Raw genomic sequence first — 142,170 nt, 5'->3', positions numbered from 1 at the left:
AAACGGGATGTTTCCATAGTAGCAAGATGTCACCCTAAGGCTGGGATGGCATTTCATCTTCTTAGCGTGTGGTTTCTGCTTGCCTTTACTCTCTCAGCTTTCTTATCTGTGGGATATGCCTTTTTATAATTTGTCCAAATCCTTTCAAAGCTCATACGGGTCAGCACAGTGGATAATAGCTAAGGCTATATGTGGATGCACTCAATACACTGAAATTAAAAATTGAGATGTACCGCATTTCCGTCTGTGAACCGAAACGCCTATAGGAGAAAGACTTCCCCGTAAAGGGAAGCAGCTGCAGCCCATCTGCCTCTTAGAATGGGGTCGCTTTACAAGGAAACATTCCTCACATTCTTGGGATAACTGCTTTGTCCCAGAAGACAGATGCATGAAACTCAGTGCATTGGAAAGGTAGTCATCAAGTAATACAGTAACCAAGGCAGCGCTCCTGGCAAGTTCAGACTTTAGCACTTTTAAAAAAACTTTATCGCAGCAGCTATGGTCGGTGACCAACTATAGGAACCGTAGGAAAGGGTTTTACTTTTGAATGGTTGTGTTTGTAGTCTCCTTTTAAGAAATGTTTATCAGGTGGATGGTGTAACCATCTGTATTTCATGCATCAGGGTACTGTCGAGAGTGTGGAATCCTTTATAACTTGCGTGCAGGTCCGTGGCCTCCAATTAACATTTGAAACGCTCGTCAATTAGGAGATCACAAGAGCTGACTTCAATCCGTATTTATGCCCTTTTATGGGGAGTGGGGGGGGGGGTCTTTGCTTCCCACGGAGTGGGTGCTTGATAAAGATTGATGGTCCGTGAAAACCAGGGGAAATCCCGCCAAGATAGAGCACTGATGGCTTGTAGGAAAATGCCCACTTTTGTGACAAGCTCAACACCACCCACCCTCCCAAAGAGACGGGGAAAACTCAGGTGTCCGGAGGACCTCCTGGTTCTGTCAATGGGATATTTAACAAGCAGTTTTGCGTTCTTTGAAAAACGTCATATCCTTTAAGGCAGGAATGCCCACGTGCTCTTCATCCTTAACCGTCAGGCTGAATGTAAGATGACTAGCAAGGACCTACCGTATAGCACAGGGCACTATATTCAGTATCTGGTAATAACCTATAGGAATGCCCTAGTAGGGAAAAATACGGGACTGGGGGACTAGAGGGGAACAAACAGACAATATGCGTTCATCGATTCCCCTTTCATGGTGTTTCCTGTGTGCGGAAATATTTTACATAAAGCCCATCCCTTTGAGGGAGGAAGGACTGTGCCCCTTTCAAAGGAGATAGCTGGGGGAGCCAGACCAACTCATCTACGGGGTTTGAACCCCACCCTTCCTTGCGGGGACAACGGTAGGGGTCATTCAGTGTCAATAGATAATTATGCTTTGTTTCTAAAAAGGTGTAAGAAGTGCGGTTTTTAAATCTCCCCTGCCTTTAACACAAATTCCAAATTTCCAAGTATAAAGCCAGACTTGGGTGCCTACTTGGGGCATCAGAAAACTCATGATGGCGAAGTGTCTCCTATGCTCTGCGTTGTCTAATATTTACTCTCTTTTTAAATCGGAGTATGGCTGGTTTACAATGCTGCGTTCGTTTCAAGTGTACCACAAAGTGCGTCAGTTATACTTCTATAAATATCTATTCTTTTTCACATTCTTTTCCATTATAGGTGGTCCCAGGATACTGAATAGAGTTCCCTGTGCTCTACAGGAGGACCTTGTTGTTGATTTTAGGTCCAGTAACACGTATCTGTTCATCCCAAGCTCCTAATTTATCCCTCCCCCTCCCCTTTCCCCTCCGGTAACCCTGCGTTAGTGTTCTACGTCTGGGAGTGTGCTTACGGTATTTATTCTTCAATCGCCCTCTGACCTTGTGCATCTCGCGCCTCCCAGGGTTTGGGCGGGGCGGGGCTGTGACACCCCGGCTGGGTTTCCTTCGAGCATGGGGAGGGTCCTGGCGGGATGACTGTGCGGTCATCACGTGTGTGAGGACCTAGCACAGCCTGCGGGGTGAGGCTGCCCCGCAGACTCCAGCTGTGATTCGGGGGCTGCCTCCCGGGACGCAGGCACCGGCGCAGCTCGGATTCCCTTTACCGCGATCTGATGGCGCCACCTACCGGCCCTGCAGGGCGCGCGCTGCCCGCCTGGTCTTTTCCAGGCGCAGCTGCTGTTGCCCGTGCGTCTGTCGGAAGCCTGGTGCCGCCCTGGGTCCACCTGCCCGGCCGCCCCTGGGGTGCTGTGCACGGTGTCACCTGCCGTCCGTCGGGTTTGGGAAGAGCTCAGAGCAGGGCACAAAGAGTGCCCATTTTGTTAGGGATTTCTGAGGTCGCTCACCCCATCTAAGCTTCTTTAATAATGGAAACTTTTTGGTGGTGTGGTGCTGGGTTCTAGAGAGGAAACGGAGGGGTTGGGGAAAGGGGGAGGGAGAGAGAGGCTGAGGCCGATTGGCCATTTCCTGAGCCATGACTGATTTACAGTGTTAGGTAAGTTTCAGGTGTACGACCTAGTGGTTCAATGTTTGTACAGGTTAATGTACTCCGCTTCCCTTTATTATAAAATGTTGGCTACATTCCTCGTCTTGTACAATATATCCTTGTAGCTTATTTAATACATAATAGTTTGTGCCTCTTAATCCCCTACGCCATCCTGCCCCTCCCCCCTTCCCTGGGAACTATTAGTTTGTTCTCTATGGGAGTCCGCTTCTGTTTTGCACAGACGTTCATTTGGTTTATTTTTTTAGATTCCACACATAAGTGATATCATGCAGTACTTGTGTCTGACATCTCATTAAGCATAATATTCTCTAAGTCTATCCATGTTGCTGCCAATGGCATTATTTCATTCTTTTTTATGGCCGAGTAATATTCCATTGTATACATGGACCACATCTTCTTTGTCCATTCCTTGGCTATCGTGAATAGTGCTGCTGTGAATACCGGGGTGCACGTATCTTCTCGAATTAGAGTTTTCACTTGTCTCTGGACATATGCCCAGGAGAGGAGGTGCTCGATCACGTGTGATGCACTCTTCTCCCCCCAGATGAGAAGAGCAGCGTCACTGGGGTGTTTTAAGCCATCCACCGTATCCAGTGAAATCATTATGGGAACACACGGGCTCCGTGAGGCTGCGGGCCGCATGCGCGAGGGCGCGCCGTCCACAGGGCACTGGGGTGGTGGCCGCGGGGCTCGCCATCGCAGCCCTTCCTCCCCGGAGAAACCTCAGTGGCATTCGGGAACCCCGAGGAGCGCGGGGCTCAGGGGCTGCGAGTTTCCAGTGAAATCACTACGGGAACACAGAAGCCCTGGAATTTCAGTGGCTTAACACATTAAATGTTAAATGTTTATTTCTAGGAATTCCCTGGCGGTCCAGTGGTTAGGATTAGGGCCTTTCACTGCTGGGAGCCCAGGTGTTTTTCTTTGTTTGTTTTTTTGTGTTTTTTGGCTGCGTTCGGTCTTCGTTGCTGCAGGTGGGCTTTCTCTAGTTGCGGCGAGCGGGGGCTGCTCTTCGTTGCGGTGCGCTGGCTCCTCATTGTAGTGGCTTCTCTTTCTTGTTGCGGAGCACGGGCCCTAGGGTGTGCGGGCTTCAGTAGCTGTGGCACACAGGCTCAGTATTTGTGGCTCGTGGACTCTAGAGCGCGGGCTCAGTAGTCGTGGCGCGTGGGCTTAGCTGCTCCGTGGCATGTGGGATCTTCCCGGACCAGGGCTCAAACCCGTGACCCCTGCATTGGCAGGCGGATTCTTAACCACTGCACCACCAGGGAGGTCCTGCTCATTTATTTTTCAAGAAGTGTTTTCACGGGGGGAACATAAACTAATTGGTGGTGTTGGAAAGATCCTACATTGTGTGAGACTTCCAATTATGATGGTAAAGTGATGTTTAGAGTGTGGCCATGGTGGTGGCAGCTGAAGTTAATTGATAAGGGACGTTATGATCATAAAAGCGGTATCTTGATGAATATTAAGATAACTCCAAGAGGTGGGTATACCAACAGCAACGTAAATCAACGTCTGGGTCATGGGAGGAAGGGCAGAGGAATCCCAGAACGGTTAAGTTCACGTGCTTTGTGGGCAGAACCCAAATGCCACCTTCGGGCTGGATGACCCTCGGCAGGTCCCAGCCTTGTAACTCAGCCCTTAAAATGTGGTGTCTTTAGTCCATTCGGGCTGCTATAGCAAGACTATCACAGACTGGGTGGTTTATAAATAATAGAAGTGTATTCCTCACAGTCCTGGAAGCTGGAGGTCTGAGATCCCGGCGAGGGCAGATTTAACGTCTGGTGAGGACCCTCTTCCTGTTTCATCAATGGTGTCTTCACCTGGTGGAAGGGTCGAGGGAGCTCTCTGGGGTTTCTTTTCTAAGGACACTAATCCCATTGAGGGGAGCTCCACCCTCATGACCTCATCACCCCCAAAGGCCCCACCTCCTGACACCATCACGTTGGGGGTTAGGGCTTCCATATATGAATTTGGGGGGGGGACATAGACTTTCACTCTGTATCATGGGGGTGAGGAACCAACTCTGCAGGGTTGTAGTGAAAATAAAATCGGATCACGTAAAGGACTTAGTACCTGGTGCTTAAAAACCAGTCCATAAATATTAACTCTCATTACTTTTAAGACATGCCTGTTCACATGGGAAATAACACTATAATAATAGGTTTAACATGCAAAGGAAAGGTGATTCTTTACGTGGTTGTGCTTCTCATAAATATGTTCCCAGGGACAGAAGATGTTCTGTTTTATATTAAAAATATAAAAAACCTCTTGACTTCTCATTAGCCTCTTAAAAATATTGTGGTGATGTCCATGGTATTAAAAATGTAGGGACTTCCCTGGTTGCACAGTGGTTAAGAATCCACCTGCCAAGGCAGGGGACACGGGTTCTAGCCCTGGTCCGGGAAGATCCCACATGCCATGGAGCAACTAAGCCCGTGCGCCACAACTACTGAGCCCACGTGCCACAACTACTGAAGCCCACCCGCCTAGAGCCCATGTTCCGCAACAAGAGAAGCCACCGCCGTGAGAAGCCCGCTGACCGCAATGAAGAGTAGCCCCCGCTCGCCGCAACTAGAGAAAGGCTTCACACAGCAACGAAGACCCGACGCAGCCAAAAATAAATAAATAAACTTATTCAAACAAAATGCAAACTTTCAAGAGATATTGTTTGTCAAGGAGCAGAGAGAGAGCCGTGGCTTAGCTGGCCTCTGGCCAGGATGGCTGGTGATTGATTGATTGAATTTTATTTTTTAATTATTCAAATCATACATTAATTAAATGTTAAAATTCACATTCAGCCTTGACTGCAGGGTACTTGAGTGTTTCAGATGGTTTTCTCTCCCGGTGAAGAATGCAGTTACACGGGGCACCTCTCTCCCAGGGGTAGCTGGAAACAGAAGGAGACCTCACAGAGCTTCCTTTTTCCGTGAGTCTACAATTCAGTTTTGACACTGACCCTTCAAGGTATGGAGAACATTGGGTGAAAGACCGCACGCTCAGTGAAGTGGTTTTAAAATCTCCTTCTAAGGAGCCCCTGTTGGCCCCAGGAACTCTTTTCTTCCCTCTGGTTCTGATTGTCTGGGACACTTTGCCTTGCAAGGCAGGCTCTGCGGAAGGGAGGGAAGTCCTTCCGCATTTGGGTTTTAGATCCTCCTTTTTCTGATAGCCGTCTGCTGGGAGCAACTTGAGATCTGCTCCCAGAAAATTTGTGAATTAATCCCATCCATGTTATTTGTGGTGAGTAAATTAATAAATATGGTAGATAGAGATAAATACATGGACGGGTGGATGCATGGATAACCTGGATGGATGGATGGAGGGAGGGATGGAGAGATAGATGACGGATGGATTAGAAATAGATGATAGACAGATGGATATAGATAGATGGTAGGTAGGTAGATATAGATGCATGGATGGGTGGAAGAATGGATGGATAGAGAGGTGGATGGATGGATGGGTAAATAGATGATTGATAGATTTATAGATAGATAGATACATGGAAGGAGGGACAGGCGGGCCGAGAGCTGAAGCAGTAGTCACCCCTGAAGACTCCTGACCCAAAGGCCAGCTGCCGCAGAACCAAGAGCCAGGCCCTGTCCTCAGGTGGTGAAGGCTCCCAGCACCCTCTAGAACTAAGTGGGCTGGTGCGTTGCGCTCAGAGAAGAAGAATGGTCCATGACACTCATCATGAACCCCCTGAGTACCAGGCTTTGGACACAGGTTTTACTGAATCCTCCCCAGACCCAGGGAAGGGGCCACAACCATGTTCGTGTCAGATATGTCAACAGTCCAGGAGGTTAGGAGTCGTTCAGAATCATGGGATTGGGCTTCCCTGGTGGCGCAGTGTTTGAGAGTCCGCCTGCCGAGGCAGGGGACGCGGGTTCGTGCCCCGGTCCGGGAGGATCCCACATGCCGCGGAGCGGCTGGGCCCGTGAGCCGTGGCCGCTGAGCCTGCGCGTCCGGAGCCTGTGCGCCGCAACGGGAGAGGCCGCAACAGGGAGAGGCCCGCGTACCGCAAAAAGAAAAAAAAAAAAAAAAAGAATCATGGGATCAGTCTACATGGCCCACTGGGAGGGGCAGGCGGAGGTCGGATCATCCGTGTACCGGAAGATGCTGGGCGGACGAATCTGACCACAGAGAGAGACTGAGGAGGAGGGAGGACGCATCTACCCACGAGTTTGGTCAGACGGGGACTCTGACCTCTGTGTGCTTCTTTATCTATGTCTGCGTTCCTTATAAAATCCTTATTGTTCAAGATTGCATTGGCTTCTTTGCAAAAGACATGATGGTTACTAAAAATGGTACACCTAAATCCATCTTTATGGCAGCTTTGACTGCAAGAAAATTGACCTCCAATAACATCAAAACCTTTACTATTAGAAATGCATGGAATAGCTTATACATTATTAAGCTTTTCCTTCTTTGGCCAACGCCTAAGAGATGAGTCAGGCATATTCTTGAGTGACTTCAAGCTCTAAATGCTGGCCTAGTTCCTGTTTTGTTTTGTTTTGTTTTCTGGGTGGAGACAACTTTCTGAAACATGTATAAAATTGTTTATCCTTCATGCATACTCCTTTCCATCTTGACAGAATTAAAACAAAAGACTTTTATAAATTGTTCTTTCCTTCCCCCCATCCTGTGCCAACAGAAAGCACAAGTGTGTTAGCCCATGTTTATTCACAAAGTCCTACTGCCAGATGTTTCGTATCCTTGGAATAGGGTTTAACACACACACACACACACACACACACACACACACACACACACACACAACTTGACAGTAATGGAAATGGGATAACCCAGGTCTGGATTTGAACACACAGCTCACAAAGTGTCCATTTTTGGACACAAAATATAGTTTTGCTCTGTTTACCTGTTTAAGCATTTTTTGCACTTTGTAAAGGGCACCCACTTCTTTTTGGAATGGGCAAGGCTACGAGGACTCTGATGTGGACCCCTTCGTTGTGACATAAAACCGCACTGAACGGCCGATTTAACATGAATCACGCTTCCTCCCAGTTGCTTCTGCAGCTGCTTTGAGTTTCCTGAGGCCAGAAGGATGCTCACCAGAAGTGACAGCTGGTTCCCAAGGAAACCCCACCCCAGGGGCTGCACCCGGGGAACCTTCTGCTTCCCTAAGAAGCAAATGACACACGCAACTGGGAAGCAACAGGGGTGCTTGCAAGGCACCCCCGGGCTCTGCTGCTTCCATTACTCTTTCAAACCTGAGAGTGACTTTGCAGACTTACATCACCTTGGCCGTGGTGGCTCCCAGCCCTGTCTGTGTGATCCAGGGACCTTAAAGAACACCGAAGCCGGGAGCCACTCCCCTGCCCTGAGATTCTGATGTCTTTGGGGTCTTGGGGGCATTAAATACCCAGGGCTGGGAGGTGTGAAACTTGGGAATGAAACTCTTTATTCAGTGTCCTAAGCTGACAGGCATTTGGGCTGAACGGCCATGCAGGAAAGTAAGGATTAAACATCCAGCAACCCCACTCCTGGGCATATATCCGGAGAAAACCATAATTTGAAAAGACACATGCACCCCAATGTTCATTGCAGCATTATTTACAATAGCCAAGACGTGGAAGCAACGTAAGTGTCCATCGACAGATGAGTGGATAAAGAAGAGGTGGTACATATACACAATGGAATATTACTCAGCCATAAAAAAGAATGAAATAATGCCGTTTGCAACAACACGGATGGACCTAGAGATGGTCATACTGAGTGAAGTAAGTCAGACAGAGAAAGACAGATATCATATGATAGCACTTGTATGTGGAATCTAAAAAAAGCAATACAAATGAACTTGTTTACAAAACAGAAATAGAATGACAGACATAGAAAACAAACTTCTGGTTACCAAAGGGGCAACGTGGGGGGGAAGTGATAAATTAAGAGACTGGGATTAACAGATACACACTACTGTATATAAAACAGATAAGCAACAAGGACCTACTATAGAGCACAGGGAACTCAATATTCTGTAATAACCTATAATGGAAAAGAATTTGAAAAAGAATGGATATATATGCGTATGTATTGCCAAATCACTTTGCTGTACACTTGAAACGAACACAATATTGTAAATCAACTATATTCCAATAAAAATTTAGAGATAAACAAATCAATATTGGCTAAGAACAGGGTCCAAACAGCTCTTATGATTCAGCCCCTGCCTCTAGGTGCCTGGTCCGCGGGGCTCATGCCTTTGGGAGCGGATGACACCATGGCACGAGAGGGCAGATGCAGAAGGATGAAAGGGGGCAGTGGGGTGCCTTCACTTCCCGCCACTGTTGTCACAATTACCAACACTTAAAATAATGCAAACGTATTATCTGACGCTTCTGGAAGTCAGAAGTCCGGGATGGGCGTCGCTGGGTTACGATGGAGGTGTTGGCAAGGTCACAAACGCTCTGGAATCGCTTCCAATGAATCCATTCCTTTTCTTGTCCAGTTTCCAGAGGCCACCTGCGTCCTTGGCTGGTGGCCCCTTCCTCCATCTTCAAAGACCATCTCTCGGACCTCTGCTTTCATCAACACACTTTTTTCTGTGGTTAAATCTCCTTCTTACGAGGACCTTTGTGATTCCGTTGGGATTGTGTGGAAAATCCAGGACCATCTCCCCATCTCAATATCCTTCACTTAATCCCATCTGCAGAGTCACCCTTTTTCAGGGATGCTAACACCTTCACAGCCTCCAAGGATTAGGATATGAGCATCTTTGGGGACCACTCTCCAGCCCACCACGTGGTGTCTGTACAATTCATGGGATCCAGGAGCCTGGAAAGGAGGGAGCGCTGGGTCGCTGTGGGGCTGGGTCCTTGAGAACCCAGTTGTTGGAGCAGGTGATCCAGGAAGGTGGTGACTCCTGAGGGCACCGGCTTAGCAGAATGAAGGGGTCCATGGATGGAGAGACACTGGGAGTCTCCAGCTGAGAGAGGGAGCCACCTACGTACAAAGGGAACCCTTTATATGTAGGTCCCTGTATGACACTAGGATTGTGTCTAAGCAATTTACATGAATGGAGAAGTTCAACCTCAAGAAGGTGAGCGCAAGCAGCATCAGTGGTTTCCTTCAAGGGCAAATGTGAGTGTTGTGTGCGTGTGTGTTTTCCTCCATTTACCGTATTCTTTTGGTTTTCCTGGTTGTCTGTAATGAGCAGACTGCTTTCAAGATGGGAAAGTAAACGCGGCACTTTGATGCTCGAGGGAAGGATGTTAGCGATGGGACACCAGTAGAAGCAGCTTAAGAGCCCAGGCCAAGGGCAGCTGTGGGACAGGAGGGGGCTCTCGGGGAGCATGCTGGGATGGGGGGACTCCGTGAGCGTGGGAAGCAAGGATGGCCCTGGGGAAGAGTCAAAGGGATGTTTTCAGGATTGGGCTGCCCCCCCGCCCCGCCCCCACCTCACTCTGCTCACTTTGCCCCACCCTAGCCCACACTTCCTCTTTTCTTTTCCCCACTTAGCATCACCGGCAGCCTCTGCCCCGCCTGTCACGTGGGATGCCGCCACCCAACACTCCCTTCCGGCTCCCCTTGGAGTCACAAATCCTGCTTCTTCTTCAACAGTCAGCGCAGAGATTGCTTCCCCTCTCGCGAACCCCTCTGATCCCCATCTGGGCTCCTGCTAGACCCCCTGGGGTCCCCTTTGGAAGCATGCAGAGCCCCAGACCCCTCATCATTGTTGTTCGTACAGAGGTGCTTCATACTCTGTTGAAGATTTGGTTCCCAGCCTCCTCCTCTATTGGATTCTAAGCACAAGGAAGGTGGACGTCTGGCTGATCTGGGCAGACCCTGGGCATCTGGTGGTTTTCTAAGCTGGACCATCCCCATGGGTGTGGGAAATGGAATATTGCCGGCCATATCAGTAAACAAAGGATGTCACAGTCATCAGTGATCGCAGCCAGGTGAGAGGGTGAGCCCTGAAGGAACTCAGGAAGGAAAGAATGCCTGCCTTCTAGCAGCCATCAGACGGCAGCCACTCCCTGCGGTGAGCCCTGAGGAAACTCAGGACATGAAAACACGGGATCCTGGCCCCAGAGAGCTGAGGTGCCTATCAAAGGAATGCTTTCAGTGACCCCACACTCTTGCACCTTCCCATACATAGAAAAGCGCTGAAGTCCTTAACTTGACATATTTGGTTTTCTTTCATTCACAGTAATCGTCTGACGTTCCGACTACCTGCCCTTTGTTACAAAACTCCTAGATATCCTAGACGCCCCCTCGCCTCCTAGGAGCAGTTCTCTCAGGGTCACTTGAGACACTGCCTCCCAAGCTTGAAGTCTTAAAAATTCCCGCCGAATAAAACAGAGCTCTCAACTTGTAGGTTGTGAAAATATTCTTTAGTCAACAGGTGCACCTGTGCCCTGGGCTGGGGCCAGTCCTCCTTCTGCTTACTTCTTTCCTGTCACTGGACCGCCTCACCTTACTTTGCCCCCTGCCCCTGCCCCCCGACCTTCGCAGCTCATGCAGCTCCCAGGCTTCCTGGAAGCTCTCCCTGACGGTAGGAATGCATCGACGTGCCCCCTCCCTCCCATAAGTGCACAAATTCTGCAGCAGCTGCTGCTTTGGGACTTTGTTGAGATTTCGCCTTCTTAGACATATCTAAGAATATAATGACAACGCACCATCCTGCCAGCAGTCACAGGGAACAGCTCCAGACACCGTGAACGTGCCACACTTTCAAACCAACCTCTAATAGCTCTCCAGCCTAACACGGGCATCCAGCCTTCCCAGCATCTCCTCAGCTCTGTGCCCACCACCTCCCACCTCAGCCCACCGTCTTGTCCCTCCTAATCCCATGGGCACCCCTGACGATCTTTGCAACGGCCATCATCAGATCCTAGGTCTTCGGCAAAACCAATAGCAGAGGAAAGACGTCCCTCTGGGTAACAGGGGCATCTTCCTCAAGTCTTGAACTGTTGACCTAATGTCCTCCCCACAGTAACATAAAGGTGTTATGTGAGTTTCCTATCTTTTCCTGTGACAAGTAGCCGCAAACTCCGTGGCTGAAAACCAAGCAGGTTCGTTCTTCTGTACGTCTGCAGGTCAGAAGGCTGCCCGGGTCTCACTGGGCTAAACTCCAGGTGTCAGTAGGGCTGGTTCCTTCTGGAGGCTCCAGGGGAGAATGCATTTCCTGGCCTTTTCCGGCTTGAAGAGGCACCTGATTCCTTGGCTGCGGGGCCTCTTCCTCCATCTTCAAAGCCAGCAATGCATCATCTTGAAATCTCTCTGACTCTGGCCCCCCTGCTTCCCTCGTTCACTTATAAGGATGCCTGTGATTCCACTGGGCCACCTGAGTCATCCAGGTACATCTCCCTGTCCCAGCGACCTTCATTCCATCTGGAATGTTCATTCAATTCCTCATTGCCACATGATATAACATATCCAGAGGTTCCAGGGATTAGGATGTGGGCATAGCAGCAGGTAGGGCTGTGGCTAGGGGGATGTCAACAGGAGTTGCCTAGGGATCCATGTGCTGGGCAGGAGGGATGGAGAGAGGGAGGGATGGATGGATGGGTGGATGGATGGATGGATGTGTGAATGGATGGATGAGTATTTGAGTGGATGTATGTATGGGTGTTTGAGTAGATGGATGGGTGGATGGATGGATGGATGGATAGATGGACAGATGGGTGTTTGAGTGGATGGTGGATGGTGTTTGAGTAGATGGATGGGTGGATGGATGGATGGATGGATGGATGGATAGATAGACAGATGGGTGTTTGAGTGGATGGTGGATGGATGAGTGGATGGATGGGTGGAGTTTGAATGGCTGGACGGGTGGATCAACAGATAGAGAGACAAAGGTAGCTTTATAACAATGACAGCCAGAATTTCCCCCTTTGGGTCAGAAAGGGGGAATTACACCTCCAGGCCTGTGTCATTTTGTCAGCGTGGGGCCCTCTTCCCAGCCTCCCGGTGTCCAGAGAAAACCCAGTGCAGACGTAGAGTAACCCTGGGCGGTGAGCCCAGCTGTCTCCTCTGTGGGGTGATCTTCCCCAGATCCTTGAACTGTCCTCGGTCTCCCTCACCTCCTTTGTCAAGTGGAAGTCTCTGGGGTTCTCCTTCTCTGTGACATGCGGCTCTTCAGTATCCGGAGGAAGGGGGGCAGCCTGAGCCTCTCTGGGAACCCCTTCCTGCCCACCACCTCCTATCTCTTTGGGCCACACTTGAAAGTCTAGGATGGGCTGCTCGGGTTTCTCTTCCGGGGCTGTTTGTGGGAGTCCCCGCCCCACAGATGCACAGACGCCTTCCCTCACCCATTCCATCCTCTCCTTCCTGCCAGTGAGCCGCCCCTGCTGGCATCAGCCACTTCCCGACACAGGGACCCTTGTTCAGAGCTCGCTGACAAGGCGCCGCCGCCTGAGTGGGAACCCGGCGGGGCACAGCCCACTGCAGGACATTTTTGCAAAAGTCACTCAAATGCCTGGTCGTTTACATCCTGTCTGCAAACACATTTGAACATGCTTCCTCCCCACTGGGCACATGACTCCTTGCCCTTTCACCGCCAAACCAAGGCGGGGTAGGGAGGGTTGTCTATACTGCCCACGGGGTGGCCGGAGACAGAGTCTCCGAGCGTTTGAAAGTGGGGTCAGAGTGTTTGGTTTCTCCTAGAAGCCAGGCATGTGGCACTCAGGGCCACACCAGCTGAGTTTGCGAGTGGCTGGCGGGGCAGCTGAGCGACAAACCAATGAAACGAGGCCCTGGGAGAGCTGGGGGGCTGGGATGCCATTTCCCTGCCCCAGTAAATTGCATTTTTTTGTCCTAGTTCTGGAGTCTTCCAGCTCTTTTTCCATCCCAAGTGGGCAATGGGATGTCTTTGCCTCTAGCCTGTCCCTGGGGTATCACCCCACCGTGCACTAAGAAAGACAGAACATGGACCAGGAGACCCAGCTTTTTCAGTCAGTGTGTGTATTCTTTTCCCCCATGGTGCGCACTAACTTATGGACACAGGCAACAGACCACAACAGTATTCGAGCTGCCTGTGGATTTGTGACCAATCATAATCACAGGTATTTTCATATCACTGCAGTGGACTTTCAAATATCTTAAAGTATCCTTTATGCTCATCACCACAGCAAAATTATCACGGTTATCATACCTGTAGATGCCTTTAATTTAACGGATCTCTAAGTGCATGACAGGGTTTACCTGACAGCAAATGAAACCATGATTTACCAGTTGCCCAGGTGAATTGAAGCATGTTTGACAGCTGGGAAAAATCATTCAGGATTTTTAGAAGTCCCCTATGTAGCTGGATTTTAGACTTGGGAGTCAATCTCGTAGGATTTGCTGCCCGATTTTAAGATGACACACATGTTTGAAGACCTTGACTGTAGAATAGGTTTGGAAATGCCACGTTGGTTTCTAACAGCAGATGGATCTCATGTTGGGGCAAAACTGTATAGCCTTGGTAGTATCTAGTGTACACTTGTGTGGGCACGTGTGAAAATTTGCAATTCTTTTCTATATTCATCTAAAGTGGAAGAGAACTGGAAATAGAGTGTGCTTCTTTTGCAATTCCCATACCTCTGCTTTATTCATATATCAATTTCTAAGAGGAGCTAGTGGGCTGTTTTGCCCTTCAGAACAATACTCTTCCCTGACCCAAAATTTGAGCTGACCTAGAACCATCCCCACTGGACCCAACCGGGGACAAGCCAGCCTGAATTTTAGTGCTGTTTAAAATACATTAAAACCTCAATTGCTTTTTGAAGAGCTACCTTACCCTAGAACAAATGTGGAGATGTTCTCCTGTGGAAATTAGACATCTATCAGAGCAACCCAAGCTCTGCTGTACATAAGAGACCCACAATTATTTAGAAATGTCGATTCCTCAGGATTTGGAAATACAGTTCTAACCAGAAAACAGGAACTGCATGAACCCTTCCTCTAAACGCTTTCAGTCGTCTTTCTGTTCAGAGTTGCATTTCCACCTTCTGTGCAAATGCAGTGATGACGAGGAGGTCATGAATGCATGACTGAGTTCACTTCTGTGTGACCAGAAAGCTTCCGTGTTGTGAATGTGGGCATCTGTGATTCTCTCCCAAGGTTTCTCTTTAGTGTGGTGAATGTGTGATGGAGATGAAGATGTTCCGTATCCTGAGGATGGTCCATTTTCCTCCAGACCACAGTCCATCACTGTGGCTTCAAAGGTAGATATTCAAGCTCAGTTTTGCCCACAGACGGAGGCTGGTCATCACCTGTTTAGCAAGGGCACCATTAACAGTTGTGATCTCCCCAAGAGGACGGTGATGGTTGTTGTCATATTTTTAAAATTTATTTATTTTATTTATTTATTTTTGGCTGCATTGGGTCTTTGTTGCTGCGCGCGGGCTTCCTCTAGTTGCAGCGAGAGAGGGCTACTCTTCGTTGCGGTGCGTGGGCTACTCATTGCGGTGGCTTCTCTTGAGGTGGAGCACAGACTCTAGGTGCGCGGGCTTCAGTAGTTGTGACATGTGGGCTCTAGAGCGCAGGCTCAGTAGTTGTGGCGCACGGGCTTAGTTGCTCCATGGCATGTGGGATCTTCCCAGACCAGGGCTGGAACCCTTGCACTGGCAGGCAGACTCTTGACCACTGCGCCACCAGGGAAGCCTGTTGTTGTCATTTTAATCGTGCCTGAATTTTAGCTGACATCCTGGGGGTGGAAAGCTCTGTGGGTGATACCCATTTCTCAGCCAAGGTGAGAAGCAGGGGTCTTACCTCCTGTGTCAGGGGAAGAGGCATGGACACCTGCACAGAATCAGAGTGTGGAGTGATGGGAAGGCAATCAAGGGCGTCTACTATAAACGTTTATGATGACTCCCTTCCACCTATCGACATTGGTCGCGGTGCATAGCCCCAGAGGGAAGAATACCCTGGAACAAGCAAGCATTGAGGAGAGAGTGAGGCTCAGGGCCTGGGTCCACGCCACCCAGGAGGATTCCAAAAAGTCTCAGGAAGCTCATTTCTGTTTCCTCTTTGGAGAGCTAGCTTTGGCGACTCATTCATCCAATCAAACGTTGCACAGATAGCTACCGAGCTAACCTGTCTCAGAGAAGCAGCCCAGAGGTGGAGACACAGGAGAAAGGGATGGCTGGGACCACCCAGGGAGGGCATAGGAGACAAATCCTCATGAGTGACGTCCGTGAGTGTCACTTTAAGGGATGCGGTCAGCAAGAAAGGGGTGAATTTTCATTTCAGAACGTTTGCTCTGGGAGCAAAGGATGGATTTTAGGAGGACCAGAACAGAGTTGCAACGATGTGTCCTGAAGGCCAGGGGGGTTGGATGATGGGCAGACGCGAGTGTGAATGTGACGAGGAACCCAATGGTGATGAGTTCATGGAAGGCTATGCAAGATAACCAAGGGTCGTCTTTGTCAACTCATTCATACATTCTTCTAGCGGATAAGCACCGAGTCCCACCGTGCCCCACCGAGCATGTGTGTGTGTGTGAGAAGGAAAGAGAGAGAGATTTAGGGTGATGTAGCGGGGAGGAGAGAGAGATGGCAGGGCGCATTTGCTGAGGTGTGAGAAGAAGGAAAGAGTTCCTCCTTGGGACTTCCCCGGTGGTCCAGTGGTTAGGACTCCGGGCTTCCACTGCAGGGGGCACAGGTTCGATCCCTGGTCGGGGAACTAAGATCCCACATGCCTTGTGGTGTGACAAAAAAAAAAAAAAAAAGAAAAGAAGATTTCCTCCTTGGAGGAAGGAAGAGGTTGCCTACATCTATTGTCTTCGTGTGAATTACAAGACTTGGAGTGTCATGTGGGATCTGGCTTGGATGGAGATGCCCACTGAGTACCATATGTGTGATGGCGGCCATGCCAGTCTCCACAAGACAAAGGTATTCTGGTCTCCTTGTACCTGGAGTCCTATGGAGGGCCAGGAAGGGGAAGAATAAAGCAATATTCTCTTCCTGCATCTTGAAAGAAAGCATCACGGGCACCATCTCTTCCATGCAAAGGAGAAGACACACTCCACTCGCCAGTGACGTGGTTGTCAACGCTCCAGTGCAGACGGTCCTAGACTGTGTCCAACTTTCTTCAGGTTTGAGATGAGTGCGTGAAGGTTCAGGTCTTCAGGTCTGAAGCACGGCTCATCTATTTGGGGAGCGTGCCCTTAGGAATAGGATGACTTATTCTTATGCGCTGGGCAGAGGGGTAAAGATGGGGGTGATGAAGAGAGACAGAATTGCCCAGCACTGGGGCAGTCTCCGGTGAGACACACGCTATTTTTTGCCTCTGGGTCTGTGCTGTGTTTTTAAAAATATCTGTGGCTGATAAAATAACAAAATACTCAAAATATAGGAAAAATAAGATCCCTAAGATACCATAAAATATCTTCAGTTTATAGAGATCACCATAATGTATCTTCAATTTGGAAAGGATTCAAATAGATACATATAGAAACTGCACGATAGAGTGAATTTTATTCTGATCAGAAAAAGAATAATTTTTTTTTTGTTCTTTGGACAAAAGATTCCTAAGAAGGAATAAGATTTGAAATATCAATGCTTACTATAAAGTTGCTTAAAGAAAAAAACTCAAAAAAAAAAAATCCATGGCAATGGTAAGAAGCTTTTAAAACCTCAGTCTGCTCCCCGAGCTAACATTTTTCAGTTCCTGCAAACAAAACCTGCACCGGGGCAGGAAATCTTACTAATCTTCAGCCCTTCATTCTTTGTGGTTAAAAAAAAGCCCGATTTAGAGCTGCACAAGATCTCCATGGAGAAGGTGAAAACAAAACAGCAGAAGCGAGAAGCGTCGGCGGGAAGCCTGAGCTGAGCCATGCGGAGACCCGGCGGCGGCCGGGGCGGGGCAGCGGGCAGGCATCTGGGTGCAGAGGGCCTCTGCTGCTTCGGTAGAGCTTTTGCTTGCATTCCGCTTGGTAGCGAAGCAAACCGACACAGCCGTGCAGAAGTACCTTCACTTGTCCTGACCCCAAGCGAAGGGTGCTCCTTCTAGACCAATGAATATCTTATTTTAACACCACGGTTGGAGGGAAAAAACGGACCTGGGGTTTTCCCTGAGACACATTTTACTTAATTTATGATTTTAAAAAATTTTTTTTTTAATTTTTAATTTAACTCATTTTATACTGGGGTAGAGTTGATTTGCAATATTGTGTTAGTTTCAGGTGTGCAGCAAAGTGATTCAATTGTACGTATACGTATATTCATTCCCTTTTAGGCCCGGTGTCACCCTGACCGGAGCACACTGGCTGCCAGACAGGCCAGCTCCAGAGGACGAGGGACATATGATTTTTACGTGGCTGGTGATACCAAATGTCTTCCAGATGCTGGATGACCCATTTTTAAAAAAGTCGAATTCGTCATTAGAAAATGAAAAAGTATATGGGTGTCCTTTTCATTTTCATGGAGTAAAAGTCGCCTTTGCTCACACTGATTTTTAGGGCCATTAGTGGGTTGAAACTTGGGGACCCTTCAAAGACATGTGGGAGACCCCAAAATAGGCTAAGCTGAGGGAGTGTTGAGACGGGAAACGGAATTTCGAGGCAAATAAGCACGGCAGCTGGAGCGCTCTCCACGTGTGATTATTAATGAACGGTTCCTGACGGGCTGTGTGTTGAAAACATTAACAGAGCAGATTCACACGTCCCGGGAGATGAGGAACCTTATCATTTTATTTATTTTATTTTGTTCTCTTCTATTTTTTTTTTTTTCTTGGCTGTGTTGGGTCTTCGTTGCTGCACACGGGCTTTCTCTAGTTGCGGCGAGCAGGGGTTACTCTTTGTTGCGGTGCACAGGCTTCGCATTGCAGTGGCTTCTCTTGCTGTGGAGCACGGGCTCTAGGCGCATGAGCTTCAGTAGTTGCAGCACATGGGCTCAGTAGTTGTGGCGCACGGGCTTAGTTGCTCCACGGCATGTGCGATCTTCCTGGACCAGGTCTCAAACCCGTGTCCCCTGCATTGGCAGGAGGATTCTCAACCACTGCGCCACCGGGGAAATACCTCTATTTTTATTTGTTTTATCTTATTCTCTTCTATTCTACTTTATTCCTTCTTTATTCTATTTATTTAACCTTATTTATTCTTGTTTTATTCTTAGTCGCACTTATTTTATTCTATTTATTCTATTCTATTCTACTGTTCTTATTTATTTTGTTTTAGTTTAGTTTAGTTTTTCACAATTTATGGGATTTCTTTGTATTCCAATTTAAGCAATTCAGCTGTAATCCAAGTATTTTAAGACAAAGGGTAAAGATATTCCCTGCCTTGATATTTGATGAAATTGTGAATTGTTGATCTTATTATTTTTTTTTTTTTGGTACACAGGCCTCTCACTGTTGTGGCCTCCCCCGTTGCACAGCACAGGCTCCGGAAGCGCAGGCCCAGCGGCCATGGCTCACGGGCCCAGCCACTCCGCAGCATGTGGGATCCTCCCGGACCGGGGCACGAACCCGCGTCCCCTGCATCGGCAGGTGGACTCTCAACCACTGTGCACCAGGGAAGCCCTGTAGTAGTTTTTAAATATGAAATTTCACCTTCAGAGATACTCAAATATTTATCGATCATTTTTAGGGTGTAATGGTTTTTAAATATGAAATTTCACCTTCAGAGATAGTTACTCAAATACTTGCAGATGAAGTTTTATGATGTCTGGGATTTGTTTGTAAATAATCCAGGGTGAGATGAGCAATAGATGAAACAAGACTGGCTGAGTTTACAAGCGTACACTATTCTTTTTACCTTTGAAGAAAGGAACCTCCTATTTTAAACGAGACACTGAAAACAGATTATACGGCGCACTCACAGGGGTGACAGGGAAGGAATTTGCTGAGTGGAGTTTGGCTCAGTGACGCCTTGACGCATCCTAGCGAATGTAGGGCCATTAAGAAGTGGATCGTGAAGCCCATTGCTCATGGCGGGCTGAACAGAATGGTGACAACTTTCCCACGTCTGGGCCACTCCCCTCCCCGTGAACTCCAGCGCAGAAGCAACCTCAGAATACATTTCCCAGTTTCCCTTGCAGTTGGAGGAGGGGACCTGAATCCTGGGGTCTGTGACCAGATGCATCTGTTCCCAGGCTTTTCATGGGGGGCTCGAGACACAGCTGGAAGTCAGTCTCTCCAGAGGCAGAGATGGGACAGCAAGGCTGAGTTCCCGGGGCTGTGGTGCCCAGAGAAATATCCTCACAGGCCAATTTTGGGGTTTGGTGGGGCATTTTGCTGTCTGCAGGGTCCGAAGGCTGCTTCTCCAGCTGAAGTCGTTTTCTGATAGTGCATAACCAACTAGTGCAAATTTAGCATCTTAAATCAACACACGTTTGTTATCTCATCGTTTCTGTTGGACCAGGAGTCCAAGCCTGGCTTAGCTGGGTTCCTGCTTCAGGGTCTGAGCAGGCAGCCATCCTGGGATAAGCTGGGCTGTATTCTCAATCAGATGCTCATCTGGGGTCAGGTCCACTTCTTGTGGTGTTTGAGGCTGTCGGTGGAATTCATCTCCCAGCAGCCGCAGGCAGGGCTGATGCTTCCGTATCTTGCTGGAAGCAGCTCTCAGGTCACCGATCCTTCTGTATCATGTGAGCTCCTCTATCTTGGTCATTTACCTCATGGCAGCTTGGTTTGCCAAAGCCAGTGACTAGAGGAGAGAGAGAGAGAGAGAGAGAGAGAGAGAGAGAATGAGAATAGAGCTTTTCTTGCTAAGAAAGCTACATCGTGTGTAATCATGGCAGGGACATCCCATCCTTTTTGCCATATTCTCTGGGTTAGAAGCACATCTCAGATCTCACCCACACCGAAGGCAAGGGGATTATACAATATTATAAACATATAAACATTTCATATCTGTGCACCCACCGGCTCTTTTAGCAATTCTGCAAATATCCAAATTCCTTTTTTTTTTTGCAACATCATTCAGAAGTCTATTCTTTGCTTGCACCTAAGAAACTGAATAGAGGACAGATCAACGGTGCAGCAGAATGACCCCAAACAACACTTGTGTCCCTTAATTATTTCTGCCTCTGACTGTCATATGTCTCTCCACCCTCCCTCACAGACACACACATAAATGATGATGTGAAGAAAGGCATGTGAGTGCAGAGAGGATATCGTTAAGAGCATGGACTCATCATTGTTTTATGCGAAAGACTGTCAGCACGGGTCTGATCTTTGTATGTATTTCCAGGGGCTGCCAAAACAAATTACCTCAAACTAGGTGTCTGAAAAACAACAGGAACTTATTTGCTCACAGTTCTGGAGACCAGAAATCTGGAATCAACAGGTCAGTGAGGCTAATTCCTTCTGGAGGTGCTGGGGGGAGAATCTGTTCCACGCTGCAACCTCCACTTCATTCAGGTGGCCTCAGAGGCCACCTGTGTCTTCAAAGAGGTCTTCTTGGACCACCTCCTGCCTAACATCCTCCATCCTCATCACCCTCTCTGCCCATCACCCTCTGTATTTGTCAGGGTTCTCCAGAGAGACAGAAAAAATAGGATATGTGGACATACGTATAAGAGAAGATTTATTATAGAAATTAGTGGTGGTCCAGTGGTAAAGAATCCACCTTCCAATGCAGGGAACGCAGGTTCTATGCCTGGTTGAGGAATTAAGATCCCACAGGCCACAGGGCAACTAATCCCACACACCACAACTACTGAGCTCAAGCACCACAACCAGAGAGCCCGCGTGCTGCCAACTACAGAGCCCACATGCTCTGGAACCCGTGCACCACAACTGCAGAGCCCACACGCTTTGGAGCCCACGTGCCACAACTAGAGAAGAGAAAACCCGCACGTCACAACTAGAGAGAAGCCCACGTGCCCCAATGAAGAGACTTTGTATCACAAAGAAAGATCCCGCATGCCTCAATGAAGATCCCGCGTGCCACAACTAAGACCCAAAGGAGCTAAATAATAAATAAATAAATAAATAAATAAAATCATTTAAAAAAAAGAAAGAAAGAAATTGGCTCATGGCTATGGAGGCTGAGAAGTCCCACGGTCTGCTGTCTGCAAGCTGGACACCCAGGAGAGCTGGTGGTGGTGTCAGTCCAAGTCCAAAGGCCTGAGAAGATGGATGTCTTTGCTTAAGCAGAGAGGGAGCAAATTCCTCCTTCCACCATCTTGTTTTTCCATTCTAGCCCTCAGTGGGTTGGATGAGTCCCGTCCACATGGGGTGTGACCTCATTCTTCTGGTTTCCAGCTTTCTGGAAGAGTCTTAGCCAACAACTTCACACTCCTGACATGGCCTCACACGTAAAATTGAAGCCACATGGACTTGCTTGCTGCCATCTGCCTTTCTGTGTGCACCACCGAAAATGAAGGATTTCTTATTCATGATCATTTCCAGTCAGTGGCATTTAAACAGGAAAAAATTACGGTTTTGACTGTGAAACATTTCCTGTGACTTTTGGCTACACTAGTGTTCTACTTGTGCTTTTTTTTTTTCTTTTTTTTCTTTTCCTTGATACACTCTCTTTACATTAAGAAGCACCAATATTTCAGATATAATTAAAGACTATTTCAAACACTCCTATATACATTTTTTTAGTCTCAATTTTCTAACATCGGTTCGATGACAGATAGATGAGGGAAGAAATGATTCCTACCAATGAGAAATGCTGACGATAAGAAATAAAGTTCTAGCGGGCAGGTAGCTGTGTAGGTGGGGGCTTGGAGGAGGGAAATGCTTGTGGGCTTGGCCCTGGTGACTGCCAAAGGCCAACGGGTCAGGTGCTGCCCAGGCTTGAAGATTAAAGCCTTAAGCTTGAAAGGGCACTAGAGCTGACCTGATTCAGGGTAGCGGGCTGGTGAATATACACCAGGTTGCAGATCTGTCAAGTTTGGCTGACTCCCCAAGAATAATTTAAACATCAGGAGAAAGTCTGGTGAACGTGATTCGGTGTGGCCAGGTGCTAATAACACTTATCCATCCATCCCTCCATCCATCTGACCTTCCTTCCCTCCATTCTCCCATCCTTCCATCCATCCACTCATTGATCCATCCGTCCATCCACCTACTCCCCATTCACCCATCCATCCATCCATCCACCGACTCCCCACTCACCCATCCATCCATCCATCCACCGACTCCCCACTCACCCATCCATCCATCCACCTACTCCCCACTCACCCATGCATCTGTCCATCCACCTACTCCCCACTCACCCATCCATCCGTCCATCCACCTACTCCCCACTCACCCATCCATCCGTCCATCCACCTACTCCCCACTCACCCATCCATCCGTCCATCCACCTACTCCCCACTCACCCATCCTTCCGTCCATCCACCTACTCCCCACTCACCCATCCATCCGTCCATCCACCTACTCCCCACTCACCCATCCTTCTGTCCATCCACCTACTCCCCACCCACCCATCCATCCGTCCATCCACCTACTCCCCACCCACCCATCCATCCGTCCATCCACCTACTCCCCATTCACCCATCCATCCGTCCATCCACCTACTCCCCACTCACACATCTATCCGTCCATCCACCTACTCCCCACTCACCCATCCATCCGTCCATCCACCGACTCCCCACTCACCCATCCATCCGTCCATCCACCTACTACCCACCCACCCATCCATCCATCCATCCACCGACTCCCCACTCACCCATCCATCCATCCATCCACCGACTCCCCACTCACCCATCCATCCGTCCATCCACCTACTACCCACCCACCCATCCATCCATCCATCCACCGACTCCCCACTCACCCATCCATCCATCCATCCACCGACTCCCCACTCACCCATCCATCCATCCATCCACCTACTCCCCACTCACCCATCCATCCATCCATCCATCCACCGACTCCCCACTCACCCATCCATCCATCCACCGACTCCCCACTCACCCATCCTTCCGTCCATCCACCTACTCCCCACTCACCCATCCTTCCGTCCATCCACCTACTCCCCACTCACCCATCCATCCGTCCATCCACCTACTCCCCACTCACCCATCCTTCCGTCCATCCACCTACTCCCCACTCACCCATCCTTCCGTCCATCCACCTACTCCCCACTCACCCATCCATCCGTCCATCCACCTACTCCCCACTCACCCATCCTTCCGTCCATCCACCTACTCCCCACTCACCCATCCATTCGTCCATCCACCTACTACCTACACATCCATTCATCCATCCATCCACCTACTCCCCACTCATCCATTCATCCGTCCATCCACCTACTCCCCACTCACCCATCCATCCATCCACCTACTCCCCACTCACCCATCCATCCATCCACCCACCTACTACCCACTCACCCATCCATCCATCCAACCATCTATCCATATATCCTTCCCTCCTTGCTATCTTCCTTTCTTCCTGCCAACCATTTTGTGTACATGTGAGACTTCAAGTTGACCATCCCATACCCTTTAGCCCTTCTTCCACAGTATGGAGCTTTGATTTTATCGCGGGTGGTGATGTAGTGGACATTGTTGATGCTCCCCAACCCTGGACACCTGACTGCCAACAGCTATGAGTGTTGGCTATTAACTGCCCCTTCTTCACAGAATGGTCCTGGCCTGAAGATGAGCCACCTTACCCTAAAGGTTATGCCCGTATACTCCCTTCCTAGGGTTGAAGGCAGTGCCTGGCCAACGACTGACGACTGGGGTGGACAGAAGCCCCTCTGGCCTCTAGGAGATACATTCCACGCTCCAGAGTGCCCGGCAGGGTCAGGGTAAGCCCCATCCCCAGCTGACACTACCTCCTTGCTCAGCTCTTGGCCCTGTCCTGGCCAGCCTCCCTAACTTTCTCCTCCCGCGAGCTCTCCCTCCATAACCCATTGGCACAAGAAGGCCCATCTCAGGTTCTGCTTCTGGGAATGCAACTCGAGCCTCCTCTTTCTCAGCGGCAGTACTTGATATTTTCTGCCAACTCCAGGAGGGCACTCTGCTCATATATTTTCTGGACTTCAGGCTTCCCGTGGTCCTTCTGTCTGTTCTCACTGCTTCCACGTCCACGGGTGAGAGGGGAGGTCAGACTCTATCCTATTAAATTACCATCATATTTCCAGGACCTCCTTCCTGAACTAGGTCACACTCTAGGGCGTTCTCCAAATTTCCACTCTTACAATTTTCAAATACATTTACCTCCTATTCAAAAATAATGCAGTGCAGAAAATTTAGAAAATGCAGACACCAAAACATCCCTCATAATCTACGAACTAATCCCTACTAAAGGTTTAGTGTGTGTCCTGCTATTCACTTTCACTTGTTTATAGAGAGTTTCTATAGAACTTGCATTGGCTTAGGCTGTGCCTTTAAGATTTACGAGTATCTGCAAATCATTAAACCTTCTTCTACGATGCTTTCAAATGGCTGCGGAGTTTCCCAGTACACACTGATTTCCTGTAGTGCCTATAGTTGTTTTCTGTTGTGTTTGTTTTTACTATTTTTCTGTTGTAAAGAATATTCTTGATGGATGGAGGTGGTTATGGACTGAATGTGTGCGTGTTCCCGAAAATTCACATGCAGAAGCCCTGATTCCTGAGGTGATGGTGTTAGGATTTTAGGAGGTGATTACGGTTAGATGAGGTCATGAGGATGGGGTCCCTGTGATGGGATTAGTGTCCTTATAAGAAGAGGAAGAGACACCAGAGCTGTCTCCCCGTCATGTGAGGACACAGCAAGAAGGTGGCATCTGTAAGCCAGGAAGAGAGGCTGGCCAGGAACTAATCTGCCCATGCCATGATCTCAGACTCCCAGCCTCCAGGACTGTGAGAAATAATGTCTGTTGTTTAAGCCGCGTGTGAGCGTGTGTTTTAGAGGAAATATATACATATGCATGAATATCTGGCTTGGAGAGCAGGTTAGGAAGGGACCAAAGTCAGATGCATTAACAGTTAAAAACTGAAGAGATAGACGAGGTCCCAGCTTAAGACGGGGAGTCACCAAGGGTAACACTGAAACACAGAATTGCCCTTTGCATCCATCAAAAATGGTCCAACCTTGGTCACGTCCTGTGGTTCAGCCAGCATAATGCACGTGTTACTGAACCAGGTTTGTTTGCCTGACACCAAGCAAGCCAAACGCTGTGATGCTGGGGTCTGCAGCAGAGAGAAAGGGCTTATTCACGAGGCAGCCAGGTGGGAAGACAGGAGAAGAAACCGCACATTGGCCTCCCTGAAGGTGAAGGGCTTAGGGTATCTATGGGGCAAAGCTGAGGTGTGGGGAGTGTGTGGAAAGGTGACTGAAGATAAGAAAAAAATGTGTGATCACATCGGTCAGAATGGACAACAGTAAAAAGTCTACAAATAATAAATTCTGGAGAGGGTGTGGAGAAGAGGGGACCCTCCTACACTGTTGGTGGGAATGTAAATTGATACAGCCACTATGGAGAACAGGATGGAGGTTCCTCAGAAAACTGAAAATAGAGCTACCATATGATCCAGCAATTCCGTTACTGGGTGTATATCCAGATAAAACTCTTAATTCAAAAAGATACATGCACCCCAGTGTTCATAGCAGCACTATTTACAATAGCCAAGGCATGGAAGCAATGTAAATGTCCATCAACAGATGGATGGATAAAGAAGATGTGGTACATATATACAATGGAATATTACTCAGCCATGAAAAAGAATGCAATCACGCCATTTACAGCAACACAGATGGACCTAGAGATGATCATACCAAGTGAAGTAAGTCAGAGAAAGACACGTACCATATGATGTCACTTATACGTGGAATCTAAAATTTTGTGTTCTAAAACACAAAAGAACTTATCTACAAAACAGAAACAGACTCACAGGCATAGAGAACAGACTTGTGGTTGCCAAGGGGGAGGGGGGTGGGGGAGGGATGGATTGGGAGTTTGGGGTCAGCAGATGCAAACTAATATATATAGCATGGATAAACAACAAGGTCCTACTGCAGAGCACAGGGAACTCTATTCAGTGTCCTGTGATAAACCATCATGGAAAAGAATATAAAAAAAAGAATGTGTGTGTGTGTGTGTGTGTGTGTGTGTGTGTGTGTGTGTATCTATTTATGTATAACTGAGTCACTTTGCTGGACAGCAGAGACTAGCAAAACACTGTAAATCAACTATACTTAAATTTAAAAAAAATTTTTAAAAAAAAGAAAAAAGTGAGTTGATCGTCACTCTGAGAAGGTGCAGCTAAGGTCCAGGCTTCTCCATGGGACCATTGTTCAGAAAATGTTGGCATTAGCTTGTTCTGAAGGTTGAGTTTTTGGCCCTGGGATGTGAAAATGTCATCAAGTGGACTCTCAGAAATGCCCCGTTGGAGGGTCTGTGGTGTTGACCAGTCTTACCTGGCCTGAGCTCAAACTGGACACAGCTGAACCCAAGTTCCTGAAAAATAACTCTGGCAAACATCTAACAGGTTTTTTTTGTTTTTCTTTTTTTGTTTGTTTGTTTTTTTTTTTGGCAAACATCTAACAGTTTAGGCTCTGTGATGCTTGGGGAGCGTGTGAGGCTTTTTGTTTTCTGGGTTTTTTTTTTTTTTGGTAGCAACAATTGAAGTGATCAGTGAAGGCAGTTTCCAAGTTCATCATGTATTAAGCACGTTACAGTTTAACGCATCTCACTGATGACTCCCCTGGGTTCCCCACTCGGAGCAAGAAGCCTGCTCCCAAAATGCGTTCTATCCAGCTCCCAGTCCAGCTTATGGACTTCACATGGGCTCTGTGGTGTTTGGATACAAGGGAGGAAGCTTTTTCAGGTAATTTAATTTTCATTCTGGAAGTTAGAGCTTTCTGAAGCCAAAGCATCTGCATGATGTTATGGAAATTTTTATTTTGAACTAAGGAAGGCAGCGCTTAAAAAAAAAAGAAGAGAAGTAGCCGAAAGTCATCTTAATAAATTACAGAAGCCTTCAGAATGCCTCCCTGTAGGGACATAAATCTAAAACCTCCAGCCCTGGCATTCAGAGAGCAATGGTGCCTGAGGTTATGGCTGATGATGGGGACTCAGCCCCTCGGTGACCAAAGGCACACAGCCTCCAGAAGCTTCTAAAAAGAGAAAAGTGTCAGCCATGGTCCAGCTCAATTGTCGGAGGCTGGAGATTTGCCAGGTAGGACCTTTCTTTTGAAGGTAATTGGGGTGAGCTGAAAAGTTCCCAGGGAAGGGTCTTTGGAATTTGACCTTGGCAGGAAGCACATGGTTTCTTTATCTATGCTTCTTTCAGAGGCTGGCTTACCTCAAGGTGCCAAAATGGCTGCAGCAGCTCCAACATCCCCTTCCTCCCTCAGAAGTGCCCTGGACGTCCCCTTGTTTACAACTGACCAGGGTCCATATGTCCTCTATTGGCCCCAAGACTGTGGTCTGGGAAAGGGAAAGTGGTAATTGGCAGAGTCAAGGCTGAAAAGCGAGGGGTAGAAAAACATATAGAGAGAAATTTCCCTGGAGGTATGGGGCTCTCTGGCTGAGTGGTCAACCCAGGTTAGCTACAAGAAGGGACACTTCAAAGACGGTTTTTTTGGTTTTTGTTTTCGCCCGAAAATGATTACATTACCTTCCTGCCTGTAGTCTACAATCATGTGTTGGGGTTTCAGTTGGCCGAGAAAAAGAACCACCTTCTCCCTGGGTCCAGGTGTGTTTGTTCAGATTGCTGGTCTTGTAAGATAAGCAGTCTGGGGGCCCTGGGGTGTGGGTCCAGGCACCTCTGGCCAGATGTGTGTCTGACCCAGTGGGTACACGTGTCCGTTGTGCATGGCGGCAGATGGCGGCGGAAGGACAGGTGTCAGGAGGGCAGGGAGGAGGGGCCCTGAGTCATCCCGGGAGCCGGAGGGGTGTGATGGGTAAGACCTGGCCCTGGATGGGTAGGGTCGGGAGGGTAGAATCCCGGAATGTGACTCAGGGCTATTTCTGTCTGACACCTTCGTTCCAGTGTCCTGAAGGAACACGGATAGAATTTTAAGCTAATACCTTAATTTAAAAAATATTGTAAGCCCGGGACAGGGAAGGGCACCCACATTGCAGCTGTGGCTTGTGACTGTCGCCAGAGATGCCTCTCCCCCCACCAACCTGGGCGCCAGCTGCTTCGGATGGGGGAGGGGAGACATGTCCCACCCCTCCCCACCTCCGGCTCGGCGGGGAGACGCTTCCAGAGCCCGGAGGCTCCTGCAAAGGAGGTCCTTGGTCAGGCTGGGAAGTAAGGGCGGCCCTGCGCCCGGAAACCCCTACCCGTGCTCTGCGCTCTGCTACTCCAGACTGGACTTTGGGGACCGCGGGCTGTTGCACCCGAGGCAGGGGGTCCACTCTTAGCAGACCCCGGAGCGGGGGCTTCACTCCGTTGTCTAGAGAGGCCGCCCGGGGGGGTCCCCGTTAAAGAGGGGTGGGAGGGTGGAGACGCGGCCCTCCACTTTGGGAGCAGGAGAGACTGGCCTCGCCCCGCCTCCCGAGCGCGTGCCCTGCCCCTGCGGCTCCCTGTGGCCCAGGGGTGGGGCGGCCGCCAGCGGGGAGGGCTGAGGCCGGGGCGGGGCGACCGCGCTGCACCCTGACCCGGCCCCGCCCCGGGGGTGTCCCTCCCGCCGCCACCGTCCTCGCGCCACTCCCGGGACAGACACTGTGCGTCGCGGGGCGCACCATGGCGCGCCGGGCGGCCCTCGCGCTGCTGCTGTTCGGCCTGCTTGGCACCCAGGTGCCCACCCGGGGTGAGTGAGAGGCGGCCGGTGGGGCTCACGGGGGCGCGGGCCTGGCTTGGGGACCCGCGTCGGGGCCCCAGGGAAGGGCCATGGGAGGGGGTCGAACCTTGGGGGACGGACGCTCCGTGTGGGGTGGACATACTTCGGGGGGCATAGTGCGTAGGACACGTAGTTTGGGGGTCGCACTGGGGAAGCATGCACCTCGGGGGCGCGCTGTGCGGGGCCTACACACGTTGGGGGACGCATGGCGAGGGACGTATTTTGGGGGCGCACTGTGTGTGGGGGGGGGTGGCGCGTGGAGGGCGACGCGCCGGGGAGCCCTGAGCCGTCCTTCCCGCCTAGAGGGACCCGCTGTGCCAACGGGTGGCCAACGGCCCAAGGAGGCGGCCTTACCCTTTCCTCCCCGCTTTCTTCCCGGGCGCCTTTGCACTCACTCCGCAGGCGGAATGTCAGCGTTTGTTTTCACATTCACAGACTCTTAAAAGTTGGAAGGCCCCTGGGTGGGGCGGTGGCCCCCGAGTCCCCTCCCCCTCCTCCTCCCCCCGGGGTTCCCTTCAGTTCCCGGGCGCTGGTGTGCGCCTCTGCGGCCGCCCCGCGCCCCGGCCAGAGCGCTGGCAGGGCCCGGGGACCGCGTCTTTGTTCAGGCGCTCGGTGGCCGCCTCCGGGCGCCACGCCCTGCGGCCCGGGACTAAATTTGGACTCGGCCGGGGAGCCTGAAACCCGGGAAAGGGGGAGGAAGCCAGGAAAAACTCGGGGCTCTAGAAACGCTCAGCAGCTCTTGCGGTGTCCGGGCCGCGGGGACTTTTGGCGAGCGCGCGGTCGGGTGCAGAACGACGCCGCCAAGGGACACGTGTTCGCAGCCGATCGTCCGTGTGTCCGAGTAGATAATTCGGAAAACCGCACCCAAAAAAGTGTCAGGAGAAGGACAGGACGCCCGGGACGCCCACACTCCCCAGCCAGCCTGGCCTGTTTCTGGTTCTTGCCTGCGTTTTTCTGTCTTTCTCCTTTTAAAATGGAAGTTGAGATCCAGTTTTCCTGTCTCTCTCTTCTTTGAAAAGGAAAGTTGGGATCCTGCTGGGCGTGGCATAAAAAACGGGTTTCTCCGACTAACGGTTGTTTTCTGTCCTTACGTTGTTATTTTTAAGTGCACAGCCACTAGGGCAGTGTCTTTTCAGGAGTGGTCTGGTCGGTGGAGGACACGTTTTAGGAACCAGACACAGGACAGAGAAGGCCCGGTGTTTACCTGGAAATTTCCAGCTCAGCGCTAGAGGTTGAATGTTGAGCCCTGGTCCCCCGCCTGAGTTTTATTTTGGGGAGGATTTGCTAATCGATGTCTGCATTTTTAAAATGTGTGCCACGTATTCTAGAAGTTGTGTGTTCGTTGCAGGCTTTAGAACCAATTCAGCCTGATCCACGGGAAACTCTTGGAATAGTTTACAGCTTGGTGGGGAGGGCCTGGGATGGGTTTCCTGTTTCTCTGTTTCCTGCCCTAAATCCCACCTAGCTGCCTCACCACAGAGTTCTTCATTAGTGGTTTTGTTTTTTTTTTTTTCCTGCCATGTGGTTGAGTCCCACCTGCTCATGAGAATTTTTCGTGCATCCCCCTGGCTACACCTTCATTCATGTTTCGTCAGTTAATTGCCCTCTGAGCCCTTAACTGTGTGCCTCGCCCCAGGGAGATGGATCACAAGGGGTTCTGGTCGCCCAGGAAGGTACCATCTGCTGGGGGAAGGGAAACATCTCACCAGGCAGATAAGACACAGGGCCGAAGAATGGTGACAGTCCCACAGTTCAAGGACTCAGGGGTGGGGAACACAGCCTTGGCCAGTGTGAGGGTGTGGCTGAGTTGGAAGCTGTCTCTGGTGACAGTTGTTTTTCGTGTGTTTGTTTTTTAACAGGTTTCACGTACAGGTTATATTCTACCCTGTATATAAAATGTGTAATTTTTAGAAGAAACCCAGAGCACCGTTAGCCTGGAATTGCCTGACTTCTATGCAGGTTGCTCCCAGCTACTCGGGGTTGGTTGATGCTTTCAGCCAGCAGATGTTGGGGCTTGAATGGCAGGGGGATGGGAGGGGAGCACAGAGCAGCGCGGGGGTGGAGAGCCAGCCTCGCCCCGAAAGAACAGAGGGAGAACAGAGCCTTGATACGTGCTGATCTCTTGGAGGGCGCCTCCCCCGCCCCTGCCTGATCCTTCTGGGGTCCGAGGCAGGGAACGGACTGTTCCTAAGATACAAATGGGGTTTTATCAGGAAAGTTTGCTTTTGAGTTGCTGAAGTTCAGAACACACTTCCCTCTAGAAATCGGGGTTTGGCTTCGTTTCCATTCTGGCTACAGAAGTCCATTGAGTCAGGGGTAGATCTTCATCGGGATGCAGGTAGCACTGGCCTGGTTTCTGAGGCCTTGGGACCCAGGGCTCTTGTGTTCCCAGGTTTTTCTGGAAACCCCCGTGGGACAGCGTGGGGTGGAGAGACGCAGGGGCCCTAGAAGGCAAGAGGCAGCTTCGACTTTCAATGGAGCCCTGCTTCCTCCCGCCACCAGGGACACTTGGCCATGCCTGGAAACGTTTGTGATTGTCTCAACTGTAGGGGGCTGTCTCAACCAGGGCTGCTGGTCCACAGCCCGCAGTGCCCAGGACGCCCCGTATTAGTCACCCAGCCCCAATGTCAGTCGTGCTGAGGCTGAGAAACCCTGACCGAGCCTGGAGACTTAATATCAATCATTTATCTATGTATCCATCCATCCGTCCGTCCATCCATTTGCCTGCCTGTGGCTGTGGTTTGCAACCTGGGATGACTTGGTCCCCCAGGGGGACATATGACAATGTCTGGGGACGTTTCTGGTTGTCACACTGCGGGGAGGGGCTGCTCCTGGCACCTGGTGGGTGGAGACCAGGGAAGCTGCTGCACACCCCGCAGTGCCCAGGACGCCCCACGTCAGAGGGTCCTCCAGCCCCAATGTCAGTCGTGCTGAGGCTGAGACACCCAGGGATTTGTGTCACACGTTCCAGGTTGCTGGTGGCTGGGGGTTTGGTTTCCGTAGTCTTCCTCCAGGTAGGACACTCACATCCCGGGCTTTAGGGCACCTGGGCGACCTAAGGGCGGACCGGGTGGGAAATGGGTCCAGTAAGGTGCTGACTCCAGGACCCCACGCTCCATGCCAGTCTCTGCACAGTAGCCAGTGCCGTTCGAAAATCCAGAAACGCCTATAGGGAAAGCGACACTTCCGGGGCAACTGCTGGGTTTCCGGGGATTCCCTCCTCATCCCCGCCCGAGCAGGTGTGGCTTCTCCGGCTTCCCGTCCGGCTATTCCTGTTTCTGCCTGCCACGCAGAGAAAGTGAGTTTCATTGTCCTGCCTGCGTGTTCGGCTCTGATAAAAAGTTAATTGCGTGTTATTTCCTTTAGGGCTTTGGCTTTTTCTTCATTCTCAGTTTATGATGGTTCAACTCCCCCCCCTTTTTTTTTTCCATCTGGAGATATTAAAATATTTGATTTTGGGGGGCGGTTTCTTCATGGGGGGAGATGCACTTTTCTTCATGTGGGTGATATGCTGAGTGTTCGGAAAAAGAATGCAGGTGGTCGAGTAGTTACATCCATCCGACGTGTAGGAGGCAGGGTTTTCACGGATGAAATGTGGAATTTTTTCCAGCTGAGGTTTTCCTCCCAAAGGAGACTGACTACCACACACATGGAGCCCATGTGTTTGTTCCTACTGAGATTTTCCAATCACGGTGGCTTCTTTTAGGGAGAAAAGAATCCCATGCTTGTGTATGACTTACAGACGGGGTTAGAAAGAAGACGGAGGTTGTCTTGGGGTGAGGTGTCGACTCATTCAGCCTCCTGGCTTTCCACAGAATCCTTCAGACACCCAGCTGTTGGAGGACGCCCAGCCCTGGTGGCAGCTGGGGAGACACATCTGGCACAAGACATCTCACCGAGTCCCCATGTGGTTTGTTCTGACACCCGGGTGTCCGTCCCATGTAAATCAGTAGAGATTGCCCTTTGATCTCCTTTGCCAGTTCTCAGGGTTAACGATGGAGTGTGTGTTTACAGATCTCCGAAAGTCCTTTTGGGGGGATACAGTGGTTTTGGAAGTGTTTTCTGCAGACAGAGGGGTGTGTTCTAACCCTCAGAGGATGACACATACTTGAAAATGAACTACCCGCAAGCACTGTTATCAACATGGGTTTCGTGATACAAGTCACGGCAGCCCCTTCGTGGCGGTAGTGTTTACCAGAGCGTCTCTGGTGGAACAGGGAAGGTGTTGTTGGGGAATCAGAATTCAACCCAACATCAACCCAGAAAGCCTCTCTGCCACGGTAGAAGGGAAAGAAACCCATTTTATGACTGAGTGAGCGTGACGCCAGGATGTGACATGCATCCCAGGTGACCCACTAAGGCCGCAAAGACGCACTTTTAAAAGTAGCTAAGTAAATGTCACCCGTTCTATACAGGTCATCAAAACAGGCTCCTTTAGCCACTGAAAATATTTACCCACCTTGGAAAAGGACAGAGAAAGATCTTCTGGAAGCAAAGGGCGAGGGAAGAGAAGTCTCTTCCTTTGTTTCCACCAGGGCTTTTATTTTTAATTTACAGTCCCTTCCAACCTTATAGGACAAAGACCCACATCACACACACACACACACACACACACATGCACACATACACACACATGCACACAGACACATACACACACACATAGACACACACACACATACACACACACAATACACACACATGCACACATACACAACACACACATATACACACATACACAGAGAGACACACATACATACACACACAGACACACACACATACACACACATACACACAGAGAGACACACACATACACACACAGAGAGACACATACACATACACACACACACACAATACACACACACACAGACACACGCACACGCACTTCAGTCACAGTCAACAGCCGTGAATATTCTGTTATATTTGTGTCCTTCTGGGAGAATGGCCAGGTTGTGTAGGATACACAAATGGTTGGTCTTAGGAGATGCTGCTGTATTGCTTCTGATTTTGGCTTTATCCTCCCAGGGAGTTCTGGTTGCCCACCCAACACTACATGTTCTTTTTTTGTTCGTGCCTAATCTCTTGGGTGAAAGAGGTTAACTAACCAGAATTCCTATGTGTATTGACCTAATTAATAGGACAGGCACACCTCAGAGAGATTGCGGGTTCGGTTCCAGACCACCCCAGTAAAAGCAAGTCACATGAATTTTTTGGTTTCCCAGTGTATGTGAAAGTCATGTTTACATTAGACTGTAGTCTGTCGAATGTGCAGTGACATTATGTCTTAAAAAAAAAAACAATGGGGCTTCCCTGGTGGCGCAGTGGTTGAGAGTCCGCCTGCCGACGCAGGGGACACGGCTTCGTGCCCCGGTCCGGGAGGATCCCACATGCCACAGAGCGGCTGGGCCCGTGAGCCATGGCCACTGAGCCTGCGTGTCCGGAGCCTGTGCTCCACAACGGGAGAGGCCACAGCAGTGAGAGGCCCGCGTACCGCAAAAAAAACCAAAAACAAAACAATGAACATGGCTTAATTGAAAAATGCTTTATTTCTAAAAAATGCTAACCATCCTCTGAGCCTTCGGAGAGTTGTAGTAGTAACATCAAAGATCACTGATCAGAGGTCACCGTCACACACATATCATAATGCAAAAGTTTGAACGATTGCGAGAATTACAAAATGTGACACAGAGAAATGAAGTGAACAAAAGTTGTTGGAAAAGTGGCACCAATAAATTTGGTCGAAACAGGGTTGCCCCAAACCCTCAGTTTGTAAAAAAACACAGTAAAGCTAAATGCAATAAAATGAGGTCTGCCTGTGTCTTTCACATCTGCATCTGTATCTGTCCACATAGGGACACAGGAGTTCCTTTTTTTTTTTTTGCTTTTTGGAATCTCCTGTTTGTATTCTTCGCCTAATTCTTTTTTAAAAAATTAATTAATTTATTTATTTATGGTTGTGTTGGGTCTTTGTTGCTGCACGTGGGCTTTCTCTAGATGCAGCGAGCGGGGGCTACTCTTCATTGCGGTGCACGGGCTTCTCATTGCGGTGGCTTCTCTTGTTGCCGAGCGCGGACTCTAGGCGCGTGGGCTTCAGTAGTTGTGGCACGCAGGCTCAGTAGTTGTGGCTTGCGGGCTCTAGAGTGCAGCCTCAGTAGTTGTGGCGCACGGGCTTAGCTGCTCCGCGGCATGTGGGATCTTGCCGGACCAGGGCTCGAACCCGTGTCCCCTGCATTGGCAGGCGGATTCTTAACCACTGCGCCACCAGGGAAGCCCCTCTTCGCCTAATTCTTATGGCACTTTTGGGAGTCGGTACACGGCTGTGTTAGTTTCAGCTTTGTCTTGAATGACTCGGTGTGGCCACCGTCTCGCTACTCGTATTATTTTTTAAAAATCCCGTAAACAGAAAACCAGAAACTTCCTTTTTTTTTTTTTCTCCCCCTAGAGTTAGATACAAGCTCTCTAAGTGGTGTTTTTCCAGTGGCGATTAGGGACCCTTGGACAGGCTGGGAATGTAGTGCACGCCCAGCAGCGTTGAAACAAGGAAGATCAAATAGATTAGAGTAGAAAACACCAGCATACTTTACCCACGCTTTGCTAAGTAAGCATCGGTGTGGCTTCGGTGCCAGTTCAGCTGTCTGGGTGGACTGGGCCGTGTCGTAAAATGTCTTTATTTCCGCAGAAGGCAGGCGGGGGCGTTTGAAACCCGTTGCAGATCTGAACCCCTTTTCCATCGCTCTTGCTTTCTGCACTTGGACATTTTTGATAGAATCCCTCTGTTTTCAAAAAGGGCCATAAAGCCGCAGGGCATCAGCAACTTTTCAAAGAGCCAAGTAATGACTCCCAAGGGTGCTTTTGAGAAGGAAAAAAAAGAGAGGGAGAGAGAGAATTCATTTTCATTGCTGCCTGTTCACCGCCCTTCGTGAGAAGGCAAAGAGCCAGACCTGTTGTATTCCGGGACTTGGAAGGCATTCGTCATCCGCAGACAATGCAGCCAGCGAATTCCGGCTGTTTCTGTTTGTGCATCCGCAGGGCGTTCCACCCTCCCCTCCCCCCTCCCCTCCCCTCCCCCTCCCCTCCCCTCCCCCCTCCCCTCCCCCTCCCCTCCCCTCCCCCCCTCCCCACCCCCTCCCCTCCCCTCCCCCCTCCCCTCCCCTCCCCCCTCCCCTCCCCACCCCTCCCCTCCCCTCCCCTCCCCCCTCCCCCCTCCCCCTCCCCCTGCCCTGACTCGACTCCATGCTGAGGAATTAACTAAAGACTAGTGGCCTGGACAGGTGTGATTGATGATTGATTGGTGCATGGATGATAGATAGATCATAGGTTTATAGAGGCTGGATGGATAGACAGACAGATGGTGGAAGATAGATAATGGATAGATGATAGATAGACACAGGATAGATGGAGAGATGTCAAAAGATAGATGATGCATGGATGAATGGATGGATAAAAGATGATAGATAGATATGACAGATTAGATAGAAGATAGATAGATAGATAGATGATAGATAGATAGATAGATAGATAGCTGCAGTACCTGTCTCAAGTGGTTGCCAGTTGGAGGGGGCCATTATCTCACTGCTCTGAAACCACCAGCACCTAGACTCACCGTAAGCACAGCACCAGGCAGTGGGTTATAATCTCTGCATTCCTACAAGATAAGGAGCTGACTCAGAGTTGGGGAAGGAATCAGGGCATGGGAAGGACGGAGCAGAAGATGAGCCTCAGCTGCGGTGTGGACTGCATCCTGCTACCACAGAGAAAGCTTTCCTGGTCACCTCTTGGAAGGCAGATGCTGGTTCCCCTGCAGTCCCACCCCCAGATCTCTCTCCACCCTAGGCTAACTTCCATAAATGCTGATAGATCTGGTCCGTCTGGATGCACCCACGGTGTCTACATTGCTCCATATCCCGGGCTTCTCATGATGTTCTCCCAGGCCGGCATGTCCTCCTTCATTCCTGCTTCTTGTGATAGGACCATTTGCCCAGATTCTCAAAATGAAAAGTCAGCTTTCATTCCTGCCAGCTCCTTCTCCCATATTCGATGTTAGCGAATCCTGTTGATTTCATTTTCTAAATCTTTCTCCACCTATGCTCCTGTCTCCATTTCTGCTTTCATTTTTAAGGCTCCCCCTGCCCGCCCCCAAATCCTTCCAGGAAGAATACAAGAAGCCCTTAACCATTTTCTTTCCTGGATGCTCAGGTACTTTGAGAAGGCCTGGGGACTCCCCCTCAGAATAACATTTCTTTTTAATGCATAAAATAAAATACATAGGACTGCCAGGGAAACGGATTATATTAAACCAGCCACCCAGTGTGCAGGGGAAGAAGATGCTGGCCTTAGCCGAGGGTGTTGGCAGAGCCTGGACCAGGACAGCAGAAATGAGAGAGAAGGGACCAGCTGTGTTAAGGAGTAGTAAGGAAATAAAAATCTATACTAGTGGCTTGCGAACTGGCCCCCAAAGTTTTTTCTTTAATTGGCCTGGGGCACAGCCTGGGTCTCGGGACTTACGAGGTCTCCTTGGATGTGCAGCCAGAGATGAGAACCAAGATCTGTATTTGAGCTTCAGAAACTGTAATATGCATAGGAATCACCCATGGAAATGCTTTAGTCTGGCTGGGAGGGATGCTGAGGGCTTCCTGTAGGAGGGCAGCCTCTTATCGGGGCTTTGAGGACTGAATAGGAGTTTTCCTGGTATGGACAGAAGAGATTGGCATTTACGGCCAAGTAGAGGATTCGAGGGAAGCCCCAAGGACGGACAAGGTGCCCAAACTGTATGACCCCTCAAATCATTCACAGGATGCTGGGGGGATTGTAAATTTTCGAGGGACATAGAGTGACATCTATTGTATTTCCATAACATCTTACCGAAAAACCCGAGTGAACTTCTTGGCCAGTCATAGTAGTGATTGTACCATCCATCCTCAGCATTCAGACTCCATATTTGCAAATCTGCCTACTTGCTACAATTTATTGGTAACTCCCAAATTGATACTGAGTTCGGGGATTTGTGCCCAGCTGCAAAAACACGGAGTCACCTCTCCGGTCTGAGATTGTAAACAAGTATCTGTGTCGTGCCGCATTTTTGTGCTTTATGCTTGCAATTTTGCTTCTAAGCACGAGAAGGTTGCCGCGTGCCTGAAATACGTGTGTGAGATGAGCTTCCTTTAGGCGGGAGAAAGAGTGCTGTGAGCATCAACAGTCTAGATTAAATAAAGTCAAATTCCACAGAAACATGCATGAAACAAGGTTATGTGCGATTAACTGACGGCGGTGTGACCTGAGGGCGCAGGGACTTAACCCTGGAGTTCCCCAGGAGCCATGATTGAATATTATTAGCTCATTCAGCATTTCCGGCGACTGTAAGAACAGAACCACTACGGATGACGTGCCTTGACTGTGATTAATAAACAGAACTGTCAGGTCTAGGTTAGGGGCCTTGGGCCAGTTTCTGGAGATGCAAAGCCTCTGTGGACTGATCAAGTTTGGGGCCTTCTGACGGGTCATTTAGGGCCAGTGCGAAGGGCAGGGCGGTGACCCAGGGTGAAGGGTGATAAAATTGGAAATGGATTTGGGGCTTTGAGTCAGATCCTGGAGGTTATCTTTCAGGGTGACAATGACTTGGTTTCCTAGCTCAGGGAGACTGAATTTACCGGGGTCCTAGAACTACCTCCCTACAGCCGGGATGAGGGTCCTGGGCCACTCTTGCCATCCCAGCCCACCCACCAGGATCAGCATCACCTGGAGGCTGTTAGAAATGCAGATTCACAGGCGCGGCTCCCACCCACAGTGTCTTTGGGATCGGGGCCCAGGAACCTGGGCTCCCCAAATTCTAAAACTCACTGGTCCACGGCACCCGGAGCCCAGCCCACAGCGTCCCCAGATGCTCTGGGTTCTTCCAAAGCTTGACCCAGCCCAGAGTGGCACCCCCAGGGTTATGGTACAAGAGAAGAACCTTTCCCCTCCTTGTCACAAAATCTGTAAGGCAGAATGTTCAATGACATGGCTCGAGAAACGGCAAAACTATGTCTGGAGCAATTCCTTCCTAGCTACGGAAAAGTAAGGGCATCTGTAATATTTAGAAATAAAATAAGATCAAACAGCATTCACCATCACCTCTGGCCCTGGACCAGCCCTGAACAGCAGTGACCAGCCTGCACGGGGCCAGGGCCGGGGGGACCCTGGTGTTGCCATTGACATTGCAGGGGACTGGGGGTGAGTTCTGGGGTCTCCGTTTCTTCCTCCCTAAAAGAGGGTCTTGCAGATCAATGGTATTATCTAGACAGCTCCAGGAGCATGCAGGCCGTCCAGAAAATTCATCCATGGCTACTGTTAGTTTTACGTGATTCTTACCTCATTAGTAGGAAAATCTGAAAGCCCAAGGAATCTTTTAACTGCCTAATTTTTATTTTGATTCTAACTTTATTTCTAGAATTTATTTCTATTTTATTTGTGCCTGTATTTATATTATTAGGTTCTGTGTATAAATGATAAAATTTATGTATAATTCATAATTTCTATAATTTATTATAAAAATTTAAATTTTATCTCTACCCTTATTTTCTTTCTAGAGTTTCATGTATACATATATCCATTGATATAATTCATAGGTTCTGTGTATAAATTATAAATTACATAATTTATAGTTCATTATTATAAAATTTATATTTTCTAATTTTATTTCTAGAATTTATTTCTATTATATGTATACAGGTGTTCATTTATATAATTGATAGGTGCTGTGTATAAATTATAAGTTACGTAATTTATAGTTATAAAATTTATTTCTTATTCTAATATTATTTCTAGAATTTATCTCTATTATATTTAAACATATTCATTTACATAATGATAGGTTCTGTGTATAAATTATAATTTATATAATTTGTAATTTATTATTATGCAACTTTATCTTATTTCTTTTCTAATTTTGCTTGTATAATTTATTTCTATTTTATTTGTATATATTTATTTATATAGCTTATAAATTCTGTCTAAAGTATAAATGACATAATTTGTAACTTCTGTAATTATATTTAATTTCTCTTCTAATTTTGTTTCTAAAGCTTATTTCTACTTATTTTTATATATTTATATAATTTATAAGTTCTGTATATAAATTCTATAGTTTGTAATTTCTGTAATTATTATTGCAACTATATTTTCTTTCTGTTCTAGTTTTCTTTTTTCTTAATTTTTTACTTATTATTTTTGGCTGCGTTGGGTCTTCGTTGCTGCGTGTGGGCTTTCTGTAGTTGCGGCGATCGGGGGCTACTCTTCTTTGTGGCGCGCGGGCTTCTCATTGCGGTGGCTTCTCTTGTTGCAGAGCACGGGCTCTAGGCTCGCAGGCTTCAGTAGTTGTGGCTCACGGGCTCAGTAGTTGTGCTTTGTGGGCTCTAGAGCGCAGGCTCAGTAGTTGTGGTGCTCGGGCTTAGCTGCTCCGTGGCATGTGGGATCTTCCAGGACCAGGCCTCAAACCCATGTCGCCTGCATTGGCAGGCGGATTCTTAACCACTGCACCACCAGGGAAGCCCCGATCTATGTTTTGTTTCTGTTCTAGTTTTGTTTCCGTATTTATTTCACTTCTGTTTCCATTTGTATAATTTATAAGCTCCGTGTATAAATTGTGTAACTGATCATCTCTATAAATTATTATCCGTAGGATTTATATCCTCGTTGTGATGTGTGCGTCAGTGCGCCACCCTGATGGAATTTAAGGGAAACCGGATTCGGGCCTCGTGCTGTGCACTCGTCACTTGCACAGTTCGTGGTTGTGGAACCTCAGATTCGCGGTTCAGCGGGTTTGTGAGGCACGTGCAGCTGCACAGCTCCCCCGGAGGAGCCGGCGCCCAGGGTGGCCTTGGGGACGTCCTGGGGCTTGTCCTCGGTCTCGGGAGGAGGGAGCCGAACAGATGGCTGGGGGGGGAGGGTGCACGGCGGTGGGGGAGGGCGCACGGCAGGGGGTGTGTGAGCTGTGGGGATGACTCAGGCCCTGCGTCTGGCGGGGCCGCCTCACATCTGGAGGTGTCCCCTTCCGCATCTGGAGGTTGGAGGGACCGCCTGGAAGCTGCAGAGGCAGTGCAGGCTGCCTCCGATGGGCTGGGCAACGGCAGCCGGAAGAGAAATGCCTGGGTGTCCCCCTCGGATGCCCGGCCCCTCCCCCAGCCCCACTGGGTCTGCTGTTCCTGGGTTTTCGTGCGGGACCCCGGGGGCTCAGCAGAGGGCTCTGCGTTGAGCCGTGAGCTCTCCTCTAAGCGAGGCCACGTCAACAGTACTCAGGAGCCCAGATGCACGGGGAGCGGGGCGGGGCACGGGGCCCAGGTGGGCTGGGGAGGCTCCAGGCCCTGGACACGGAGCTACCAGGCAGACAGACAGACATGTGCACACACACGTGCACGCATGCTCACACGCAGGGCACAGACACGCATACATACACAACACTCACGCTCGATGCATATTTGCGCGCACGCGCGCCCATGAGCACATACCTGCACCGCACACGCACCAGTGCACGTGGACATGCATGTGCACAGGTACACGTGGGCACGCGTGCAGTTCACCCACATGCAGTGTGCACGCCCGCGGGTGCACGTGCTCACAGACACGCGCACACGAGTATACTCACGTGCACATCCGTACACAGACACACCCACACAGGAGCATGCGCGCGCACGCATCACGTGTAGCAACATCTTACGTTCAAGTGTGTTGCTGTTGGTTTCAACATTCCAAAGAGCCTTGTCTGCTTGTTCTTTCCAAATCCCCGTCCGAAACGCAGCATCGTCTGCTCCTTGAATCGCTCTGTTTGGGGTTACTTGCCTCCCCCCCCCCCGCCCCCTGCCACCGTCAGGTGTGGAGGCGTCCCGATGGCAGGGGCGCTCAATATCTCAGGAAGGTCCCAGCGCCGTCGCTTCGGCAGAGGGAGCGTAGAGGGAGTGATAACGGTTGTGGGTCTCTAGGCAGACGTACAGGACCAGAGACGCGCATGTATGTGTAGGCTCTGCACCTGCCCGGGGGGCTCTTCGGGGCTGAACAAATCCCACCCTCCCCAGCCGCCCTGGCTACCACGTGGACATCTGCCGCATGCTGCAGGAACAGCTGAAACCACACCTGTCCCTTCCGGGCTCTGAGATCCAGAAACCAGCGCCCCTCCCCCCGCGAGGGCTGGGGTCCGTCCGACGCAGGGCCTTCCCAGATGCTGCTGCTTCTGCTGCCTGTTGTTTTCTTTGTTTTTAATTCGGGGGCACATCTCATTGTTCATGTCGTAGTTTTTATGGAAGTAGAGTTGATTTACAATATTAGTTTCAGGTGTACAGCAAAGTGATTCTTCTATATATATTTATATATAGCAGATTCTTTTCCCATGTAAGTTATTACAAGATATTGAATAGAGTTCTGTGTGCTCTACAGTAGGTCCTTGTTGTTTATCTATTGTATATATAGTCATGTGCATCTGTTAATCCCATACTCCTAATTTATCTGTTCCCCCCTCCCTTTCCCCTTTGGTAACCGTAAGTTTGTTTTCTATGTCTGTGAGTCTGTTTCTGCTTTGTAGATAGATTCATTTGTGTCGTAGTTTAGATTCCACATATAAGTGATATCATAGGGTGTTTGGCTTTCCCTGTCTGACTTTCTTCCCTTAGTATGACAATTTCTAGGTCCATCCACGGTGCTCCAAATGGCCTGATTTCATTCTTTTTTACCTGCCTGCCTGTTCTTAATACACACATGGAAAATCACACACACAAAGACACTTCCCAAACTGCACGTAGACACACGTACACATGGGCACACGCCCAAACTACACACGTGCACATACAAAACCCCACATATACACATACACTACACACACCACAAATACACACATGCCAGCTGCACTTAGACACACACATGTGCACACATGCAAACCACCCACACACCTACACACAAAACCCCGTGGATCCCAAACAACTCAGTAAACGGACACACACACACACACCCAATCGCTCACACACATAGCTGCGCGCGCGCACACACACACACACACACACACACACGAGAGAGAGAGAGAGACAGACAGACAGACAGACAGACAGACAGACAGAGAGTTACAGGCTGACACCTGTCTGTGAGACATTCGGGGGACTGAACACATTGCAACCTTCTGGAGGCCCCCGGGGATGAAGGTGGCTTGTTACACGCCCAGCACTTCCTGACATGGGACACGTGTGCTCTTTGCTTCTGCCCCTGCAGGACGATCCTCCGACCCGCTGTCACCCTCCTTTCCGCTGACCGGACGGTCCAAGCGGACTGTTCCCCGATTCCCTAACTGTGCTTTCCTTCAATCCATCATTAATTGGATAGAAATAGAAATCGTATTGAAATTGCTTCAGTAAAGCGGTAGCAACAGGATAGAAGCACCGTGGAATTAAAGGCAGCTTCCCCCCTTCTCTGGGATCACAGGAAATTTAAAAGAAAGTTTACCTTTTTCTGGGTTGTCTGGTGTTTCTACAAGAAGTACATTTTGGTCGCATAATTACAGAGATGTTTTTCTCTCCATCATGTATTGGAAATCGTTACTCACCTATTTCAAAACACCTGCTTTTTTAGACCAACGCACGTGCAGAATTATCATGGTTCCCCACTAATTTAATTGCTGCTAAACTCTAAGGTTGTCCATAATGTAAAACCTAAGCTGACATGTTCTTACGTTTACGCATGAGAGTGAATATTTCAAATGAGAAATCACAGCATGTGACGCATTTTCAAAGCCGCCAGACATCTCAAAATCATGCCCTTTTTTAATTGTCTTCTTAATTTCCCAATTTACTTTTATTTGACTTATTTCTAATTGGACTCTTTTTCTTTTAGGCCAGGATTTTGATTTATCGCATGCCCTTGATGGTGAGTAACATTAAAACATTTTGTAAACTACAGGGAATATTTTATTGGACTATAGTCAATCTTTTGAAATATGTCTTACTGTGATAACTAGACTCACGTAGGACGAGGAAAATCAAGATGCCCTCGTCAGGGTAAATGAGTCTTTTTTGGTGGAATCATTTCCACGTTCTGTGGTGGTGAATGAATGCCACGTGGGGTTGCCATGCGCTTGGGGAAGGGGCTGGTCCCCCGTGGGCTGGTCCCCTGTGGGCTGGTCCCCCGTGTGCTCACTGATTCCATCCCTTGGCTGGTGGCTGCATGACCCCAGTCTCTGCCTCTGCCTCACGTGCCTCTATGTTTTCCCATTTCCTTCTGATAAAGGCACTCGTCTATAAGGGTCTGTGCTAATCTGCTGTGACCACATCTTAACCAGTGTTTCCAAATAAGGTCACGTTCTGAGGTTCCCAGTGGATGTGAATTTGGGAGCCCAGTATTCAACCGAAAACATCTTTTTTTTTTTTTTTTAATTGGAGTACAGTTGCTTTACACCGTTGTGTTAGTTTCTGCGGTACAGCAGAGTGAATCAGTCATACACATACATATATCCCCTCTTTTTTGGATGTCCTTCCCACTTAGGTCACCACAGAGCACTGAGTAGAGTTCCCTGTGCTCTACAGTAGGTCCTCGTTAGTTACCTAGTTTATACATAGTACTGTATGGATGTCAGGGCCCCAAGGTATCTTTTTCACTCCTGGGGTCCGATGCAGAGGTGTGAGTCAAAACCGTGAGGGCAGTAATATTCCCAAAAGCCAGCGGGGGTTAAGTCTTATTCTTGATGATGAAACCCTCACTGGGTGGTGGGGAGAGATGCCGGGGAGGTGTCTGTGGTCCTAATGGCCTCGGCCCACACTGCCTTGGTTGCCTGGGGGTCCCAAGGAGCAAAAGGGGTGCTGCACGCAGTGAATGTGCACAGCCTTTGAGCCGAGGGTCCCGTGTCCCTCCTTCTCCCGCACAGGTCCCGGGCTCTCCCTCGTGTCCTGTGTTCTCCCGGGTTCCCCCTTCACTCAGAGTCCCCCCACTTGGCGTCATGAGGTGGGAGGGGTCCTTGGTCTCCGTGGCAGCCATGGTCGACATCATCCTATGTTCCTGTTGCCGTGGGTCCTCCAGTGCTTGGCCACTGCCAGGAAAAAACGATGCTTCAAACGTTTTCTGAGTCTTTTTAAGGAAAACAGAACAGTGTCGGGAGTTGCTTTCTGTGTCCCAGCTGCAAGTTTTACTGACAGAAATGTCTTTTCTCTTTAGACAAGAAACCCACTCCGGTCCCACCAAAAAAAGCCACCGGTAAGAAGCAAAGGCGCCCAACATGCAAATGCAGCCGCGAAATCGTTGTCGTGCGCCCCAGTTTTCCCAAGAGCTGGGTGAGACGTGGTCAGCGATTCACCGGCTCTGGGTCCAGCCTGGTTAATATTTGAATTATGCTGGGATGCGGGTGCTTTCAAGTCCACAGAGGCTGTAAGAGAACGGACGCTGACACTTTGGCGAGATGCGTTTGGGTCCCCTGGAAGGCATCTCGGGATGCCTTTCTCCTGAGTGTCTGTCCCTGGTTTTGGATACTCATTTCTCGGCAGGAACAGTTTTAGGACCCTGGGACCCTCCTATAAGCCATGAGCAAACTTCGATCTCAGCCTCTAGGAGGAGCCTACTAGCTGTCACTAACCCTTTCCAGTAAAAGCCAGGAATCAGACCGATCATGGAACTGACCAAGGGTCAGAGTCATTGGTGGTTAGTCACCCACAGTAAAATCGATGCCCAGAGTTACAGAGCTCTTATCACTGATTTTTTTAAAAATGTGATAGCTCTCTTCAAATGTTGGGCTTCTCATCTAGAAGGGCATCTTATGAGGGAAAAGATAGCCTTGTTCAGAGCCAGGTCCTTGACCTGTGCAGGCCCGCGGAGGATGCTGGACCAGTCATTATTGAAGAATGGACTTTGCTCCCTGGGGCAGCAACGGTGTTTCCCAGTCGTGACTCGTGATGGGTCAGTACATCGTGTTGGGTGGATACACAGGCTCACTTAGATGTTGCTGGGACTTGCAAAGAGTCCTTAAAACTAAGAAGGCAACCTCAGAAGCCATCAGGAGTTGTCACATCATTTTGTCAAGGACACCTGGGTCAGTTGGATCATTTTCTTGGTGGGCACAAGCCCAGATCTGGCCTCAGACATCCCCCCTTATCTAGTACTGTCTACCTTGTGGAAGTTGTTGGCAACTCGGTAGGGGAAGATGCTAGGATGAACGGTCCCCGGGGAAGAACTGTCTGCAGGCGGAAGTTGGAATTTCAACTCGGTCCGTGGGGCGTACTTGATTTATAAATTACTTTCATTGTTTTGGTTTGGTTTTTGCCTTTTATTCCTTTCCTTGGAGAGAAGGATGATATGGATACGGCCAGGAATTTGGTTTTTCTGTTGAGACGTTGGTCAGAGTGATATTCTGGAAAGTGTTTTGAGATGTGGAGATGTAGTGTTTCCTCCATCTACTTAGGAAGTCATTTCTGTTCCTCGTTTCACCCAGAACTTCAGTATTAACTATCTGTTTTTCTCCTTTAGATGATAACTTCAATTTAGAAGATGCCCTTGGTGGAGGGAACAGTAAGTGGTACCTCTTAAATCTCCTGTGTGTCTGACTTGCTTATTTATCATTGCAAAGAGGCTTGTCTCTTTTAAATAAGTCGAATTCGTTTTTACCACGAAAACCTAAGGAATAGATGTATTGTTTGTTGTGGTTGAGTTTTTTTGGCTTTTATCCGTAGGCCTGCTTTTATTTTAAAGCTCTTACAGTCTTTGGGGTGATATAAGACAAACTGAATGTCCTTGCCAGGGCTGGCCTCGTGGGTGCGTAGGGTCACACAGGGCTCCACACTCAGAAGGGCTTCCCTCCTTGGTGGACTGCTCTGTGGCCGTCATATTGAATTTCTTAGTACAGTTTAAGCAAGGGACTCTGCCTTCTCATTTTGCCCCGGGCTCCGCAAACTCTGTAGCTGGTCCAGCCGTCTGCTTTATTTTCTATTGGAAATACATGAATGTAAGTATTGCAGCTGGATGATGATGGAAAGAAGTCCACGGGTGCCTGTGTGTACGGGTATCCCCATCATGACAAAGTACTTGCCCCGCCGTGACAAAGGACACGCTTCCGTTTCTAACTGTTTAGTGAACCATCTGTGTGCAAATGCACGTTTTGTTGTTTTGACTGCAAAGTGCTCATAATTGCACTTCTCCTCTTTTACAGATGACCCGGTGACACCCGAAGCACCCAAACCAAAACCTAATCCAAACCCCAAGCAGCCCGGCTCTTCTGGTAAGACCTTCTCACCCCTGTGGGTCCTTGTGTGTTTTTCAGAGTACAGCGATTTCCATGTCAGCTGAAAGGAGGTAATTTCAGATTTAGCGCGATCTTACTGTGAACTCTCTGTGCAAGGTAATGCCCATCTTCCAGTCGTGGAAAACAGTTTACAAAAAGATATTTTTGGTTCGGGGTTGATTTTTAGTTTGCTGATTTCACTTCCAAGGTTTTAATGGAAACTTTAAAACATTAAATGTAAGATTTTAAATATAGAGAATCAATATGGAGAAACGTATCAGCTTCTTCTTTCCCTTTAGAGAAGCTCTTGGTTTTTTTTTTTTTTTTAAAGGTTTTTGCCGCCTTTTTTCGGACACATCATAGTATTCTCTGAGTATTTGACCAACATCAGTGTTCTGAGTTGAATGGCTGTTGAAACTTCAGATTTTGAGTTGGCTCTTTTGATTGTTTATACATTTGTTTAATTTTTAATGCAGAAAAGTAGAAATACTGTCCGTCCTCTACCACAGTGAAGATGGTTTTTCTCCCTAGTATTTTATATCAATTTAAATGAAACAACTGTTAAGTAAAACTGTCAATCTTTTATTCACACTGTGTCATAACATTATGTTTTGCTTATTAGTATTCCATAAGCATTTTCTTATGTCATTTAATAATTTTTATCATATGACTTTTCTTGGTAGTTATATACTGTCATAACTAATCCCTAATTTTGAAAATGTTATGTTTCTCTGCTATTTTAGACGTATGAGTTGCAAAGCAAATTGAAGCCACCTTCATATGCTTTCTTATGGTTTTATTTCTTTTTTTTTAAATAAATAAATTATTTTATTTATTTACTTATTTTTGGCTGCGTCGGGTCTTCGTTGCGGTGCGTGCGCTTCTCATTGCGGTGGCTTCGCTCGTTGCGGAGCACGGGCTCTAGGCGCGCGGGCTTTAGTAGTTGCGGCACGCGGGCTCCGTAGTTGCGGCTCACGGGCTCTAGGTGCGCGGGCTCGGTAGTCGTGGCGCACAGGCTTAGTTGCTCCGTGGCATGTAGGATCTTCCCGGACCAGGGCTCGAACCCGTGTCGCCTGCATTGGCAGGTGGATTCTTAATCGCTGCGCCACTGGGGAAGTCCAGTAATTGTATCTTTGAAAGATTCCTTCCATAGAGTAGTACGTTTATGGGGTTCCCCGCCACCCCATGTCTGCTTTCGATTCTGATATGTTTCCCTTCACCCCAAGACATCAAGACACTCCCGACAGTTCTGATGTGAGACATGATGCTGTCTTTTTCCTTCTAGATGGCTTTTCGGATTCGGACCTTACTGATGGGACTTCAGATGGAGGTAGGGTTCCCCTTCTTTTTTTGTCTTTCTCTTTTTTTTTTTTTTTTTTTAATCTTTTGTCTGCGCCGCGCGGCACGTGGGATCTTAGTTCCCCGACCAGGGATTGAACCCACACCAGGAAGGGCAGAGTGTTAACCACTGGACCGCCAGGGAAGTCCCTCAGTTTTTTATTTTATATTGGAGTAGAGGTGATGAACAATGTTGTGTTCGCTTCAGGTGTAGAGCAAAGTGAGTCAGTTCTACATAGACACGTGTCTGTTCTTTTTCAAATTCTTTTCCTGTGTAGGTGATTGCAGAATATTGAGCGGAGTCCCCTGTGCTCTACCGTAGGTCCTTTTTCCACCTCTGTCTTTAAAATCTTAGGTCCATGTGGAGGCAAAGCAGTATTTAAATATAATAAAAAATAAGTGTAAAATTAATATATGCTTAGAATAGTTATAACTTGATGAGATATATAGTCATTTTTATGTACTTATGTATGGATAAATGATCGTGTATACGTATGTTACATATAAATATATTTTTACTGTATTCATCTATTATGCATATGTAATCTAAAATAGGCATATGTGTAGTATATGTGTATGCAATATATAAGGCGTAGCCAGACACAAGGTAAAGATCTTCTCCCCCAGGATTCCTTTGGGTCACCCTCAGGAGGTGGGGAAAGATTGTGCGTCAGCCTTGAATTTGGGCGTCACTCTTGGCCCACAGCCTCCTAGGAGGGCTGCAAACTCAGAGCCTCTGGACCTCCCCCTGGAGGGAAGCTCCTTCCATGGCAGTTAACTCCAGCTTCCCCCCCAGGTAGAAAGCCCTGGCTTCAGCCCCCAGTTGGGGAAATCTTTTATTTCTAACTCTGCCATCGAGCTCTGGTTCTTGTTTGTTTCTTGGAGAATGGAGCGTAAACGGTGAATAATAAGATGATGTGAAGATTTCCCAGGAGGTGACCCATGACTCTGACCTCCTTGGCGAGGGACTTTCATGCTCTGATGTCTCCCCACACTCCCGCCCTGACCCGTGTTCTTCCCCCTGCATGTACAATCTGTTTATTGTCCCTTCTCTTTTTAAGCATTTAGGTTATACCAGTTTCTTTTTTTTTTTTAATAAAAAAATAACATTTTTAGTTAACTGCCTGATACTCCTTAATACTTTTTTTTGAGTTTATCGTTCCTGTACAGTATTGTATAAGTTTCAGGTGTATGATGTAGTGATTCAGTATTTTTCTAGGTTGTACTCCATTTAAAGTTATTATCAGATATTGGCTCTATTCCCTGTGTTGTGCAATCTATCCTTGTAGCTTATTGATTTTATATATAGTAGTTTGTACCTCTTAATCCCCTCCCCCTATTTTGCCCGTCCCCCTGGGCACAGACTGGGAACCACTCCTCCCTACTGGGAACCACTGGGAACCACTCGTTTGTTCTCTATATCTGTGAGGCTGCTTCTTTTCTGTTATTTTCACTAGTTTGTTGTGATTTTTAGATTCTGCACCGGTTTCTTGTACATATCTTTACGCTTTGATATCGGATGTCCTCCATGTGGTTCCCTTAAGGTGGTTTCTAAGAAGTAGGGTTTCTGAAAGGAGTTCCCACTTTTACATCCCTTCATGGATTGCTAAATTGCTTTCCAGAATGGCTGGGATCGTTGATAGTCCCACTGGTAAGAGGACCATGTAAGAGATTGCTGGGTTCATTCCTCTCTGGCCTGCCTTAAACGTTACTGGAAACATTTTTGCTTTGAATCCTTGCTTGTTGGAGTGCCATTGATTGACATCAATGGATGAACCAGCCCCCAAAGGGTTATAAGTCTGTTTCTATCAGTCACGCCCTTACGGTGACATGCTTTTTTATCATCTCGTTTGCCTTCTACCGGGAATGCCCCTACCTCCCCTCTTGAGCTCACATACCTTTCAGAGTAAACCCCTTCTACCCTGGTCCCCAAAGTCATGTCTGCAGTGGCTAGCTGTCTACCTTCTAATTGGTTTTCCGTTTAAATTTACGTCTCTAGGTGCTGTACAAGATCGCCCCACTTTGAGGAGTGTAACAGACAGGATTCTAGTTTGATACCCGTGTAACGTGCTCTTACCCACTGCATGTAACAGGCCGTACGCTGGCTCTGTAGCTGCGTAACATGCAGCCCCTCCTTTGTAGCAGGCAGTGTTGCCCCATAGCCACGTAACATGCAGTGCCTGTGTGACTATACTGTAAAGACACACTGGATGTAACGTGCAGTGCCTGTGTGACTATACTGTAAAGACACACTGGATGTAACGTGCAGTGCCTGTGTGACTATACTGGAAAGACACACTGGGAGTGACTGGCTGACATTAAACAAAGCTAAAGGCACCCTCACAAGTGTACAGTCCACTGGGTGGATTCCTGGTTTGTGCACTAATATTTGTACAAGCATCAGCTTAACATCAAGTATCAGGAATGGCCTGACGGTCCAGTGGTTAGGACTCTTTGCTTTCACTGCCGAGGGTGCAGGTTCAGTCCCTGGTCGGGGAGCTAAGACCCACAAGCTGCGTAGTGTGGGCAAAAAGAAAAACAAAACGAGACAAACAGCAACAAAAGCATCGAGTATCCCTTGGCATTACATGTGGAAAAAGTAGAGGGGGTGGTGAAGCAGTATCCCTTAGCCCCGGGGAAAGCACGAAGGAAGACCATACCCAGAGGTGGTGGGCCCATGGATGGCACATGGCTGACAACCACCCCTAGTGAGACTGGGGGCCTGAGAGGTAACAGGAATGTGCCTGGGATGACCCCATAGCCGTGCGAGCATTTAGGTTATACCAGTTTCTTTTTTTTCTCCACTTTTTTTTCTCTCTTTTTTTTCTCTTTTTTTTTCTTCAAGGCTGGAGTAGAGCTGTGCCCACTTCTCAGGTGGGCTCTGAGGCCCTTGCTGGGTTTCTCCCCGAATCCCTGGGGGACTTTGAAGACTCAGTGGGTCTCCTGGGGCCCACCATGGGGCCAGGGGGTTGAGTCAGGTGCCAAGCCTGGATTTCAGGGACACGGGAGCAAGACAGGTGATACCGCCCGCAGAACGAGGACAGCCCCTCCCAGCAGTGCAAAGGGACACCCTGATATTAACGGCCTCATCAGTCCCACGGTCATTTCTCTTAAGGAACCTTCACAACCCAGGGTCAGAGGAGCTGGTCCTTGGTATGAGTTTTCGGTTACCGAACGTCTTCCCAGCGCCATTTGTCACCAAGCCTCGTTCCTCTCTTACAGGAGGCGGTGATGGCGGCAACCAGAGGCCTGGAGGGGCGGAGCAGGGTACGTACCCCTGGTTCCTGATGTCCTGGGTTCCTCACGTGTACTATTGAGGAAAGCAGGAGCCAGTGGTCACAGCCTCACTTTTAGTATTTGCAGCGTCATCTGAAAGATACTGGCATGAAGAATGGTTCTCTGGACACGCGTTCCAAGGGGGCTCAGCGGAAACAGGCAGACCCCGGAGATGCTGGGGATTCAGGTCCAGACCACCGCAGTCAAGCGAATATCGCGATACCGCAAGTCACACGAATTGTATGGTTCCCCGGTGCATCTAAAAGGGATGTTCACACTACACCGTAGTCTGTTCAGTGTGCAGGGGCATTATGGCCAAGAAAAAACACCACGTGCAGGCCTAGATTTATAAAACTTTTTATTGCTAATGAATGCTCACCACCCTCTGAGCCTTCAGCGAGTCATAGGAGTAACGTCAGAGATCACGGATACCGTCACAAACAGAATCATAATGAAAAACTTGAAATATTAGAAGAATTACTGAAATGTGATGCAAAGATGTGAGGTGGGCAAATGCTGTTGGAAAAATGGCGCTGATAGACTTGCCTGGCGTAGGGTGGCCACAAACCTTCAATTGGTTAAAAAAAAAAAACAGGGCTTCCCTGGTGGCGCAGTGGTTGAGAGTCCGCCTGCCGATGCAGGGGACACGGGTTCGTGCCCCGGTCTGGGAGGATCCCACATGCCGCGGAGCGTCTGGGCCCGTGAGCCATGGCTGCTGAGCCTGCGCGTCCGGAGCCTGTGCTCCGCAACGGGAGAGACCACAACAGTGAGAGGCCCACGTACCGCAAAAAAAAAACCCAAAAAACAAAAAACCCCACAGTGTCCGTGAAGAGCACTAGCTTGAGGTCTACCTGCTACCGACAGGATCTGCATTTTAAGTTCAGTCGCCCTCCCATGATGCCCGAAGAAGGAATGCCACCCATATTACCCAGGGTCCTCCAGAGAAACGGGACCACTAGGATGTATAGAGATGAGTAGAAAGACACTTATTGTAAGGAGTTGGCCCACGTAGTTACGGAGGCTGAGAAGGGCCTCGATCTGCTGTCTGCACGCCGGACACTCAGGGAAGTGGCCAGTCAGTCCCCATGCAAAACACCGACAACCAGGACAGCGAATGGCGTAGGTCCCAGTCTGAGTCTAAAATCCCAAGAAGCAGGATCACCAATGTCCAAGGGCGGGAGAAGACAGACGTGCCAGCTCAGGCGGAGAGCAAATTGTCCCTTTGTGATCTAATCAGACCCTCAGTGGATTGGACGATGCCCGTCCACGTTGGTGACGGCTTTTACCCAGGCTAACGGGTGCGAACGTTATTTTTTTCTGGAGACGGCCACATGGATACATCCAGAAATAAAGTGTTCCCAGCTGCCTAGCAGGCCCTGGCCAGTCCAGCTGACACATAGGGTGAACCGTCCATCACACCGTCCTCCTTTTTATTCACGGGGGAGGATGTCTTGTGCACCTGCCGTGTCAAGAAACAGCTGTAGATGTGGGACGGATGCAGGTAGTTTTAGGATTCTTGGTGGGGGGTGGAAACCCCGTCACCCTAGAGCACATGAGACTAACGAAGAGGTGGGCGACTTTGATTTTTCGGAAGGTACATGAAGAGACGGCCATCTGGCTGCTTGAGGTCACACGGCCTCTGAGTGGTCCCCGCTGGGCCCCCTTCCACTGTGGGTTTATCACCCACCTGAGACCTTCCTCACTGAGCTGGGAGGACAGCTGAGCTGGTCCTAGGGGTGGGGAAGAGATGGGGTTTGGCCTCCCACTGGGAGCCAGTTCTTGGATTGGAAACAGCTCGCGTAGTAAAATGAATTCAGACGTGGCTCCGGAGTGACGGGCCCTCTGTGGTTACCGGGGGCCCCGCCTCTCAGGCCTCAGCCCCACCCTCTTCCTCCGGGCAGGGCCGCCAGCCCCCGGCGTGGTCCGTGCGCGAGGGTTACGTGTGTCATGGTGTCCTGTGCTTCCTTCCACAGCCGACTCCCCGGGGGTGGTCCCTGGGATCATCGGTGCCGTCGCAGTGGCCGTGGCCGGGGCCATCTCCAGCTTCATCGCCTACCAGAAGAAGAAGCTCTGCTTCAGAGAGAACGGTAAGGTGCTCACCGCCGCGTCCTTTCCGTGGGGCCTTGCTGCTTTGAAAAGCGTGCTTTCTTTTAAAAAAAAGAACTAAAAAGCAGAGCTCAGGTTGGCACAAACACGTGGAAGGCGGCCGAGGGGCTCCCGAAGTGGCTAGAAAACAGGGATCTGACTTCGTGGCTTTGATCCCAGCGTCTCCTGCATTTAGCCGTGTGAGTTGGTGCAAGTTACTAACCATTCCATTTTGGGGGGCGGGCGTCCCCGTAACGAGGAGAGATGGTAGTCTGCGCTTTAGAATTTTTGTGAAGGTCAATAAGGTCATTGTGAAGGTCAGTAAGGTCATGTGTGAAGGTCAGTAAGGTCATGCATGAAGGTCAGTAAGGTCATGGGTGAAGGTCAATAAGGTCATGTGTGAAAGTCTTGACAGGTTGCCTGGGAGAGAGTGAGTGTTGAAGAAATGTTAGTTCTTACGATTCATTCGTTGTTATTTACATGGACCGCCGAATACCACCGTTACAGCACAGAGATCGGAATTCCATCACCGGGCATTTTGGGACTTTGTACTCAAATGCTAAGTTACTTAGGATTCGTCCTGACATCAGTGAGTTCTGCTGTTCTGAGCACAGTTTATGTTTGTGCATCTCTGGAAGGCTCTGTCCAGGTCTGGCTTTGAGAACCAGCGAGGGCTGGGTTGCGGTGTTTGTGGCTGTGGCTGCCCATCCTCCTTGGAGGAGGCTTGTGGTATCTGAACTTCCCTTCTGTGTATGACCCTAAGTCCTTATCCATACTTTGCCGTTGGCCATAGGTGTCATCTGCCTAAAGGACCCTTTCCTGAGGGTTCTTGGGAAATTCCCAGAAGACTTGATGGAGGCCAAGTTACCCTCTAGGGATGGAGTTTATCCTTCATCTTGCATCATTCCAGATTTCTAGGTTCACAAACACTATTTATAGCCTGAAATTAAAAGTCTGACACAGCGTTTGGATTCAGAGACCTAAAATAAGAGGCCATTTTTATATCCCTCTGCTAGCAGTGGAGGGTAAGGGTGCCTGAGTGCATCTTATTTCCCTCGTGTGAGTGGGTCGCCTTCCATCTGGCCACGCTCAGGAAAGTGTGGTTGGCTGGCGGAATGGTGGGCGTCCAGCAATGCCCAAATGGATAGATGACCAAGTTCCAGGAGATACTTACAAAAGATCTACAGTTAGAACCAAGTGGGGGGAAACAGCACAAAAGAAAACACCGTTTTCTTTTGCTTCTCCTAGAACGAGCGAAGACTTAAAAGACTAGGGATTCGATAGAAGTGAATTTCTGTTTCCTTTTCAATCACACTTTCCACTTTCTCTGAAGATACTCAAACTCAGAGCTTGATGCCCAGCCAGGAGAGGAAGGCGCTCGCTAGGCAAGATAAACAGGAAGTCCTGGCCCCGAGATTTCCTGAAAATCTTCAGGTGAACCCCAGTTGGACTCTGGAATTACAAAGCATTTCTGTTACCGTGTGAACGGGATACATGACTCTCTGGATGTTCGTATGTCAAGACACAGGGATTTGAGGAAACACCCAAGAGTCTTAATAGACTTGACATCATCTCATATTTGGAAAAGGGATTCAGAAATTGGGAAAACCAGGTGTTCTGCATCCCACCCTACCCCACCCCGGGGTCTTGGTCTTGGGTTCAAGCACTGTTCCCCCATTGCAGGGGGAAGGGGTGGGCATGGAAACGGAAAGCTTCCCGGGTAGAAAGAGTTGAACATCCAATTTTCAAAACCAAAGCGAACTTTCTGAAGAACTGGCTCAGAGCAGGCGAGGATTCAACTTTTGCTTCCGGAGAGGCTGGCTCCATTCATTCCCCTAGAATATGTCCTCCAGTCTGTCTTCGTAGGCTGAATTAACATTAGGTGCGACTTTAAATTTTTGATTTGCTTTGTGGTTTTCACAGGTCTGTGGTCTTGAGCTGATGTAGATGCACAAAGAAAAAGGAAAAAAAGGGGGGGGTGAACCTTCATGAGGGAAGGGAGCGGGTGTTTCTGATTTCAGTATAAGCACTTTTGTCTCCAGCTGTAAAGTGTCCAGCAGTGACACAAAGAAACTTGGGTCCCTTTTCTCATATAAGCACCGAGTCTAACGCAAACAGTGAGCATCTTTCTGACTACGTGCGTAGATATCGCGGTTTATAGACCTGCCTTATAGAATGAATTCAGTGTTTGTTGTCAGTTATGTGTTTTTATGAGCAGAGATGGCCAGGTATCGGGTCCATGACGATGCTAGACCTTTTCAGGTCCGTGCAGGACTAGTTTATAGGCTTTATTTCTGGGGTGGTTATTTTAAGGTGTGCAGCTGTGAGCTTGGAGATTTCGTAAGGAGGATGTGGCTCCCGCGTGTACAGTGAGCTCGCGTCCTTGGAGGAAGCGTGGTTTGGGGTGAACCATTATTCTCTGAGCGTGGCGGTTTGCAGAGTGACTTTCCGGGACCTCGTTGTTGTATTGAATTTTGTAGTGTCTGTTGAATTTGCGCCAAGGTTCCTCTCGAGCACTTACGGCGGAAGCAGATGTGTTTTCCCAACGTGGAGACACATCCATCTAGTACTGTCAGCCTTGCTATATACTTAGCTAAGAGCTTCTCCGTGTTACATTTTGTGAGAAGGTATGAGAAAACCTCCACGGCCAGCAAAGTTTGGTAGCTCTGTCTTTTATGCCTAAAGGTTTGAAGTTGTGACTCTAGGAGTTTAATCTGGTTTTCTTCCAAGTGATGCAAGCTGGCCTCTTAAAGCCGTTTTGGACGCAGGCTCCTGGTTGATGTGTGTCTTTGCGTTTTCGTGGGTTGGGTTCAAGTCACCAGTTTAAATGATGGGTGACGCTGAGACTGACCCGCTGGGACAGGGCACAGTGTTTGGTTGTTGTCACTGGATGCGGTCGATAGCTGATTCTCGTTGCTCACTGCACATCCGCCAGCTGCTTCCCTTGTCCTTGATGGTAGCAGATTCTTGCGGCTTTGGTGAAATGAGCTACTGGCATGTCCTCTCCCTCCCTTCTTTCCTTCCTTCCTTCCTCCTTCCCTTCCTGCCTTCCCTCCTTTCCTCCCCGCCCCCCTTCCCTCCCCCCAGTTAATTCTGGTGTCCACTCTGTGATGCTCTGCTCTGTCAGCTTGTCTCCTCAACTTCTGAGCCCAGAGGGCATCTTCCTAACCGCTCTCACTGCTGCCTGGGCTGTGGGCACGCACCTGAAGCAAACCTTTCGGACGTTTACGTCTCGTTGTTTGTTTCTCTTTCATTTTCCTTTCCTGACTTTCCGTTTCAGATGAGTCGAAGACCTAGGGATGAGCAGAAAACCCCAGGTGGGGCCTCAAGATCGTCCTTTCCGATCCGTGTTTATCTACCAAGACGCAGAGTCGAAAGCAGACCTTGTCATTTGTCCTTTTCCTTATTAGTAAAACTGCCACCGTGATGTGTTTCTCCCAGACCAGATGCCATGCCTTGAATCCTATATGTTTTCTCCCTTCACGGTGCACAGAAGCGTATGATATGATATTTTAAGGCCCAGGTAGCTTCAGAATAAGGAAGAGAAATGCAGACATTTCCTTTTAACGTAAAATCCAACAGAAAGAAATGGTACCGGCGGGGGCTTCCATGAACGAACCAGGTTTCTCAGCATCCCCCATCCTTGCCAGTGTATCCTGCAGGGGGTGAGCCGTCCTGTTTTCAGAGTCCTGGGGCAAAGCTGGCCCTGGGTCATAGGGTTTCCTCTCTCACGCGCATGATGGAATTTTTACCCTTCTGATTCCATAGCCCCTGGATTTTTATGGTCCATTTCCATGAAGTATTTCCTAACTCTTGCTCAGATCAGTTTTTGCCAATTATGTGAATTTCCCAGTTCGCAGCGGGTGAAAAAAAAATCCACATATTTAGGCAAAACCTAAAAATCTCACATTTCTGAGGTCAGCGGAGACGTGAGTGTTGGGATCTTGACACCCTAGAATTCTTGCATCCTTGTATATCCCCGTAAGCATGGAAGTCATCGCTGCATTTTTTTTTTTTTTTTTCTTTTTAACATCAGACCATCCCCTTCTTGTGCTGGCTTCTCGGGCTTCCCTGGTGGCGCAGTGGTTGAGAGTCCGCCTGCCGACGCAGGGGACACGGGGTCGTGCCCCGGTCCGGGAAGATCCCACATGCCACGGAGCGGCTGGGCCCGTGAGCCATGGCTGCTGAGCCTGCGCGTCCGGAGCCTGTGCTCCGCAACGGGAGAGGCCACAGCAGTGAGAGGCCCGCGTACCGCAAAAAAAAAAAAAAAAGAACCCTGCAACGGAGGCTCTCCGTGCTCCTCCCGTGGGCCTGGTCATCTTCCACCAGTCACCTTGATGGCCTTGACAGTGGTCACCTTGCTGGCCGTCTGGGTCTTTGAAGAAAGCGTCGCAGATTTCTTGGTTCTGATGAAATAAAGCCCGTGTCCCGGTTAGCACAGGGGTGCATTTAAATCGGATCTCTGTGCCCCAAGAATGAAGTCCTGGGTGTGATCTACAGATGAGGCCCTGCCGGTCAGTGGTCTCTGGGGTCTGCTTTTGGCCCCCAGTGCTTGCTGTGTTTACGTAAACAGCCCGCACACAGAGAGACCCCGAAAGCTGCCATTGCTGTAGTTGCCTTCATAGCTCGAGTGGCTCCTAGCTTACAAGAAAGGCATGTGAGCTGCTTTGGTTTTGAGTTTGAGATGGGGCGTGTTTGGCCTTCTGAGTGGTGAGGTTGCAGCGGGAAGATGCACCTGGTGGAGCCCGGGTCTCCTCTTAGGGGTCCACGGGGTTGGGTTGGGCGCTTGGCATCGGGGAATCCGGCCCTGCATCCCTGACCACACGGCTCCGGCTAAACGGATCCCAGGGGGCCGATCCCTTTCCCCGCCCACGAAGCACCCACCCACTCTCAGGCTCTCCCCAAATGCTGGGCGTTGGTGACACCAACATCAAAACTGGGTGTGCCGGCATCCCCTCCCCCTCCCCCCAAATATCTCTTCAGATAATGGATTGAACATGTCTTTTACTTGTTGGAAATAACGTTTGGCCCCACATGGATTTGGGTTTGGCTGTGCTTTATTATTTCCCAGGGGCATTTCTTTTTTTCTTTTCCTTGAACATACCTGGATATAGGTTTTCTGCGGACCTGTTAGAATATTTTGACTGGGTTTTTTCTTCCTTTGTTTTTCTTTTGGTAGGGAGCTTCTTTGTCACATGAAATTAAAGCACATTTAGGATTTATCGTCATAATAGTTGACTCTACAATGTGAGCGTGTTCAGAGCCTGCCTCCTGCCCGGCCAGCAGAAGACGCGACATTGGCAGTGACCGCCCTGCAGTGTTTGCACAGATCTCCTCAAACTCTCTCCTCTTTGGGTGTTTCTCTTTCTTTTTTTGTCATCTTAGAAGTTTGGTCTCTGACTGGGGTCTCCTTTCGTGGTTGGGGGAAAGGGTGGTGGCTCACGGAATCCATTTCATACAGACGGGGGGGATGCGTGTTTCTGGGACCGGGATGAAAAGTGGTGTTGGGTGTTCACGCATGATGCTAACCCCAGATGCTGTGGTTTTGCAAAAATCAAAGCTTCGGGAATATAGGAGAACGGTCGTCATGGGTCCCGTGAGCTACTTCAGTCCTTTTCACGTCATACATGCTTCCGTGTCCCTTCCCAAGCATGCAGTAAAGAAATAAACATGTTCTGACTGGGAATCTCTCCTGCGTTTTTGTTTCTAACTGAAGTGTAGTTGGTTTACAATGTTGTGTTAATTTCTGCTGCACAGCAGTGATTCAGTTATACACACATATGTTCGCTTTCATATTCTTTTCCATGATGGCGTATCCCAGGATATCGAATCGAGTTCCCTGTGCTCTACAGTAGGGCCTTGTTGTGGATCCATCCTCAGCATTAGCAGTTTGCATCTGCTCATCCCAATCTCCCACTGCATCCCGCCCTCCACCCTGTCGTCCCGTCCTGTCCCCCGCCCCGCTCGCCCGTGCATTTTGAATTCTGTCGCCTCGCACTGTATGCTGGGAGATCGTTTCTGGGGGCCGGCGGGGCGCGGCAGGGTCCTCTTTGCGTTGACGTATGTGTGTTCGAAAACTTTTGGAGTAGAAATTGGGAAATAAAATGATAGACTGAAGAAGCATGGGAGCGAAGAAGCCAGACCCCGCGAGGTGCCCTTCGTGCCTTGATGACCAGGGCGGTCCTCTGCTTGGGGGCAGCGGATGGAGACAGGAGGTGGGAGGCCAGTTCAGCTTGAGAGTGACCATCAGGGGGGGTTGTCTTGGTAGTCACCCTCCTGGGGCGTTTTGTTCTTCTTGCAGCTGACCAAGGCGAGATGAACATGGAGAACCATCAGGGCACCAACGCCGAGCCACCCGGTAAGAAGCGTCCTGAGTGGCCCGCCCCCCCGCGGGTCTGTTTTTCCTCCTCTCACCACTGTCCTGCTCAGATTCTTGGATGGGATCCTTTGTGTCTTGAAGTTTTCAAGGGGGTTCTCTGGGGAGATGCCACATAGACTTTCCGGGGCTTGAGGCTTCCGGTGAGACCTAAGTCCGCTTCACGTTCTCTTTAAATGTCGGCCAGGAGAGTTTTCCAAGCGTCGCCCCACTGCCGCATGGCCGGAGTCAGCAGCTGGCCGGATTGCATCTTCTGAGATGCACGCTTTGCAGCATTTTCACGTGCTGCGGTCACTTTTACAGAATCCTCCCAACCTGGTGGAGAATTGGACCAAGAACAGGAGGTGGCGCAAATTATGGAAACTTCTCAGGGCCAGAGGTGGGACGTTCCGTGATTAGAACCACTTCTGAAAACGGCAGGAAAACACAAATTATGTGTCTAGACACCTGTGTGTGTTTCTTTCTTTCGTTTGTGTATATATGTGGAGACCCACTCCTTTGCCCAAGAAAGGCAACATTTATTGCATAGGACGCCTGTGGAATTGACATAAGTTTGGGTTTTTTTTTTTTAAAGTTTTTGGCCACACCCCACGGCATGCGGGATCTTAGTTCCCCAACCAGGGATTTGAACCCATGCCTTCTGCGTTATAAGGCAGAGTCTTAACCACTGGACCACCGGGGAAGTCCCGAGATAAGTTTTTAGTGAAAAGTTAACATAGTTTTAATTCCAAACATACGGACTTTTAGAAAGTGTCTAGCTCGTTGCTCTTTCAAATAAGGGAAGGATGTGTAACATGAGCTATCCTTTTTTAAGGACAAGAAAATGCGAAAGAGACCTCCAAAACAGAAATGAACTGATCCGAAAATCTTAGCCCTGCATTGTTGTCAATGAACCAACGCCGTGGCCCCTCATTTACAGAATTACTTATTCTGAAATTTGTAGTTTACAGACATTTCTTAGCGTCTCAGAGAAGTCGCGAGTAGAGAATGCCTCTTCTTAGTTTCTTTCTACTTTTCCCGAAGTGTCCGTTTTTTACGAGTGGCCGTTGCATCGTAGTATGAAATGTACCGAATTGTTTTTTCTGACCCGTTGGATTTAGTTTTCGCGTTCTGTCAGTGAGCTTTGAGCGCACTTCTATCTTCTGTAGAAATAGCGTCACCCGCTTCTGGAATTTTCCACCTGCAGGTACTCGCGTGCTTGTCGGGGCCGCTGGGGGTGCCTTGTAAAATCTGTTCTTGTGTCTTGGTCCTCTGCAGTTCAACAGACCCTTCTGGAGAAATAGGAGGTCGGCAGCCAAGTGAGTCATAGCAGGGTCTCGAGCTGGCCTGCTGAGCCTCTCCAAAGATCGCCTGCAGGGACAGAGCGGCCCCGCTGGAAACAAGCCCCGGCTTGTCCGTGCCTTTGCTCAACTTGGGATTCCTGGTTTGAATCTTGAGGTGCGTCACCACCGTGCTGGGTGGGTGAGATTGACTTGGGATGAGTGTTGCCTCCAGAGGGCAATTACACTCACCTTCTCCACGGCCCTGAGGGGTTTCCCGTGTGCTGTGAAAGGCTGACCGACCAAGTCCCCGTCATTCAACCCCACTGAAGTTCCCCAACCAGAAACGCCGCGCTGTTTACCAATTGCCTGTAAATTGAATGCGTCTGAACCTCTGCCGACATTGACCTTTTTATAGAGTGAGGTAAGCCTTCGGCTAGTTTCCTCAAAAGTTCTTCCATTTACTAGGATTTTTTTTTTTCCCACACCAAACTAATAAAGAGAAATTAGAAACCAAGTACTTTTTACTTAATGTTTTGCCATGGGGTGACTTTTAAAAAAGGTTGTGAAACTAGTGGGATGGATCCCCTGTTCCCTTCTCTGGGGCTGTAAGACAGACGATCGCGGTAAGTGCTCGCTCTTTATAGCATCTTGCAATGAACGGAATGCCTGCTCTTCTCCCGGTAACACACGATGACTTCTCCACCTTTAGAAGCATTTCCCCCGTTTAGGACCGCGCACGCACTGCACAGCGCCCAGAATGCTTGCTTTTATACAGAAGGGCTTTGCGTGGACTTTTGTGTTCATCTCGGGAAGTGCAGAAGCCCTGGTGTTGCAGACGGGCTGGACCTCACCCGTAGACTACCCTCCGCGGAAATATTAGTTTCCAGGGGCACAGGCTTGCCTCGTCTAAAGCTCTTAGGATGGTAACCCAGAGCAGTGGCGGTTTCCTGGGAAGACTTCCTCTTGTCACGGATGACGGTGTAAAGAACTGTTGTGTGTTTCACATCAGCCTCTCCAGGTTCAAAGGTATGACGTTAAGCACACCTGCGTGGGCTGCCTTCACAAAGCACCTAACTTGGGAGAGGGCTGCTATGACGTATCAGTCATGAAGGCTGGGTCTTTCTCCCTTCTGAAGCTCAGAAACTCTGCCAGTAGTTTGAGGGGTAGGCATCTGCGCCACCCCCTGCTGTTGAGGACTCAACCCCTCTCCACGCCCGTATCCTTTCTGTGACCTCTCCTCCCTGCGTTATCTAAAAGCGTTTGGAGTTTCTTTCTCGAGGTATTGCTGGAGACCGTCGTCTGGCTCTTTAACTTGTTCTGTCTTTGGCACTATGATAACTTTAGAGTATATGAAATGGTGTAAAAAAAAAAAAAAAAAGGATTGGTATTTATCCTATCCATTCATTGCTGTGTTCAACAAATACCTATGACCTGGTGTGCACAGTGGTGACCATGACATTCAGGATTCTACAGGATGGAACACAAATATATGACATCCATCCATGGATGGGGTCGGCCAGTCGTCAAGAGCTGAGGGCCAGGTTGGTCAATATGCTTGGGTTCCCTCGCTAACTGGCTCGGAGCACCTGGGTACAAAGGTCGAGAGCGTCCATGTTCTCCCCAGTGAGTCATCACGGGTTGCCTTTGAGGTCAAGATTGTGCACGCTGACTTGCTTCATAATAAGAAAAAACGCATACAGTCTTTTTGTAACTCTGAATAACATTGGCATTTTTATAAGCATTGCAATCATACTATAAGCATAAATGCCTCATTAAAGAAGAGAAGAGTGAAAGGATGGGTATTTCTTTAAGGATATGAAATTATGACTGATTCATAAATAAGTATACATTTAAGAAATATGTCAACTAGGCTTTTCTTACGGATGGTGGATGTACATTGTTGTAGACTCGGTTTAATTTCATGTTCACGTAAAAATAAACATGATTTTATCAAAGGTCTGTCTTTTGAAAAATTGAATTTAAATTATGTGGCCTGGATCATTAAATACTTGGCATAACGATTGCTTTTTAAAATCATTTTGGAGCTCCCATATGAAGAAATCACAGTCCAACAGATTTTGAAATCAACAGATTTTATTTAAGGGCCAAAGGGAGACAATACCAGCGGAGGATTTGTTACAAGTCTGGGTCATAATGGGTTTGATTAACCCACTTAAGCTGTGACCAAGTTTTTGCTGTCAAGATGCTGCAGTGAATATCTCTGTAAGCACGTTGTTGTGGCTGTGTGCAAGTGTGTGTGTTGCATTAGTGCCTGAAGTTGGCTTTGTGAGGAAGAAAAGCATGTGTATATTTAGTTTTTATGGACACTGCCCAGTCATCCCCCATAGAGGTGCAAATTCATGATACCCCCCAGTGATGTCAGATCTGTTTCCTCACTGCCGTGCAAACTTTCTGATTGGTGCCAATCTGTAAGTTGAAAATGATATCAAATCAACTGCGTTTACATTGCATTTCTCTTAACACATCTCACTTAATCTCACTTAACACAAGTGAGATTGAGAATCTGCGTAGGGGGGACCCATTTGCATTCCATTTCTGGGGGAAATGAATGCATTTTGCCTACGTTTATATGTGTTATCGGTCCTATCCTTATTGATTTGTAGGAACTCTTTACATATTAAAGCTATGACTGTGAAGTAAGTAGCAAATACTCTTTTTCACTTTATCCTTCACCTTTTAACTCTGAAGTGATATTTTCCCCCATTCATTTTTATTATTTTTGCACAGTGAAGTTAGTTAATGGTTTCTGGGCTTGCTGTCATACTTCTAACACTTCTGTGGGGTTTTTTTACATTAAAATATTTGATCCCCTAGGAATGCGTTTCTGTAAAGGGAATGAGGAAGAGATTCCTTGGTATTTAGTTTTTTAAAAACCGCCATGGGATAATCCCATTATTCCCAAACCATTTATTGAATAATCCATGTTTTCCCACTGATTTGAAATGCAGTTTACATCATCCACTAAATTTCTGGACCTCCCAGGGCAGGAAGTATTTCTTTATTTTTTTCTGTCCTATGGGATCCTTTACAGAAAAAGGTTGGTAACACCTGCTTGAATACATAAAATACCTGTACTTCAAACTGCGTCTTGCAGGGGTCAGGTGTGGTGGAGCAGGTAGTGGCCAGTTATAATATGAAAAAACAGCTATAATAAAAACAGTAGAGTTTTAATTATTTTGCTGCCATAACAAAATACCACAAACTGGGTGGTTTAAAGAAGAGACATATATTCTCTCCGAGTCCTGGAGGCTGGAATCTGAGATCCAGGTGTGGGCAGGGCTGGTCCCTCCTGAGGCCTCTCTCCTCTGGGCATGTAGACGGCTGTCTCCTCCCTGTGTCCTCACTTGGTGGAGAGTTGTCTGGTGTCTCTTCTTACAAGGACGCTAATCCCATCATGGGGGCCCCACCCTCATGGCCTTATCTAACCCTAATCACTCCCCAAAGACCACCGTCTAACACCATCCCATTGGGGTTTATGGCTTCCACAGATGACATGTTGGAGGGACACAAGCATTTGGTCCACACCACTGGGCGATGTGCTCAGCACCCCCTAGAGGTGGTCCCACAGAAGCCCTGGGTCCCCCCTTTGCCCCACCCCTTCCTCAGCCTCCACTCTCCATCCCTCCCCTCCCCTTCCTACCCAGCCTTTAAATTCAGTGTGAGGTAGGACTGCCCTGGCTGTCCAGTGGTTAGGGCAGGAGGCGCAGGTTCAATCCCTGGTCTGGGAACTAAGATCCTGTATGCTGGTATAAAATAAAATAAGAGAAGAGAAGAGAAAATCAAATCAAATCAGTGTGAGGCTACAACCCTCCCCAGAAGCCTCTAGGACACAAGCTGGGTGCAGAACCTCCCAGGAGCCCCCCAGCCTTGGTGTGCTCCCCCATATTACCGAACATTACACTGCAACTCTCTCCTCCTCTTTGTAAACAACTCTTCTTCCTCTGTCTCCACACAGCCGGCATCTAGCCTGCCTCTCTGGCTCAAAACAGCTGTGCGTCAAATGTTTGTTGAATGAATGCACGAGCTCATCTGATGTCCCACACTGTGGAGCTGGAAACTCTGGAATTTATAAATCTGGTGCTTCCACTGCTGCATAGCACAGGGACATCAGCTTGGGGCTTTGTGACCACCTAGAGGGGTGGGATAGGGAGGGTGGGAGGGAGATGCAAGAGGGAGGGGATATGGGGACATACGTATATGTATAGCTGATTCACTCTGTTACACAGCAAAAACTAACACCATTGTAAAGCAATTATACTCCAATAAAGATGTAAAAAAATTAAAAAATAAAAGAACCTACTGTATAGCACAGGGAACTCTACTCAATACTCTGTAATTGTCTATATGGGAAAGGAATCTTAAAAAAAAAAAGAGTGGATATATGTATATGTATAACAGATTCACTTTGCTGTACACCTGAAACTAACACAACATTGTAAGTCTACTATACTCCAATAAAAGTTTAAAAAATAAAATAACTCTGGTGCTTCCAACCAGTTCTTTTTTTCTTTTTTAAAATGTTACTGAAGTATCATTGATTTACAATGTTGTGTTTAATTTCTGCTGTACAGGAAAGTGACTCGGTTATACATGTATACATTCTTTTTCATATTCTTTTCTGTGACAGTGTATCACAGGGTATTGACTATAGTTCCGTGTGCTGTACAGTAGGACCTTGTTGTTGAACCATTCTATATATAATAGTTTGCATCAGATTGTACTATAATATACATACTGAGATGTATGTAAAATGTATACATTTATATATAAATAATATATATATCGCATATAATATAATTTCTATCTGAAAGGTGTAACTCAGGTGTATGCAATTGGAAACAAAATGCTTCCCTCCACACAGAGGGGTTATTTTCTAGAAGCCTCTATCCAACCACTCTTACACAGCTCAGGTGGAAAACGCGGAGAGAGGGCCAGGTGAAATTCGCTTCTCTGGCCCCAGCATCCGCAGCCACACTGACTGTCCTGGCCACCTACAAAGAAACTGAGGTCCACGGATGCAGCGCGACTCTAAAGGTACGGGGTCTTCAAGTCGTAGAAGCAGAGATTAAACGTGAGTCTAGACTCTGATCGTTGCCTTGGCGCTCTGCTGGGTCTGGCGTTGGCGTCGCCCTGCAGGAGGGTTCAGGGGAAGGACCCCGGGCAGGGAGTGTCCTGCCTGCACCCAGGGTTGGCGCCTTTGATGCTGGTGCATCTCCCATGCCCGCGGGAAGCAGACCCAGGACACCCATTGGTGCGGGGCAGCCACCTGTTTCCCCAGCATCCTGAGGCTGGTTGGCAGCGTAGCGCAGGGAGGCGGGCTCCCCGGGACGCCCTTCAGCATATACGGGCACGCGCCTCGCGGGCTCCGGCCCGTGCCGTTTGGGACGGAACGCCCAGCCCTTCGGATTCCGGCAGAGGCACTCCAGTTTGGTTCATCCTTTCTGCTTGGAGACATTGCCTGTTTCCCTTGCCAACTGGGAAGCAGAAGTCAGCACATCCGTCCAGCGAGGGTGGGGTGGCCGGATCGCCCAGCGCGCGCCCTGAAGGTTCACCTGAACGGAAACCGAGGATGGAGCCCTGGTGGGGCCTTTTCTACCTCACGTTCCTGTGTTCTCTGATGCACGTCCGAGGTAAGGGAGGGTTTGCTCTGGGGAGAGCCGCGTGGGTGTGCATTTCTATCTGGCTGCTTTAAAAAAAAAAAAAAAAAAAAAACTCCGCCCCAAACCACTTCCACTCAGGAAATGGCTCGAAGGTGCCAGATAGTAGAAAAACAAAAAAACAGACCAAGTATGATGGCTTTGAGGGGAGAAAAAGGGGCCGGGTTCCAATTCGGGGTCTGGGAATTGGATCCAGAAGTGTAGGGTGTGGACTCAGTACTTAGACGCGCACTGTTTTTGTGGTCTGCTTTTGATCTCTGTGTGTCACACACGGAAAAAAGTGACCCGTGTTCCTGGGGCGTGTTGGGATTTTTCAATTCCTTGTTTTCGATTTAAAATAATCAGGGCTGCGTTTCTGGATGGGGACAATGGAGCTGAGACCCAGCTTGGTTCTGTGGGACTGATCACCCAAGATTGGGTTTGCTGGAAGGGCAGCCTCCGTTCAGGTGTTTAGACATTTCTCACCAATGTCACCCCTCCTGTTGGCAAATGAAAAGCATCTGAATTGTTTACGCCCCAAACTTCAATACAGGTTCTTCTGGTGATGCCAGGATTTTGGTTTGTCGGGGAGCAGAGGTGGGGAGGGACCTAGTTTGGGAACTATAATTTACCCATGACGTGTAGGATTTAACCGCAATTGGATAAGCTCCTTTGGTCCTCATTTGAACTTTAGGAGGTGGAGGCCCAGGCAGGATTTAAGAGTGAGAAGTGTTGTAGGTTCGGAATTGAAAGGATTTCATTGGGCGGGCAGTCTTGTGACATTTCCTGTTTATCCCGTTTGAGGATGGTTGTTGAGGGGCAGATGTGGTTTTGTGAGACATCCTGGCACCCAGAGCCCAGGATCTTCCCCGAGACCCTTCCGGGAGTCCTTGCTGTCTGCACATCGTGCCCCCCGGCACGTGGGTCACGCAGAAACGCAGTCCAGGCGCTTCTGTTTGCAGGGAGACGTTAGTCCCTGAACTGACACCAGGGCTGAGAAGAGCAAGAGAGCAGAGCTCTGATTCTACACAGACCCGCCCAGAAGCCGAGCCAGCAAAACCTGTCTGAGCGTTTATTCCTGCTGCTGTGCACATGGTAGGAACTGTGGGTTCACCTGCGGGCTCAGGCAGCTCCGCCTCCTCCCAGGCACGGTCGGGTTGCTCCTTTGGGGATAATGGGATGTCAGATTCCTTCAGCGCATCACGTATGTGCTGGGGAAACGTGTTGTGGATTTAACCGCTGTTCTTCAGAAGAGAAAACAATGCAGGAGCCGGCCCTGGCTGACGTTAGCTGAGTGCTCCCGAGGATGCCCAGGTTACGTTCTTTTGATGAGGGCGTGACTTGCGACGGGCTCTGCGGCTGTTAATCGAGTTCATTCTCACACAGCCTTGGGCTGGGGCTGCCCGGCTTGGTGCACTTTTTCTTTCTTTCTTTTTAAATATGTTTCCTTTTCTGATCTAACACGGAACTTTTTTTTTTTCTTTTTAAAGATGGTATTATTTTATTTTATTTTTGGCCATGCCGCACGGCATGTGGGATCTTAGTTCCCTGACCAGGGATTGAACCCGTGTCCCCTGCATCCCTGCTTTGGAAGCGCAGAGTCTTAACCACTGGACTGCCAGGGGAGTCCCTTGATGCCCTTTTTTTTGATGCCCTCTTATAGATGGGTACACGGAGGCACAGAGGTGTTCCATCATTTGTCTGAGGTCCCATTGCTGGGAACATGCACAGGCAGGAGAGGTGCGAGGAGGGACGGGAAAGGTAGTGAGGTCTGGATCAGGGTGTGTCGGTGTGAAGATGTTGTGCAGCTGGCCCGAGTCCTGGGTAGTTTGTTAAATGCATGGACCACCCCTCACACCCCAAACCACCAGCAGCTGTCGGCGTGAGCGAGTTCACGGGGTCCCCAAACACTTCCTGCAAGGCTGTCAAGCTGCTTGTTACCAAGGCTCCGGAAGAGCAGACTATCGCTATGGTGAACGTCACTTAACCGTTCTTAGAACGACTAAACTGTGTGTATAAAATAAAAGAAGAATTTGATTACAGTCCTGAGGCAGAGGGGTTTACAATTCGGTGGTGGCAGATTTCCAGTGTATTGAATTACCTTTCGCTATCAAACCTGGATGCACTTGAAGGACCATGAGACCAAGACAGGTCTTCGAAAAGCTGATAGAAGCAGAGATGGAAACTCCAGGGGCTGCTTGTCGTGTTTGGTTTGTTGAGAAAAAAATCTATCTATCTACCTACCTACCTATCTATCTACCTACCTATCTATCTTCTGTCTATGTATCTATCTATCAACTATCTAATATCTATCAACTATCTATCTACCTGTCATCTATCTATCAACTAACTATCTAACATCTATCAACTATCATCTAGCTAGCTAGCTATAATACAGGTATAACTCTAGATTTTGTATATATATATATATACATATATATATATTTCCTTATATTCCCTTTTTTCCTGTATATCTATTGTATCCTGGGTATACATTACCATTTTCCTGTATCTATATTATACAGTGGCTCTGAAATCCCCTTCTACATGTATTGTATCTTCTTCTCTTCTCAGACAAGACTAAACATGTGTGTGTGCTTAAACAGAGCTCCTTTTCTACCTACAGACTAAAAAAGTACCGGCATCCCTTGGTATTTGAGGGGGATTAGTTCCAGGACCCCCTGGGACACCAAAATCCATGGTTGCTCAAGTCCCTTCTATAAAATAATGTCATATTTGCATATAACCCACGCACTTCCTCCCGTAGACTTTATTATTTTTATTATTTTTAATTTTTATAAATTTATTTTATTTATTTAGTTTTGGCTGCGTTGGGTCTTTGTTGCTGCGTGCGGGCTTTTCCCTAGTTGAGGCGAGTGGGGGCTGCTCTTCATTGCGGTGCACGGGCTTCTCTTTGCGGTGGCTTCTCTTCCTGCAGAGCACGGGCTGTAGGCGCGCAGGCTTCAGTAGTTGTGGCTCGAGGGCCCTAGAGCACAGGCTCCGTCGTTTGCGGCACGCAGGCTCTAGCTGAGGCGTGCGGGCTCGGTAGTTGCAGCGCGTGGGCTTAGCTGCCTCGCGGCACTGGGATCTTAGGTGCCAGGCCAGGGATCGAACCCACGTCCCCTGCACTGGAAGGCGGATTCTTTACCACTGGACCACCAGGGAAGTCCCCTGAAGTATATAGTATTTTTAAAGACAATGGAGCCAGAGTCAAAAGGGGCACCTTAAATTTGCCTGAAGGAAGTCGGGCTTTGTTCCCTGGGAGTCCTGCTTCAGCTGGGTGAAATCCCTCAAGGACAAGAACGTCCTACCCATTTATGGCGTGCAAAGTGGCTTAACCTGTGACCGCTGGTTCCGGAAGGACTGGCTTCAATTAACCCAGGCTTCAGATGAAGCCGGTAAATTCCTATGTAAAGGAATGGAAAGCAATTGTCTTGAAGGGCAGCCGTTCCCGACACTGGCCGGAATAATAAAATCTAAGATCCTGCCTGCCTGTGGGGGGTGGGATTCTTGTCCCCTGATGGACCCACTCAAAGGTAATTAAATTCAGCACCTATAAATGCTCTGCTAGCGGCTGTCATTGGTGACAGGGCTTTAGATAGTCATCAGTTTTCCCCCCTCTTCTCAGAGCTAGCCTGGGGCTGCTTTTCTCCTTCAGAGGGAATAATTCAGGGCTTAGTTAGTGGGAACTGGGACATGTGCCTCTATCGTGGTCGCCTCCGCTGTGGAGGCGTGGTGGGTTTTTTCTAGTGCGTGGTGTCCTCCTCAGCGCCGTGTCATGATTATTCCAACAGCTCTGCCCTTTGCAAAAATTCCCTTTGTCCTGTAGGCTTGTGGGTTTGAGAAGTTCAGGGAAGCAAACTCTGATACAAAGCATCTTAGAATCTTGATGGGGTAGAATTTGACTGGGGAGGGAGGGGATGGGTTACTAGAGATAGGGAGAGAATTCCTCCAAGTGCCACTCAGGTGGTTTCGTCTCAAAATCCCTCCTAACTAGCTTTGTTTTTGGAGGGTAGGGGTTCTTGGGTATGGCGCTAAGACCTCCCGCCCGGCAGCATGAGTCCTTTTCAACGCCCATCTCCAGGACGTCAGCAATGGGTGACCAGCCTTATGATCGCAGACCCCACGCGGCTCCTTTCCCCTCGGGGTTTACAGAGCCCAGAACATGTGGGATCGATTAGCAACGGCCGAGCCAGCTAAACTAAGCAGATCAGAAACACGTCTTATGTTCCCGGCCCCGTCTTAGGCTCCGATTGAAAAAAAAAAGCTAGTGGAAGTAGTTGCCCTGGGGAGCTGCATGCCCCCTGCCCCCCAGCTCCACCGAGGTTGAACCTCTGAATCAGCAGCGTCCACCTGAGTGAGGTCCCTGGCAGGGCTGCACCCGGTGGGGCTACGATTTGAAGCACGTGGGGAGGGTCTGGGCTGCAGCCCCTCTGGGGCTAAACCTCTGGCCTGCGGGACTGGATCGTCGCCAAGCCCAGGGTAGGGGAGCGCCTCATACTGGGTGCGGTCCGCCGGCTCTGTGCATGAGTCATGCCCACGGGCCTCCCCGTAGCGCCACAGCTAGGGACAGCTTCCTCCACGACCTCTCCTCGTCAGAAGCATCTCCACACGGAAGGAGGCTGCTGGAAAGAGAAGGGGACACAGAATGGGGTTAGGGCAGGGCGGAGGGACTTGGCTGTTCTCAGAGCCCCGGACGGCGCTCCCTGGCTTCCGGCCGTGAGAAGGCCAGCAGCAAGGCTACCACGTCCCCAGAGACGACCCAAGGCCCTTTTGGAAAACAGCCAGCTCCCGCCCAGCCCCGTTGGTTGTGCGATGGATTCGGGAGAGGCCGGGAGGAGACAGATAACAGAGGCTTTGATCATCTCAGGTTGGAGGACACTGTGTAGGTGCTTCTTCACGGGACGCCTGGAACTCCTGGGAAGAGCCCGGTGAGAGTTACCTGTAAACTGCCAACTGGCGATTAGAATGCAAATTCCGGAGCTGCCCTTGTAGCTGAGGGGCACTGGGGGCCCTGCACCGGTATCTGTCCTTTCAAACTGGAGGGAGGGTCAGCCACAGCCCCACTGGCAGCCCTGGAAGGGATGTGTCTTCAGAGTCCCCAAGGCTGACCCTGATTCCTGTCACCCAGACCCTGCACAATGACCCAGAGCAGAGAGTGGCCAGCTTGTCCCCAAAAGAGGACCTGGCAGAAGCTGGAGGGACAACAGACCCTGGCCAAAGAGAGGGGCGCTGAGGACAGATGCGGGACCTCCCTGTGTTAGAGACGGCTCTCCGGGGTTTGGCCTCTAAACGCACTGAGCCCCGGCCTCCAGTCCGGACCGTGAGGCTGCCGGCGGATGCCCTCTGACCTCAGCTCCTCTGCCGTCCAGTTTCAATTATATTGAATTGTATAATCTGTGGATTCTGTCTCAACAGAGCTCTTTTCAAAAGCTGTTTTTTATCAGCCAAAGATGAGATACAAGTTGGTCAGAAGCTCAGAGGTTTTCTGATTGGGCTTCCCTAGTTTTAGAGGCGGCGAAAGTGATGGGTGGGATGTGTGTGGGAAGAAGCCCTTAAACTGGCAGGAAAGGAACACTCAGCTCGTTAAAAAGGTTTTGTGTGTTTTTTTGAGATAAAATTCACATGCATCAGAGTCACCCTGTGAACGCTTTGAAAGTGAATAGTGCAGACATTTTTGTTCAGCATGTTCACAATGTTGTGCGACCATCACCACCATCGAATGCCAGAATGTTCTTATCACCCCCATAAGGAGCCCCGTACCCGTGAGCAGTCGGTGCCAGTCCCCCCGACTCACTTGTTATCCACCCAAGTTTCTCCGAGTTGAGCTTGTAAGAAAACTGAAATCCAGCCTCCGCTTCTCTCCAGACCCTAGACTTCCTCATAGTATTTTTAGCAAGTCTGAAACTCGCACGCCAACAAAATATCTGGGCCCCTGAACACTGAGAGGGAGCCGGGGTTGAAATGTTTGGGAAATGCTTGCGGGGGTGTCATGGAGAGGCGAGGGCAGCGCGATTCTGGGCCTCAGTCCAAGATGCATTCTGTCTTAGCCATAAAGGAAGATATCCACAGTTCCAGCCACAGAGCCGCCACTGTACCGCATTTCCTGAAGGCATCCCCTGAGGTGTAAACTGGGGCCAGAGTGTCTCCCGGTGCGTAAACCACTATCTTCCACACAGCTCACGTGTCACCTCCTCCAGGCAGACCTCCAGGTCGGCTCACACAAGACGTGCAATTGCCCCCGCAGCCTTGTGGTCCCCGCTACACCCTGTCCCCACCTTTAGGGATATTCACGGGTCCCTCTCCCCTAAAGAACCAGGAAGCAGGGCTAGTGTCATGGAAGGTCCCGTCCCCATTGGGTGACGGTGTGCCTCGATCAGAGTCGCTGTTCGTAAATGTTTGCAGAATACACGGGTTCTTTGGCTTTCCAAGACGTCTATGTGTTTTGCTCGAGGCAGCTGAGATTCTAGGAGCATCTCCCTCCTGTTTAAGACGGGGATACCAGGAACTTCCCTGGTGGTGCAGTGGTTAAGAATCTGCCTGCCAATGCAGGGGACACGGGTTCGAGCCCTGGTCCGGGAAGGTCCCACATGCCGCGGAGCAACGAAGCCCGTGCGCCACAACTACTGAGCCTGCGCTCCAGAGCCCGCGAGACACAACTACTGAGCCCACGTGCCACAACTACTGAGCCCGCGTGCCTAGAGCCCATGCTCCGCAACAAGAGAAGCCACTGCAATGAGAAGCCCACGCACCGCAGCAAAGAGTAGCCCCCGCTCGCTGCAGCTAGAGAAAAGTCCGCACGCAAAAACAAAGACCCGGCACAGCCAAAAAAAATAATAAAAAAAAAAATTTTTTTTTCCTTTTTTTTTTGCGGTACGTGGGCCTCTCACTGTTGTGGCCTCTCCCGTTGCAGAGCACAGGCTCTGGACACGCAGGCCCAGCGGCCATGGCTCACGGGCCCAGCCGCTCTGCGGCATGTGGGATCCCCCCGGACCGGGGCACGAACCCGTGTCCCCTGCATCGGCAGGCGGACTCTCAACCACTGCGCCACCAGGGAAGCCCCTAAAAACATTATTTTTAATTAAAAAAAAAGATGGGGATGCCATTGGCAGCAACATGGATGGATCTAGAAATGATCATACTAAGTGAAATAAGTCAGACAGAGAAAGACAAATACCATACGGTATCACTTATACGTGGAATGTAAAAAATAATACAAATGAACTTATTTACACAACAGAAACAGACTCACAGACATAGCAAACAAACCTATGGTTACCAAAGGGGAAAGCGGTGGGGGGGGGGAGAATAAATTAGGAGTTTGGAATTAGCAGATGTCAACTATTGTATATAAAATAGATAATTAGCAAGGACCTAACTGTACAGCACAGGGAACTGCATTCAATATCTTGTAATAACCTGTAAGGGAAAAGAATCTGAAAACATATATATATGTATAACTGAATCACTTTCGCGTACAGCAGAAACTAACACTATATTGTAGCTTAACTATACTTCAATAATAATAAAATAAAAAAGACGGGGTGCCGTCATCTTCCTTCGGAGGCGTCTTTGGTGAGGGGCGCAGCCTGCCAGGAGAGCCACGATGTTGGCTTGACAAACACACCACAGGGGACGTGGAGAGAGAGGGGGGGACTTTGGTCTTCCGCTGACCTCACGGTGGGTGCTGGGCTTGACCTTTGCACCGGGGGGATGTCTGGGCAGGTGGGGCCAAGGGGGTGGAGACAGGTGTCAGGGGGCCCCGACGGTCCCGTCGCGGTGTGACCTAGCGCCCTGTCTCCCCACAGGTCAAGGTGACTTTGATTTGGCTGACGCTCTCGATGACCCCGGTAAGTGCCTGTCTTCCTCTAGGAGATGCTGTGCTTCGCAGCCTGTGTCAGCTCTGTGCTGCCTCGGGGCTGGGGGTGGCGGGGATTCCGAATTCCAGGCAGTGAGAGCTCTGTTTTTCACCAAAGACACAAGCCCCGGGAGATGGACCTTCACATCCGGCCTTAGCTGTGGGGCTCGGTCTTCTGTCTTGGTAGGTCTGGGCTCCCCAAGCCAGGGGTCCGCGCATACCCTGGAGGGTTTTCCTTCTCTTAAATGTGGTTCACCTCTACTCGCGGGGCATCTACGACTTGGAAGACCCCCCCCCCCTACACCCCACCTGTGTGTGGCCGCTACTCTTGAGGTCAGCTGGACCTTCTTGCCAGCAGAAAGGCTGACTGTACATCTCCTGGGCCCGGGAGGAAGGTCTGGATTAAGGCCCACAGTCAAGCTGGGTGGCAGGAGCATTCAGACCTGGGGGCTTGGGGAGGAAGGAAAGGTCGTGACCTGCAGGCACAGTGGGAAGACACATCAGTGCTTGTCTACTCGGAAAAATCAGCTTCTCCTGTCCTCAGGAGAACCCCCGGTCCCTGATCGCACATCAATTACGGTGGATTTTCCAAGAAGTAAAGAAAGGACGTGGTCACCAGACCCACTCAACTTAAAAAAGGATGACAACCAGGGCTTCCCTGATGGCGCAGTGGTTGAGAGTCCGCCTGCCGATGCAGGGGACAGGGGTTCGTGCCCTGGTCCGGGAAGATCCCACATGCCGCGGAGCGGCTGGGCCCGTGAGCCATGGCCGCTGAGCCTGCGCGTCCGGAGCCTGTGCTCCGCAACGGGAGAGGCCACAGCAGTGCGAGGCCCGCGTACCACACACAAAAAAAAGAAGCTTGAGAACGAGGGGACAGGGTGGCCTCCAATAGCGGCCTGTCACCACTTCTCCACTTATGAGCCGGGGAGCGACACTCAGCACTTCTGTACTCTCAAAGGAGCTGCTTTTTAAAATGAAAACACACCTTAGGAATCATAGAATTTTAACAAAATTTCTTCCGTAGAGAATGGCATTTTGAAAGATATTCATTATCTAAGTTTTTACATTTCTGATATGTTGGAATTTTTACTACGTATTATTTTGTAATCAGAAAAATTGCAGACATGTAAGAAATAGAAAGAACAAAATAATGGAGGCAAGACCTGCTCCCTCCCCAGTTTTCCCCACTAACTGAGGCTTTTGCTAGTGGTAACCGTGACAGAGCAGATGTGAGATTCTTGTCAGAGCACCAGAGAAGCGTAGTGATGCAGGTCAAAGCTGACACGCTGCTTCCCCCGTCTGACTGCAAGGGTGAAGGGCTCAGTCCTTCCCAGAGTGGACCGGCTGCGAGCTCAGGGTTATAGGAGGGCCAGTGGTTGCAGCCACACTGCGGGGCATTGGGAGGTACCGCCCCACATTCAGCCTGGGTGGTTGGCACAGGGTCTGGGATGGATAAAGACGGAGCACGCCCAGGGTAGGGCACACGCAGCTGAGGACTGTGGTGCAGAATCATCGGAGGCATTTTATCGATTCAAAAACGTCATCAACCTGTGAACTGGCAATTCCCCTCCTAGGAAGAAAGGGAAGGATTGAAAGAAGAGACTCAGACGCATACGTGTTTACAGCGGCGTAACTCATCATCGCCAGAAGGCAGAAGCCACCCACGTGTCCATGGACGGATGGATGGAGAAAGAGCCTGGGGTCCAGGCACACAGTGGAATGTGACTCAGCGATGAAAAGGCGTGAAGCTCTGACCCAGGCTACCGCGTGGATGGACCTTGAACCCACGATGCTCAGTGAGAGAGGGCTCTCTGCAGAGAGGAAGGACCCTGTCCACTGTGCACCCGGCAGTTCCAACCTCCCTCACCCTTGTCAGGGGCCACCCCTCGGAGCACCTTCTCCCAACCTCTTCCTCCTGCCCCTGTCTGCCCACCCACACTGCACCCCCCAGACTCACTGAGCCTGGCAGACAGGTACGCTGCACTTGATGCCCCGTCCATGAGTGCTGACCTCAGGGAACCGAAACCACCTGGGAAGCTGTGGACCACCGCGTTTACACACCCCCGGCAACAACAGGCACTCCGCAAACTTTCGTCACGTGAAGAAACACGTTCAAGAAAGTGAGAGAAGCATCGTCCTGGAACCGGGGGAAGCTTCTCTCCAGATCTGCCTTCAGCCGCCCTACCTCTGCTCCGCAGGCACGTTTGTGGGGCACCAGCTCTGCGCCCCCTGCCCTGGAGGCTCTTTGCTCAGTCGGTCCTCCTGCTGGCGTCCCAAATCTCGCTACCTCACCTCCTGCAAGGCTCAGATGAAACTTACTTCCTAAGGAGCTTAGCCGACCACCCCAGGAAAGCTTTGCTCCCCCAGCGGGACCTCTGCATAGCTCCCGTGGAGACTGGTGGGCGTGGGTTTTAAAGATGCTTTTGTTCTCCCCCCGCCCCGAATACAGAGTGGAATTTGTGTTCATATCATGTCTGTGTTAGCGCCTTGAAATTCTCATTGTTTATTAGGGCATTAACGATTCTTTCTTGGAGCTGCACGTAAATCCTCGAAGCATACTGAATGTATGTCCTCTCTGTCCACAGAGCCCACCAAGAAGCCGAGCTCAGGTGAGGGACTACCTGGCTGCACAGAAATGAGGCTGCGCCCCTGAGATGAGGTTTTGGAAGGTGTTTCTAGGGACGTGGAGTGTGTGAAAGAGGGGCAGGTGTTTAAAGCAAAGCCTAGTCCTTGGGGAACTAGAAATCAAAATCACAGTGAGACATCATTCCTACTAGGACTGCTAGAATCAAAATATGGCGATACCAAGTGTCGCTGAGGGTGTGGAGACATTGGAGCCTTCGTGCGTTGCTGGTGGGGATAGACAACGGTGCAGCCTCAGCGGAAAACAGTCTGGCAACTGCTCAGAAAGCTACGTATAGAATTTCCCTATGACGCAACAGTTCTACTCCTGGGTATAGACCCAAATGAACTGAAAACAAGGATTTCAACAGAAACACGCACACTTAGGTTGATCGTGTATAATTCCTACGTTAGTCCAGGAGAGAAAAATTGAGAATAAAGTTGATGAAAAGAAGGATAAAGTTGATTGAATGAAGAACAAACTTGATTAACTAAATAGAGACAAATGAAGAATCAGCTTGATTAAATGGAGAATAAAATAAACTTGATTGAATGAAGAATAAAGCAAACTTGATTAACTAAGTAGAGGTCCAGAAATTTGAAAAAAGAAAAGAAAGGAAAAAAAAAAAATAGTAGGAATAACGTAACGTTAATTACTGTAGATGTAAAATGATTTAGTGACTGTTAAAAGACAGGGCTTAAAGCACTTTTAAGTCGGTTATATGCTGTTAAACGAAGTGAAAGTAAATGTTTGCCTGAAGAGCTGGGGGCAGATACCGGAGGGAAGTGGCATCACGTAGCAAATGTCGCACAAAATAATCTTCAAGGCATGAACAGTTTTTTGGGTTTTTTGGTTGTTTTTTTTTTTTTGCGTACAATGTAAAGGCTAAACAGTTCCTTTTGTAACTGTGTGTATGCAGTTTTTTCTTTAAGTTCTACGTTCCGAGGTTTTCCTTCTAGCGGCTAAATGATTTTTAGCGGCTCGATGGTGATCTGTGAGCAGCAACTGTGAATCAAATACAAGATCTAGTTCTTATTTTATAGGCTGCTACTGACGGAAGGACATTCTCCTCTTCTAAACATGCAGTGTTGTCTTCCCCACAGATATCTACCCAAAGCCCACGCCTCCCCACCAGCCACAGCCCGGAAATCCCGACAACAGTGGAAGTAAGAAAGTTCGTTCATTTCAAAGCAAGTTTGATGAAAGGTGCCTCTTTTTTTTTTTCCTTTTAACTATGAGTTTTCATCTGACTGCTTCTGAAGTAAGAACCAAGTCAGCTTTTATGGGGGCGGGGGGGGGAGCAGTTTGCATCATTTTATTTCCTCGTTGCTCAGACACTTGGAGAATACTGAGCATTTGGGGACGTCGTGCATTACTGTGCTGCAATTTTAATCAGGCTGGAGGACGAGTCTTCTTCTAGCTGTTTCCGTGGTTCCTAATAAGTTCCCTTGCACTGTGCGTTTTAGGTCATTTATCTTCAGTTTCTCCTTTGTTTTAAAAGCTTGGCAGACACTGCGCCTATAGATCACTTTAAAAAAAAGGGGGGGGGGGTCGGGAGGGGGGTAATATTAGCCAATAGCCCATAAAGTCCTCAGCAATTCAAAAACCCTAAAGACCTAAAAGCTGACCAGGCAGAGGTGACCAGTGACACTGGCCAAGTTGAGAGCTTGCGGAAGCTTCCTGGAAGCTTGGTGTGGCCTTGGGATGGGTGGAAATTCATCTCCTCGGCGGTGGTGATGGCCATGGTGAGGGAGATGTCATGAAAAGTAAGACGTAAGGTTCTACGAAGGTGTTACCTAATTGCAAAGCAGCCCAGGCCACTAACTGCGTTCGTTAATGGACGCTTACGTCACTACTTTGTCATTCTTGATACCGAAACTTGGCTTCTGTACAGCGGTGCCAAATTGAATCTCAGAGACAGAGTTTCAGGTGAAGTAGAAAAGAATAGCTTCGTTGCTTTGCCCGGCAAAGGGGGACACAGCGGGCTGCTGCCCTCATAACTGTGTCCCTGGGCTTCCCTGGTGGCGCACTGGTTGAGAGTCTGCCTGCCGATGCAGGGGACGCGGGTTCGTGCCCCGGTCCGGGAGGATCCCACATGCCGCAGAGCGGCTGGGCCCGTGAGCCATGGCCGCTGGGCCTGCGCGTCCGGAGCCTGTGCTCCGCAACGGGAGAGGCCACAACAGTGAGAGGCCCGTGTACCGCAAAAAAGAAAAAAAAAGTGTCCCTACCTGGGGTGGGATTCAGTGAGGAGTTTTATAGCAATGGTTCAAAGGGTGGGGCTGCTGAGAAGGACCAGGGTGCCTGCAGGGCCTGCACTCCTTCAGTCTAGACAGCACCTGGGCTCAGGTGCTCTCCTGATGGGCTTCTGTGCTTCTCAGAGGTTATCAAACTGTGGCCTTCTCTTTGGAATGAAGAATGTCTTATCAAGTAGTTAACATCGTCCATTTGTTGGGGTTTTCAGTATCTGACAAACAGTATGGTCACGTGTATCCCTTGAGGGGAAACCAGGACCTGCCCCCAGGCTGCACTATTGTGTCTTCACTGCTCCTCCCTTGTCTCTGCATCCCCTCCCTTCCCTGATTGGCAACTGTGAATCTGCCCTGTTGGAACTCAGGGAAGGTCATGGGGGCTGAAGGAAGCCTATTTCCTGTAATCAAGAAACGGGGGACACAGGAAGGCTTTTGTGCCCAGGAGCTCCACAGGGCCCTGCTCGGTTTCATCCCCTTTCGTTTTTTTTTTCCCCTCCAATTTTAATATCCCAGCTCCATCGATTCCTTTCTTGTAAAAATCCCTCCCAGCCTTTTCAACAAACTATTGTCCAGTGGAGCGCTGTTGTTCTACAAGGTGCCATGGAAATCCCTCCTGGGGAGCGTTTCTTGCTACAGGCTATTTGGGGATCTCGGGTTAAACGTATTCCCATGGGCTTCCCTCCTACGGGGTCCAGAGAATGTTGGATGCTGGCCATCCTGTAAGATGAGTCACCCGGACCAGGGTGACTCACCCACCCCAGGGCGTGGGTAGCAAGCCTCATGCTTGGGAGGGGTCCCTGTGTGACTCAGGGTTCCAGCAGCTGACACATTCCAAATGAGAGGAAGGTTGCTTTCTGGCCTTTGTTTTCAAGCTCTGCTAAAACCCAGTGGGGAGTTGCCTTTACAATGGTACCCCCAAATAACGAATTTATATTTGATACGAGTTATATGGCTTTTGGTATCAGCCTGACTGTCCCTTAGAAGCTAGTTCTGCTGATGGTTTATTGTGTATTGGGGAACACGTCTTGATTAAGGGGTTTTGGAACGCTGATGAGACTCAGTGAGTATACTTTCTGCCTGACCCGTTTGGAACGATTCATAATGAAATGATAAAACGTGTAGAAACAGGGACGCAGCAAACGCAACGCAGACAGCAAACGAAGAGGGGAAAGAACTTGATTAGAACTTAAGTATGGAAACAGCAACACAGGAGTAGACGCTCTCCTTAAATTTCACGCTTGCCCTCTGGCTCACCCAGGTCCTGTGTGTGTCTCTTGAGAAGAAAGGTGAGTCATTGAAGGCAGTGGTGAGCAGTCCCTTGAATACAGGGTGTTCTGGAACATTCTGCTGTGCAAGAAAGGCTCTGCAGGTGGAATGGGAGATCCTGGCAGAGACAGCGTTTTGTGCCAAGGCTCTGGGGCAGGAAGCTTGGGCGAAGTTTGAAGGGCAGATTAAGGGCATTTGTGACAAAAGTTAAGATTAACTCCAGTGAGGGAACGTACACACGCACAGCAGGAAGGGTAACACGTCATCAAAAACGTGAGATGCTTCTGTCCTAGTATTGATGACGGGCTTTTGCAAACAACGTGACGTTTGCGATAACGCTAAACATCGGAACATTCACGGGGCAGCGTCTGCCAGATTCTTTTCAGGAATCCGTGAACTTCTTGCTTTCAGAACCAAAGGAGGAGGTTCTGGGCGCCAAGGTCAACACGGTGTTTAAAGCTTTGGAGATGTTGAGTACCAGAGGCTCTGTGAAGGCGATAAACAGCAAATATAAACAAGCCGGAATGTCATGTTGTATTTCGGCCTTCTGTATTGTGTGAACGGTTCGTTGCGGGAAGCTGTCATTCTTTTCCTAACATCACCTTGGTGTTTTCCAACAGATATCTATCCAAGGCCAAAGCCACTGCCACGTCCCCAGCCTGGCAGCTCTGACAACGGTGCAGGTGAGTCCGGAGTACTGAGACGCCTTCTGGAAGCATTGGGAGGGATGCAATGGACCATCTTGGAATTCTGTCCTCGGGCGCGTTTGAAATACGCAGAGGTTCTTTAACAAGGAGTCCACCTGCTGTTACCAATCTCTCTGTTGACGGAGGATGCGTTTTGTTTTGTTTTGTTTGGGGCTGAAAGAATGCAACGCGCCCCAAAGACATCTCACGTCACTATGGAGGAAGGGGATTCTCTGTGTCCTTGGTTGCCCTGTTTTGGGTGTTCCGTTGAGTTTTGCTTCCCTTGTCAAGAGCCGTTTGGGGCCACGTGGCCTGAGTTCCCACCATAGATCGAGTGACGTGTTGGGAATCCAGGCACCTGGGGGAGGACCGCTCGGGAAGGGATGCTGGCTCATGGTGGTGGGAGAATCGCAAGAATTCCACGGCTTGGCCAGACACGTGTGCCGACGGGTGGGTGCTGGGCAAAGCTCAGCTCTACGGGACCCTCATTTCCAGCTGGTTGGGCGATGGGGAGTTCCCCCATTTCCGATTCTCTTGAGATATTATTCGAACGTTGAATTCCTAGGGTGCAAAACACCGTTGCTTACGCCCAGCCAGACAGCCTTCAGAGAGGTCCAAGCATCCTTTCTCCCCTGCAGGTTTCAGCTTGGGGGGGGGGGCATGTCTGTCTCCAAGACCTGACCTCTAGATCCTAAACTGTGATCCTTTCTCTGCAGCCCTTTGAGCTGCAGCAGGAGAGCATGTTATACTTTGTAATGTGCCATGCCATGCAATTGTGGTTAATTTATTTCCTTGAGTTAGAATGAGAAGTACACACACACACACACACACGCACGCACACACGCACGCACGCACGCACGCACGCAGGGATTTTTGCCTTTCCTCCACTGATGCGTCCCCAGAGCCAGAAGCCAGACATGGCACACAGTAGGTCCTGTAAAGATCAGTTGCATGACGGCGACGGAGGGCTCACCCCTGAACCCCTTCATCAGGACACACATACCCTCCACTGTGTGGTTGACTTGAAAGGTCTAATGGCCCCGCCTCCAAAAGGCTGTGCTCTTTGACTGACAGCGTCCAGCAGGATGTTCCTAAGGGGTTCTCAAAGCTGTTCTCTGTTCCAAGATGTTTCAGGAGACACCCTTTTATCATTATTATTATTATTAATTATTATTGGCCGCGCGATCTCATGGAAAATTGTATCCGAGCCAGATTATTGGGTGATCACCCAGGTAGAGCATCTCAGAAAAGTCTGAGAGCTCTTCCGCCCCGTTTGGAAGTCAAGGCCCACTTCTGTAAGTTTTTTGAGACAGAGGGCTGGACCTCGCAGCGTGTACTAGTGACAGGTTACGCAATCTAAGCGTCACTGTGGCCCCTTACAAGATGGAGAAGGAAGCTTACCTTGTTAGGAGCCGTCTTGCTGGCGCTGGGAGAATGCTGCCGTTTACGGTTGAGCAGATCTTCCTGCCGATGGGGGAGGTCCGACCAACGCCTAAGGCAGATACACGATGCACAGCAAGGGGTGGAGAGAGGAGGCCAAAGGGAAGAGAAAATTTCTTAGGTTTAAATGTTTCTTGCCCTGCCATGAAACCTGAATTTTATTTCACATAAAGGATATGATAAACGACACAGATGAACGGGCAGATGAAGAGACACAGGGCGAGGGGGGTCCCAAGTTAGGAGCTTCTGGAATTGGGGTGCCCTGCCTTCCACCGTGTAGATAAATTCACTCACTCGGAAGCTCTCCAAACCCCGTCTCCCGGGCTTTTGCAGAGGCTCTGTCACGTGAGCCTGATGGACTCCTTGGCCACAGGATGGGGTGAGGCTGAAAGCCCCCACCCTCCCATCGCTGGTCGGTTGCCCTGTTTCCAAAAGTCACCTCATTCACATAAACTCAGGTGTGGTTCTGAATAACAAAAGACACCTTTATCTCTTTTGTCACTTCACAAAAGACCCCTTTATCATTCCTATCATTTAGGAAATTCCAAGGGGCTCTGTGTTTGGATTAGGGAGGAAAACCAAATACGTATATTTCTGATGAAAATCACAGTGTCCTGTCTGCAACCTCTTTATAAATCTTGCTTGAGGCTAGGGGTGGAAGTAGCAGGTTGGGGTCCAGGCCCGGCCCGGTGAGAGCCACGCCCCCTCCACCTCCACTGGTCCCGCTCCCCCCCTAGCTGTAACGCCTGCATCTCCCCTTCCTAGATCTGTCTGTCCCCACCTGCCCGCTGGGAGGCCAGCTCCGTGAGAGCAGAGGTTTGGTCTGCTCTGCTCGTGGCCATGTCCCTATCAATTTCATGGCGCTGGCAGCAGAAGGCAGCCCGACCAGCTCTTCCGAATAAATGAATGACCGTGTGCTTGTCCCCTTCTAGGTGGAGACGGCTCCCCCTCGTACGGCAACCCACAAGGTAACACACAGGGGCGGGGCAGCCCACCTTTCCAGGAGCGAGCTCTCCACATCACTGTGGGATGAAGTGGGGTAGACGTGTAATGATTTCAACCTGAGGGTGTTCAGGGAGCACCTACTGTTCCCATGCTCGTCTGGAAGCTCCTGAACACACATGTCTGTCCTTCAAGGAGGGGTCCATCCTGTGGGGGTCAGAGAAGGAGGGCGAGGACGGTCCTCAGGCTGCAAGATGCTTCGGAGCTCCGAGAGCAGGGCTGGGGTTCGTGGACCTGCCACTGGGCCACCAATGGCGTCCCTTTCATTGACCACTACTGACCGGTGGCCAACATGGAGAGGAGAGGGGAAGTCATGGCATTCAGCCTTGGAGAGCCCCAGAGGGCACTGCCAGCCCCATCACAGGTCCAGAAATGGGGGCTGGAGTCCGGATGGTGGGCTTTTGTTGTGTGTCCCTGGGAGGATGGGGTCCGATCTCTTGGTCATCTGGCATTTGGGTGGAGGGTGACAGTGAATCTGCCCAGCTGACCCCAAGGCTTTGGGAAGAAGAAAGCTGTTGAGGTGTCTCTCCAACCTTCAGACCCCATCCCCATGCGGAGTCTCAGTGCTGCTCTTTGCTGGGTGTAGGGACCTTCTGGGGAGGTCCGTGGATGCGTCTCTCCTTGTGGGCAGGAGGTGGGGCAGGAGGGGTGCATCTCAGGGCAAGAATCCAGGTCTGACACGTGGTTTGACGGGGTCCACGGCAGGACAGAGGGACTCATCCTAGCCTGGGGCAGAATGGAGGTGGGTAAGGATGCTCCTGGAGGGGACCATCTCCAAGGCCGGGTCTAAAGGATGGGTGGGAGGCAGCCAGGACAGGAGAGGTAGGTGCTGTGCTAGGTCGGGCTGGGTACACCCCCGGGAACAACTGTAGTGTATGGGGTCAGGGTGTGGAGTGTGATGGGCAGGGGGCAACACTTGTGACTGGCCAGGCGACCCCATGGGCACGTCTGCACTTTCTACATGCTCCATGGGAAAAAGCCTGCCCCTGTTTATACCTATGAGACGCATGGATCAGAGGGCCAGTGATGGTCAGGGAGATCAGTGTTAAGACCCACTTAGTTCCCAGACTAAAGAGGATGTTGTAGAGACAGTGGACATGGGGATAAGAGGTCAGCCTGGAGGACCATTTGGTAGTCACCATTGATATCACGTGGTTGATTTGTATGGGATGGCAGAGAGGAAAGAGGTGTATCAGTTAGCGGTGCTATGTAACAAAAGAGCCCCAAACATAGTGATTTTAAACAACCACCATTGATTATGATTATGTGAGTCGCAATTGGGCTAAAACCAGCCCACATCCATCCAAGAGGCCAGGCCAGGCTGGGCCACAAGGCAGCCAGACACGGTACCAGAGAATAAAGAGAAGCATCACAGCTTCATGTCTGCCGGTTCTACTGGCTGAAGACCCAATTCCGAGGATGATGACCTGGACCCCCCCCCCACCTCCCATGCCACCAAGTCACATGGTAGAGGGTGTGCATGGGAGGTGGGGAGCCCTGGAGAGCGGGGTCCAGCAGGGGACAGGGTGAGACAGCAGCACAAGGGAGGGATAGATCCCTGGGCGCCATGGTAACGCTCTTCCAAGCATCACGGGAGCCACATCCACGGCATGGCCACTCATCTGTCCCCTACGACACGCCGGGCACTTGCCTGGATCTGATGTAGGACATGGGTGGTTATTTTAGATGGAAGCAACGATTTGTTCTTCTGGGGAAGTGTTGATTTTTGTCCCATCAAGCTTCCATACCTTGGATTTTGTGCAGGAATACCTAAGCTTCCCTTAAAGCATTGATGTTTGCTCTATGGTTGTGTTCAGAGCCCCAGCGTGATTTGAGGGTCGGGCTATCAGGCACTTTTTGGTTAAAAAAAATTTTTTTGCATGAGTGAACATTCTACGTCCCCAAAGCTACAGATTCATCCAAATTCACAAATACATGAAAAAACATATCAAGCCTGTCTTCTGCACAAAACTGTTGGGTGCCCCAGTACGGTAAGACTGGTTGGTAAGCTCTCCTGAAAGCAGAATCACTTCCTCGGGCTTCTTGTGTGAATAGGAGGGTGGGGAGGGCCGGGGATGTGATTGCAGAGTTATTTACAACCAGCGGAGTTCCGGCTGGCTGTGTTTTTCACAGACCATCTTACTTTTCTGGGTTCCCGCAGGCAACAGGATAGCAAAAATCGTGTCTCCTATCCTGTGCGGGGTGCTGGTGACCGTGGTGGGGGCAACGGCCCGCTATTTCCAGTACAACAGGAGGTGGAATTGTTGCAGGACGAACGGCAAGTTTCCCTCCCAATTTTATCTTCCCTAAGTGTAAAGCCTGATAAGTATATGAATAAATGTAACAAAACAGAAGCAGACTCACAGATACAGAGAACAAACTAGCGGGTCCCAGTGGGGAGAGGGAAGGGGGGAGGGGCAAGATGGGGCAAAGAGATTAAGAGATACAAACTGCTGTGTATAGAATAAATAAGCAACAAGGATATGTTGTACAGCATAGGGAATAGAGGCAATATTTTATAATAACTTTAATGGAATACAATCTATAAAAATGTTGAGTCGCTCTGTTGCCTGCATGAAACGAATATAATATTGTACATCGACTATATTTCACTTACAAAATTACTTTAATAAAATAACAACCGGGGGCTTCCTGGTGGCGCAGTGGTTGAGAGTCCGCCTGCCGATGCAGGGGACGCGGGTTCGTGCCCCGGTCCGGGAAGATCCCACATGCCGCGGAGCGGCTGGGCCCGTGAGCCATGGCCGCTGAGCCTGCGCGTCCGGAGCCTGTGCTCCGCAACGGGAGGGGCCACAGCAGTGAGAGGCCCGCGTACCGCAAAAAAAATAAATAAATAACAACCAAAACAACTTAGGTCCAATAGACACACTGACACATCTTCCCACGAATCATCTGTATCTAGGAAATTTGTTCTTAAGATGAAAAATGTTTCATTTTATTTAGAATTTATTACTTTTCAAAAAGTCCTTGAAGTAGTTTTGTTTTGTTTTTTTAACATAGGCCTTTAGAGCTGATTTGAAACCACACCTAAATGATGGCTTTTAAGATCTCTTCTTGTTATACATTTTTTTTAATTGAAGTATATTTGCTGTACAATATTATATGTTACAGGTGTACAATATAGTGTTTCACAAGTTTTAAGAGTTATACTCCATTTACAGGTATTACGGAATATTGGCTATATTATGTTATAAAATTCTTTGACAGATATACGTTACTTAATTTAACTTAGGTAATGAAAGGCTAAATCCTTTTGAATACAATCTATCAAAAAAGTTCATGCAAAATACATACTTTGATTTCGTGAGTAAAAGGTTTTGTGTCTGCTTTTGTTTAACAAGGCAATGTGTTTAAAAATATTGCAAATAGGGGCTACCCTGGTGGCGCAGTGGTTGAGAGTCCGCCTGCCGATGCAGGGGACACGGGTTCGTGCCCCGGTCCGGGAAGATCCCACATGCCGCGGAGCGGCTGGGCCCGTGAGCCATGGCCGCTGCGCCTGTGTGTCCGGAGCCTGTGCTCCGCAACAGGAGAGGCCACACAGTGAGAGGCCCACGTACCGCAAAAAAAAAATAAATAAATAAAAAAAATATTGCAGATAGAGTTGAAAGCAGTCACCTGCGATGCACCTGTGTGAGCTGTGTTCAAGTGTCACACTCAATAAGTGATAACATATTTTGAATTAAGAAATACTTTCTGGGGTCCTTCGCTGGTAGTGTTATTTCTGATACAGTCCAGTGTAGACCCCCTTGCATAATGAAGGGATGTTAAAGCTGGGCCTTTATTACGGACCCACGGGGGACTTGAGAGATGCTTTCGAAAAGGTTTTCTCATCTGTAAGATTTGGTTTCACTGCCACAGACCTTACATAAGTAACTTGCTTTTGTTTTCCGTGAACTTTCAATCACAAGGGAGTCGGCAAAGATATTTGGGTGGAGTCTGCAGTGTTTGGACCCTTCTCCCAAAAGAAAACCACAGAAGGGCTAAATTGCAAACCTTTCTGTCGAAAGGTGCATAGACCCCAGGGAAATGGGTTGGGGCCAGGGCTGGGGGCGTGCTGGGACTTTCTGCTTCACCTTTGGGTCCAGGCTTCCGGGTTTGAAGAGTTACACGCCCAAGGACGGGTGGGTAGCCGTCCTTGGGAGCAGAGATCCTGTCTGCTGAATCGTGAAAACCCTAAAGACATCGCTAAAGGGAAGATGGGCGGGGGGTGGGTGGAGAGGGGAATGCTTTATTGCAGAAACAGCAGCTCAGATGTTAACTCGGGGTCTCCCAAGGTTTGGTCCTGAGACCAACCGTGTCTGAATCTGTCTGTGTTTTGCCAGGGGGCCTCCACCTCCAGGAAGGAAGCTAAGAAACAAGCGCCTATTCCAGGAGTATTTTTTTAAGGATTTGGGCGAATTCAAAATCCCAAAACCTACCCTTGGCCTCCCTCTGCTGGTGGGTCGGTGGTACTGAGCAATCCCCTGGCCGGGGCGAGCCTTGGTGTACGTAACCCCGGACCCTGAAAGTTTGCGGGGCGGGTGGGGAAACAGATTATGAAGAACAACGTTACTTTCCGGGCAACATGCCTTATCATTACAGAGACACTGTGCATTAATTTCGCTTGCATCTTCGGCCAAACTCTGTAAGCATTTGTGACCCCGGGAGCTCAGGGCTGAAAATGGGCAAGGAAAGTGAGGCATCATCTCAGGCGCAAACGTAAGGGGGTGGAGGGAGCCCCAACGAGCGAAGTCACCAAGATCAATACTATTTTAGTGCCATATTTTTTTTAAAAAATAACAAAATGGCAAACTGCAGCCTGCTGGCTTGCTGCCTGTTTATGTCAGTAAAGTTCTACTGCAGCGAGAGGCAAGAGAGGCAAGACTGGAGCCCACGTTCATTTCACGTTTCGATACTATGCTCACGGTGGGCTTTTCTGGGCTTTCATTATGATTTTTTTTTAAAAAAAACACTGCATTCAAGTATTACGACATATCCTGGGTTTTTTGGCACCTGCTACAACTTCGCGGCCACTCGCCTCCCCCTATTTGAATTTCTGCAGCAGGGGCAGCTTTTGTTCTTTCTGGTTCATACCCTTCCCGTCTATCTGAGGCGGAAGCCCTTTCTGGTTAAAGCAGTGTCCTGTCTTGAAGCTCTCTCCTGCCTTTTTCGGGACTGGATAAAATACACGTCCAGCTGATTTACTTTGCTGTACAGCAGAGACTAATACAACATATTATAAAGCAAGTACACTCCAAAAAAAAAATTCTGTCTGCTTCCTCAATTATCGTTTAATGATAACTTCACCAGGTCCACGAAGGGACCAAACTTGGCTGCGGTTCTGTGAAAGTTAGCGAGCTCAGAGAGTCAAGACATGCTGTGACATCATTCGGGCACCCCTCCCACAGTGTGCAGGACCGATCCTTGCTGGGTGCAAAACCCGTAAACCGTCTAAGAAATATGGCAGCTTGACCTTCCCTCTGTGGTCCGGTGTTGATGCCCACCATGTGGCCAGGGAATGCCCACTCTCTCCCGAAGGATGGCGGGCACGCACGTTGGCCAGCTCTGCAGGGGTTAGGAGCAACGCACGACCTGTGCGTCTGTGTGCAGCCCAGTCCTGGAGCTTGTGTGTCTTGTAGGGGCAGTGATGGGGATGGGGGCCTCTACCATGGCGACAGAGGTCCATGCGCTCAAGGGGACCGTGTGAGCCTCACACTTTGCCTTTATTTCGTCAGATGGACGTAATAGTCACTCCCCGTTTAGAGGTTATGAAGACTAATTCGGCCGCATCCCCCAAAGGGGTTTCTACAACTAGGAGTGGTCACCCAAAAGACAGAGTTACTCGATTCACTTAACACGTTCTAAACCCTGAACAGATAGAAAGCAGCAGAAAAGATAGCAGGGCTTTGAGATCAATCTGTAGAGGTTTTTTTCTTTTTTTCCTGGCTATGACATCTTGCATCCAATCTTTCCTTACAGAACCAGAAAACATCTGAGGCCTTCAAAATCCACCCTTTGCTTTGAGATAAAGGCTCCACCCAGACAAGAACCACCCTCATCACTCCCGTGCCACGTTCCTTTCCTTCTCAGCTTAAGCAGCTGCCCTGAAGGGTTTTCCCTCCTGTTTGCAATAGACGTGCTACCTAACCAAGAATGCCTAATTCCTCAGACACATCGATCATCATAAGGTAGACAGCTGGACCTTGGGTTGTAAAATGACTGCTTGATCTGTTGGTTCCATCGTGAATCCGGACAGAGAGTCCAGCTCTGGAATGAACTCCGAAACTACCTCCTGGTGTGACCTCAGGCCATCGACATGGTCACAGAGCACAGGGGCAGCAGGATAGCACCGGGGTCTTGGGCGGGAATGCCATCGGCTTCTAAAAGATGCAGACAGACTGCTGTTTGGGTTTCCAGCAAGCTGGGGTGAGAAGATTGACTGATGCCGTAAGTTCCTTAGTTATGTCAGGAATCCAGACCTGTTCACCACCGCCCGTGAATCGGGAATGAGTGATTCCCGACACTAACGGCAGAATTTGAACGTTATGTCAGCTCCCAAGAGTATTGTCACCTGCAGAGGATGAGGCTGGATTTGGGAAATTTAAGTGCAAAATCGCTGATGTGGAAACCGTCTCGGGGAAGTGATCATGGGGTGCTTTTTTCCTGTGAAATAGTCCAGTTTCTACATTTTTTTGGAGAACGTGGGGTAGAAATAGAGATTTGCAGATGTTGTGGCTTTTCGTATTATTTTTGGTCTTTGATCCTCCGTGGGTACCAGTTCTTAACGCGACGGCAGTGCCTTCCTTGGTTTATACTTTTCTTTTTACTGGACGAGATGATCTTCTATCCTCAAATATCTAAAACGCGTACTAGCTGTTTGGTTCTATTTTAGTAATGCTTTAGGGGAGAGGGAAAAGGATGGTTTGGGCAGATTAGTAGAGTTTGATTCAACTGAGATGAATGCTGATAGAATTTTAGAGTTTAAATATTAGAACCAAAGAGGAAGCCAGCCCGCTAGAGTCTGGCTCTCATAAAGAGGACACGTTAACATTCCAAATATTTATGCCTTGAGCTCACCCTTAAGGATTGAGAGCTGGGTCTGCAAAGAGAAGTTGGAAGCAGAAGGCGTTTGAAAGAGCTTCCCCAAAATGGAAAAGAACTTAAAACTAAAGATCCTGCTGAGACGGCTCAGAATTGCATGCCTTCCCGTCCTGGATTTACAAAGATTTGAGCCATTTGAAGACTGTATTTCCTATTTTACTATGAATGTCCTAGGACTCTTCCCAAATCTTGTTAAGCTTCCCCATAAGTGAGGATGCCCGCTAAACATGCCCGCTAAACATAATTTAACTCTTGTTCAAAAGTGTGTGTGTGTGTACACACACAGATTTACACACAGATGTACATAAATGGAAGTCAAGCATTTTGAAAGGTAACTCCATCCCTTCTCTGTAACTGTCATGGGCAACTTTTCATCATTTAAAATACATGTAAGAGAAAAAAAAAATCGGCCTTGTTGGTTGTGTTCTCTTTTCTATATTTTGCACGTATAACCATGAGACAGCGGTGAAAGGGTCAAAAAGTCATGAAGCTACGTAGCTTTGCATGTATCCAGGAAAGCCCTTTCTACTCCGTTGTGCATCCTTTGGGCGCATGGCCTTGGAGGCTTATGGCTGAGATGGTCGCCCCCCCCCGCCCTGCCCCGCCACCAGCTCCGATGGACCCAGCAGTTGTTTGAGAACCAGAGAAGCATCTGTCACCTTCCAAAGGAAGAAATGGTGTCCTCAGTACCCTGTGGAAGAAGATGGATTATGAACACATAAAGAAACATACAGTTGGAGAACAGCGGAATAAACGTCACCCCGATGACAAGAGGAAGATACGGTTAGTGTTCAATGTCGTTTAAATTAAAGTATGTGAATAAGGCTCTCTCGGGAAGCCTCTCTTTAAGGCTTTAAGTTCTGGGGATCGAATGTCCAGCATGGTGACTCTAGCTAACAATACTGTATTCTATACGTGAAAGTTTTTAAGAGAGTAGACTTTAAGTATTCTAACCACTAAAAGAAATGGTAATTATGTGACAGGATGGAGGTGTTAGCTAAGGCTGGGGTGGAAATCCTATTGCAGTGTATACACAATGTACACTTTATTGTATATATATTGTATATATCACAATGTACACCTTAAACTTCCGCAATGCTACGTGTCAATTATTATCTCAATGAAGCTGGGGGAAAAAAAAGCTCTTTCTGACATTTTCTTCCGGAAGCGTTTTTTGCTTGGATTCCGTAGGCATCCAGCACTCCGCACGCACAGATGATCATTTCAGTGGCCTTGGCAAGATTTTCTTCTTTCTTTCCATGGCGCATTCACTATAAATTTGATATTCTGTGATAGTTCATTTTCTACACACATATATGTATCTGGGGGAGTGCAGCTCACTCAGTGACCATATGTTTCTACCGACGTCATAGAATCTGACTTTCAAATGATGTTTACTCCCGACGGCGGCGAAGCTTGTTCATTTCTGAGACCGTTTCATAGGATCTGCGTGTGCATCTGTTCTTTTATCTTCTTTCGGATAATTTAGTGTAGATTTGGTGGCTTTTTCTTGCAGACATTTGGACGACTCCTTTATCTGAGCTCATCCATCAGTTTCTTCGAAACTCCTTGTGGTTCGCGTTCGAGAAGGTCTCCAACGTCTCACGCATTTCAAATGCAAGGAGGCATCATCTGTAGTAGAATCATTTCTACCTTCAGCAAATGTTTTCTAACATTTTGTTTGTTTATTGAATTCACTCTTTCTTTGCACCCTCTGGTTTCTTACGAAAGCAGATTTACCCTCCCCCAAAGGTGGACACATTCATCCAAACCCTCTGTTACTTTTCTGGCTGTGTTAACCTGAGACAGTCATTCTTAAATCCCACCGATCTTCCTTTTCATTCATTGACAAGTGTCACGTTGAAATGTCTCGTGACGCAGGTGACAGATTTCGGATCCCCATCTGTAAAACCGTGAGCCTGGGGCAGGTGCAGATGAGTTCTGCTGGTTTTCAATAGCTTTTCAGAACGCAAATTCTAATAACAGCAACCAACCATGTAATTCTCTCCTTGAATTCCTGCTCTGAACCCATCAACCTTTTCAGGACACGTTAATCCATGTTCACAGGGGGCTTGAATTTTTTTTTTTTTTTTCCCAATTAAGCCCACTCAGATAGTGAGAACCATAGTAAAGCAAGTCATCAGAAGCTAGCCACCAGCCTTAAAAAACCGACGGTTCAGCCACCGTTTCTGAGAAAATGATTCCTCTTTTCACTCGTAAACTCACGAGGGGACATTAGTTCTGGAAAGCTGCCTCTTTGGTAGAAAGACCACAAAGCTGTCTTCTGATCCTGTTTCTTACGATGACGATGAGGCTGAAACCAGGCAGACTGAAAGCCCTTGTGGTTCCTGAAACCCACCATTCTGATGGGGCAAACTTTTCTTTGGAGAGCCGCCTTCTATGTTAAGGATGTATTTCTTGAATCTTCACATTTTGGGGACACACCTTTGGCGTCCATCACATCTCTAACCCTGGCAGCTTTCACCTTGGCCCCCAAAGCAGGTGGTACTGTTACCAGTTAGGGTTCTTGGCCTCCTTAAGCAATAGAAATTGATCAGAGGCCAGACAAGAAATTCACGCCAGGCTTTATTGGGGCCCCTGCTGCAGCGCGGGGCGGGGGCGCGGGGTCGGGGGGGAGTGAGAACAAATAACAAGTTCCCTTGTTTGCTCGCTCCCTGGCGGGGGCAAGCTTGTTCCTTAAGTGGGCTGAGGGTACGGGTGGGTCCAGGGGTCGGGCTGGAGGGGAGGCTTAGGTGGGCTGCCCACCCCTTAGGTGGTGTTGTGTGCAGGGGGCATGCGCAGGACCCTGCTTTCGCTCCGGGCTCTTCAGAAGTGGCAGGTGGGCTTTTTAGTCTCTTTGTATCTTATTGTTCATCATTTGCCCCAACTGCGCATGCACGCGGTTATTTTTAGTCCCGTACATTTTCTCTGTGTGTTGCTGTCTAAGAGATCTCTGTCCGGGCACAAACCCTGCAGCAAAGGGTCCCGGGTCCCAGCCTGTCTCAGTACTTTAAAAGTATTATTATCTCTGCAAATGACTTTTTCAGCACTTGGCCTGTTTTATTCCCAGGAAATGGTGTTTATTGCTTCTTGGGGTCCTCCAAACTCCCGTGGTTAGGAATTCTGTGGAGGGACCATCCATGAATCCAGGTCCGGTTGTTGTCCGGAGATCTGTTCTCTGCCTGTTGTGTAGGTGACCCGACACACCGACAGTGCATCTACTCAGAGCGCATGCAGAAATGGCCTCTTTCCCATCTCTTGGTCTCTTGGTTCAAAACACAGGGTGGGTAGTTACCCTGCAGACGGGTAAAGTGAGAGATTCTGCAGTTTTGCGAGGATTTGGGTCTAGGTGATAATTGCTTTTTGAGCCCATCAGAGGCTGCTGTCTTCCGGCCCATGAGAGAATTACATTTCACATTTTGCCCGGGCGGCCCCCTGAAAGTGTTCAGGGCTTTGTTCTGTGCAGAAGGGATACTGTATGGTGCATGGATTTTATTCCATGTGATAACTTTTCCATGCAGACGGGACCTTGGACCCCAGGAGAAAAGAATTAATGAGATGCAGAATTCCATGTGTTGTCTTGTGATTCTAATGACTTTTCTGTAAAGGGAGAAGATGTGTATATGTATTCTGTAAAAATAGAAATATGTTTTACTTAAAGGGAGTTAAGCCTTAGAGCTGCAGAAATTTCATTTTTTTCCAATATATTATTCTTAGGTCTATAGTCTTAAAAATCTTTTAAAACAACCTGCACAACAATTTCAAAATTCAGTAAACAAAAGAGGAAGTATTGGATATTAGTTTTCACTCAATTTACTAATGAAAATTTCCCAAAACAGTGGCAGTCCTCCAATTCATATATCCCCAAGAATCTTATAAAATTAGAGTCTTCTGACACTGCGAAAGCCCATAGTCATTTTATATTAATTAATTCAGTTAAACCGAGTTCCATTTTGTTTATTTTTACAAATAAACATTTTCTATGACACAAATGAACTTAACTATGAAACAGAAAGAGACTCACAGACATAGAGAACAGACTTGTGGTTGCCAAGGGGGAGGGGGGATGGGGGAGGGAAGGATTGGGAGTTTGGGATGAGCAGATACAAACTGTTATATATAGAGAATGGATAAACAGCAAGGTCCTACTGCAGAGCACAGGGAACTATATTCAAAATCCTGTGATAAACCATCATGGAAAACAGTATGAAAAAGAATATTAAAAAAAGAAGAAATGACACAAAAACCTTAATTATATACCATTTTAAAAAATAAATCAATTGAAAGAAATAAACATTTTCAATTTGGCAGACAGAGAACGATTTATTAGATCATCAAGCCAATGTTAGATCTATCAAAGAGTAGCAATCTAGAAAGTGAACAAAATAACTGATGTTCTGATTAGAAACACCAAGTACCAGTTTGAGTAATAGTAACGTCAATGACATATACATATGTTCTATTTTAGTAGGAAGACATGAAAAAAAACCAGACTTTTAAGATACATTAAATATTTTACACATGTACACATACACATGGGTGTCGTTGACAGTAAATTGTTAGTAAAGGTATAACGAGTTCCAAGGTTGACGGGGCAGGTATAGTGTATTGTAGTCCCCACCGTGCACCCTCCAGGGTCAAAGTAGTGACTATAGAATTCAGGAGATTTACAAAAGAAGTCTCCCCCAGAGTGCTCCATTACTTGTCAAGCCATTGTAAATTTGTGACATGGCTTTAACATTAGCTTAACACTTTTAAAAATCACGGTTAAAAAAAAATGGGTAATCATAATACCTGGCACATTGCTATAGCCCACGCACACTAGGGAATCAGAGACTCCCAGTGGATGTCCCATGGAAAAGGTCACCATCTGCTGTGGTGTTTTTAACGTAAATGTTAGTCTTGGTGGGGTTATTCACTGCCTATTCTGCTTTCTTTAGAAATCCAACGTCTTCTAACACAGCTTCTGTCTGAGCCTGTTGGTGAAAGGCTCGTGAGATTTCCTGGGAAAGAAAGAAAGAGGGTCAAGGCGTTCATGGGCCAGCCCCATCCTGTGAACCCTTATTTGCAGGTCAGACCCATAAGGGATTAGAATTAGCTCGTCTGGTTTCCCACCGCGTACTGTTCTGGTTCCTGACACTAAAGGGCTTCGGTGATGTGGGTTGGCCTCTGCCCGAGTCCCATCTTCCTAATGGAGGCATGTCCCCCGCAGGTCCAAATATGAATGAAGTGCACATCTGTGCCTTGCCGCTATCTCCCCCCGCATCGTGGCCACCCCTTCTCACGCTGGCATGTGTCCAACATAAGTGCTCCTCTATGAATAGCTGGGGATGGATAAATGGTCTGTGGAAGCACAGACGACGTTCCAGACTCCCCTCAACTGAAAATAAAAACAGCACTTGGACCTGACGAACATGGAACATTTTGCCCCTGGGGTGGAGGGCTGGGGGCAAAAGCTGAGACGCTCACCTTCGGCCGTAGACCAAAGGGGCGTTAGTTAGCGAGATGGGGCCGTTGCAGTCCCAGCCCTTTCCCCGACCCTGCGCATTTCCTCACCCACCTCCTCTGCCCAAACTTTTGTCCTCTAATCTTGTATCCACTGCCCACATCTTATGCACTATAACTTTTTATTGTTTATTGCCCGGTTTTTCCCCTCCCCCCTGCCCCCAGGAGGTACATCTATAAAAGCATGGGTGTGTCCGTAACTACCAGAGCAGTGACTGGCATGCAGTAGGTGCTCAATAACTGTTTATTCAATCAACACTTGGAAGAATGAATGAACCTGTCTCAGCTCAGGCTCCCATAATAGAACACCACAGACTGCGGGGATTCAACAACAGACGTTTGTTTTTCACGGTTCTGGAGGCTGGGAGTCTGAGATCGCCGGGTGGGCAGATTAGCTCCCGGTGAGGCTCTCTTCCAGATTTATAGACGGCTGCCTTCTTACTGTGTCCTCACATGGTGGAGAGAGAGCTCTGGTGCCTCTTTTTCTTCTTCTAAGGACGCTAATGCCATCATGGGGGCCCCACCCCCATGACGTCATTCAAACCTGCCCAGGGGCCCATCTCCTAACACATCCCATTGGGGGTCAGGGCTTCAACATGTAGATTTGGGGGGACACACACATTCAGTCCATAGCAGAATTTTCTTTCTTTAAAACAAAATTATTTATTTTATTTTTGGCTGCATTGGGTCTTCATTGCGGTATGTGGGCTTTCTCTGGTTGCGGCGAGCGAGGGCTGCTCTTCATTGAGGTGCGTGGGCTTCTCACTGCAGTGGCTTCTCCTGTTGCAGAGCCGGGGCTCTAGGCTCACGGGCTTCAGTAGTTGCAGCATGCAGACTCAGTGGTTGTGGCTCGCAGGCTCTAGAGCACAGGCTCAGTAGTTGTGACGCACGGGCTTCGTTGCTCCGTGGCATGGGGGATCTTCCCGGGCCAGGGCTCGAACCCGTGTCCCCTGCATTGGCAGGCGGATTCTCAACCACTGCGCCACCAGGGAAGTTCAGAATTTCTTATTTAGGCCACAAACTTCACATTACAGAGGAGGTGTTTCCTCTTGTTATTTTAGCTAAAGACCTTTATGTGATGAGATTAATAGAGATATGAACAAATGTGAGGTTTTAAAATATATATTATGAAATAAAATGTGCCAACATTTGGAACACCTCCAGATGACCCATGCATGATGTTGCAAGATCCTAAGTGGATAAAGGATCCGTCTGAAGTTCAAGATAAAGCTGTGGATTCTAACTTTATAGAGTACAGAATTCATTGATTGGTATCCAGATTCCATGCTGAAATCATGGAACCTTAAAGAAACTACTAATTATCAAGTTTTGGTGTGGCATCAAAGAAGAATGTCAATTGTGTGAAAACCCTATTAAACTATTCCTCTCTTTTCTAACTACCCATCTGGGGGAGGCCAGCTTTTCTTTACCCATTTCAACCTAAACTATTATTGCAACAGAACAAATGTAGAAGTAAATATGAGAAATCAGTCATCTTCTATTAAGCGAGATATGAAAGAGATGTACAAGTGTGTAAATTAATGCTACTCTTTCCCTCTCCCCCAGTTTTTGTTTGGGAAAATAAATTTATTTTTCTGTAAAAATATGTTATTTATACAAAATGGAATGGGTTTATTATTGTTATCTTTAAACTTATTAAATGAATCAATATCAAAAGTTTTCAGTTTTAGGGGCTTCCCTGGTGGCGCAGTGGTTGAGAGTCCGCCTGCCGATGCAGGGGACACGGGTTTGTGCCCCGGTCCGGGAAGATCCCACATGCCGCGGAGCGTCTGGGCCCGTGAGCCATGGCCGCTGGGCCTGCGCGTCCGGAGCCTGTGCTCCGCAACGGGAGAGGCCACAACAGTGAGAGGCCCGCGTACCGCAAAAAAAATTTCAGTTTTAATTTCTAATACAGAAAATATGGATACTTATAAATAAATATGTACAAATTTCAGTTTTAAATTTGAATATAAAAAACATATTTATAGATAAATATCTAACATTTTCAGTTTTAACTTCTAATACAGAAAATATGTTTCTTTAAAACCTACATAAGCAAAAGTTCTTTGGGTTTCGCACTAGTCTTTCAGAGTGTCGGGAATCCAGTGACCAAACTGCTTGAGGATTTCTGCCATGTGGTATAAATTAGGATGCTTTTAGGCTGAAGTAGCAGAAAGTCCATCTCAAAATAGCTAACACTCTAAAGACAGTATCTTGTAAGGGGACTTACTGAGGTTTAGGGCGTCTGCATTGGGGATAATTTGAGGATTTAATGGTGTTCTCTCATGGTTCACCGGGTATTAACCAGTTTCACTCGTGGCAGAAAATGGCTCTGTAGCTCCAGCCATCACAGCCCCACCCACTAATATCTGCAGGCCCAATTAAGGCCATTTCCTCTTTTGAGAGTGAAGACCTCTTTCCAGAAGCCAGCCGCTAACCCCGCCTCCTTCCTCACTCACACACAATGGGCCACACAGCCCCTCGCTGAAACTGGGACGCATATATCCTGGATTTATGCATCCCAATCCAGTTCTGTTACAAACAAATAACAGAAAAATGAATGGCGGTTGAGTGGTTACCAGTAGCATGTGACGTAAATGCTTTGCTTCCTGTTTTCTTGCGGTTGTGGTCCTTTATATCTTGCTAGGTTAATGTGTACAGATAAAATACAGATATATAAGGACTTCCCTGGCAGTCCAGTGGTTAAGACTGCGCCCTTCCAATACAGGGGCCGTGGGTTCCATCCCTGGCTCGGGAACTAAGATCCCACATGCCGCGTGGCCAAAAAATTAAAAAAGAAACACAAACGCATCTATCATTGCAGCTGGGACGCACACATATATGGACGTATACACACTGCAGACATCTTTTCTCTCCTTCTCTCACTTATCTTTCAAGGTAATTCACAGGATCTTTGTCACAAAAACGTGGCAGGTGACGCAGTTGGCTGGCATCTTCCTCTGGCTCCTGGGCTTGAACTACGTCCGCCGCAGCGCCCTGTAACTTTCCAACAATGTTGCAACCGACGTACCAACGAAAGGCTCAATTTCTCTGAATGGCTCCCGGGGAGAAGGCAGGGTCACCTTCGCCGCGGGCAAACCTCCTTCGTGCGGCACCCCGAGAAGAGACCGCCTTCCGCTGACGGCGCCCACGGCTCACCAGGTGCCCACCCTCCTGGCTTCCTGGAGACCCTCCCCCTCCCCCAGAGGCACCGGCAGCGCCCACGGCAGGATGCCTGCTCTGGGTTTCAAAACGGACCTAACCTTTGCCCAGGGATCTGGGAGGACTGCCTGTGGCTGACGGCCCTCTGCCCTGCTTTCCGGCCTCCAAGGCAGAGCTGGAAGGACCGGGTGGGCGAGTGTGGGGGCAGGGGCTGGGGGCGCGTCTACGGAACTGGGTGCTGGGAGGCGAGGCAGCCTGCTCGGGCGTCCTGAGCCTTCTCTTTAAACATCTCTGCAGTTCCCCCCAGCTCCTGTCTGGGTGCAACTTCTTCCCACCCTCTCTAGCCCCTCAGGCTGCCACCGGTCCCTCCCCACAAAGCCCAAATGTCGGCAATCAGAACCGCGGTTGTCAACCTTGAGGGTGGATGGGGCGGGGAAGGGGGGGCTTGTTAACACAGGGTACGTATGAGAGACTCAGTTTCCTGATGTTCGGGAGACTTGAGAACGCGCATTTCTCAGAATTTCTCAGGGGATGCTGATACCGCTGCCGGTCCAGGGCTGACCCAGGGAAGCAAAAGATGGGTCGGGGGGCGAGCTCGGAGTGAAACACAGCCTGGGGGGGACCAGCTTGGGTGGGTGGATGGGTGGGTGGGAGGCGCTGCTAACTTCTCCCAAGTGTATCAACAGCCTGGCGTTATTTCCCGTCCTCCTGGGGCTTGGGTAGGATTCCGAATTCCTAGGATTCTTCACCAGCGGGAAAGCATCATGAGATGGTGCGTTCAGGGATGGGGCTGAAGGAATCCGCCTGCGCAGTGTCTGGGTTTCGACTTGGCCTTGAAGGTGCTCACTTTCTCCCCAACCCGGCGAGGACGTGCCGTGATCCACGCCCCCTCCCCCAACCTGCACTGTTGCTTGTTAACCCCCTCTTCCCCTCTGGGCCAAAGAAATCCCCTCCTCCTCTCAGCGGGCGTCAAAACAGAGACACACTTGTCAAGCTGTCACAAGTGGGGAGGGGAGCTCCTGGCACCTGGCGGGTGGAGACCTGGGACGCTGCTTCACGCCCCACAGGGCACAGGACGCCTCACATCAGAGCCACCCAGCCCCAAATGTCAGTAGTGCTGAGGTTGAGAAACCCTGACTTAGCATCAGAGATTCTATCTTCTATTTATCAATCAACCTCTCTCTCTCTCTCTCTCTTATCTACATATTATAACTGTAATTAACCTATCTATTATCTATCTGTGTATCTATCCTGTCAATCTATCCACATGTCAGTCATCTATCATCTTCCATCATCTCTCTTTCTCCCTCTCTCTCTGGCTGTGGTTCGCAACCAGAGACAGTTGTACTCCCCCAGAGGCAGTTGTGCTCCCCCAGAGGCAGTTGTGCTCCCCCAGAGACAGTTGTACTCCCCCAGAGGCAGTTGTGCTCCCCCAGAGGCAGTTGTGCTCCCCCAGAGACACTTGGCGATGCCCAGGGGCGCTTTTACTGTCACTGCTGGGATCTGATGGGTGGAGCGCAGGGAGGCTGCTCCGCCCCCCACAGGGCACAGGACGCGCCCATGACAGCGAAGACTTTGGTCTTTGCTATCTATCTATCTTTGGGTCTATCATCTACCTATCTATTATCTATTATAATTCTATTATCATTTACCTGCTAGATCTGTCATCTCTGTATCTCTATCTATGATTTATCTATCTGTCTATCATGATCTATCTGCAATTGTAGTTTGAAACCCTGCATGGCTCTCTCCCCAGGGGCACAGTTGGTGATGTGTGGAGTCGCTTTGTGGGGTGTGGGTACCAGGGATGCTGCTCCACAACCCCAGTGCACAGGACACCCCACATCCGAGAGTCACCCACTTCTGAACGTCCCTGGTCCTGAGGTGGAAATCCTGCTGGCAGGTAACTTCTAACCCAGGGCAAAGGGAAAATTTTAGAATCTCACCACCCCGCAATGTGGACTGAAGGACGCAGACGCTGTCTGGGACGTTTCAAAGGGGACCTCTTGTTGTCGGAACGCTCTGGCGGGTCCTTTTCCCCATATCTCCAGTGTCACACAGGAGCACTGCACCCCTGGGGCAGAAAGAGGCCAGAATGGGACCAAAGGGAATGACCCTGTGGCACGGGTGAGTGGGGACACTTGGCAAACACTGGAGACAACAGTCAGACAAGCACAGAGGCTGGGAAACCGTCCCCTTCCTCTGGAAGCCAGGGGGCCGCTGGGGGCTGAGGAGACCTCGGGGCTCAGAACGGACCCTTCCTGAGACTGTCCGGCTGCGTCAGAAGCACCTGAGCCTCTTTCAGGTTGGCTGGCAGGGGACAGAAACCCAGCACTGTCATATTAAGTAAGTCAGAGAAAGACAAATATCATTTGATGTCACTTACACGTGGAATCTACAAAAATGATACAAATGAACTCGTGTACAAGACAGAAACAGTCACAGATGTAGAAAACAGACTTAGGGTTACCAAAGGGGAAAGGGATGGGGGAGGGATAAATTAGGAGTACGGGAGTAACAGGTACAAACTACTGTACACAGAACAGATAAACAAGGACCTGCTGTATAGCCCAAGGAACTATGTTCAGTATCTTGTTAGAACAAGATGGAAAATAAATGGAAGTAGATTCTTTGTATTAATCTTTTATGAAAAAGCAATAGATTCTTTTCTATAATGGAAAAGAATTTTGAAAAGAATATACATGTAACTGAATCACTTTGCTGTATACTAGAAAGTAACACAACATTGTAAATTAAATATACTTCAATTTTTAAAAATGGTTAAGGAAAAAAACAAACCCAAACCAGCACTGACTGCAGGAAGAGTCTTCCCCTGGTTGTTACTCATATCCTGATGCTTCCACCAATGGTTCAGAAGCTGCAGGGATTTCGGGGAGACTTCTAGAGGCCCAGTAAGTCCCGCAGACATCTTGCAGCACCCCGATAATAAGTACGTGCACATAGTGCCCGGGGGCGGGTAGAGGGGTCCGTGCCCTTTTCCTGCTTAGCGACATCAGCCACACTTTCATCGCATACGAGATCTGCATTCTGCAGACAGCGTGATGAGGTGGGGTCCTGCCCTAGCGTTTTCCAGCCGGCCTGGCCCAGCTCTGTCACCTGGACGCGATTTCTGAGATAGCTCTGAGCCCATCTGTGACGGGATGCTGAAAACACCTGCGGCATCTGTCCCTCGAGGCCGATGGCTATCCATCCACGGTGCTGTGTCTGTGGACGGATGCCCCGAGGCTCTGGGCTCTTGCCTCATCTGTCTCCCCACATGGCACGGGGAATCCCCTTCTTATTCCAAGTCAAGGGAGCCCCGATGGCTTCTAAGCCTGCCAAGCCCCCTGTTCCCCATGGGGCATGAAATCCAGCAAAAAGCCCAGACAGAGATCCCAGTCTGCTGGGCGCTGGGTGACATGCACGCCTTACTGCGTCGATCGCTGACGAGGTTTAGCATCGGCTATGTCCTCTCTTAAGATTTTTTCTGTCGCTTCTTGAGCTGAAATTGTACCGGTTCCCAAAGTGTGAAGTGTGGAACCCTGAGGGGGCGGGTTCCCCGAGACCAGGACATCCGCGTGGGAAGAACTCCTTTGTCTTTGTTAAAACTATGTGGACGTTTGCACAGATGGTGGAGAAGCAACACGGGGCGGGGGGTGAGGCCTGCTGGGGCTATAGTTGGTGTAGTGGAGAGATGACCCCCCTCCCGGGATGCCTCCCACCCCCCCCCCCAGGTGACATTTTCAGAGCAGGAAGCCCCGTTACTCAGGAATGTCCATTCCTTCTGTCGATCCGTGTTCCCTGGACCCTTGATCCCGCAGGACATGACAACGTGCTGGATGGGCAAGGTCCAGCAGGTGGGAGAATTCCTGAGATACCGCCTGGTTTCTCGGGCCCCTGGTGCTTACGCGCTCCTATGGCCCCAGCCAGTGGCTGCACCCACCCTGAGGACAGCATCTGGCCCACTCCTCTCTCCTTCTCTACAACCCGCCGTGGCTCACAGGGTTCAGATGGCGACTCATCCACTCATGCGGGCATGCACTCACACGTGCATTCATTCATTCCATTCGTCCACTCCTGCATTCACACATTCGTTAATTCACTCGCTCATGCATGCATTCATTCATAAATGTATTCCCTCGTTTATCTACTCCATTCATTCACTCATAATTCTCTCCCTCCCTGACGCACGTATTCAGCAGCCGAGGTGCCCATCACTCCATCACTCACTCATTGATTTTCAGTTACTCTCTCCTGCGTACACGCACCGTGGACGCTTGCATGCCCCTTTCCTTCGCTCACTGAGCGTTCGTTCAGTAAGATCACGTTTCCAGCGTGGCCTCTGCCCGGGCAGCGCGCCGGCCTTGGGCCCGGCCCGGGAGGCCACTGCAAACGTTTACTTTGGGGCTGGCCGGTTAAAGGTGAGATGTCCGAGCGGAGACGCCTCAGACTCCTGGATTGGGCGGGGAGGGGTCGGGGGGCCGGGGCGGGGCGAGGATGCCCGGCGGCCGCTGCCCCCTCCCGGCTCTCCTTCCGGGGCGCCAGGGGCCGGGCACGAGGCGGCGCCGGCCTGGCGCGGGGCTGCGGCGGTCGCGTGGACCAGCGCCCGGGGCGGCAGAGCGGGGGCGGGGGCGGGCTTCCGGAGCGCAGCCCAGCAGGCCGGGCCGAGGCGCTGGGGCGCCGGGGACGCGCGGTGGGCGCAGGGCAGGGGCGCCGGCCCGGGCAGAGGCTGCCGGAGCGCCGCAGGTGCCGGGGCGCAGGGACCGGGCGGCGCGGAGGCGGCCTGGGCGCGGCGGGGACTTGGCGCTGCAGCTGCCCGAGCGCGGGGGAGGAGCGGGGCGGGGCGCAGGGGTGCGGAAGGCCGGGGGGCGGGGGAGGCGCCGGCGCCAGGCGGAAGCTTCGGGGGCGCAGTGGAGGTGCTGGGCCTGGGGAGGGGCGCGGAGGCGGCCTGGGCGCTCGGGGGGCTTGGGGGCGCGCGAGCTGCCCGAGCGCTGAGGAAGGGCGCGGGTGGGGGCGCAGTGGTGGTCGCGGGGCGAAGAGTATTCTGCGGGGCGAGGGGCGCCGGGCCAGCCTGGGACACAGGCTGCCCGGGGCGCGGCGAGGTCGCTGGGGACACCCGGGCGGGCAGGGGCCGGGGGACGACGGGGGTGTGGGCAGAGGCAGCCCCGGAGCGCAGAGGGAATATGGGGAGACCGGGGTGGGGAGGGGCTGACCCGGGGGAGGGGCTGTAGGGCGGTGCTGCAGCCCCGGGGGTCTGTCTGGAATGCCGAGCTGTCTCCGCAGGCCCGGAGCTCCGCGCGGGTCGCCTGGAGACGACGCCTCCGCCAGGCCCGGCTCGAGGCCGCCCCCGCGCCCAGGCGCACTTGGCCGCCCGGTGCCCACGGCGCGCTGGGCCTCAGACCATGCCGGGTGAGTCGGGAAGACCCCTCGTGCTCAGCCTCCCTGCTCTCCTGGCGCGGCTCAGATTGGCCCGCGCTGGGGGCACCCCCCGCTTTGCGCGCGCAGGGTCGCCCCCAACCCCTCAGCTCCCACGGTGCGCCTTCCCAGTGTCCCCCGGGGCTGGAGAGCTTGGTGTCCCTGGGGCAGGTGGAGATGGGGGTCTCAGCAGCTGGGAGGTGGGCGAGGTTTAGTATGGTCAGGGGGCGCTGAGATTTGGTAATTTTCCTTCTGTATAAAAGTAGCCCTTGGAGATTAAATGGGCTGGTTTGTTGGCCAGCGTGGAAACGCGTGGGCGTCTCACGGACGCGGAGACCCGTGGGAGTTCGTGCCCCTATGGCTCTGGGAAGACAGAGCCTGTGGTTCCCCTCCCCCAGCCTCGCCCCTCGAGGTCAGACTGGAGGCAGAACTGGTTATTCCGGTAAACATCCAGGGTTAATCCCGCAGCGGGGCAGCAGGCCGACCGTGGCCAGATGCTGGGACTTAGGCGAGCCCTGGCCCCCCAGGGCTGCAATTTGGTCCTGTCTGCCTTCTCTTGGGTCTGGAGTGGACATCCGATTTGGACAGTAGACTTCCAAAGCGTAGAAACGTGATGATGGAGCAGTTCCCTGGGGATCCAGTGGTTGGGACTCCGTGCTTCCAATGCAGGGGTCACGGGTTCCATACCTGGTGGGAGAACTAAGATCCCACATGCTGCGACATGGCCAAAAAAACAAAAAAAGCTCCCAAGAAATGTGGTGATGAAACATAACCTCCACCCATGGGAAAGATGCCCGTCCTGTTTTTATCATGAAGACGTCCCGTGCTTGCACCAGTCCGGGCCTGAACGTGCATGAGCGCATTTTTCAGAAAAAAAAAAAAAAAATCTGGTTACTTTTTATTCAGAGGAGCGATTTGGTAATTCAGGGAGCGGTTTCCATGCTTCTGTACCTCCTCTGTGCCTTAGAGAGGAGAATTGTTGGGGCAGAGAAGGCAGATATCTTGCCGTGTGCTGCGGTGTGCTGTCAGATTCTTCGCAGAGAAGCAGAAAAGTCTGTGTGTTCCAGGCGGCGGTTTGGAGCTCTGCAGAGTGAAAAACACATTTTCTGCCAGCCCGCTGGGGTCAATATAATGGTAGCATTCAGGAGGGTCGTTCGGACACATCGGCCACGGAATGTGCTAGAAAGAGCCCAGCTGGGTGTCCAGCACTTTGCAGGGAACAAAAAACACCATTGAGTATAAGAGGAGGGGCAGAGGAGGAAGTCGGGATGTTATTTCGGGGGAGGGTCCGGGGGTGGGTTGTAAGGGGGGTGGGGTAGAGGAAGGCGAAGAGAAGTAAACATTTCTCCCAGACCTGTTATAAAGCTGTCAGCCACCGCCGTCTTCAGGATGAACTCGGTTTTGCGGCATTTTTTTTCCCCCCAACCTGGGGCTGGAGGACAGCCACCCGTTCTATTTCTGTTTTCCCACCCTGCACGCATGCCAGAAGTCCCCTCCCCAGCGCCCTGCCTGGTGGAAACAAAGCCTTTCAATGCAGGAGGCTTGGATAATTGTGGCGTGTTTTTTTGATGCCACGCCCAAACCTGACAGATGGGAGTTTCTTAGAGGTAAGGTGGTGTTGGAATCTGCAGACTTGTCCGTGAAGTTTTCAGCCTTTGTGACATTGACGTCCACTGGTCTGCCTTTGCACTTGAGACGGAGATCTTATCCAGCCATGATTTTGCACCATCATGCCCCGGCCCCTGGGGGCTGGCCTTTGGAGTCATGTGTCTTTGACCTAGAACGTGACATTGAGTCTTGGGGTCGCTGGAGAAAGGGGGTCTTCTCTCCACTGGGGCTGTCTTGTCATCCTGTTAGCAGAAGGCATAATCCCTCCCCCTAGCAAAGGGAGAGTCCAGTAGTTCCGTAAAACCTACTCTGCAGACCCAGCCCTGTCTGTCTCCTCCCCGAGAATCGGAAGCTCTGGACAGTTGCCCGTCGCTGCTGCCTGGTCCCACTGTAGCCCACCTGCCCCATGCCTCAGCCATCTGGGTCCCCAGAGACCTCCCAGATGATGTGGCTCTGTCTATAGGTAGAGATAGGTGATAGATATAGAGAAATAGGTAATAGGTGAATGATAAACAGTTGGATAGACAGACGTTAGATAATGATAGATGGGTAGAAAAATGGCTGGATGGGTGGATAGCTAGACAGATATCTTTTGGGCTGCAGACTTGAGTTCTGAGGTCTGCTGTCGTTGATACTCAGCCTGCAGTGGAAATGCCAGGAATTCTCATTCCCTCTTAATACAGGATAATGTGTAGACAGGAGCTGTTGGAACAGGCATGCTTGGGCGTTTACCCCAAAGGAATGTCAAGGGTACGATGCCAGCTGCAGGAAAACCGGCTCCAGAAGCTTGGGTCCTGGTGTTCTGTTTGGCGTGATGGTGCCTTTGGGCCGTGCTCTGGGCAGGGCACGGTGGCTGGAGGGGAAGACCGTCTGGTCTTTGAGAACTGAGCTCTGTGTGTTCCAGCCGTGGGCTGTGAATTTTAATTTCTGTCGACAGCAGGGGAGCCAAGGCCTGGATTTCTGGATCCCTTTGTTTTTATCCTGGCAACCAGCTCCTGGGGGTCCCAGACTCACACTGCTTCAAAGTCCCCGTTAAAGTCAATGTCACGAGTTCCCACTTAGATTCAAAACTGCCATAAATCGGATTGGCCGTCCGAGTTCCTGCCTCTGCTGTGGAGACATTAGGAAACTGAGGGCCTTTTGGTTAATGAGACAATATATTTTCCCTTCTCCCATCTCCTCGGCCTCATATATCCTCGAGTTGAAGTCTTTCCAACAAGTGGGTTGTGTGGAATTTAATGAATGGCTTTGGCCATTCCTTCTGAGAGCCCAGTTCTTCTGAGCTGGGTGGGAGTCCTCACGGTGACTCAGAAAATCCAAAGCTCTGTTTCCACCTGTTGCTTTGTGTTCGCCCAAGACCCACCTGTTTTGGGTGAGTTTTTGAGACTTGAATGCAGAATCACATAAGGGGTCTGAGCTGTGCCCATTTGCCGTGTGGCAGCACCAGGAAGGTTTTTTTTAAATTGAAGTCTGGACGATTTACAACGTTGTGTCGATTTCAGGTGTACAGCAAAGTGATTCAGTTATACGTATATATCTATATTATTTCGACTCGTTTCCCTGATAGGTTATTACAAGATAATGAATATGGTTCCCTGTGCAATACAAGTAGGACCTCATGTTTATTTTATATACGGTAGTTTGTATCTGTTAATCTGAACCAGGGAATTTTAATGATGCTCCTCTTGGCTTTGTCTCACTCGTGTTTAGGGTTTCCTCTTTTCCTGTGTGTGGTTTTTTTTCTTTTTCTTGTTTTGAAGAAGAATTTTTTTGCTTTATTTTGAAACAAAAGGATGCATGTGAAATGTCTTTGATGCGTATCTTAGAACAGCGAACAGTTATTGAGTTAGTGTTGTGAAGCTTGAGAGAATCGGAGGTGACCCTCAGCCCCGCCGTCCCATGCGACCCGTCGAAAACATAACCCTGTTGTTTTTGTCTGCGTCCACAGTGTCTGACCAAGCGTTTGTCACGCTGGCTACCAATGACGTCTACTGCCAGGGGGCCCTGGTGCTGGGGCAATCATTGCGGGACCAGAGGGCCACCAGGAGGCTGGTGGTGCTGGTCACCCCTCAGGTGTCCAACCTGCTCAGGTAAGACTCAGACACACACCTGGTCCTTCCTCCCGAAGACGCAGGTCCCAGCCATGGTTCGTGGGCCCGGACCACCGGCTGTCCTGGGGGGCCTCAGACACTTGCACATTGCCCTCCGGTCGTTGTTAAAGGAGGAGGCTCTGCCAGGGGTGTGGCCAACTTCAGAATCCTTGTAGACAACACGCTGTGTGGGTACCGTGTCTTGTCTCGACTACGGAAATTCAGATGCCAGTTATTTTGGGGGGGGAGAGGGCAACTTTGAGAAGCAACTGTCCTAAGCTAAGTTAAAGATTTTTTTTTTTTACGTTTTTATTGAAATATAGTTGAATTACAATGTTGTATTATTTTCAGGTGTGCAGGAAGGTGATTCAGTTATATGTACAAACATATATATTCTTTTTCACATTGTTTTCCCTTAGAGGTTATTACAGGATATTGAGTAGAGTTCCCTGTGCTCTACAGTAGGTCCTTGTTGGCTATCTATTTTATATGTAGTAGTGTGTATCTCTTAATCCCCAATTCCCAATTTATCCTTCCCCCCTTTCTTCTTTGGTAACCATAAGTTTGTTTTCCATGTCTGTGAGTCTGTTTCTGTTTTGTAAATAAGTTCATTTGTATCATATTTTAGATTCCACGTATAAGTGCTATCGTATGTTATATGTCTTTCTCTGACGTACTTCACTTAGTGTGACCATCTCTAGGTCCATCCATGTTGCTGCAAACGGCATCCTTTCATCCTTTGTTATGGCTGAGTAATATTCCATTGTATACATGTACCACATCTTCTTTATCCATTCATCTGTCGACGGACATTTAGGTAACTTCCATGTCTTGACTGCTATGAACAGTGCTGCTGTGAACATTGCGGGGGGTGCCTGTTTCTTTTTGAATTAGAGTTTTTTCCGGATATATGCCCAGGAGTGGGATTGCTGGATCATAAGGTAGCTCTGTTTTTAGTTTTGTAAGGAACCTCCACACTGGTTTCCACAGTGGCTGGATGCGACTTAAATTTTAAACTTACATACTACATAGAACACTTTGCTGATAAAATTGAAAGTAGGAAATACTTGATCCTTCTAGGGAAATTCAGACGGTCCACATGACACCAGAAGAAGTGAAGCCCTTCTGCTGACCAGTAACAGTGGGAGACATGGAGAATGTTATCAAAGGCTTATCTGGGGGAAGGACCTGGGCCTGGGCAATTGTAAGGGATGTTCTGTAAAACTGGGCACAATCAATTAATTTCCATGCAAAAAGAACTATCTGAGAGCCTAGGGGGAAAAAAAAATCAATGTGTTCCTTTATTTTAAGACACTGTGCTAATCTTGATACGGAAACTTGATTTACAGATTTGATTGTGTTTCCATATAGATGAGAAAAGCCCCCCAGTACAGATTATCAACAAGGCAACTCTAGGCCTGCAGTAAAGAAATACATGATGCTGGATAAACAACAGGGTCCTACTGTATAGAACAGGGAACTATATTCAGTATCCTGTGATGAACCGTCATGGAAAAGAATATGAAAAAGAATGTATACGTATGTATAACTGTGTCACTGCTGTACAGCAGAAACTAACACAACATTGTAAATCAACTGTACTTCGATAAAATAAAGAAGACAAAAAAAGAAAGAAATGATGCTTGCTGTAAGAAAGCAAGGATAGTTCATTGTATAAAATTCTATCATTGTAATTCATCACATCACTGTATCAGAGAAAGGCAATGATGTGATCCTTTTATATAAAAGTTGAACACATACCCACATGATTTCCAGGTAGATTTTGAAGATAAAGGTAAAATGTAAAGTGTAGGAAAATCTTAGAAGTCGAGATCTTGGCATGATTGACATCTGGGGCTGGATGACCCTCGGATGGGGGGCGTCCTGTGCCCTGTGGGGTGTGTAACAGCATCCCTGGTCTCCACCCACCAGGTGCCAGGAGCACCGCCCCCCGCGCCAACCCTCCTCGCCTTTGTGACAACGAAAAACGTCTCCAGATACTGACATAGATGATGGCTTCACGTGTCTGCCATTTTTAAGTACACAAAACAAAGGGTACCAGAACTGCTGCATGTCAGATGTAGTTGTGTAAACGTAAAAGGTAAAACAAGCCAATTAGGGAGCCAATTTACAAAATTTATAACGAGGAGAGGGTGTTGTCCATAGAATAAGGAAAGAACTCTTCCAAATGATAAGCAGAGATGGATGGATGGATACAACCAGGGTAGACGGCATGACCAAGGGATACGTACTCTGTCTTCACGGACATTGAAGTCATGTCACATCAAACAGCTCAGTGATACTTAGGACGCGTCAGGCTGGCAAATGTGTTTTTAAACGTCGGTGTTTTGGGAGGGGGGGCGTGCACAGACCTTAGTCATTGACATTAAGTGTTGTCATTAGTCTTTAACCAAATTGGCCGTCACCCATTCTCCCAATAGTGTTTCAGATGAATGGATGCTCGAGGTGTATTTCTTCTTGTCTAAGATGATTCCTGCAGGCCCCAAAGAGAAAGAAAAGAGAAGAAAATACATTTGTGTGCAGCGGACGTTTCCCTGTGCCCGGGCCGCTGGGTCTTCAGAGTCAGACCAAGGGCTGCAGTGGACCCAGCGTTGGGAACGGTGACCCTGGGGGTAGCCACGCATCCTTGGGGGGACCTCTTTGTGGTCCCATCATCATCTCCTGAATCATGGTGTGCGTGGAACAGTTACATAGAACTGATAAAGCCAAAAAAAACCCAGACATGTCTGTTCTCTGCTAGATTCCTATCTCCTCAGCTGTCCAAAGCTGTCAGCACGTTTTTTCAGTCTTTCAGTCTACTCATGATGAACTGTAAAAGATTCAGAGACAGTGTCACAGAAAGACTGGGAAAGGCTCACTGAGGCAGACCTAGTTGCACTGTTGTAGAACCAGGTATGTATTTTGCGGTCGTTGGTAGGGTTGAGGGACGGTGCTCTGTGATGCAGTCAGGGCAGTAGGACATAAACAGTGACCTGTGACTCCAAATGACCAGGGGGCGGTGTTCAAGAGACTGCCATCCCTCCAGGCGGTTTGGTGCATCCATGGCTGGGGGAGTCTTTCCGCAGGGAAGGGGACCCAGTAGCATGTGCTTGTAGGTTCACACAAATTGCATTCTTGAAACTTAATTCTCCCTCCAGGAATTTAAGTTAAGGAGGCAAGGAGAGCTGAACAAAAGCCTATAAGGACATAGGTGCTACTTGTAGTAACGCAGAATGACATTTCTTGGCCCTCTACCTCCCTCTTTATACAATCTTGAGGATGCCATAAATCACTGGGTAAAAAGCAGGAGGAAATTGGTGATGGCGTGGTATTTTCTCAGAGAGTTACTTTGAATACTGTGCAACGTGAAAGCACGAATGTAGAGTAGAAGTGGAAAAGGTACTAAAGAATACAAAAGATAGGCTCAGAAGCTCCAGCATCTGTCTAAGACTGGGAGTTTCAGAAAGGACAGGAGTGGAGAGAAGGGATTCAAGGAAACGTTTCAGCTCTGAGGAAGGATTTTAGATTGTGGGTGTTCCCTGAGCACTGAGCAGAATGAATGAAGGAAACCCAAGTGTTGATGATACAGAAGGTCCCATTTCGGAGCACGAAGAAAGAAGAAAAAGTACTAAAGGCATTTCAGGTCTCAGCCTGGTTGAGACAGCTGATGCCTCAAAGCTCTTAGACTACCTAATTTTGAAATGAAATGTCTGTATTCAGCTAAATGCAATTTGAAAGCAAAATCAAGATGTTTCAAACATGCAGAAGCTCAGCCGTTTTACCCCTCAACGACCTTTGAGAAAAAATTACTTGAGGATATACTCAAGCACGATGAAATGTGAATCCAAGAAAGAAGAAATAGAATGTAAGAAGCAGTGCAAAACAAATAAACGAGTAATATTGAGAGTTAATTGGGAATGTATTGGTGAATAATTACGAAAACCTGGAATTAACAGTCCCCATGGGAGGTGGTGGGGGGATAAAAGAGGAGGGAGACAGGTGAACATACGCTAATATTCCTGTCTTGTCTGGGGCGAAGTTATAGATGATAACTGTTGTTACATTTGATAGGAAATAGTAAGGTTAAATAGATGCGTTGAGGGTTTAAGGGTGGCAACCACCAGAGGACTAGAAAGGGTATAAACAAAAAACACAAGGGAGAGAAAAAAATCTAAACCAAGCAATGAAAAGTAGGAAAGAATTACAAAGAAGAAAGTACCTTCTTCAGTGCGTGATATTGTGGAGTGTGTGATGTCTTGGTACTGGTGACATTAACCTTGGTCTCCTTTGGGGTATCTCTACTGTAAAATCATTATTTTTGTCTTTGTAATTGATAAATATCTTGGGAGAGGTACTTTTAGACTATGAAAACATGCTGTTTCTCCTCAAAACCTTTACTCATTGCTTTTAGGGTTCATCCGTGAATTTTGTCTGCAACACTTACCACTGTGATGTTCATCTAATGGTGATTTTTCTCTTTCCATCATTCCTTCTACATTTATTACTTGGAATTCTTCTGGGAGGAAGAGCTACCCCTTTTACCCCATTTACTTATGTATTCACTTGTGATATCAGTGTGGATCCGTGAATATTCATGTTATACTTTAGGTTTTGTTGTTGTTGTTTTTGCGGTACGCGGGCCTGTCACTGTTGCAGCCTCTCCCGTTGCGGAGCACAGGCTTCGGACGCGCAGGCTCAGCGGCCATGGCTCACGGGCCCAGCCGCTCCGCGGCATGTGGGATCTTCCCGGGCCGGGGCACGAACCCGTGTCCCCTTCATCGGCAGGCGGACTCTCAACCACTGCGCCACCAGGGAAGCCCTAGGTTTGTTTTTGTTTTCTTGCCCAAATTGCGTCAGCTTTGGCTCCTGGGACCTCCTCCTGATTGACTTACTGTATCCTTTTGACATGCCCCTATCCTTTTTCTAGCACCTTCTTAATTTTCTGTCATCGCAAAGATATTCCAGGCAATGATGAAGTAGAATTTAAGCAAAAAAATTTTTAATGGAACAGAGGCACATTTCATTTTGATGAAATGTACATTCTTTCAAAATTTGAGTCTCAAACTTGTATGCAACGAGCGATGCAGGTTTTGAATATGTAAAGTAAAAACTGATGGAGACCTTCTGTTGGTTTCTACCTACTCAGCCTTCCCTTCTCACTGCCCGTGCACTTTGGAAAGAGAAAGTACCTTCCTAAGAGATGACCCGAATCAGTCTGTGTTAAGACAGTTTAATATGTCTTGCTTTTCACGTTTGCCTAAGTTTTAAGCGTGAATGGAACGTGGGCAAAGCCACGAGACCCACATGGGGAAAATAAAGCCTGGTATGAAGACTGCAGCAGCAAGGGACAGCATGTCTCGTGTTAGATGGTGGGCTGTTCTCCTGGGATTTGGCATGTCTTTTCCAGGGTGATCCTCTCGAGGGTGTTTGATGAGGTCATCGAGGTGAACCTGATAGACAGTGTAGACTACATCCACCTGGCCTTTCTGAAGAGACCTGAGCTCGGAGTCACCCTCACCAAGCTTCACTGTTGGACACTCACCCATTATAGCAAGTGCGTCTTCCTGGATGCAGATACCCTGGTGAGTACAAGGGAGGGCAAGGACCAGATCCTCCACCTGTTGAGGAACCCCCGACAAAGACCGTGCTGCTCCCTCCTTAAGCAAGCTGCTAGCTCGTGCCGGTGGGTCCCCACCAGGTAACGTCCATCACTATCACCAACATCGTTTAGTCGATCAACATCAGATAGAACACACCTACTGCAGTGGACCCTGCTGCGTATACTGGGATGCTTGAAGGCATGTTCCTTCCCGAGGAGGGGTTTGTAATCACATTATTTTATCTACACAGGGTAAAATATTAGAGAAGTATTCTTTCTTGATTGTAAATTAGAGAGTCCTGAAGGGACTGGTACACCTGGCTTCTGAAGCTGTGGTATCCCCCATTGTCATTTGGGGTAGTTGCCTTTGGTGTAGGAGCCCAGGATGGGCACGTTCGTGAACAGCCATTGGAAAGTCGAAATGTAAAATGAGGTTGGAGTGTCAGAGATACATGCGAGCTTGTCTTGGTTGTGCAAAAGCAGCTCTGTAGGAAAACGGGGGTGGAGAGGAAAATAAGAAGTGCGTAATCAGAGTAATTTCTTTCCCAAACAGCACAGTTCAGAAAGCCGGTAGGTGTTGAAGAGAACTGCTGTTGGTGGTCAAGCTCTCGAAGACAGTGGATTATATGATATTGACTTGCAGACCTCTCTGTTTATGGATTTCCGGTCTTGTAGGTCACATTTGCTAGAGGAAAGAGAATATATACAATTAAGAGCATTCCATGGAGGATCTTAAGAACCTTGAGGTGATAATTGCATTTCAGTGACGGTGTTACTTCAAACCCTTGAAATAAACCAGGGAGCAATCTTACACACACACTCTTCTCTTTTGAATATAAGTCTAAAAGAAGAGAGTCAGGGGCTCCCCTGGTGGCTCAGTGGATGGGAGTCCGCCTGCCGATGCAGGGGATGCGGCTTCGTGCCCTGGTCTGGGAAGATCCCACGTGCCGCGGAGCGGCTGGGCCCGTGAGCCATGGCTGCTGGGCCTGTGTGTACGGAGCCTGTGCTCCACAACGGGAGAGGCCGCAACAGTGAGAGGCCCGCGTACTGCAAAAAAATTAAAAAAATAAGAGAGTCAAAAAATTGGGTATAAGTTTCCCATCACTGAACGTTGTCTGGCCCATTGTGAAGTTCCTGTTGCATTTCTCACTTGTGCCCCAGAGGTTAAGAGAAGCGTCGCTGTTCCTGAGTCCAAGCTTGTACTGCTCACCACACGAGACAGGCCAGTAAATTGAGAGACGAGGTGTTGGAGCAAGGAATAATGACTTTATTCAGAAAGCCAGCAGACCGGGAAGATGGTGGACCCGTGTCCCAAAGACCCATCTTCCCTGAGTTAGAATTCAAGCTGCTTTTATACTAAAAGGGGAGGGGCTGAAGTCCTGCTACTGGTCAGAATTTCTTCCTTCTTGCAGCCATTCACAGGTGGGCCTGATGAGGGTTTCCTGTGAGCGAAACAGAGGTATTTTAGCTTAACACTCATTGCACCGGAGGCAGGGTTCCCGGAGATGGGCCGTTATGTATTGTTTAAGCTTATGGGTAACATCCCTTTGGTGATTAACTTGCAGCAAAAGCAGTAGAATACAAAGGTTAAACTAAGAGAAACAGGTCTAATATGGAGTCAGATTGGTTCTTCCCTGTGAGATCGTACGGGTCCCCCACGCTCTGTTGCTCCAGGTGCTGTCCAATATCGATGAGCTGTTCAGTAGGAGAGAGCTTTCTGCGGCCCCGGATCCCGGATGGCCGGATTGCTTCAATAGCGGGGTGTTTGTCTTCCAACCTTCCCTGGAGACACATGGCCACTTGCTGCGGCATGCCACGGACCACGGCAGCTTTGACGGTAGGTGAAGGGCAGCTGGACATTTGTGGGAGAGAATGGGGCCTGAACACATCCCTCTGCCCCACCGACAGCTATAGTCCCCACCACCCCGTATCTGTGAGCGGCAAGTTAAAGTTGGGGATTGAAGAACAAGTGCAGGAAGAGATGAAGATATAAGTAAGTAAGTACACAGTAGAGAGGACCGTTGAAAATATCTTTGATGGGTAGAAGGGAGAACTCCTCAGTCCTGATCACATAGGATGTGTGGACAACCTTTCTCTAAAGGGCCCGATAGGCGACTTCCCTGGCGGTCCAGTGGTGAGGACTCCGCACTTCCACTTCAGGGGGCACGGGTTCCATCCCTGGTTGGGGAACTACGATCCCGCAGACCTCGCGGCGCAGCCAAAATAAAATAAAAAAGGACCAGGTGATTAATGTTTTCAGCATCGTGGGGCGTATCATCTCTGTGACAGATATTTATCCCCGTAGTTGTAGGGTGAAATCAGCCATTGACAGGACTTAAATGAGCGTGGATGTGTTCCAATAAAACTTTATTTACAAAAATGGGTGCAAGCCTTCGTTGGCCAACCCCGATATAGAATAAAGGAGAGAATGAACTGGAACCAGACACTTGCCTGAACAGGCGTTAGTACATGGGAAAAATACTAGAATTTTTGTAACGGGAAAGAAAATGGTAGACTATTGAAAAATTGGAATGTAGATTGGTGCAGCCACTGTGGAAAACAGGATGGAGATGCCTCAAAAAACTAAAACGAGAACTTCCGTATGATCTAGCAATTCCACTTCTGGGCATATATCCAAAAAAACCCAGAAATGCTAATTTGTAAAGACACGTGCACCCCGGTGTTCATAGCAACACTATTTACAGTAGTCAAGCTATTGAAGCAACATCAGTGTCCACAGATGAGTAGATAAAAGAGATGTGGCATATACACAATGGAATATTACTCAGCCATGAAAAAGAATGAAATATTGCCATTTGCAGCAGCATGGATGGACTTGGAGGGCATGATGCTAAATGAAACAAGTCAGACAGAGAAAGACAAATGCTGTATGCTGTATGGTATCACTTATATATGGATCTAAAAAATACAACAAACTAGTGAATATAACAGAAAAGAAGCAGACTCATAAATACAGAGAACAAATGAGTGTTTATCAGTGGTGATGGGGGGCAGAATAGGGATGGGGGATTAAGAGGTACAAACTATTAGGTATAAAATAAGCTACAGGGACATATTGTACAACACTGGGGACAGAGCCAAGATTTTATAATGACTATAAATGGAGTATAATGTCTAAAAGATTGTGAATCACTATTATACACCTGTGACTTACATACTATTGTACAGCAGCTATACCTCAATAAAGACATAATAATAAACATTGATAGAAAAAAGAAAAGAAAAATTCCTTCTAGGTAAGGACGAGGTAACAAAGTTGGCAAAATTGATGGGAACAGCGATTGTCAATACCAGATAGAATTCCCTGGGGAGGGGTGGAGAATTTTGGAGACAGTGTGCGATTTTATTATTAATTGTTTGCACCATCGGTGGAGAATTCTGGAGAGACTATGCACTTTTTATTTTTATTTCATTTGATTTTCTTTGTTTGGCGGCTTTGGGTCTTAGTTGTGGCACGCAGGATCTTTGGTTGAGCTGTGGGCTCTTCTTTGTGGCATGCGGGCTTCTCCCTAGTTGTGGCGTTTGTGGTTTTTTTTTCCTGTCTCTAATTGTGGTGTGCGGGGTCCAGAGCACATGAGCTCTGTACTTTGCAGCACATGGGCTCTCTCGTTGAGGCGTGCGAGCTCAGTAGTTGTAGCGCGCGGGCTTAGTTGCCCCATGGCATGTGGGATCTTGGTTCCCGGACAGGGATCATACCTGCATCCCCTGCATTGGAAGGCAGATTCTTTACCGCTGGACCACCCGGGAAGTCCCGAGACTCTGCACTTTTTAAATGAATGGTGTGGGTTATCCGTCACTTTTGAGACAACGACCATGTTTTAGTGGGTTGAGAGAGGAAATGTAATTTGTGCGCTGGGATACCAGTGTCTTTCCATGATGTCTTCAGACATGTCTTGCATTCTCTTGGTGCACTGTACCATTCTTTATTAACTTCTTTGTCTGTTTGTTAACTCTCTAGGGGCAGACCAAGGCTTGTTGAACAGTTTCTTCAGCAACTGGTCCACAGCAGACATCCAGAAACACTTGCCATTCATTTATAACTTGAGTAGCAACACGGCCTACACCTACAGCCCTGCTTTCAAACAGTGAGTTTCGTGCCAAGCCCAACTCTTCTATACCTGGTCAACCATCCTCTCTCAGAATCTAATATCACCTTTTGGCATTTTGAAGGAAAAAAAAAAAAAAAACCAGATCATCCTTCTGCTCGCTTATTTATTGCTTTACATGATAGGTCATCAAGGCAGCTAGGCTTAAGGAGAGTGGTTCCCAAAGTGTTGCCCAGGGAACCCCCAGGGGTTCCCCGCCCCTCTCTCAAGGGTCTTTGAAGTCAAAGCGCCTTTTAAAAAATTAATTTTAACATGTCATTTTCATCTTTTCACTCTTGTTTTCTCATAATTGGACAGTGGGATTTTACAGAAACGCCATGACATGATGTGATAAAAAAGCATTGTACTGGATGCAGGTGCAGATATGAGAAACCAACCGTCTCCTCGTAAAATAGGCAGTGTCACTCGTTTTACATTTTTAAAATTATAGTTATATAGAGAGTTATATTTTATGAAAAGATACGAAAGATGTGGCATTTTACGCATTTAAAAAAATACATATAGTTATAGTTTATGAAGAGACATGAAAGATGTCACTTTGTACACATTTAAAAGATATATAGTAATGTATAGTTATAGTTACACTTTATGAAAAAATATAAAAGTTAACATATCATGGGCCCACGGTTTTTTAATGAGTTGGTACACGGGTTTTCTAATTTCTCAGTTTTAACCTCTGTTGCGGTGAATATGGACAGATGGAATCCACGTGAACAAACATTTTTTGTTCCTCTGTGATCTGTAAGAGTGTCAAGAGGTCCTAGAACCAAATGTGTGAGATCCACTGCTCTGGGGGACATTGTTATAAGTGAAAATGGGAAATCTGAGAAGATTTTGAGCGTGCTTTTTTAATAGGGGCTGCACTGCCCCCAAGGAGGCAGACACTGGTTTGTGGGCTGTAAAGCCATCATATCCTTTTTAATGTAAAAAGCACGGCTGTACCTACAGAATGTCGATATACAAGGCAAATACGATATTAAAATGTCATAGGAAAGCAATTAAGAAAAAATTGTTTAAAAAGTTTCGAGGTTGGTGAGAGTGGTGATAATGAACAAAAAAAAAAGGTCGAGAGGGTAAAGTTCACCATCTTGTACAAGAAGCCAGTTTCCTGGTCTGCAGCTTGCGTTATCTACTATAAAATCAACTTTTTAAAGTTTTTATCGTTTTCAGGATAAGATGATTTGGGCTACGGTACTGCCCATCTTTCTAAAAGACTCCTGATTTCTTCTTCCCGTTTTGGGGAACATCCCAAGTGAGTTACGATTATGTTTCTTGGTCTGTGGAAAATGAAAGGCTGCACACGTGGATTGATGAAGCAGTTATTTTTACCGCAAGTCTAGGCGGTCGTCAATGACAGGGTCGTCCATAACTCGTTGAGATGCGTCTTTACGTCCCGCTGTCTGTGATGAGTCCTGTGGTTGTCACAGGCTCTCTGTGTGTGGTCACTTCCGAGAGGAAGGCCGGATGCTTTGTGTTTCCTCCTCAGATTCGGCTCGAGCGCGAAGGTGGTCCACTTTTTGGGGTCCACGAAGCCTTGGAACTACAAGTACAATCCCCAGACGGGCTCCGTCTTGGAGGAGGGCTCTGGGTCTGTCAGCCAGCATCAGACGTCCTTCCTTAACCTCTGGTGGGGGATTTACCACCGCAGCATTCTGCCTCTTTATGAAAATATCCTGCACGAGGACGAACAGACATCTCCAGGACACGCAGTAAGCACACAATACCCTTGACATCCAAGAGTTCAGACCGGGGATAAACTCTCCGTGATCCACACCTGTGGGTTTTCTTCAAATACACGTTCCTCCCTCTTTTTTTGGAGTCTCTTCTCATTTTTTTTTATAAGTGGTTTTATTCTTTTTTAAAAATTAATAAGTTATTTATTTTTGGCTGTGTTGGGTCTTCGTTGCTACACTCGGGCTTTCTCTAGTTGCGGCGAGTGGGGGCTACTCTTCGCTGTGGTGCACGAGCTTCTCATTGCGGTGGCTTCTCTTGTTGCGGTGCACGGGCTCTAGGTGTGCGGGTTAAGCAGTTGTGGCTCGCGGGCTCTAGAGCACAGGCTCAGTAGTTGTGGCGCACGGGCTTAGTTGCTCCGTGGCATGTGGGCTCTTCCCGGACCAGGGGTCGAACCCGTGTCCCCTGCGTTAGCAGGTGGATTCTTAACCTCTGTGCCCGCAGGGAAGTCCCTCTTCTCATTTTTTATGTTTTAGGAAAGACAGATTTAGGATATCTTAAGCAATTATCAAGTTATATTTTTATTTATTTATTTTTAAAATGTCACTTTTTATTCCAAATTCTTTTTTTCTGGCTTACGGGATCTTAGTTCCCTGACCAGGGATTGAACCCACCCCCTCAGCAGTGAAAGTGCAGAGTCCTAACCGCTGGACCGCCAGGGAATTCCTCACCAAGTTACATATTTAAAAAAAATCTGTCAAGGCCTGCGTTAATGAAAGAAATAAGGTTTTTAAAAAGTTCAATGTCTATAGACATGTTCATTAAAAAAGGACGGAATTAGAAGATAGTAAATAATGTTGATACACCCCAGGAAGGGCTCGGGCAAGGAAAGATACGTCATTTCGTCGCAAGAAAGAAAGACCATAGTTGGAAGTTAATGGCCAGCCCAACTTTAGGTCTTGTGCTAGTTTTCCTTCTGCGTCTACAGCCTATATTTAATGCAGGAGGATGCTGAAAGAGGCAGGCAACATTTTTTTTTTTTTTTTTTGGTGTAAAACCGTAAATGTTTCATGAGCAGAATCGCTGCTGTGATTTAACAGGGCTGCTGCATAAAAATAATTATTTAAATTAGCTGCCTTCATCAGAGAAAGAGCCCCTCACAGATTAAGTGGCTAAAGATGATTGATTACAAATGTCATTGGAGGGGGCATTTTCCACTTTCCCTCCTCGATTGAAGTAGCATTCGGAGGTGGTTTCTTTTTTTTTTTTAATTTAATTTATTTTTATTTTTGGCTGCGTTGGGTCTTCATTGCTGTGTGCAAGCTTTCTCTAGTGGTGGCGAGCAGGGGCTACTCTTTGTTGCGGTGCGCGGGCTTCTCATTGCGGTGGCTTCTCTGGCTGCGGAGCACGGGCTCTAGGTGCACGGGCTTCAGTAGTTGTGGCTCGCGGGCTGTAGAGCGCAGGCTCAGTAGTTGTGGCACACGGGCTTAGTTGCTCTGCGGCACGTGGGATCTTCCCGGACCAGGGCTCGAACCCATGTTCACTGCATTGGCAGGCGGATTCTTAACCACTGCGCCACCAGGGAAGCCCCGTTTGATTTGTTATAACTGTAACCCTACATGCTGCCCATAGTAGAGTTTCTGCAGTGAATTTTTTTTTTTTTTTTTGGCTGCAACTGGTCTTAGTTGTGGCCTGTGGGATCTTTAGTTGTGGCACTCGGACTTCTTAGTTGTGGCATGCATGCAGGATCTAGTTCCCCGACCAGGGATCGAAGCTGGGCCCCCTTCGTTGTGAGCACGGAATCTTACCCACTGGACCACCAGGGAAGTCCCCCTGCAGTGGACTTAACAGGGAGGCACCTGCCTTGCCAAAGACCTTTTATTTTTTATTTTATTTATTTATTTATTTATTTTTTTGCGGTACGCGGGCCTCTCACTGTTGTGGCCTCTCCCGTTGCGGGGCACAGGCTCCGGACGCGCAGGCTCAGCGGCCATGGCTCACGGGCCCAGCCGCTCCGCGGCATGTGGGATCTTCCCGGACCGGGGCACGAACCCGTGTCCCCTGCATCGGCAGGCGGACTCTCAACTACTGCGCCACCAGGGAAGCCCCAAAGACCTTTTAAAATAAGGTCCCAGGAAATTTTATTTCCTGGTCAGTTTTTGACTAGTGCATGTATCGGTACGACGGAGTGCAGTGTCCGCAGATGCTTGCGTTGGGATCTTGAAACGAGTTCACATTTTAGCGTTTTTACTATGGTTTCTGTTTGGTGCACCTGGGTGCTGCTTTTCAAGAGAACTAAAGCTTTCTCTGACCATGCGACATGAATGAGTTGGAGTTTATTCAGATTCTTGATAGGAAGTTGCTGTTCTTTTCTGCAAAGCAGTATGCGAGGTACTGGGTTGGCTAGGAAGGAAAATAAGACCAAGTCAGGTGGTTCTAAGAGTAAAACGTGGAGACCCTGTGCCTGGGGGTCCTTCTCACCTGGAGCAGTAATGTGAACGCGGATGTCGGCACTGGGGACCACTGGCCACACAGGGGAGGGGATGGGCAGCGGGAGATTGGCAAAGATGTCAGGAGGACCTTGCTAACTGTGAATACCTTTTCTTGCAGGCTCACCTCGGGGGCGCTGGGGTGCCTTGTTCAAGTTCAGCGCCCACTGCTGAGGGGTCGTGTGCAAATGCTGTGCCCCGCTCCGGGGAGCCCTATACCAGTTGGGCGGAGGGGCCCCGCCAGCCTTGGCCTGAGAGCACCATGGTGGTGGTGGAGGAGACCCCCGCTTCGCCTGACGCATGCCCTGTGGAAGATGTAAGTATGTGCTCTTCGCACCGGTGCGATGGGGACACAGACGCTGGTTCCCCCGCGAGGTGAAGCAGAGAGGATGCTCCCCGGGGTCCCGGGGAGGGGCTGGGGGGACGGGAGGAACCTGTCCTCAGTTTGCTCTGTGGTATTAGGGCCTCCTGAGTTTCTTTAGAGAAAATGGCAAAATTGCACGTCACAGTAAAGCCAATGACAGCTGCGTCTAATCCCTGGAAGCTGGAAATGCTGCCTCGTATGGAAACGGGGTCTTTGCAGGCGGGGTTGAGTTCAGGACCTTGACGTGGGGACGTGGTCCTGGCTTATCCGGGGAGGACACAGTGTCGTCACGAGGGTTCTCCTAAGAGGGAGGCGAAAGGAAGCTTGATGAGATGGGAGAGAAGCAGGAGTGAGACGGGGAGCGATGGGGAGATGTGAGCTTCTGGCTTTGAAGGTGTGCGGGAGCCACAGGTGCCTCTATGATCTGGAAGAGGCGAAGAAATGGGCCAGAACCTCCAGAAGGAGCTCGGCCTTGCCAAGGGCAGCTGCCCAGTGAGGCCCAGCGCGGACGCCTGACCTCCAGAACCGTGAACGTCATCAGTCTGCACTGGTGTTTTTTGTTTTGCTTTTCACACTTCCTGAAGGTTGATTCTTTGCCGGGTGCAGCCCTAAGCACTGTACGATACACTGTTCCTGTTCAGCAGCACCAGAGCACAGTTCTTGTGTCCAGTTTTTAAAACTAACTTCTTTTAGTGTGTCGTTGCTTTACAATGTTGCGTGAGTTTCTGCTGTACAGCTAAGTGAATCAACTCTGCGTATCCATATATCCCCTCTTTTTTGGACTCCCTTCCCGTTTAGGTCACCACAGAGCCTTGAGTAGAGTTCCCTGTGCTCTACAGTAGGTTCTCATTAGTTATCTATTTTATATATAGTAGTGTATGTATGTCCATTCCAATCTCCCAATTCATCCCACCCCGCCTTCCCCCCACCCCCCGGTAACCATAGTTTGTTCTCTACATCTGTGTCTCTGTTTCTGCTTTGCAAATAAGTTCATTTGTATCATCTTTCTAGATTCCACATAGAAGCGATATTACACGATATTTGATTCTCTTTTTCTTACTGACTTCACTCTGTATGACAGTCTCTAGGTCCATCCATGTCTCTGCAAATGGCACTATTTCGTTCTTTTTTATGCCTGAGTAATATTCCATTGTATATATGTGCCACATCTTCTTTATCCATTCCTCTGTTGATGGACATTTAGGTTGCTTCCATGTCCTGGCTACTGTAAACAGTGCTGCAGTGAACATAGGGGTGCATGTGGCTTTTCTAATTATGGTTTGCTCTGGGTTTATGCCCAGGAGTGGGCTTGCTGGGTCATATGGGTAAATACTGTTAGTATTTTGAGGAACGTCCATCCTGTTCTCCACACTGGCTGCACCAGTTGACATTCCTACCAACAGTGCAGGAGGGTTCCCTTTTCTCCGCATGCTTGCCAGTATTTATTGTTTGTACATTTTTTGATGATAGCATTGTTGTAAGCCAACTAGTTTGTGTCTCTAAAAATGAGAAGGTCATTGCCCTTCTAGAAGGAAGGGGTGCTTTTTTGTGGTGTGTGTGTGTGTATATTTCATTATTTTGCACTCCCAGGCCATCTTTGCAATTAATTATGCAGCATTGCTGCCACCTACCGGCCATCCATTGAATGATTCACTCTGGGTTCTTTATTTTGGGGATTTGGAACCAGTCCAAAAAACCAAAAAAATGATTTTCATAAATTCCTGTAACTGCGGAAGAGCTGGGTGTCTGGATCTGGGATCCTTATTCCAAGTAGCAGCCTTTGTATGTATAGCCATGGCAGTGTCGAGGAGTAGGTCTCCGTTTTCAAAAGTTGAATATCTTGGGCTTCCCTGGTGGCGCAGTGGTTGAGAGTCCGCCTGCCGATGCAGGGGACACGGGTTCGTGCCCCGGTCCGGGAAGATCCCACATGCCGCGGAGCGGCTGGGCCCGTGAGCCATGGCCGCTGAACCTGCGCGTCCGGAGGCTGTGCTCCGCAACGGGAGAGGCCGCAGCAGTGAGAGGCCCGCGTGCCGCAAAAAAAAAAAAAAAAAAAAGTTGAATATCTCATTTATTTCCCATATAAAGGCATGTGTGTTAGATAAATATTTTTGCAGTTTGTTATCTTCTCAGCCAAGTGTCCTGTCCTATAGCCTCTTGGGTTGGGAAATGCAGTTAGTGGAAAGATTAGGGATGCCTTTCCTTGTTTTTTTGAAGTTGTTGGCTGTTTTTGCTATGGTTAATTTCTAAATGGTATCCTTGGATGAAAAGAAGTACCTAGTTTAGACCAATTTGTTAATGTTTCCTATATGAGGAGTGGGTTTTGTTTACCTTTTAGGAAATCTGTCTCTACATCAGGGTCATAAAGCTAATCACCTCTGACGTCTTATGGATTTTTTATTCTTTTTACATTCAAGTATATAATTGATCTGGAATTGATGTTACGTGATGAATGAGTTTGGGGTCCACATACATCACGGTTATGTGTGGATCTGTAATGAACTCAGCATGGTTTGCAGTCAAAACTGTTACATCTCCACTGCTTTGTCATGTCTCCTTGGCCATCAGTCAGATACTCACACGTTACTAGGTGGCTCTGTTTTTGGAGTCGCTAATCCTATGGGTTCCTCCCCCCCTTGGGAAATGGTATATACGTATATTTTTAAAATTGAAGTATAGTTGATTTACAGTGTTGTGTTGGTTTCAGGTGTACAACAAAGTGATTCAGTCATATATATATATATATATATATATATACACACACACACACATATATATATATACATATATATATATATATATATATATATACACTTTTTCAGATTCATTTCCATTATAGGTTATTATAAGATAATGAATATAGCTTCCTGTGCTAAACAGTGGGTCCTTGTTTATCTATTTTATATATAGTAATGTGTGTCTGCTAATCCCAAACTCTTAATTTATCCCCCCCCTTCCCCTTTGGTAACTGTACGTTTGTTTTCTATGTCTGTGAGTCTGTTTCTGTTTTGTAAATAGGTTCATTTGTACCGTTTTTTTAGATTCTGCATATAAGTGATATCGTATGGTATTTGTCTTTCTCTGTCTGACTTACTTCACTCAGTATGACAATCTCTACTTGCATCCATGTTGCTGCAAATGGTGTTATTTCATTCCTTTTTTATGGCTGAGTAATATTCCATTGTATACATGTACCACGTCTTATATATGTACACGTCTTCTTTATCCATTCATCTGTCGGTGGACAGTTAGGCTGCTTCCACGTCTTGTGAATAGTGCTGCTGTGAACATGGGGGTGCATGTGTCTTTTCAAATTAGAGCTTTCATCTTTTCTGGATACATGCCCAGGAGTGGAATTGCTGGATCATATGGTAACTCTGTTTTTAGTTTCTTAAGGAATCTCCATCCTCTTCTCCGTAGTGGCTACACCCACTTATATTCCCACCGAGGGGATGGAATTCTTACTTGGCAATTCCCTTACAGTGACACTCGGAAGACGTTTCAAAATCATCTGACTTCCATTATTTCTCCAAGAATTCATCTCCCAGTCTTATGTTTATACATTTGAAGGTCATATGTCTTTTTGGTCTGCTTTTAACATCTTTCTCTTAGGCTCCGGTTTTTATCATAATGACTTTTTATTATCATTTGAATTTACCCTATTTGGGTTTGTAGCACTTATTGAAACTGTATTCCTCTGCCCTTTCTTTCTCTGTCTGTGTCTCTCTCCTCTTCCCACTTCCCTATCCTTCTGTGATTCCAATGACATCTACAGTAGGAATTTCATCGCATCCCATGTGTCTGTGACACACTTCTCCCATCTGTCTTCCCGTGCTTCCGTCTACTGGCCTGTTTTCCAGTTAACCAGTCTTCTCTTTGGCTGTGTCTAATCAGCTGTTAAACCCACATCCTGCACACTTTATTTCAGCTATCGTGTTTTTAGTCCACATAAACGCCAAATGTTTACGAGGGGGTTTTCAGTACTCCCTTGAAACTCTCCAACTTGTCCCATCATTTAAAGTATTTTCCACGTTCAGTTACAGTCTGTGTGCCGTCCACCATACATCTGCGTCTCACATGGATCTGGTTTTGTGCTTTGATTTCGTCTTCTCTTGATTTTCACGCCTTTGGTCTTGTCTCGCTGCGTGCTGGTTGATTTCTGATTGACTGCAAGACGTTGTGTATGGAAAAATGGCAGGGATCCTCTGAGGCTCTGAATCACAGGATCACCCAGAGAGCATTTCTTTTTTTTTTTTTTTTTTTTTGCTGTACACGGGCCTCTCACTGTTGTGGCCTCTCCCGTTGCGGAGCACAGGCTCCGGACGGGCAGGCTCAGCGGCCATGGCTCACAGGCCCAGTCACTCTGCGGCATGGGGGATCTTCCCGGACCGGGGCACGAACCCGTGTCCCCTGCATCGGCAGGCAGACTCAGAGAGCATTTCTTATGTGTTGTTTTTCTTTTTTCAGCAGGAAGTTTTCATAGAGATGGTTTGCCCACATGCTATTAGAGGTTGAGTTGGAGTGAAATTGGGTTTTGGTGTTTGTGAAGGTTGGTCTTTTGCTGGTTCTCTTTTCAGTGGCGTCCTAAATGAAAGCTTGTGTTTAGAGTGTCCCTCTTGGATACCTCATTATTTATGGGCTCCTCAGGGCTATAGCCTTTCAGTTGCCTCGAGGGGAAATAAAAGAAATATGTGTGTGTATGTATATATATATATACATTTTTTTTTTTTTTTTGGTCTAGAATTTTAAGTTGCTTTTGGCAGGAGGTTTACTGGGAAACAAGTAGCTTCACCCATTGATGAAAGTGGAAAAATCCCTCTTCGGTTCTTGAATAGATTTGTATATTTACACTTTTTAGTTTTCACCACCTCTTGCAGTCATAACGTTCACAAGATGACAGCCCATGATGCAAAGGAGTGTGTCTTCATCATGTGTCCTAAACTTACCTGCTCGGGCTGTGTATGTGAGCATTCTGTGTCTGTCTGTTGGCGGTCCATTCCCCACACAGTCTGGCTTTACGATACTCTCTTTCTGCTTTCATCTTTCTGGGCTTAGAGTCACTGGATTCTCAAGCTACTTTCCATCCTTCAGCGGCTCTGTCTTCTTTGACCTGAGAATCCTCTGAATTGTTTCCAATCTGAGAGTCTCTCTTTTCAAGGTGACCCAAGCTTGCAGCAGCTAGTTAGGGGTGTGGATCAGTGAAATAGTGATCATCTCAGGAGAAAAATAAATGCAGAAGTCACATTTTACGTAGGTGTGTTCATAAGCCTGCCAACCATTGGCTGAAAGGCTGGCATTGCACCATCATAGTATCAAATCCTTGTCTTGGAATTCTCTCCTGGCTTTCTGCACATGTGAAGAAAGACGTCCCTGTTTGTGGCTAGGAAGAGTAAGGGGAATATTTACTATTACTGTTTCAGTTTATATTTTAGTTGTTAACGTTCATTGTTTTTTTTTCCTCTTTTTTTTATTGAAGTATAGTTGATTTACAATGTTGTGTTAGTTTCAAGTGTACAGCAATTAAACATATATATGTACATATATTTTTTTTCATATTCTTTTCCATTATAGCTTATTACAAGATATTGAATATAGTTCCCTGTGCTCTACAGTAAATCCTTGTTGTTCACCTATTTTATATATAGTAGTTTGCATCTGTGTCTAGGGGTCTTGTTCAGAAGTTTGTATCTACGTCTAGGGGTCTTGTTCAGAAATGTTAGCGTGAGTTGACATAACTTCTTTTCCTGTTCAAATTTGTAAGAGCCTAACGCATCTGCAGAAGACAAGTGGAAAAGTTGTATTATTAGTTCATCCTTTCTTATCAAGTAAATGACCCTGAGTTAAATCTCTTCCAAGGAAGGATAAAGTTTCACGATGGCCCACGTGGAATTTATTTATGTGTTCTTTCTTGAGAGAAATTAAGCTGGCAAAATTGACATTTTCCTAATCCGGTTCAACTGATCTTTCTGAGATTACTCACATCTGTTGGCAATTAACCGTTTGCCAGGCCAACTGCTTCGTTTGTCCGTTACATCGAGTGTCCCTGCTGTGTATGATTCAAGAACTTGAGTTTCAGAGACAGTAAGTAATTTATGCAGTTTCTTTTTTTCAATGGGTATTAGGATTCAAACTAGAAAATTCCACTACCCAACCCTGATTGGATGAGGAAGTTGTTTATTTTTATGGTATTTATTATTTGTAGATAGTGCAATTATCTCATTCGTCATTTTTTTTTCCCTAAAGGTTGTTTTGGTGTTTTGTACACCAGGGAGACTTAGGATGCATTAATGATGTGGATTGAATAGGGCTCGTAGAGGGCTTGATAGTCAGAGAGGTGTGAATTCAAATCCCCCCTCTCTCACTTGCTACGTCTGGCATGTTTAACAAGTATCTCTGTCTGAAAGTTCAACTTTTCCTCAGTAAGAGAAGGGATCAGACTCTCTACGTCATGGGGTTGTTGTGAGATAAAAAGCAATAATGCGTAACAAGTTTATGAGTTTAATTTAGGGACCAGTGTTGAACACCTAATACAAAGGAGCTGTTATTATCCTGGCCTTTCATGTTTTGGATAAAGTTATTTTATTTTCTACTGTAATTATTAGAACTTAATTTTATTTTTGGCTTTCACATACATAATCAAGATCAGGAAGAATGAGCCCATATTTTTTGTTTTTATTTATTTTTTTAATATTTTATTGAATTATAGTTGATTTCCAGTGTTGTGTTAATTTCTGCTGTACGGCGAAGTGATTGTTATACATGTATCTATTCTTTTTCATATTCTTTTCCATGATGGTTTATCACAAGATATTGCATATAGTTCCCTGTGCTCTACAGTAGGACCTTGTCATTTATCCATCCTATATATAATAGTTTGCATCTGCTAATCCCAAACTCCTGATCACTCCCTCCCCCGCAACCTTGGCAACCACCAGTCTGTTCTCTGTATCTGTGAGCCTGTTTCTGTTTTATAGATAAGTTCATTAGTGTCATATTGTAGATTCCACATGTAAGTGATATCATGCGATATTTGTCTTTCTCTGTCTGACTCACTTCACTGAGTATGATCATCTCTAGGTCCATCCATGTTGCTGCAAATGGCATGATTTTGTTCCTTTTTATGAGCCCGTATTTTAATTGGCACTTTCAAGTTGACGAGATAGAAAAAGCAAAATTTAAAAAGAGCAACTTTATGAACACAGTGTTCTCTTCTACATTAAAAATGTTGTTACTGAATTTCACCAAAAATGTACTTTTGTGCACTTTTTACTGCCAACTTACTTCAGTTTCCTGATGTCCTCCTTTACCTCTGCCTCAGGACATTTGCACGTGCGTGCTGTCCTGCTTTTCTCACCATTGTCTCTTTCTCCCCACGTCTCCTGCTCATCTTTCAAACTTTGTTCCAGATGTTACTGCTTCAGGAGTCCTTACCCCTCCTGACGAGGTCGATCTGACCTTGATAAACCTGCCCTTGGTTCTCTGTCATTTTCCTTTGCAGAACTTTACAGGATTGTCATCTTATAGTTGTTATTGGTGGGACATTCATCTCTCTCCTTAGACAGTAAGCTGCATGAGGGTGGCCCACTCTTTGGTCTTCCTACGTCACTCTCTGTGAATAGCCTTTGGACGTATACGTAGGTGCCTCCGTTAATACAGGGATGACCTGCGCTTTCTCCGAGACGGGAAAGCCGGTACCAGAGATTTGGGAGCTGGGAGTGTGAGTTGCCAGCCTCCGCGTCAGGTCAACTCACTCAGAATCTCTGGGGCAGTGGCTGGGGAATCTGCCTTCCCCGCATGGAGGAAGCTCTGTCTGACCGCCACAGTCGGGGTCAGCCCAGCCCACGACACGATTCCTGCCGTGTGTTTGCCGTGAGGATGGGCAGCTGTGTCCGCGTTCTATTCTCTGTAGTTACATCGCTGGAGCCTTTGGACTTGAATGGGCTGCAGCCTGGGGGCGCGGCCTCGGCCCCCAACCCTGAATTCATCGGGGTGGGCTAGCTACTGTAAGAAATAGCCCCCCAAATACATACAAGTGTATTTCTGGTGCGTGTCACACTCAGCCCAGGCGGTAAAGCTGTGCTGTGGTCCATGCGGTCTTGCGGGGATCCAGGATTCCTCCCCTTGGCCTCTGCTCCATCACCATCCAAGGAAGCCCTTGTCCACGGCGGCTCCTTAAGAAAGGGTTAGGCTCCCACGAGGAAGCCACCCACCGCCTGTAATGCATTAAGTCGTGTCCTGTGCATCTGGGATGATCTTTGCTACGTACCACCCTTGGGAGAGCCGAGAAACTAGTCGCTCAAATGGTTTTCCGTAGGGTTTCGTTTTCCTGTGGAATTCCGGCTGAAATTGGAAGAGGTTGTCTGCCAAGGGACATTGCTCTTCACCTGACCTGTGGGGACAGAGGGTAGGAAACGTGTCCCCCACCTCAGCACCCAGTCTGGGGCGGACTCAGGTCACATCTCCTCAATGCTGTGGGTGAGAATTCATCACGTGGTCCTGCTTAGATGCAAGGAGCCCAAGATGAAGCAGCAGACACAGGCATTGGTGAGCTCCTCTGAGCCATATTTGCCGTATTTGGAGGCAGAAAAGCATCAATTGGGTGTTTGTATTTGCACGAAGGGTTGTCCTAACTTGGCGTTTATTCTTCTCTTTTTTTTTAGATGATAGGTTGGCCGGAAATGGAGACTTCCTCTGGAGTGATGTGTGACCCGTTGTCACCACCCTCCACCCAATTCGCAGACTTCACAGGGACCCAAACCAGCTCGGTATAACTCACTTCTGTTTCTTTCTAATTCTTTTTTTTTTTTTTTTTTCTGTACCGCACAGCATACGGGATCCTAGTTCCCTGACTAGGGATCGAATCTGCGCCCCCTGCCTTGGAAGTTCAGGGTCTTAACCACTGGACCTCCTGGGAATTCCCTGCTTCTACTTCTTAAGCGTGACCGTGTCTCTGCATGCCTGTCCATCGACCACCAGAGGAGATGCCCCATGGGCTTCTTCACCATCCCGTGACCTTTCTAAATGGTTTTTCCATTGTGTTGTGATGAGTCTCTTTATTTTCGAGGCAGATAGGAGACCTGGTTGTCTATTCAGATGTTTTTTCCCTCCTCCATCACTGAGTTTTGTGTTGGTCCTTTGGTCATTCTCTTATATCTTGCTTTAGGAAGACTCAGAAAAGAAAAAGATACAACATCAAAATGGCCTATATGCCTTCCTTAATTTTTGTTAAGTTTTCGGGACAACTTTGCACCCGTGTTTCACGTCACTATTCAAGGATTATGGCTTTCCCTTTTTTTTCCCCCCGCTAAATTTACCCGCATGAATCTGGGCTTTTGTTCCCAAGCATCTCAGAAGATTAAATCCAGACAGACTCTTAATCTCGCTGACAGACCATCTTAGTCAAGTGCTTCCGTAGACATTTGGTCTAAACTAATTGCCCCTCTCTGAAAAGTATTTTTGTTATTGTTTTAAAATTTTTACTGGAGTTGATTTACAATGTTGTGTTAGTTTCAGCTGTACAGCAAAGCAAATCTGTTATACATACACATAGATCCACTCTTAGATTCTTTTCCCATATAGGTCATTACAGAGTATTGAGTAGAGTTCCCTGTGCTATACGGTAGGTCCTTATTAGTTATCTAGTTTATATATAGCAGTGTGTATGTGTCAATCCCAGTCTCCTGATTTGAAACGTTAACCTTTACATCGCATGACAAGTGTCAGCATCTCATCTTGTGCAGGAGAAAGCTGGGGGGAAGTTTAGAGTGGCAGAGCACACTCAATGACTTATTTATTTAGCACAACCCATTCGTTTGGTCTTATTTTCCCAGGAAAAAGAGTTCTCTGTCATTTTGGTTAAGACTGCGGTCCTGTGAGGCCCCCTGCAGACTAATGATGGAACGGTTATGTTTCTAGCAGCCCGTGGAGAGCGCGGAAGGTGGCCCACCTGAGGAAGCCTTGGAGCCACGCCGGGAGCCCCCTGTGGATGTCACCAGGGACCCCAGTCTCCAGGATGCTTTGGAGGTGGTGTCCTCATTGTCTGCCTTGTCCAGCTCTCCTGATGGACGCTGTGCGCTAACTCAGGGGCCGGCTGCGTACACGCACTGGCGTTACCCCCATTTCGAGCCTCGCTTGTGGAGAGAAGAGTCGCCTGCTTCTCCCGCTGCCTGAGACCCGTTTGTCTTGCGTTTGCCCGCGGTGGTCGGTCCACCCTCTTTCCTGTCCTCTGCTCTGATAATCACGCCCGTTCTCTCTTCAAAAGCTGTTCTGCAGAAGTTAATTGACGTTATGGGGCTGTGCTGTGTTTTCCCGCAAAGTGAGCTTGGAAGTTCATGCACACTGTCTAAAAAGATGAGCGTAAAAGCTGGGAAATTTGGCGGTGGTGGGGGAACCTTTCAATCCAAATCGAGCATGCGTTGATTTCTTCTTGAAGAAGGAAGTGAAAGATGCTTCCTTCGTGACTCTCCGTCTTACAGATGCTCTGGTCTCAAACTTCAGGCTGTGCGATGATGCTTTTTTTTTTTTTTTTGCGATGATGCTTTTAATGATGATGAAATGCTTTCATTTCTCTCTAACCATGATCTTAATAATACCTTTTGGTCTTTTAGAGCAAATACAGCTGTAGAGCTGAGTGTTGGGTGTAGGAAGAAATTTCGTGTTGATTTTTTGGATTGTGTTTTTGTCTGTTGAGGCTGCGGTAACAGAAACACCATAGTCTGGGTGGCTTATGAACAATAAGAAATGGATTTCTTGGTGTCTGGTGAGAGCCCACTTCCTGGCTCACAGAGGGTGTCTTGTTGCTGGTTCCTCACATGGAGGAAGGGGTGAGGGAGCTCTCTGGGGTCTCTCTTCTTTTGAATTTATTTCTTAATTGAGATATAGTTGAATGTGTCCCATTCTTTCCAGAAAGTTTTCATTCCCGGGAACTCACGGAGCCCCAGTCCAAGCGCTCTTAGCGGGGAAACGTGCTGAGCTATGCTGGAAAATATCTTGTTTTCACTCTTGCAGTTTCTTTGAGCAACACGTTGGCAATGTTTCAATAAACTGTGCGGGGATGAGTGTAGAAAGCAGAACCTTATATGTAAAAACTCTTTGAAAGCATCGTGGCAGATAAACAGTGGAGAACGTGTTGCATGCCTAGTGGATAGAAACAGTAGCATAACTGTCTGGTGTCCAGTACTGTCCACCCCCCAGCCCCCCTTTTGCTGATCTATTTGCGTGCCAACCAAAAGTCAGGGTGTGTGTGTGTGTGTGTGTGTGTGTGTGTGTATGTGTACACATTTGCGTATTTATAATTTTCCTCATACGTATCCTTTAAGAAGATGGAAACCCTGCCATGGCAAGAAAAAAAAAGATTTAAATTAGTATTGAAATGGTCTTGCCAGGCTGTCCCAAATGTCATACGGTGTATTTACACAATATGAACCTTTTCTTCATTTCACGTAGTTTGGTTACACTCAGGGATGCAGAACGTGTTTTGTTTTGTTTTTTTAACTTTTAATTTTATTTTGGAGTAGAGTTGATTAACGATGTTGTGATAGTTTCAGGTATACAGCACACTGATTCCATTATACATAGATCGGTATCTATTCTTTTTTCAAATTCTTTTCCCATTTAGGTTGTGATATAATATTGAGCAGAGTTCCCTGTGCTCTACAGGAGGTCCTTGTTGGTTATCCATTTTAATTATAGCAGATACAGAACCTTTTTTTGGTGGGTGGAAAGATTAAGATGATCATATAAGCGTGTGTGAAAGGGTTTAGGGGCTAGGCATTAAAACGAGTCTTAGGAACCAGTGGACACAAGTACAATGATAAAGTATAAAATTTCAAAAAAGTCAGACCAACTAAGCATCTTCTTGTGAGAAGGTTGTATTAAGTTCAGCGTGTGGTTTGTTCAGAAGCAAAGTGTCAGCACCGTCTCCCTGAGACGTGGTGAGGTTTGTCCGTGGAACCGATTGCTCAGCCAGGTGGATGCCCGGGCCGGCTTTCACTCTCTGACGACGGTTTTTCTAACACCGTCTCCTGTGGGCTTGTCTTCCCTAGGTGGACCTGGCCATCTCCGTCTCCGAGATTTCCATCGAAGAAAAGGCACTGAGTCCCGATGAGGAGCGGAGGAAGTGGGAGGAGGGACGCATCGACTACCTGGGGAAGGATGCGTTTGTCCGGATTCAGGAGAAGCTGGACCGCTTCCTGCAGTGATGGCGCCATGGCGTTGGGTGGCCCTGTTCCATGAACGTCTCGAGTCCTTTCCGAGGGAAAGACTCTTCCACGATGTGCCTCTCTTTATGGTTGACCAGCTTGAGTGCCTCATGTCAGTCACGTGGTCCATCCAAAACCCAGCTCAAAGGCCTGTGTGACCCCAGCTACCCATGCCTCCTGGGGGTTCCCCAGGAGGTTGCATCTCCTTACACCTTGTTGGCAAAAGGGAACAGGAATAACCTTCTGGTCAACCCTGGGTCTCTGGTCTTGCTTGAAGGAGCTCAGGATTCTGCCCTGGGCAGGTCCTGCCGTGTCCGTCCTACGTAGGGTTAGATGTCACTGCAGAGTTTCTGTCCCAGTGCCCGTAACACGAGGAGAGGTATTGAGTGCCCTGGGAACCTTTATTCAGTGCCTTGGGACTTTGCAGAATGAAAAGTCCTTCCTGTGAAGACGCAGCAAACGTTCGGATGCCTTGAGTGTGACTCCAGTGTGGACTTTCCCAAGCATGGCTGAGAAACACCACAGCTGTGGTTCCTCTTCAGCAAAAATACCCAAGAGGACTTGCAAGTGCATTGACAGGTGCCCCATGGAGATGTGTCAGAGATATCTGGAAGGAAGCTTCCAGCTGACTTGGGAGAGGTGACTGCTTCCAAACTGGTTGACCTACTGGTGTAGAAGAACCCAGGGTTTACGCTGAGGGGTGTCTGGTGGCCGTGCGCTCACGGTAGCTGGATTTGGTCGAGGCTGTTTCGAGGCAAACCTGTATGCGGCCCAGGACACCAGGCTGCCCTGTGCTGGGTCACACTACCTCACTTCACAGTATGGAGTCACTGTGCTCTCCAAGCCGTGCCAACTCGGTTCTTTCGGGACAGTTCTCCGTTTGATGACACTAGACGCTTTATCCCATGAGAAAGCCTCCCCTCCAGAAGCATCCGGAAATGAATGCGGTATGTTGGAGCTTCTCCCAGGGTCATTGCTGGTTGCCACTGTAGGATAATTAAAGCCGGATGTCAGTCGCTGTACTGAAGAGAAGGAAATGTAGTTTTTAAATGTTGGAATGGTTTATCACACGTGTGCAATTGAAAGTCATGAGTTCATTAGACACAGGTGTGGAAGAAGCTTGAGAGGGCTGTGTTCAAATCCATCTGAGGTCTGGGTGGACTTCCGGGGCTCGTTGTGGCATTCACGTGTGTGAGGTGTGAGCTATGGAGGGGTGGTTTCTTTTTATCTATGGCTGAATGATTGGTCGTCTTGGTTGGTTTCACACAGATGATGCTTCAGGGGCTACTTGGAAAGAGCCCTAGGGACATAGTCCTTGGGTGGGTTGCATGGGGTGATCACCAACCGTTAGAGTTATCCCATAACTTTGTGTTGGGGAAGGAACGTCTGTGCTCTGAGCCATAGTGTTGGACTAGAAGAAACGGGAGCCTGAGTCTGGCATCCGTGAGAGGAGGGTTCCAGGAGATGAACATCTGAGTCCGGTCCAGCTTCTCTGGAGAAGTGGATTCTCCAGTGCCTATGGTCGATCGCTCATTGGCTAAAAGTGTACGCTTAAAATGGACTTCTGCTGTGCATCCTAGGGTCAGTCCTCACGTTAGTCAAAGGCTAGCGCACTGCAATTAAAATTTTAAGACAGCAGTGGGGTCTCCTTCGGATGTGTGTTGGGGTGTGTTCTGAGCCATTGGGATAACACAGGAATGGGACGCCTTCGTCCTGCCATGAACTTAAATAACCAAATGGGTTTTTTCAGAATGGATGGTAGCAGTAAAATGAGTAGAACTGTTTACTTCTTACCCTCGGAAATCTCATAAGTTCTCTCCAGGCATGCTGCCTTCTCTCCTAGCATTGACGCGTCCATTTCACCCATCCATCCATCCATCCACCTATCCGTCATCCCTCTATCCATCCATCGTCTATCCATCCTTTCATCCATCCATCCATCCATCCTCCATCTATCCACCCATCACGTGGTTTTTTGAGTTCTCTCCAAATGGCAGGCACTCTGACACGTGCTCAATCAATACATGAGAACGTACAAGAACCTGTAAGAACATTTTAACGACGTCTAAGTGATATCCACCCAAGAGGTGTACTACGAGGTTATTTCCTGAAGAATGCCAGTGCCAGGATTCGGGCTGTGTAATGTCAGGACTGCAGAGTGAACAGAAGTTGAATCTTTGAGAGATGTGATTTGACCTATACTATCACTAATATTTTGGTACACAGGAGTTTTTTTTTTTTAAAAAACACACATTTAATTGTTCTAGAAATATTATCCAGTTATTTTGGGGCAGGATGAAATGGCAGGTGAAGAAGAAGCATTTCCAGATGCATTGACCTGGTGTGTAGATTTACAGGAACACAGCAAGTATTTTTGTTATTCAAGGTCACTTGGTCAAATCCTGGCGCTGAATGCACAGGAGTTATCCTAATGCTGCTGAGTGTCGGTGTGGAAACGCAAACAGCTTGAACTAAAATAGGGTTTCTTTTAGCCACCACCCCTGAATTAGGAAAGGTAGACCAGTTCTCCTTCCCGATTTCATAGCTCTCTGCCCTTTAGAGTACCATGCCGTTTTTACCGTAGTGCCTTAAGGTAATGTCTTATATTCCACTACTGTCTTAATATTTTTGGTTGTTCGGGTTTTTTTTTTTTTGAAATTTATTTATTTTATACAGCAGGTTCTTATTCGTTATCTGTTTTATACATATTAGTGTGTACATGTCAATCCCAATCGCCCAATTCATCCCACCACCACCACCCACCCCCCGCTTTCCCCCCTTGGTGTCCGTACGTTTGTTCTCTACATCTGTGTCTCTCTTTCTGCCCTGCAAACTGGTTCATCTGTACCATTTTTCTAGGTTCCACATATATGTGTTAGCATACGATATTTGTTTTTCTCTGACTTACTTTACTCTGTATGACAGTTTGTAGACAGCACCGATTGTTAACCAAGGTAATGAGCAGAGAGAATCAGCAAGTTTACTATAATAATCAAATTGTATGATTTAAAAAAGGGGGAAAAATGGGAAGGAAATCGCAAAAAGAGGTGGCATATGTATACATATAACTGCTTCACTTTGCTGTACAGCAGAAACTGACACAACATTGTAAATCAACTATATGCCAATTAAATTTTTTTAAAAGTTAAAAAAAAAAACAACCTAGCACTGGACTGTCGCCAGAACAAACCGCTAATGGGGGAGAGAAAGATGGGACTTGATGTCACGTAGACACTCACACGGCTTGGGGATGGGGACAGACATTCAGAACACGGAACAGGATGGGCTAGTGCACAGCACGGTGATGAAAGCTGACGATACTGTATTACGAACTCGGAAGTCGCTAGGAGAGTAGATCTTAAAAGTTCTCATCACCAAAAAGAAAGGGCAACTATGTTACCTGGTGGAGGTGTGAGCTCATGCTTGGTGGTGACCGTTTGGCGAGATTTATAAACATGAAATCAGGGCTTCCCTGGTGGCGCAGTGGTTGAGGGTCCGCCTGCCGATGCAGGGGACGCGGGTTCGTGCCCCGGTCCAGGAAGATCCCACATGCCGCGGAGCGGCTGGGCCCGTGAGCCATGGCCGCTGAGCCTGCGCGTCCGGAGCCTGTGCTCCGCAACGGGAGAGGCCACAACAGCGAGAGGCCCGCGTACCGCAAAAAAAACAACCCATGAAATCAGGACTTCCCTGCTGGTCCAGTGGTGAAGACCCCGAGCTTCCAATGCAGGGGGCGCAGGTTGGATCCCTGGTCAGGGAACTAGGGTCCCACATGCCATGCAGTGTGGCCTAAAAATAAATAAATGGATCACAGAATTTCAAAAGTAAATAAATACATGAAATCATTATGTTGCAACCTTCAACTTACACCATGTTTGCATGTCAATGATAATAGAGCTGGGGAAGAAAGAAAAAACAAATCACACGCATTGGTCTCTGGTGGGTCCCCCACCATGTTTGGGCTTGACACCCCCAGTCTGCGTGATACATGCGCGGATTTCCTGGTGGGGTTAGTGAACTCTGCCGGCTTGTTGCTGCTTGTTATGCGAAATAACTTTTCTAGAAGGCCACTCCTTGGTATCAACAAAGCGCACAAAAATATTTCTCTGGCCAAGTGCTTTGTAGGAAATGTTGAAAGACATGCCCTTTTAGAGCAGTTTCTCAAGGACTTTTTTTTACCCCCTGCCTTTTCCTGTAAGTTCTTGGAATGAGTCCTTTACTAAGTCATCCAAGAACTATTTTTCGATTATTTACTGTTCAAGGAACCAGGAACCTCTACAAGAGATTTGTAAAAATATAACCTTGGCAGTTTGGGAAAAGACAGTAGGAAAACAAGTTGGGAAGAAACCTTATACTGCTTCCTTTTCAAAGCAATCTGCTCCGGTAGGTGTCCTTCTAAGAGACAGAAGAGGAGAGACACAGACACAGAGGAGAAGCCCCAGGAAGACAGAGGCAGAGACGGGAGGGATGCGGCCACAAGCCCAGGGACGCCTGGAGCCCCCAGAAGCTGGAAGAGGCGGGAAGGACCCTCCCCTGGAGCCTCTGGAGGGAGCGCGGCCCTGAGACACCTTGACCTCAGACGTCTGGTCTCCAGGATGGGGGAGGATGGACTTACAGTGTTTAAAGCCTCTGGTTTGTGGTCATTTATTACAACCACCCCAGGAAACTAATACACACACTCTCTGTCATCCTGTCTAGATCTCAGCTCTTCATCAAGACTGTGTCCTCCTCCAGAAAAGCTTTTCTAGACCTTCCAGGTTTCAGTAGTGGGCCAAGACCAGTATAGAAAGCACCCAGTATTGGGGACCAGATGTGTACCAAGCATTTGATGTCCCTGATTATTTCATCTTCCAATACCCTGGGCATGGGCACCTACTATTTCCCGTAAGGGTCTGACCAAGTGCAAAGGTAATGCCTTAGAGAAAGGATGGTCTTTTCAACAAATGATGCTGAGACCACTGGACATGCATAGGCACAATGATACAGCTTGATAGAGGACTCTTAGAACGCTTGGGTGGGTCTTCTTGAGCTGCCATAACAAAGCACCCCAGACCGGTCCCTCAAACAACAGACATTTATTTCCCCCTGTCCTGGAGGCTGGAAGTCCGAGATCCAGGCGTGGGTAGGGTTGGTTCCTCCTGAGGTGACTCTGTTGGGCGTGTAGATGGCCGTCTTCTCCCTGTGTCCTCACAAGCAGAATTGAGGACATCTGAGCAAGAAGGATGGATGGCACCCATGCCCGTATTCTGGTTACCATGGTTACTCTATTACTAGAGCTGTATGGTTGAGGGGAAACAGGTAAAGGGCACATAGAAGCTCTTCTGTTATTTTTATTTCCTACAACTGCACGTGAATCTATAATTATCTCAATGTAAGAAAGTTTATAAAAAGAAAATAGACAGCTGTATACATCTCATGCTATAGTGGCATCAACTGAACTTGAGTTTCAGCGATGAACCCAAAGACATCATGATGAAGAAACAGAACAAGAAATTTGCACCCAAGACTGCTTGCTTCCAAACTCATATTTTTAACCACCCTGGAAAAAAAAAAAAAGAAAACCCAGTGGATGAGGGTTCTGATTTCTCCATATTCTCACCAACACTTGTCATTTTTTTTTTTATTCTAACCATCCAAATGGGCATGAAGTGGTATGTCACTCTGGTTCTGATTTGTAGTTCTCTAATAAGTAATGATGTTGAGCATCTTTTCATGTGCGTATTGGCCATTGCTGTCATCTTTAGTAAAATATCTGTTGACATCTTTTGCCCATTTATTAGATCATTTGTCTTATTTTTTAAAAATTTTTATTGGACTAGAGTTGATTTATAATGTTGTGTTAGTTTCAGGTGTACAGCAAAGTGAATCAGTTGTACCTATACATATATCCACTCTTTTTTTCTTTTTTTCATTTGTCTTATTATTGAGTTGCATTCGTTTGCGAATATTTTCTCCCAGTCTGCAGTATATCTTTTCATTTTCTTAATGAGTGCTTTGAAATTTGATAAACTCTAATCCACCCCGACAGATCAGGCTTTTGCTACCTTATCTAGAAAATTCCTTCCTAACCTAAGAGGACAAAGATTCTCTCCTAAGTTTTCTTTGGCAAGTTTTGTCGATTTGTCTCTTCTGTGTGGGTCTCTGGTGCATGTTGAGCTCATTTCTGTGCACGGTGTGATAAGGAGCTAAATTTGTCCTTTCGCATATTTTGAAAATCCAATTATGTCAACACCGTCTGCTGAATCCTTCACTGCGTGTTTTAACAGGCTGCCCAAGCTCTGTGAAATTTCCCTAGTTTGGACATTTGAGTGGGTTCCCCAGACCCTGCAGAGCATACTCACACTCCTGCAAAGCTTTCCTTTAGAGGTATTGATGGGGAAAAAAAAGCACAACCTAAAAGGTG

General features: G+C 48.4%; 4 protein-coding genes across 9 annotated transcripts; all 4 read left to right on the top strand.

Moving 5' to 3' along the window:
- Window positions 1-28,962: 28,962 nt before the first annotated feature.
- Window positions 28,963-63,631, top strand: CD99 (CD99 molecule (Xg blood group)). Of its 3 annotated transcripts, none has more exons than XM_060002516.1 (10): window positions 28,963-29,089; window positions 43,961-43,993; window positions 45,275-45,313; window positions 46,577-46,618; window positions 47,256-47,324; window positions 48,613-48,657; window positions 51,888-51,932; window positions 53,915-54,028; window positions 60,328-60,384; window positions 61,660-63,631. In XM_060002516.1, the coding sequence occupies exons 1-10, from the start codon at window positions 29,023-29,025 to the stop codon at window positions 61,683-61,685; spliced, it is 537 nt and encodes a 178-aa protein (XP_059858499.1). In that variant the 5' UTR covers window positions 28,963-29,022; the 3' UTR covers window positions 61,686-63,631. The 3 variants fall into 3 exon arrangements, with proteins under 3 accessions (XP_059858499.1, XP_059858501.1, XP_059858500.1); XM_060002518.1 differs by lacking the exons at window positions 60,328-60,384; window positions 61,660-63,631 and adding exons at window positions 57,307-57,343; window positions 59,206-59,731; XM_060002517.1 differs by lacking the exons at window positions 60,328-60,384; window positions 61,660-63,631 and adding an exon at window positions 59,206-59,731.
- A 3,397-nt stretch (window positions 63,632-67,028) lies between these two features.
- Window positions 67,029-92,669, top strand: XG (Xg glycoprotein (Xg blood group)). 2 transcript variants are annotated; one of them, XM_060003008.1, is made up of 8 exons: window positions 67,029-67,315; window positions 75,130-75,171; window positions 77,765-77,788; window positions 78,906-78,968; window positions 81,938-82,000; window positions 84,376-84,411; window positions 86,607-86,723; window positions 90,422-92,669. In XM_060003008.1, exons 1-8 carry the CDS (start codon window positions 67,255-67,257, stop codon window positions 90,436-90,438), a joined length of 423 nt encoding a protein of 140 aa, XP_059858991.1. In that variant the 5' UTR covers window positions 67,029-67,254; the 3' UTR covers window positions 90,439-92,669. The 2 variants fall into 2 exon arrangements, with proteins under 2 accessions (XP_059858991.1, XP_059858992.1); XM_060003009.1 differs by lacking the exon at window positions 77,765-77,788.
- An 11,967-nt stretch (window positions 92,670-104,636) lies between these two features.
- Window positions 104,637-105,422, top strand: LOC132418272 (uncharacterized). The gene has a single exon (XM_060002089.1). The coding sequence runs from the start codon at window positions 104,637-104,639 to the stop codon at window positions 105,420-105,422; it is 786 nt and encodes a 261-aa protein (XP_059858072.1).
- On the top strand, window positions 105,119-139,496 carry GYG2 (glycogenin 2). 3 transcript variants are annotated; one of them, XM_060002231.1, is made up of 11 exons: window positions 105,119-105,126; window positions 105,494-105,619; window positions 109,182-109,323; window positions 114,731-114,905; window positions 116,597-116,759; window positions 118,902-119,028; window positions 120,536-120,758; window positions 123,331-123,525; window positions 132,231-132,335; window positions 133,489-133,593; window positions 135,615-139,496. In XM_060002231.1, exons 2-11 carry the CDS (start codon window positions 105,613-105,615, stop codon window positions 135,768-135,770), a joined length of 1,398 nt encoding a protein of 465 aa, XP_059858214.1. In that variant the 5' UTR covers window positions 105,119-105,126; window positions 105,494-105,612; the 3' UTR covers window positions 135,771-139,496. The 3 variants fall into 3 exon arrangements, with proteins under 3 accessions (XP_059858214.1, XP_069396456.1, XP_059858215.1); XM_069540355.1 differs by having other exon boundaries at window positions 133,486-133,593; XM_060002232.1 differs by lacking the exons at window positions 132,231-132,335; window positions 133,489-133,593.
- The last annotated feature ends 2,674 nt before the right edge of the window (window positions 139,497-142,170 follow it).

This window comes from Delphinus delphis, chromosome X (genome assembly GCF_949987515.2).
Source record: "Delphinus delphis chromosome X, mDelDel1.2, whole genome shotgun sequence".
NCBI classification, from domain to species: Eukaryota; Metazoa; Chordata; class Mammalia; order Artiodactyla; family Delphinidae; genus Delphinus; species Delphinus delphis.
This window is presented reverse-complemented; position numbering and strand designations above follow the sequence as displayed.

Excerpts from the sequence above, each read along its gene's own strand:
- CD99 (XM_060002516.1), top strand. The coding sequence starts at position 29,023 with ATGGCGCGCCGGGCGGCCCTCGCGCTGCTGCTGTTCGGCCTGCTTGGC. Across the intron at positions 46,619-47,255 it reads TGCCCTTGGTGGAGGGAACA|ATGACCCGGTGACACCCGAA; the intron begins GTAAGTGGTACC and ends CCTCTTTTACAG. Across the intron at positions 48,658-51,887 it reads TGATGGGACTTCAGATGGAG|GAGGCGGTGATGGCGGCAAC; the intron begins GTAGGGTTCCCC and ends CCTCTCTTACAG.
- XG (XM_060003008.1), top strand. The coding sequence starts at position 67,255 with ATGGAGCCCTGGTGGGGCCTTTTCTACCTCACGTTCCTGTGTTCTCTG. Across the intron at positions 67,316-75,129 it reads TTCTCTGATGCACGTCCGAG|GTCAAGGTGACTTTGATTTG; the intron begins GTAAGGGAGGGT and ends GTCTCCCCACAG. Across the intron at positions 77,789-78,905 it reads CACCAAGAAGCCGAGCTCAG|ATATCTACCCAAAGCCCACG; the intron begins GTGAGGGACTAC and ends TCTTCCCCACAG.
- GYG2 (XM_069540355.1), top strand. Across the intron at positions 109,324-114,730 it reads CAGGTGTCCAACCTGCTCAG|GGTGATCCTCTCGAGGGTGT; the intron begins GTAAGACTCAGA and ends TGTCTTTTCCAG. Across the intron at positions 119,029-120,535 it reads TACAGCCCTGCTTTCAAACA|ATTCGGCTCGAGCGCGAAGG; the intron begins GTGAGTTTCGTG and ends TTTCCTCCTCAG.
- LOC132418272 (XM_060002089.1), top strand. The coding sequence starts at position 104,637 with ATGTCCGAGCGGAGACGCCTCAGACTCCTGGATTGGGCGGGGAGGGGT.